This window comes from Triplophysa dalaica, chromosome 19 (assembly GCF_015846415.1).
Source record: "Triplophysa dalaica isolate WHDGS20190420 chromosome 19, ASM1584641v1, whole genome shotgun sequence".
NCBI classification, from domain to species: domain Eukaryota; kingdom Metazoa; phylum Chordata; class Actinopteri; order Cypriniformes; family Nemacheilidae; genus Triplophysa; species Triplophysa dalaica.
Genome location: NC_079560.1, coordinates 18177270 through 18299165, shown reverse-complemented (window position 1 = coordinate 18299165; position 121896 = coordinate 18177270). Strand labels below are relative to the sequence as shown.

The 121896-nt window shown below is 41.2% G+C and overlaps 1 protein-coding gene across 3 annotated transcripts; it reads right to left on the bottom strand.

Annotated features, from left to right (window-relative positions):
* Window positions 1-1086: 1086 nt before the first annotated feature.
* Window positions 1087-101308, bottom strand: LOC130407891 (gamma-aminobutyric acid receptor subunit beta-2). 3 transcript variants are annotated; one of them, XM_056731209.1, is made up of 10 exons: window positions 101162-101308; window positions 100961-101052; window positions 100310-100377; window positions 52028-52248; window positions 45338-45420; window positions 26529-26666; window positions 8620-8772; window positions 6707-6951; window positions 5547-5687; window positions 1088-3881 (listed from the first exon to the last, which is right to left on the bottom strand). In XM_056731209.1, the coding sequence occupies exons 1-10, from the start codon at window positions 101242-101244 to the stop codon at window positions 3537-3539; spliced, it is 1569 nt and encodes a 522-aa protein (XP_056587187.1). In that variant the 5' UTR covers window positions 101245-101308; the 3' UTR covers window positions 1088-3536. The 3 variants fall into 3 exon arrangements, with proteins under 3 accessions (XP_056587188.1, XP_056587187.1, XP_056587190.1); XM_056731210.1 differs by lacking the exon at window positions 8620-8772 and having other exon boundaries at window positions 1087-3881; XM_056731212.1 differs by lacking the exons at window positions 100310-100377; window positions 100961-101052; window positions 101162-101308 and adding an exon at window positions 87049-87075.
* Between the last annotated feature and the right edge of the window lie 20588 nt (window positions 101309-121896).

Sequence of the window (121896 nt, the reverse complement as noted above, 5' to 3'; positions counted from 1 at the left end):
TAGCAACAGTGCTGAACTTTCTCCATTTGTAGACAATCTGTTTTACCGTGGACACATGGACATCAAGTCTTTTTAGATATACTTTTGTAGCCCTTCCAGCTTTATGTAAGTCAACAATTCTTGATCGTAGGTCTTCTGAGAGCTCTTTTGTGCAAGGCATGGTTCACATCAGACAACGCTTCTTCAGAACAGCAAACTCAAAACTGGTGTGTGTTTTTTATTGGACAGGCCAGCTTTAATCAACACATCCAATCTCATCACATTGATTGGACCCCAGGTTGGCTGACTCCTGGCTCCAATTAGCTCTTGGAGAAGTCATTAGCCTAGGGTTTCACATACTTTTTCCACCCTGCACTATGAATGTTTACATGTTGTGTTCAATAAAAACATGAAAACGTATAATGTTTGTGCGGTATTTGTTTAAGCAGACTGTGTTTCTCTATTGTTGTGACTGAAGAGCAGAAACACATTTTATGACCAATTTTTGAAGAAATCCAAGTAAGGCCAAACGGTTCACATACTTTTTCTTTCAACTGTATACACAATGTGCCTAAAAAGACAATTGAGGGAACTCAATGGGCCGGAGTTTAACATAAACATGAAAATTGGAAAGTGTTGTAAGGGTGAGTCAATTATATTATTAACTTAATGTTGCAGTAAACTATGATTTTAATTCAGATTTTTTAGTACGTAAGATACTGATTTACAAAGGTGTCAAATGTTTGCTGCCAAACTAGAATGTAGTTTTCGGCTGATAAAACTGGAATTGGAAACCATATTGAAACCATTTTATATGCAGGCCCATCATGGTTGCACATATTTATAAATCAACTGAAAATTAATAAACTGAAAAAAAAACCTGATGTATTGTATATGAATGTCTTTTCTACATTACAGTACATCTGGTTAACATTGTGCTTTTATATTATGTGTTTCTTTAGGAAGGAAATCAATATTTCATCGTTTGTCATGATGAAATAAAAGTCTTATTTCTACATCACAAGCTCCATCCCAATATTAAACCATACGAGTATGCAGAAACCATACCTTACGGAATCTCATTTCATCTGAATACATACATGTATAGTATTTTATGCAATCCTTTAAAAGTTTTTTTACAATACATGGATATAAATACAATACACAAACTATTTAATTTTAATTCCCTTTATTACTAAATAAGACCTTCCATAACTGCTGGCTTTTAAAACCAAAACCTAAATGAAAATTAATAATACCTTCTGATTTTCAAAACATACATGTTAACAGGTGTAAAATCTTTAGACAACTGAATTTTTTTTTTTTTTTCAGATTTGGATACAAATTGTTCAAAAACTGTCACTCCCAACCTTTGCAGTAATTATACACAAAATGACAAAAGTTAAAAAAAGAAAATTCTTAAGTCTGGCGCACAAGATCCATTTTCCTGCCAAGCTTGGCCCCAAACACAAATGAATAAGAAAATCAAAGTCTTCAGAAATAGACACGTTCAACTTAAAGATCGGTTAACACACTCAGTTTCTGCCAATCTCATATCAATCTTGAGTAACTACACAGTAGTATTGCATACGTCGTATCTTCGAAGAATATTTTGTTAGTAAAGGAGAGATACAGGAACTACAGCACGAGCACACAACACATCACCGATTAGTTACCTTTGTGTTTAATATAAAAAGCGTGAAGGGAATAATGCAATGATGTGTTTTATGCAAAACTACTGTATTGTTACTGTATAGGCAACAAATACACGCCTATTGCCATATTGCTATATGACTTGGTTTGACTTGCCCTGTGCAGTTCATGTGTGGCATCTTTTAGCACTGGGATCGCGCCATCTTTCTTAAACAATCTCCAAATCCAGCATTATATAACATCCATCACTGAAATGCTGTGAACAAACGAGTTTATAATAACGAGCTGCAGCTGCAGGCCCACAGCGCAGCCAATCTTGTCGCATCACAGACAGTCTTGATGACGGGTCTCGCTTGTCAGTTGGCACCTGTGTAGGCTCGTTCTTTCGCGTGGCTGTGCTTTTCAGGGAGAATTGCCCAATAAAAGGAATATGATTCTTATTACAAAACAGGGATTCAGTTGATTGCACATGGAACAGTCTGCACTTGAATCACTGTCGTGGTACTTTAATGTGATACGCCGATTTACACAGCGTCAAATTAAGTTGAACCCATATATTCCTGAAGACGTTGATTAGCTTGTTCAGGTGTGTTTTTCAGAGTTGGGCCTAAACTCAGCAGGAAAATGGATCTTGCATACTAGAGTTGAGAATCTCTGCTCTAAACTGAATCTGATTTACAGGATTCACTGTCATATCCGAAGATCGGGGTGCACACACACCCTGGAAAGAAAGTTGTGCAAACAAGATACCAGGTTCATAAAAGCTACTGAAGAAGCACTTTTTAGTGCTTAAGGTTATTTGCTTAACGTTTAGCGAAAGTTAATTTGTGTCATCAAAAAACATGTTAGCATTTTGAGGCAGTTAAGCAAATAAAGCTACATTTGAATTTTTAAGGCCAGAGTGTCTGATAACAAAGTGTCCACACATTTTTCATTAATGTCTTCTGTGTTGTCTGCAATTGCTTGTTGAGTCATTTGTGATCATCACACAACAGAAGAGTTAACACGTTGGTCAAATGGTCTCTTCATGTTTCATTGAGTGGTGCCTGGGCAGAGTAAGCTTCACTGTGGAACAGACTTTATGGCTATCAGTAGCAGTCCGGGGGCCAAGGTTTTGTTCATGGTCCAGTAAGCCCCTGCATGTAGATGTCACAAGTGGACATTTTTTTTTAACTTAGAATAGATGTTTTCAAAGCGATCTGTTTCTGCTGCCTTTGACATCATATCTCTGGACAGTCACTAGTAAAGTTCTTGGGACAATATGAATACTCGTATCTGCTAAATGCCAAAGTAAATGCTGTTCATTCCATCAGCTAATAAATTTTGCCTTTTGTTGGGGCTCCAAAGAGATTAGTCACAAGTCTGCTAATTGTCTCAAAAAAACATGGCTGCAAAACTCGGTGAAGAAATGGCAGTGTGCAGATTTTAACTTCCTAAAAAAAATTGATTAGCTAATTGGAGTTAATATGCAGACAACTTTCAAAGCATGCAGTTACTAAACATCAAACTTTTACCGAAAACATAGTGGTAATTTAACGATTGTGTGGTTGATCGTTTTATAATTGATCGAGAAATCATGGTAAAATGCCATAGAAGATCTATCCACCGTTACTAAAGACACTGATATTTCTCTTGGTATAAAGATCGTTTTACAATTGTTCTGAACAGTTGTCAACGAAATATATACATCCTAGTAAAAATCATCATAAAAAATGAAACCAAACATTTAACAAGATCACAAAAATGTGACTGTCGAAGCAGGCAGAATTTGTTTATAAACTCCTCAGAGTGTGTATTAGCCAGCATATAAGGTGAATACAAGAAAAAAAAGAAATAGTCTTGAAGTTCGCTTGTATTGCAACACCTACCAGGGGATGAATATAATGGCGTAAAAATCAGTGCAGTTAGTTAATGTAATACAGCCAATAGATGACATTGAAGAAAGAAAATACGGTAGGAAATATTATTCTTGACCACTTGTCAATTGAATTGACATCAGTTAGGTCAGGAATAGTTAATTGAAGCTGTGAAGCACGCCGTCGTAGTCGACTCTTCTTCTGTTCCACATGCCGTTCCAGTGCATTGCGTCCAAAACTGTGCCTGGCGAGGCCTGCTTTCCGATACTGTAGTGTGGTACTGTCGTAGGCCAGCATGGCTGCACGTGGGTCACCTAAACCCAAGGTCAACTCAGCACCCATTTCATTTTTGTTTTCAAGGGGACTGAGTAGAATGTTTTCATGAGGGTCCATCTAAGAGGTAAAGACAGATAAATATGTTAGAAATAGTACCTTGCATAACCATAGCCGCGGGAAGTATGAGTGCTGGGGGGCTGCAGCAACCCCTGGGTTCGAGCAAACTTAAACAGTTTTAAAAAGAAATAAATAAAAATGTTAGTAACTAGTTTTTTCACTAATATTCATTAAAAACATAAATGACTTCACTCTAAGGTAAGCCATATGAAGTCATGGCATTTTTCAGTGAAGGATATTATTTGATTACAGTTAATATTATGGAAGCAAACATCCACAAATTTACATGTGTTAAACATCTCTTTCATCAGGCTTCCTCAAAGTATAAGTGTTTTTATGAAATACTATTTCAAGCACTGAAAGAAAATTTAATTGAATGAAAGTCAAGAACCCAACTAAATCAAACACTCAAAATATTGGTGATTTGTTGAAATTTTTATATTGTTCAACATTTATTGTAGATGTAAAATGATTTTATTGATTCAATGTAATTACAATTGACCAATCAACTATCAATACCTCATCATTTCCTAAAAGGACTTTATATTCAACACACCTATGACAATAAAGAATTTCCAAGAGAATACGTTATAATATAGTCATTGGAAATTAAAGATTAACATGTTTCCAACATATCTTAGTTACCCATTTTAAACTGGAGCTGAAATTAGTTTTTATTTGCTTTAGTCAAGTAGTTTTGCTTATACGATGTTATTTTTGTTATAAATATTCCCTTGCGTGTGAAATCTCACATACCATTGGGAACAAAACAGTATAACGATGCAAATTATTGCAATAGAGCATAAAAAGTCACTACAGAATGACAAGAAGGCTCATCAGTCCTGATGATCCACAGAGCATAACTCGAATGCGCGCAGCATTAATGACATGTATGGATTGTGTGCCTTATCTTGCGCACAAAAAGTTTGTTAAATGTATAATTTCAATTATGAAAAATCGGTGTTACAAGAAACAGGTTTACAAAACACACGCGCTGCCATGAGCAGATCTGCTATGCTCTTTCACGTGGGGTCGTATGCATCTGTGTCTCAGAGCGGCTCACAGTAAATGCTGAAGCTCCAAGCAAGTTTACACCATTACACTTATATAGTGTAAAAAAATATAACCATTTCTGTGTGATTACAAAAGACCTTCTTCAAGTGGATACCAAAGGGAAATAGTACTATATGTGACGGTTTCCAAGGGAAGGATTAACTTAAGCCAGGAATAGGGCTTAGTTAAATAAGGATATTTAAATCAATTAAAAAATATACTTTACAAGAAACATTGCTGGTGTGCATCTTAAGACAGCTAATTCACACAGATATATTTTAAGATATGTCAGTGGTGTTGTTGCAGTGGAAGCCGCCCCTATATGTATTACTGTTATTATAAGTCAGTAATTGTTGCAACATATTCAGATATAGACATATATATCATTTAAAAAGGCAGGCAGACTTTATTTTTCACCTCTGAAACCATACTTTCTGTTATGTTTAGGTCATTAAATCCCAAAACAAATTACAAAAAAGAAAGAAAGTCAAGCTGTAGATACGGAATTCTCGAGCAAATGAGGAAAACAAGGAATTGAAAAAATAGATGGGTCTCAAATTATTTGCCCTATTGTATTCCATAACTTTCTTAATGAACCTTTTTATTTAGTACCTTAGTTTTCGAATCGCCTAGTCCTAATGCTGCATCGTCCAGGAAGATCGGTTCCCACATGGAGTCATGAGCGTCAATATCCCTCTGTTTCATTCTGGCATACAGAGCATCCTCTCTCTGAACTACATTTCCCACCAACCACTGAAAGTATAAAAATCGGCACTGTCAAAGCAGTCATTTTTTAAAAAAGTTGTGACATTTCCAGCCTTATTTCAAGACAAATTTTATAAATTGGATTTGAATGCTGGCAATGTGTGGATTATGCCTTAAATATCTAAAGGACATGCCGCTTTAACAGTCTTCAACCACAACACTGGTAAAAATAAAACAAAAAATTCTTCCACCCCCCAACCTAAATTCGTATCTAAATCCGCAAACAACCTCCAAACTCATAAATACGCCAACCCACACAAAGAGTACATGCTGAATAACCATCAACACTTTTGTTTCTAAAACAAACATCCTTTAATGGGGTTCGTAGAAATTGTCATTTTTGATTCAGACATTGAAATTAAGGTGGACATATAAAACACACTGGACAACAATATATATATATTTTTGAATAAACATAAGTAAAGAGTTTGTCTCACTTACAAAATTTTGAATTCTAAAATTCTGGAAGCAGTTTAGAATGAGTTAGCAGTTTCTGGTTTCTTTAGTAAGAATAAGTGTAAGAGGTGATTTTTATAAAATCAAGTCCATTTTAAGCAAAAAATATGTGGCAACTATCAATGCTAGTGCAACTGATCCACTGGCTAAACGAATTGGATAGTGCAGTCAAGATATGAATAATTAATAGCGACTAGCAACAGAGATACGTTGATCTCAAGCAATTATTATGGTTTATTTTGATGGCTAATTTGTATGAATGTGCACAAAATACAAAAAGATTTATCCCAATCCCTATACTTAACCGTCATTAGTGTGAAAGTAGATCACACTAAATGGTAAAAATTTGAAATAAAATTATCCACCTGGTAGAACAGTTTCAAATTACCATGAGATTTCTAGTGTAGATTTGGTTAACTCATCTGGTACGTGATTAAAATACTATACTTATTTTTGAATTACAGCAAGGTACTATAAATCAGTTCCTTAAGGTGACAGAGAAGTATAAAACTGTCAGTTATTATAAAGCCTCTTGCGAATTTTAAACATACTTTGTTTGAATCCATTCTCATTTTTTCATTGTTGGCTGTGGTGGCTTTCTCTGCAGCTTTCTTCTGCCGCTGAGGTCCCCTGCCAAAGAAGATGTAGTTGACCAGGGCATACTCCAACAGAGCCAGGAAGACAAAGACGAAACAGCCCATAAGATACACGTCAATGGCTTTGACATATGGAATCTTTGGAAGAGTCTCACGCAAATGTGTGTTTATGGTGGTCATGGTGAGCACAGTGGTGATTCCTAGATTCAAGAGAAATTTATTGTTAAGGACATGTGGCATGTAAAAACTTTAAAACTTTTTTCTTTAAATAATATAGTAACACCTGTCAACACAAGATGGAACAAGCATAATTAAAAATGTTCTAATATATAAGCATTGTCACTTGTCGTGGATCACTGTCATGGCTGGTGTAGACAAAAACTCAAAATAACAATGGGATAACAATAGCTTTTCTACTGTGTTCTCTGGTGTATACACAGTGTAAGGGTTATCGTACAGTTATTTAAAAATATATATATATTATTAATTATTTCAAAATTGTCTCATTTATATGTAATCATTTTCATTATTGATACCATCAGTTATGCTAAAGTACTTAAATATTTTATACTGATAAGCATGCATTTAAATGACATATGAACCACATTTCTCCTTTACGTCTTGAAGAATATTAAATTATGCAATCAAATATCTGAAAATATATTTGTCCCATTGGATTTCAATTAAAAATACATTTGGAGTTACAATGGTTTTGGAAAAAGTTTCATCATGTCCTTTTTCCCTTCAAGCACCATTTACTGATAAATCAGAAAATGTAAAATTTCTGTAAATCCTGTCCTAAACATATTTTCCCTCTTTGATTCATAATCATAATCCTATGTTATTGTCCTCCTCTAAGCTGAAACGCCATAACCAGATAAAAACAAAGCTTCACTTCAGCAAAATGGTGAAACTGTAATGGGTATTTTTAATTATTACTGTATTGCAATGCCTTGGACAACAATTAGCTGTAAGGTACAAAGCTTATATATATTTTTTTTTAATATTTTGGCATTTTCACTATAACGGAAGCCAACGTCACATTATTTAATCCTCTTTATTTACGATTACGCCACCCTATTTTGTTCACTATCACCTTTCTTAGCTGGTAAGTGTAATCTTCATATCTGAACAATATACTGTAGCGTGTTTACACTTGATCAATATCAATACATATTCTTTCCTCGTACTCCTGGCTCATGATCTTAAATCACAGCGATACACTGACATCCCAGTGTGGTACTACAGAAAGAAAAACCAATCAATGCCGACACATGTATATTGGCATATACAACCAAACGCTTTATATTTCTAAACAAAATGGGCTAAATGGAACATCCCCTTATACTATATCTACTTTACGTTCTCACTCTATTTTTTGTTAAATGCTACATTGATTTGCTCTTCTGTGGATGAATGATTAATGCAAGTCAGCAATCATAAGTGCTCTTTCACGCTGAGAAGCCTGCACACTACTGCTTACCATTAGCCGTAAGTAACCAGTGATGACAGGGAAAAAGTGGACGCTTGGAAAATTAGAGGGGGAGAATCTGCAGTGTAAAAAAGGCATCAAATTGGGTGGGGCATTATCTAATGTCACCATGCTTGACAAGATACTTTCAAATAGGATGAGGATGAGGTTATATATATATACGAACACATATATATATATATATATATATATATACACATCAAGCACAGTGACATTAGATTATGTTTTTTATATATATATATATATATATGAGGTTGATCTGTAAGAACCTGTGAACAAAAGACCAAACTCATGTTTTACCCCAAAACCAGGGAAACAAATACCCCCATCTCATTACAATAATGCAAAAGATAGTGTTTATCGGGTGAGTGCCTACCTAAAGCAACCCTGGCAGCCGAGGCATCATAGTTGATCCAGAAGGATACCCAGGACAGAATGGTGATCAGGGTGGACGGCATATAGGTCTGCAGAATGAAGTACCCAATGTTTCTCTTAAGCTTGAAGCTCAGGGAGAGGCGAGGATAGGACCCTAGGTGAAAATATGCCCAGAATAACATTACTCTCTCTGAACTAAATTTATACAATTTATATTAAATTATAGTATATTTTTATGTTTAAGAATTTAGTTGTAGTAATCAGAACAAGCACATTTTCACAAAGTCTGTGGGATTAAAGTGTTGCTTCAAAATAAGCAGGCAAATGGGGGTTCAATTTATAGACCCATTGAAATTAAAATGAAGCCATCTATTTTTAATGTTCTCCCTACATGTCCCCCACCTTTGTGTTTTAAGTAAAATGTCTGTCACCATTTTTGAACACACAACAGAGGTTACATTTTATTATATCAGTGCACTGACCTTAAAAGTCCTAAAAATATATATTTTTTCGTTATCACATTATCACTTTTTATCAATGCCATGAAAGACATTGTGGTGCCTTTAAAAGGGTTTACATGACATAGCTAAAACGAACAATATTCTGTTTATTTGACGTAAACAGTGTGTTAATGTGTTTTACATCTACTTTTACAAGGCTCATCTTTCTGAAAAGCACGATTTGCTCTGACTGGCCAGCTACCCAGTTTTTGTTTTTCTACTATGGTAGTAAATGATGACCCGTTTGCTAACATTCTTCAAAATAGCTTTCTCTGTGAAACTGAAAGTCGCTAGTTCTCCATTGAAATGATTGGGATGATGTTGCTTTGTTACTTAGTGAGAATGGGGCATAAAGGTATCATTTGAGATACACATGGAGGCCTTGAGGAATGCTAAAAATTGCCAACAGGTGTGGGTGATGGCAGAAAGGAGACAGGTGCGGGAGTGTGGAGGATGAAGAGCAATGCAGTCCGTAGGAAAAACACAGGGAAATGAACTGGGGAACAGGCAGGACTCCCCATTCTGAAGGGATGGTGGGCATCCTGGAGGCTGACAAAGAACATGGAGAGACAGGGCAGGACAGGGGACCATGGAGGTGCAACCCGCACTATGAGCCAGGAGAAACGGATGGTTGTGACGCAGGGAACGGTTGGCAGGAGACAGACGGATGCACCGTGCCGTGGCGTTAGAGACAGGTTCGCAGGAGACAAAGACGGCCACTGTGGCAGTGATGTCGGAGACATGAGCAGAAGACAGATGGCCATGTCTAGGAGACTCCAGAAAATGGGAGAGTATTGTCTTTCCTTGGAACCAGCGAGCTTAGCTCAAGGAAATCCTACAAGTCCTTGATCGAATGGCTGTTCTGGGAAATGTCACGTGAGATATATACAACCTGGTCCCATAGGAAATACGTACCTCTGTAAACTTTTTGCAGCCCCACAAAATTTACTCATTTTCTCATTAAGCCTACCACAGTATACAAAGATAAGTTTTTTTTTTTAAGGATAGAAAGATTAGTAAAGAGATAGAAGTCAGAACTAGTTAGTCAGGTGCTGAAGGAAGATTTGTATTTTTCAAAAGTCAATAGCATTAGTCAAGTTAAGAAGTCCAGAGGCTGTTTGCAGCTCATCAAAAGCGGTGGGAGTATGTGTGGGGCTTCCTCAAAGCCTTCGAAGTCCACCAGAACTCCCACGACGGCACACAGTGTAGCCGGCTCACGCACCTGGTCAGACGCGACTTGGGGCTCAGGCTCCAGGGCGAACACAGGCTTAGTCGACGGGTCACCTGCTGTCGCTGTGGACTCAGGCTCTCAGTCAGCGTGACATCTGGTGAGGTGGTGGCCGGCTGGTCTCTAGTTCAGGGTGGGATCCGCAGGGTTCGAAGAGCTGGACTACGGAGGATTGAATAGTACAAAATAGTAAGAATATATATATTATATAGATTCAATGCCATATATGTAGGGTTGTTTATTGCGAACAGGTTCCATTTTAGAACTGGTTCCAAATTTCAAAGAACAGGGAATTCGATAGGACGCGCACATTTCAGTTCTGTTTATCGATTCCTGACTTCTTCCAATCACTTGCCAACGGCAGTGAGCATTTTACCGTTGTGTCTGTCTGCCAGGACCTGACAAGGACGCACATGCGCAGTTAATTACCATTGGCACTATAAACGGAGCAAACGTTAAATAGTTTGGTAAAACTTTGTTACAAGGATAATAGCATTGCCGCATGCAATACGTGTGGTAAAGGTATTTCCTTAAAAGGTGGAAGTACCTCTTATATGATGAAACGCATCATTAATCTGAAAAAATGCCCCGTGTTTAAGTCTCTCAGCCTCGCGTCCAACTGCTACAACGCACGGTATAACATATAGCTATTAGCACCAATTGCAGCGTCTCACACTCAGGTAAAAAATACAAATAGAGATGAAAAGACAAATCAGTTTTGTTTAAAATAGTGATCACAATTAAATACATCCTGGAAGCAACAGGACAACATGTTCTAGTTTATTTTAAATTATATTAATTTTAATTATTCGTTCAATCAATCACTTTTGAAAAATGAATTAGAATTTTATTCACAAATTATTGTTTAGATAATGGACGATCTAGCACTTGCAAGTTATATATTTTATGTTGTATTTTTGTATTGTACTTAAGTTGTTTGGGTTTGTAATTGCTTCTGATTATTCCTTAATGGTATTGTTGTTTATTTAATTATTTGACGAATTGTCACAGTTAACAGTTAAAGCCTAAATGTGACAAGAATAAAAGCTAAAAACTGTTTTCATTAAGTAGGCTATTTGCAATTTTTTTCGCTCCCCAAAAAATATTGGAATCGGAACAGAGAATCGTTAACAGCCGGATTCGATAAGCAGAATCGGAACTGGAATCGCTAAAATTAAAATGATACCCAACCCTACATACAGTATATGTTAGAGAGTTGAAGTAGACGTTTAATTTCAAATGGATGCATTTACATTTATATGTATATGCATTTGGCAGACCCTTTTACCCAAAGGGACTTACTAAAGCAATTAGCCCAAAGAAGCCGTGGGTTACAGTGCGTTTTAAAACAGATAAGGGGTGTTGTTAGGGGACGCGAAGCTGGTAACCGTTTAATTGTTGAGTAGTTTAATTTAATATAACAAAATCAATATATAACATATTAAATGAATGATTCAAACATTTTATATCTTCTTTATAAATTCAATTTGTGTAGTAAACAAAGTAATATTTAGTTAAGGACAGAAGTCACATTTTGATGTTGTTTCACCCTAACATTAAGTTGGCGTCCACGTAATGTTAACTGCACATGGCGATCATCATACGAGTCATGCCCACTGAGTGGCAGCAAGACGGAATGCAGCAGTGCTTGCCACTATCTGTACTCTATTAAAACATGCAAAAGTTATGTAATTGATTGAACACAATGATAAGGCAAGAATCTGAGATTTCTTTTTACAGGCTGCCGAAAGATAAAAATGAGCAAACTGATCACTGCAAGATTTATTATAAATCAAGCATGCTGAATAAGCATTGTTCTTTGTTCTACAAACACACAAGGGCTGGTTAGATAAAAGTAGTAAAAACTAATCCAGTTTTACTTCTAAGTCAGACACTCTGCAAAATCTTTGAAACCATGTTAATATTACATTATTTGTTGCATTTTAAGAAAGCTATTGATTAAATTAACTGTTACTTACCAAATTTTTTAAATGCTACAACATACTAATTAGTTAACACATATTCCTTAGTAGTTAATAGAGCAGATGTCAGTATTAATGAGGAATTACCTTATTAGATCTGCAGTAATTCCTTCTTAATTACACATTATGTAAGAAACAGTTTTTTAAAGTGTCACCCATTTATAATGTTATAACATAATAAATATAAATTACCAGATTCATTAATAAAATGACCAGTGTCCAGGTTATCTGAAGACCAGTATATCATGTCGCTGCAACCTTCTCCATGGGAATAATTCACATGGCTACTACATTGCCGTTAGCAAAATTGGAAGAATTGGAAGTTTGCCAAGCGGTCGTCAGGACTTGGCTGCGTCATCAGAAAGTACTGTGTTTGCTGGGTTGTAAAGCATGGCAACGTGCTTAAGCAGGTACATCACAGGAAAATAAGTTACAGTCCAAATGCGTAGTAATCAAGGGAGCTTACCACACCCCACTTCGTTTACACAATATACTGATTCCTAACCTCGGTAGTAACTGCTCTTTTTATCGCACCCCAATACATGTCTTCATTGTAAAATTAGACCCCAATTTATGATTTTATGATGACGGTAGGTGAAATTTTTGCCTACTGTCAATAGAGGCACTAATTAAGTTAACCCTCATTGGAAGATAAATACCATGCACTGTGCTGTGTTTTAACTTTTCTGTTTTTCCTGTTTGCCCCTGTAAAGCTGCTTTGAAACAATACACACTGTGAAAAGCGCTATATAAATAAACTCGAATTGAATTGAAAGATAGGTTGGAAGGCAAGGTGGATAATGCATTTGTTAAAAGCTATTAATCTTGGTAGAGCTTGTCATGATTCCGCTATCATGTCATGTCTATTCTTGGTCTTGGGGCGGAGTCATGGCATAGACTTAGGTTATGCGTGGAGGGAGCGGTGGTGATTGCTATACTCTCTCTCTGGTCTGCGTCTGGTCTATCGCCATCTCGTTTCCTCATTAGCTTTCCTTAAGTGTTTGATTTCCCACACCTGTCCCTATTAATTATCCTTTGTCTGTCTTCCCTATAAAACATTCTCGTGTCTATTGTCCTGTGCTCGTGTGTTGTATGTACTAGTATGTACCTGTGCCTTGTGAGCATCGTTGTGTTACCGTGTTGTGCGCTGTAGTTATAGTTATAGTTATAGTTATAGTTATAGTTATAGTTATAGTTATAGTTAAAGTTAAAGTTAAAGTTAAAGTTAAAGTTAAAGTTAAAGTTAAAGTTAAAGTTAAAGTTAAAGTTAAAGTTAAAGTTAAAGTTAAAGTTATAGTTATAGTAATTGTTAATACATTGTGGGTTTTGTTTTGTGTAATAATACAAAGGTAAGCTCTTTTATGTGTTCTCTTTTATGATTATGTGAATACATGTGCTAATATTACTGAACAGGAAGTAGTTTGATGACATTTGCGAGTTTGGTTGATTTAAACTTCATTTAACCAATCCAGAGGCAAGTGCATACTTTGAAGAAATATTTTTTGTCATCATGGTAATGATAAAGCTTAAATTGTCAATAGTCTTACTTGATTACTTTATCTGTTGCCTTAGCTTGCTGTGTGCTGTGTATTAGTTTTAAATCTTTTAAGTACCTAACGTCAAATAACGTGCCTATTGGAAGGTCGAAATGGCTATGTTTTGGATCTTGCTGTGGCTATTGTCTCTTTCATTTAAGTTTACTTAAACATGAATACTAAAAAGATGTAACGTTAGTTTGCTTAATGATGTTTTGTTGAATTTCAATATATTTTATGACGTTTGATACAGAAAAGAATATGGATATAATAAATGTTGTAATTTTATATAAACAGTAACTATATCTTTTTAATGTCGCCAAAAATTGTTAGACATCATATTTGTCGTTATATTGAAGTAGCATAGATGACGCTATGAGATTTGTGTTAACTCCGTTCAATGGCGCAAAACTGTACCTACCACCATTAAAACAGAAGAAAGTGCTGTGTGGGTAAGGCGGTAACGCTAGTTTTAAATGCGTTTTCATAATAATTTCGCAATCACGAATGACAATTTTATGTTAATGCTGTTAGACATAAACAATTAGGTTACATGAACTGATCGGAACATGTTTGTTCTAGCGTAAGTAACGTAGTTTGAAAGTCAGTGTTTTTGATAAGGACCTCAGTCTAAAACATGAAACCGATTGCAGCAATATATTTGTCCTTCCATAGCCCATATTATTGATTATAGATTATATGTTTGTAAGATTATTATATGTTGGGCACTAAACCTTTTTTCCTGTCATCCAAGGCCTACCCAAAGATTTGTTAAAATAACTGAGCTGAGCCTGGATGCATTTTTGTCTGCTGGTAAGTAATGTTGCATGTGCCTTGATGTTCAAAGTTATCAGTAAGTTACTGAACATTACCTTTCTCAATAATTAGCATTTCTTTTTCAGCCTTTGGTGGATGATGTTTTTGAGGATGTAGTCGAAGATCCCTTAGTTGGAATTCTCACAACAACACATGGTGAAGGTATCTATTTATTACCTTTCTTAATAGAACATTTCTCAATGCTTCTTTATTAGCATCATTACGATTCCTCCCCCCATATCGAACCAAATTTGGAATCTGCCTCTCGAGTCTCTCCTGTTCAGTCAGAAAAGTCTGTGGCTTCATCCTCTAACTCTACTCACAGGACACACTCATTTTTGAAGAACGCTCTACCAGTAAACGAAAGAGGCTGGATGAAGAAGCTAAAAAGGTGGGCAAGAGACTGTGGAGACTGATCAATCTATATGAAAAAAAATAAAATCAATTTAAAATTTCTATCATTAAAGTTTAAAAGAATGTGTGAAATTATCTTGAAAAAATAGTTTGAAGTAAAATTTTTGTTTTCGTAACAGTTGGTGGAATCCATTCTTGTCCAGAAACCTGGTGGTGACCGAATAATAAATGAATACAACCGAACCAAGTCTTTGGTGGATGACACAAGGAGGAAAATGGTCAACTACTTAAATTATATGCTAATTATTGAGAAAGGTAATGTTCAGTAACTTACTGATAACTTTGAACATCAAGGCACATGCAACATTACTTACCAGCAGACAAAAATGCATCCAGGCTCAGCTCAGTTATTTTAACAAATCCTTGGGTAGGCCTTGGATGACAGGAAAAAAGGTTTAGTGGCCAACATATAATAATCTTACAAATCCTAGCATCTGATATGACAGAAAAGAACTGTGGTCATATAATTTAAGTAGTAAATGTAACCGGAGTAAATGTGATCTCTTTATAGTTCTATTTATTTGTTTCGTAAACTTAGAATAAAGACCAAGGTAGGTGAAAAAAAATGTGGCAGAGGAATTGTGGGTTTGTTCCCTTACCTCTGCGAGCCTTCCACCAAAAATGGTTGTGTAAGTATCATAGTTTAAAAATCTCTCTCTCATTCAATTCAAGTTTATTTATATAGCGCTTTTCACAATGTGCATTGTTCCAATGCAGCTTTACAGGGGAAAACAGGAAAAACAGAAAGGTGAAACACAGCACAGAGCATGGTGTTTATAGAACGGGCAAGATCATTCTAATAAATATCTAATGAATAAATAAATGAATTATTACACTGTATATGTAAATGTGTTTTGATTTAACACAGCCATAGTAAAGGCAGGTGGGGTAATTTTCCTCTTGAGTTGTTATTTGCTTATAAATTTTAGATGTTTTTGTATTTTATCTTAAGGAGCATTACTACGACGGTGAGAGCAGCACTGGGTATTCTGCATGGAGGATAAAAACAATACAGAGAGGCTTGGCAAAGGAAGATGAGCATCATTTGGAGGTTCGGAATGAAATTGAGAAATCTCCTGACGTCTTTTTACATATCTCCTAACTGTTACCTCTTTATTTGTTCTTAGAGGAAACGGTTTAAATAATTATGGATGTATATTCTTTTATGTTCTTTTAACCTTAAATGCTTTATTGCCCATCAGAACAAGGATCGTCTGCTGAGGGCATGTCTGGTGGTGGACCAACTGTAAGGAGGAGTCAGATTATGCAGATTCTGCAAAGTGCCATATTGCCATTTTGTATCTAGACACTTACAACACAAAATGAGTGGTCAAATTTTACTCTGGTTAAGATAATTTCACACTATGAAAAATCTAAATAAACTCTGCATTTCTGAAGTGTTAACACTAATGAGAGTTAGTGTTAGTCTTAACACTATTTAGTGTTAAGAATCTTCAAGCAAATTGCTGGATATATAACGTAGAGCAGCGGATCTTCCCTATCCTGCAGCAACCTTCCCCTGGGCGTCTCTGCAGTTCCAGAGGTGTTCCGTGAAATTTCATAAAAGTCATTTTAAGGACCGCGCATTCTCCAGCTTGGCATGTCCTGCTGTTCTCTTGGGTGCGACACTGTCATTGAGGAGGGGGACGGACATGATAGCTGCATCAGGTGTATGGGCATCCAGCACGCTGAGGCAGCCTTCGTAGACGCATCTTGCCCACACTGTATGGTCATACAGAAGTTGCGATCACGGGTGGCTTCTCCCGGAAGCCAGCCACCACTTCGTTTGCTACACGGGATGTGATGTCGGTGGCTAAGGCCCCGATGTCCACTATTGCTAGTAGCGTTAGTGATATGGGGACCTCTGCAAGCGTAAACCCGCCAGCTAAGTGCTCACAGGCCGCTCGCCCCCGCCTTGGTCTTCTGACCGTTCCCCAACCGACGGTGGCAAACCGTCCGGATCCTCAGTTACGTATTCGGAAACGATGCATGACGATGATGAGATGTCGCTCGCAGCATCGAGGAAGACATGTTGGCATCCGATGCTGAAGACTCCGAGCTCCCATTCAAGGGGGGTTGAGCTCAGGAGGAAGCAGACGTTGAGATGTCAGCCATGCTTACCCGGGCAGCCGTGAGCTGCAGGGCCCTTCTCAGGGCCTGTCACCCACTTACTCACAAAGAGAGTTTCCATTCTCCCTGTGTGTCCCTTGCAGCCGCTCTCACACTCCACTGGACTGTGTTTGGCAACCCTGCCTCACGTATTGGCGAGACGTAAGGTCGAACACATATTACACCCACCACCACTCTCAAACCGACAGTGCGTGCAGCTGTTCCGCCAGGCAGGTAAGTCGGCGGAGCCAACCTTCCCTCCGGGGTTCCCCTCGACACCATATCATTTACGTTTACATTGTGGAATATCATCTCCCCCTATTTGTCTTGTGCGCTAACTGTTTCTCTTTTTAAGTGTATATACTAAGACTCATCAAGCAACCTTGGTAAGTTAGGATTGCACTTCATACCCGGTGAGTTATGGCTTCTATTCCTATTGTTGTTAGTTGCACCTCATGTCATATGTTTAGCTTAGCAATGTTAGCGCACACAGCTCTGTTCCGGTTGAAAATCCCCTGCAGCAGGGAAACTTTGTGACTGAGAACAAACTCAACTCATCACTCAACCGTTCCGATTAAAGTCTCGAACAGGTTTGCCCCGCTCAGTGACGCACCGACTGAGAAACCTGCTGAAAGTGCCCTAGTGATCGGTGATTCTATTGTCCGGAACGTTAACATAGAGACACCAGCCACCATAGTCAAATGTTTCCCGGGAGCCAGAGCGCCTGACATCAAGTCAAATTTAAATGTTCTGGCTAAGACTAATCGTAAATTCAGTAAGATTGTTATTCACATCGGCACAAATGATGTTAGACTCCGTCAATCGGAGATCACTAAAGATAATATTAAAGAGGTGTGTGAGCTCGCAAAAACGATGTCAGACACTGTAATATTCTATGGCCCCCTTACTGCTTACCGTGGTGATGAGATTTATAGCAGATTATCATCACTAAATGGCTGGTTGTCTGAGTGGTGCCTGCAGAATGATATAGATTTTATAAATAACTGGAAGAGTTTTGAGGGCAGACCTGACCTGTTGAAACGAGATGGTCTCCATCCCTCCTGGGATGGGGTTTCCCTCCTCTCTAGAAATTTGGCAAACAGTCTTAATAATGCTAAAGTCTGACTACCTAGGGCCCAGGTCAGGAAGGAGACAGAATGGCTTAACCAACTGTCTGCTTGCCGTCTCGCGTTACAGAATACACAAAATATACAACATGTAATAATCCCTTTTTACAAACAACATAAAATAGAGACTGTGTCTGTCCCCCGGATTAGCAAACATAAGATATTGCGTAAACCTCTTGAAAGTAATTTAATAAACGTTTAAACAAATCAAACATGAACAAAATACAGATAATCAACTGTTACGACTCGGATTGCTTAATATTAGATCTCTCTCAAATAAAGCACTTTTTGTTTACGATTTGATAACCGATCATAAAATAGACATGCTTACTTTGACAGAAACATGGCTAAAGCCAGATGATTATATTACTCTAAATGAATCCGTTCCCCAAGATTATTACTATAAACACGAGCCTCGTCTAAAAGGTAGAGGGGGAGGTGTCGCTGCACTTTACAATAATTCTTTTATCACCTCTCAGAAGTCTAATTTTAAATACAATTCTTTTGAAGTCATGGTACTTCACGTATCGACACCTAATACTAAGGACAAAACATTTTTAAAATTGATTCTAGCTATTGGATATAGGCCTCCAGGGCACCACACAGATTTTATTAAAGATTTTGGTGGGTTCTTATCAGAACTAGTACTGGCCGCAGATAGAGTCCTTGTCGTCGGTGACTTTAATATCCATGTAGACAATGATGCAGATGCTTTGGGACTGGCTTTCAAAGACACTCTTAACTCCATGGGCGTTAGTCAACATGTGTCAGGACCCACTCACCTTCGTAATCATACTTTAGATTTAATACTTTCTTATGGTATAAATGTGGACGATGTTAAAATCGTTCAGCAGAGTGAAGATATTTCGGATCATTATCTGATATTATGTTTGCTTCAATGGCCTACGGCTGCAAATCAAACTCCTTGTTACAAATATGGTAGAACGATTACTTCAACTACCAAAGATGCGTTTCTCGATAATCTGCCTGAATTGTCTAAAATATCTAGCATAAGTAAAAGCGTTGACAATTTTGACACTACTATTGAAAATTTTAACTCTACTTTCTCGGAAATATTAGACACAGTTGCTCCTCTGCGTTTAAAGAAAATTAAAAATAGCAGCCCAACACCATGGTATAATGAACACACTCCGACTAAAAAAAAAGCGTCCCGGAAAATGGAGCGCAACTTTAAGAAAACTAATTTAGAGGTATTTCGTATAGCATGAAGGATAGTACTCAAAATTACAGGAATGCCATAAAAACGTCTAGATCCGCCTACTTTTCAACACTAATAGAGGAAAACCATCACAACCCTAGGTTTTTATTTAACACCGTGGCTAAATTAATAAAAAATAAGTCGTCATCGACGTCAGATTCTGATTATCAGCATAACAGTGATGAATTTATGAACTACTTCACGAGAAAAATCCAAGATATAAGAGAAAAAATTATAACAATGCAACCTGTAGTGAAATCTGCTGAACAAACTAACTACAGCACCCCTAAGGAGAAATTGCAATTATTTTCTACAGTAGATCACGATGAACTGTCTAAAATCATAAGATCATCTAAATCAACAACATGCATGCTAGACCCTATACCTACAAAACTACTGAAAGAAATGCTCCCAGAAATTATAGATCCTCTTTTCAGTATTATTAACTCATCTCTGACATTAGGACATGTGCCTAAAGCATTTAAGGTGGCTGTTTCAACTCAATTATGCTCCTTCCTCCAAAGGAATGACATTAATGATGAATTCCAGTCTGGATTTCGAGCATGTCACAGTACTGCTTTGATCAGAGTTACAAATGATCTGCTTTTAGCATCTGACCGTGGCTGTATTTCATTATTGTTGCTGCTAGACCTCAGTGCTGCATTTGACACCATTGACAACAGCATACTTCTACATAGACTCGAAAATTACGTCGGCATTAACGGAATAGCATTGAAATGGTTTAAGTCTTATTTATCCGACCGTTTTCAATTTGTAGCAATAAACAATGAGGTGTCCCGCAAATCACAAGTCCAGTACGGTGTACCACAGGGCTCAGTCTTGGGGCCTCTGCTCTTCGCATTATACATGCTAACTCTAGGAGATATAATAAAGCGACATGGAATTAGCTTTCACTGTTATGCTGATGATACTCAACTTTATATTTCCTCGAAGCCTCATGAAACCCAGCAGTTCCATCGAATAAAGGATTGCATAGTTGACTTAAAAATGTGGATGAGTAACAATTTTTTACTACTGAACTCGGACAACACAGAAGTGTTACTTACTGGACCGAAAACTGCTATACGTAACAACCAAGAATACTGCTTAACGATTGACGAATGCCCATAAAATCCTCATCATCAGCTAAGAATCTTGGCCTTGTATTCGACAGTACTCTGTCATTTGAAAGCCATGTCGCCAACACCTGTAAAATTGCATTTTTCCATTTTAAGAATATATCTAAACTACGTCATATGCTGTCACTGTCAGATGCAGAGAAATTAATTCATGCATTCATGACATCAAGACTAGATTACTGTAATGCACTTCTAGGTGGTTGCCCTGCGGGCCTATTACAAAAACTGCAGCTGGTTCAAAACGCGGCAGCTCGAGTTCTTACACGTACAAAAAAGTATGAGCATATAACCCCGGTTCTGTCAACCTTGCACTGGTTACCTATAAAGCATTGCATTAACTTTAAGATCTTGCTTATTACCTATAAAGCCCTACATGGTCTAGCGCCGCAGTATTTGAATGAACTTCTATTGTATTACAGACCTCCACGTACATTACGCTCTCAGGCATCCTGTCAGTTGGTAATACCTAGAATTTCAAAATCAAGTGCAGGTGGTAGATCCTTTTCTTATATAGCGCCTAAACTTTGGAATATTCTTCCCTGCACGGTCCGGGAGGCAGACACACTCTGTCAGTTTAAATCTAGACTAAAGACTCATCTCTTTAATCTTGCATACACTACACCTCCATAATATTAATCCTCAGAGGATTTAGGCTGCATTATTTAGATCAACCGGAACCAGGAACACATCCAACAACAAATGATGTACTTGTTGCATCAAAGAGTGCAGAACAGTACTCTACTCTCAGCCAGTCTTGTCTCTTTGTTCCAAGGTTACCGCAGAATGCAGTTCATGCCCAGACCTGATGGAGGAGCTGAGAATGGGAAGCGGTGAACTGAAAAGAGCTAAGAGGATAGAGCTGGATAAAGGACGCGACAACTTTGTTTTTCCTACATTTCAAACGCTATTAGATTGTTAATGATAATCTTAAAGCCTTAATTTTTATGTTTTTATTAAGCCTTGTTGTGCAAGCACTGTTGAGCTTGTGCAGAGGCAGCAGCTTTTGCCAGAGGGGAACTGGAATCCCCTGGTTGGGCCTGGGTTCCCCTGAGGTTTTTTTTTCCTCGATGGGAGTTTTGGGTTCCTCACCACCGTTTGCATATTGTTTTGCACTATCTGCCTGGCCGGGGGGGCTGGTTTAGAATTCATACTTGTATTCAATGTGTCTCATGTACAGCTGCTTTGTAACAATAAAAATTGTAAAAAGTGCTATATAAATAAATTGAGTTGAGTTGAGTGGTCGAGACCTTCACCCAGGTTAGGGCCCCATCTAGTAGACGGTTATACTAATGAGAAAACCAATGGAGGTGCTTGATCGGGATCGTGTTGTCCTTCTTACAAGAGAGACTGGAGACTAACATCAGCGCACTGCGCCTCTACTTGGACCGCACACAGAGCTTCAAGGGCTCTGACCAGCTCTTTGTCTGTTTCGGAGAACAGTAGAAGGGGAGGGCTGTCTCCAAACAGAGACTGGCACACTGGATCGTGGATGCCGTCACGGTGGCATACCGGTCACAAGATCTCCCATTGGCAGTGTGGGCACTGTCCTTTCTGGCAGACATTTGCAGAGCTGCGGGTTGAGCTACGCCCAACACCTTCGCAAGGATTTACAAACTTCGTGTAGACCCGGTCTCAGCCCACGTCCTGCGTGGCAACGTGTAGGACTAGCATCCGGCGGTGCGTTTGCCTGCAAAAGCACCTCCCCACCCTCCAGCAGGTTGGGTCAGTGTGCTATCTGCCCTTCTTCCCACCACATTGTTAAGAACAGGCATCCCATCCATCACTTAGCAAGCACCCTCTGGGGGTCAACTGAGCAAATTAGCCTTCCCCCTTAGGCCGGGAGAACATATGAACTATCAAAGATACCCTCTCCGTGGGCTGTTCCATCTGATGTATCCTTATGAGATGGTTCCCACTCCTGGTAACCCATGACCTCCCCCAGGTGGACCTCCACCTCGCAGTTAACTACACAGTCCGCATGTTCCATGCAATCTCCCCTAAGGGCCAGACCACATCTATATCCACTGTATGTGGATCCTACGTGTCCTCTGCAGCGCATCCCTAATGAAGTCGAGCTCACCTGGTGTAAACCCGATCCAGACGGGCTCTCGTTAATAATGAGCTAAGGCCTCCATCCGTGAAAGGTTACCGGTCAGGGGTACCCATCTTTCTCCAAGAAAGCGCTGGGACCCCCGACCATCACACTGGAAGGTTACAGTTTCGCGAAAGCCTCGTGCTAACACGCCCAGGCCAGCTACCATTGCTTCGCTAGAGATTGTGACACGATACAACGTTGTGGCGTTTTCCATAGGAACCCCATGTGTCGACTCGACACAAACTCGAGAGACCGATAGAAAGGGAACGCCCTTTATGCCACAACACGTATATTCCTCTGCTGTAGTCGTGAGAGGCTCTTCAGAACAAAAGGTAAATGAATGCTGCACGCCGTCTTCCTTTGATACCGGATATCCAGGGGCGGAGAGCGACATGCAAATTTCATTAGCCAAATTTCATTGGCCTCTTTTATAGTCAGAGTTGATAAGATCTCAAGGGCGAACCCCATCTGTTGGCTCGACACAACGTCTTACTCTGGCTGAGACTGTGTGTAATGTTAGGGTTAGGGCGGAAGGATATGCAGATATTGAGGCGTCCAAACGCTCTGTCATAATCAATTTTTTGAGTTGTAACGTTAAACATCGCCAAAATCAGTGCCTAGTCGCTGCCGTCAGTTTAAGTACAAGTTGTTTCTGTTAATGTAGTTAACATAGTTTTAATGGGTCACTTTCGGTGGTTGTTTTATACTCGTCAGGTTTACTGAACAATAATGACGAGTATTAAAACAAGGGCAGGCGCACTGAACATTTGGCTGTATTAAGATGCTGTGTGTATGGGTTAGCCCATAAAGGCAAACAAGGGCGCCGATTTGGGACACCAAACAATTAAAAAAATATATACATATATATAACCTCTGATGTCAGTCCGTGTCTTGTGGTTTTTCCTTATTACTTATTTGACATATATTTATTCAGGATTCATTTAATTGAACTTTAACATCTTTCATAGCCGATTTCATTGAAAATAGAAATGCAAGGCCTTGGCATTTTGCTGTAAATCCTGTTTAGTTTGTGTTATAGAGAGATTATGTCTTAATTGCTAGTAAAGTGTGTAAATTAAGCAATTTTCAAACTCCTATGTATTGGTGTTTTGCACTCTCCAGACGTATTGGAAGACACCGAAACACCTGACACATCGCTTTCTTCTAATGCATCAGCAATGGTTATTAATGATCCACCTACAAAGCAAGACCGACAGCGGTACTGATAAACAAGCAGCAAAAAATGTAAGTTTTCCTAAAATAAACTCTTCATTGTTCGACTGTTATTATTTTAGTGTTTTGTTAATAGTAATACTAATGCAATATTGGCCGCAAGCAGAGTGCTGGAGGGAATCACAGCCATGCTCATATAGAGTCATATCACATGACTATGAGAGTGATATTGCATTTTTAAACATTTGCTTGTTTACAGTAGCAAGTTGACCTTGCAATTTCTGTTATGTAATGCACATCTCCAGACCCACGCGATAACATGCAGTAATTTTTTTAACCATTTCTTGCTGTGAATTTATCTGAGAGAAAGTTCCAAATGTTTTTTTCATTGTTTCATAAGTCCAACTTGGCTTAGTTGCGGAGTGATACAAATGCTGATACTGCCTGGCCTTTAGATTCAAGACCCAGAAAGAAACTCTTGTATAAAAGTGTTTGTTCGTCTGTGATTTAAGTTTTTCTGTTTCATGTTACAGATGGCGACACTGTACTCAACTCAAAACCTGGTGGAGACAAAATTATGTACGAGTATGATAAAGCCAAAACCTTGTCAGACAGCACCCGCAGAGAGTTAATTAACATGCTTGTCGCCAACATGATTGAAGTACATGGGTAAGAACTAAAATAAGTGATTGAATAGAATAGTGTCAATTATAGTGGCGTGTTCGAAGAAAAGATAATATTTTTATAACTAATTAATCTAGTAAATGTATTGTTTTTGACTGCATTTTCTTTTTCTCAACCCAATGTCTCTGCTCCATAACGTAAAACAGAAGGACACCTCCACAAAATGTGAGAACAAAGTATGCACTTGGAATCGTTGCTTTATTTCATTACTTGGAGGACCCATAGTCCAAGAATGGATAAGTGAGTTGTTTCTGGATATGTTAAATATTTCAACAGGTTTAACTTAACTTTAGACATCCAGTATTGATTTTGACAATTATATTGTTTTTATTAAGGAGCATTTCTATGATGCTTCACATTGTACTGGTTACCTAGCCTGGCGTTTAAAGACGGGGCAGAGAAATACTTTTGTTGCTGAAAAAGGCAGACCTGTATCGTCTGAAACCACCAGTGGCCCATTGTCAGAGAGGGAACCATTTTCAACCAGAACAGCTGACTGGTGATGAGTGCAGAGAGGCAATATCGGAAATGAAACACTCTTCAGATGAGAACGTAGTCAAAATAAAAATTATGGCAACTTTCCAATTATCAATGGTTCGTAATCCTGATAAGTCCCAAGATGTCACGACACACAACCACCTGGGTAAAAAGTTATGACACAGAGTATTATACTGGTATGTTTATTTGCAGTGGTGTTGAATCTAAAATTCCAGTTTTAAAAAATTGTTCACTTGATTAACAAAGATGAGGAGGTTTTTCTTTTAACAAGCCATGTCCATACTGTGTGATTGGACGATCATTTGCATTCATTTGTGATAGAAGCAATGGTCCTTATTCAGTGTTTTTCCTCAATGAATTGCCTTTCCACAGTCCATCTGACAAATGGTGTTCATACAATACTGATGACAGAAATGCCTATATTTTGCCAACATGTCACTTATTTTAAAAAGTTTACTGGCTTTATATTGTCTCATGTGTTAATTGTGAGATATTGAATAAAACCACTTGTTTGCCAAATCAACTGTGTTATTTACATTTTAGTACACTTATACTCTTAAAGCATGGCGTCAGATGTCTTTTTATATACACTAGCGAATACTATACTGATTTTTTAGGGTGTATATTTTTAAACTTGTGGGTTATTTTGATACAATATTTATTGTGGTGTTGTAGTTACTCTGCAAAAGGTACAGATTTTCTGCTAAGAGTGGCAGTCAACAGTTTTTAGAGTTTTTAATTTAAACTCTGTACACTAGTGTTAAAAATATCTAGAGTCAAAATAGATCTAATTGGTGTTGATTTGTAACTCTTTACTCTAGTGTTGAAGAAAAGTAACACTTTGTGTTGTTGACCAGTGCTTTTTTTTTTCAATTCCACATTATTAGAACTCTACTATAGTGTTGAGCAAGCAACACTTTCAAGAGTGTTGTTTAAACTCTGCAAATATTGGGACAAAATGTACACTCGTTCGGAGTTGATTCTAACTCTATTAGAGTTGAATTAAGACTGTTCATTTAGCTGTGTAGGGATTATGTAAATCAGGATGAGTGCAAATAAGATTACAAATTAGTGTTTAACATAATATTTCCTGAATCTACGAGACAGGTAACGAGGACATAGTATACTTTACTGGCTCTATAGCTCTGTTGTGACTCCGATATGATCCTGGTACCTGAACTTTCTTTTTTAAATCATTTGACTGTAATTTGATCAATACAATATTTAAACAATTCAGTCATACCTATTTTTGGTTTTTATATATAAGAATAACATCCTATCACCAAAAGCACAGAAGAAGTGTAAGTGTATGTAGTTTTAGAGAGTTGCTATGGAGAATAAACTGTTAAAAATCTTGTATCATGTTTTAAGAGTATCTTAGTTTTGATTACCTGTAGAGAAAACCACATTCTTAGAGATCAGATTGTAGTCCACAATGGAGAACTGAGGAAGCTCTATCCCTTCAACCCCTGTAACTGCATGATTTCCACCGCGCCAATAAAACTCAATATCATCTGTTGTGTAACCATCTGAAAGAGAGACAGAAAGATACATATCGATTTATCTGTAAATTATAAAGAGCGAAGAAATTAAGGTGAACAAATAATGTACCCTGCATCACCACAATGTACTGGTGATACTTCTCATTGCATGGTGCTTTAAAAAGTAACTATTGTAGTACACAATAAAAAAATACTTATTTAGTTATGTCTTATACTAGTTAAATTATAATATTTTACATATTATTGTTTTAATGGACTATTTCAGCATAGAAATTAAATTGGCCTGTATTTCACTCACCCTCAAGCCATCCCATGTGTAGGGGCCTATGAAAGCCATTTTATTTTATTTTCTAAATTCTGTTTAAATCTTTCCCAAATTCCGTTTTTATTTTTCTGGATACCGTGTTTTCTATCTTTTACTGTACAATAGTAATTAATATATTTCCCATATAAAATAATACTTCAGTTAATTATAATATTTACTTATAAACTATTTTTAAAAATCTACAGTGGATTTTTTGAACTTTATAGGTGTCACGGTTTCGTCTGTATCCATGTCTGTTTTCTCCTGTATTTCCCATGGGCTCCCTTTCCCATAATGGCCCACGGTCCCGCAACTGTGTTGTCTTTGTTAGTATTTCCGCAAGTATAATTATTTTATTTACTTTTGAAATTTGACCGTTGCTCAGCTCCCATGGCATCATGGGATAGAAAAGTGTCATTCCAATCCACACTCACAAATGTCTCCGGAAGTTGTAGACCATCTGGGTATTTCTCGCCTACTCTTTTTTTGCATCCTGAGGTTTCGGACATACAAAAGACTCTGCCATGGCCTTGGTATGGACGGAACCTAACGTCACCACAACCATTGCACTAGAAGCAGGGTTGCGCTTCCCCGGTTTGGTGGCCAAGAGCTTAAGTACCGGGATGGCCACTCCAGACCGGTACGGCCACTCCAGACCGATACTGCACCCCCCCAAAAAATTCCAGTGTGGGCCCGCCGGTCGTCCTTCCCACCCAGACGCATGCCACCACCACTGTCAAGGTGTCCACAATGGTGACCTCAGGCAAAACAGCTGGGACTGAGCTGGAGGGTCCTGAGGAGGGGTCAGGGGATGCCACTAGCGAGGGCTCCGAGAAGCACATAGGCGTGGGTTCTGGGAGCTCTGGAAGGCCGGACATGACCGGCTCGAGTACCTCTGGAAGGCCGGACAGGACCGGCTGGGAGGACACTGAAGGGCGGATGGGACCGGCTTGGAAACCTCTGGAAGGCCGGACAGGACCGGCTGAAAGTTCTATAGAGCGTACTGTTTTAACACATGAGGTTTAAAGTTTAGAAACAATTATGCATTACATAAAAGACAACCATTCTACTTCCAGTTTAGATAACATTCATAAAATGTATGGGTTTTATGCTGGTTTAGCTTTATGCTTAGTTTTTGCATTTTACCTGAAACTTTCTCTGTATCAGTTATTATATACAAGCTTACATTAATAGATCACATTTTGATAATAGAATATCTTTATTGTCATGCCACAGCTGCATAAAAAGACATTTTACTGAACTACACATAAAAAAGTACACACTTAGAACAAAGATATGGATGACTGCACAAGTATTACAAAGAGAAATTGTACACAGAAATGTCTGAGTATAAACTTATATAATCATGATATCTTTATTTACATTACAATTTGTACAAATAAAACCAAATTAATGTATCCACAGCGTTAAATTTTTTCTTTAGCAGCAATTAGCTAATGCTAGCGCTTTCACCAATAGACCATTTGATCTTCAGTAGCTGACTTGTTGTGGCTCAATCTCTCTAAAGTGATGACAAACTACAAGTTAATGTTTAAATCCTTACGTTAAAGTAAATCCAAGCTCAGAACATGATTAAATCTCTGAAGCTCCGTAAAACGGGACACAGCCATGCCTGAAGCAACCACAGTCATGTTTGTATTTAAACGCTGCAGGTCATGACTAAACTAAAGTTTTGTATTATAGCACCTGCTACTTGTTTAATATATATTATTTTGACAATACAATGTATTTCACTAATCTATGTTACACGTTAATTCCCCCCAAAATGAGCGCTGGTAAAGCAAATTTGCTATGGGTGAATACCACCCGGAAGATTTCCCGCCCCCTGAGATTTTACCGCAAATACGTTGGCAGCACTCGAGTCTATTGATCCGTTAGCTGTGCTTAGGACATTTACGAGAGGGGTCATCCTTTATCTAAGATGAAGTCAAGCAATGCCTATTTATCTATCGCTGACATTGCTTCCTTGTGTCTACCTAGTAGACTATTTACGCTTAATAATTGGTTAATGTCATGGTGTATTGAACAGAAGCTGCTCTTTGTAAATAATTTTGATCTGTTTTGGGAGCAACCAAGGCTTTTCCACCCCGACGGGCTGCACCCCAGCAGCATTGGAGTGGAAATTCTGTCTGACAACATCTCAAAAACGCTACGCACCATATGACTAGTAAGTACAAACTTTAACCATAGTCTGTGTTCCTCTCACCCAACTGTTAAGAATGTTACTGTTAAGAATGTTACTGCTTCCAAATGCATAGAGACTGTGTCTGTCCCCCGAATAATACAACCAAATAATAATTTATGTAAAAGTCAGATAAAAAACCTTATCGTGATTAAACCAAAAGACAATATATTTAATGAGCAAAACCAATGCCTAAAGTTTGGGCTACTTAATATTACATCACTAAATCCAAAGGCAGTTATTGTAAATGAAAAGATCACAGACAAAAGTTTTGATATACTATGGCTGACTTTCTCACCGTAACTGAGAGAACAAAGCGTTCATTTAAATCATTTGAAGTGCTTGCGTTGAACATAAATTGTTCCAAACAAAAGTAAAAAAACATTGCTTTCTCTTACATTGGCTACTGTGTATAGACCCCCTGGGCCTTACACTAATTTTCTGATAGAGTTCGCAGACTTCATATCGGACCTATTGGTTAACGCGATAAAGTACTGATTGTCTGAGATTTTAATATCCACTTAGATAGTGCTAACGATCCATTAGCAGTGGCCTTTAAAGAGCTACTACACTCTTTTGGTATAACACAATACATCAATAGACCTACTCATCGACTTAGTCATACACTAGATTTGATTATATCTCACAAAGCCGATCAAACCAATATCGATATTATACCTCAACGCGAAAATGTTTCCGATCACCATCTTATAACATGTATACTGCGCACTGCAGAAATCAGTTGTATATCTCGTTATCGACAGGGTAGAACAATCACCTCAACTACTAAAGATAGTTTCATAAGGAACCTGCCAGATCTGACTCCTTTAATAACCTTGCCAACAAATATAGAATCGCTCAACGACATGACCAGCAACATGCGCACTATTTTCCCTAATACATTAGAAGCAGTCGCACCTATGAAGTCAAAAAAGATTAATGAAAAGATCATAGCACCATGGTACAATAGCACCACTCGCGCCCTAAAAAGAGAAACCCGTAAACTGGAGCGCAAATGGAAACAAACCCAATTAGAGGTCTTCAATTTTGCATGTAAAGAGAGTGCAAACTCCTACAAAAAGGCACTAAAAGCAGCAAAAGCTTTGCACCTCCGTTACCTCATAGAAAATAACAAAAACGATCCAAGGTTTTTATTTAGTACAATTGCTAAATTAACAAACAAACAGACTTCACCTGGCCTGGCTATTCCGCCGCACCTTGGTAGCAATGAATTTATGATTTTTTTTTGCGGAGAAAATTGATCAAATACAAGACAACATAGCTTAAACCAAACCTCCAACTGTGTCTGAAGAATAAGTATCGACCATCACCCAAAAAGAAAAGCTACAGTATTTTTCTCTTACAAGTCAGGAAGATTTAATTAAACTTATTGCAACATCCAAACCGACAACATGCTTATTAGACCCCATTGCGACTACCCTATTAAAAGAGCTACTACCTGTTGCAATTGAGCCCATTTATAACAGTATTAACTCATCAATCAATCTAGGACATGTCCCAGGACCCTTTAAGCTGGCTGTAATTAAGCCTCTTATCAAAAACCAAATTAGACCCCAACGAACTTGGAAGCCGATTTCAAACCGATTTCAAATCTCCCGTACTTGTCTAAAATACTAGAAAAAGTAGTGTCCACTTAGTTGTGTACTTTCCTACAAAATAATGACAAACAAAAAGTTTCAGTCTGGCTTAGTTTCAGTCTGGCTTTAGACCGCATCATAGCACTGAAACTGCGCTCGTTAGAATTACAAATTACCTTCTTATCACATCAGATAAAGCAAACATCTCACTCTTAGTCCTCCTTGACCTTAGTGCCGCTTTCGATACTGTAGACCATAATACTACTAGATCGTTTACAACAGGGGTTCTCAACCTTATGCAAGCTGGGCCCCCCAAAAGCTGGTTCATTGCCACACCACACAACCTTGGATGGATGGAAGGATGGATGGCCGGCCGGCTGGCTATTATCTTTAGGCCCACATTATTATTATTATTATCATCATCAGTAGCGGTAGGTAGGCCTATTATCATTACTAGGCTATTGTTATAATTGGCAGTAGAACCAAACTCCTAATGCGAGCTTGCAGACATTATTATTATTATTATGAGTAGTAGTATGCCTATCATCATTACTAGGCTATTGCAATATAATTATATGAGGTTACATGCTTTATTGTTGTTGTTGTTGTTATTATTATTATTATCATCAGTATAGGCCTATTATCATTACTAGGCTATTGCTATAACTGGGAATTGGCACCAGACCTCTGATATTAATGTATGCTTTATTATTGTTATTATTACTAGGCCTAATAGTAGGTATCATCTGCATTTTGTAACAGAAGCTTGCAGGTACGTGATGTTAATGTGAGACCTGAGCCTGCTTTGCCTTGCAAAGATCCCCAATTCTTGGCTCAATGTTTGATAAACATGGTCTCAAATCATCCTCGATTTGTGCACGATTGCGGTATTTCGTTTTGAGTGCAGTCATTTTTGAGAATCCTGCCTCACACAGATATGTCGACGCGAAAGGAAGGAGAATCTTCAAGGCGACGTCAAAGAGTTCAGGATATTCCTTCATCAATGCTGCCCAGAATGACGAAGGAGGGCTGGAGTTAAAGAGTTCCTTCTGTCTACTGTCACTCTTCAGCTCAATAAGCTGTTCCTGCATATCATTGATAGCTCGTCTGCTGTGCACACAAACGGATCTCGAACCCACGCAAAAGAGCGATAATCCTCTTTAAAGTACGTCGCAAATTGGTTTCTCATTTCTCATGTGCTCAGACGCTGTTTGAAATAGGGAGGAGAAATCGTGTGACGTGCCTGCATCAGTGACAAAGTCTGCAAGGAGCAAAATATGAGTTCTGCGGCCTTGCAAAGACAGGTTGAGGCCATTCAAGCGGTCAAATATATCGACCAAATAGGACAGAGACGCAAGCCACATACTGTCATCCAGATGCTTCGCCAGATCTGATTTGATTTCTGTCAAAAACCACTTCACCTCCTCTCGCAGCTCATACAACCGCTGTAACACCCGCCCCCTGGAGAGCCAGCTAACTTCAGTGTGCAGAAGCAGCTGTTCGTGCCCTGACCCCATCTCCTGGCAGAGGACCCCAAACAAGCGAGAGTTTAACGGCCGGGATTTGATAAGATTTATCATTTTCACGGATTGGTTCAGCACGGAGTCAAAAAGTACCGGTATTTTTTTAGCAGCTAGTGCTTCGCGATGGACCATGCAATGTGTCCATTTCACAAGTGGAGCTACTAGCTAAACGCGAGCAGCTAGGCCACGCTCACGCCCCGTCATTGCCTGCGTACCATCCGTGCATAGGCCAACGCATCGGTCCCAAGCCAAACCATTTTCAAGGATAAAAATATTAAGGACATTGAAAATGGCTTCTCTTGTAGTGTGCAACTGAAGAGGCCGGCAAAACAGGACATCCTCCTCAATCGCCTTGTCCCGCAGATACCTGACATACAGTTGTGTTCAAAATTATTCAACCCCCACTGAAATTGATTGTTTTGGTCGGTTTGAAATTGATTATGATCATTCAGTCATCCTGCTTACAATTAAATCAAAGAGGCACGTGTAGGTCAGACAAATATAACATAACATTTATAATGAAATAACCACAAATGTCTTTTCTGAGCTCACATCATTATCAGTTTTATTCAACCCCCAAGTGACATTCAATCTTAGTACTTAGTACAACATCCTTTTACAGTTATAACAGCTTTTAAACGTGAAGCATAGCTTGACACAAGTGTCTTCAGCGATCTACGGGTATCTTCGCCCATTCATCATGGGCAAAAGCCTCCAGTTCTGTCACATTCTTAGGCTTGCGCACTGCAACTGCTTTCTTTAAGTCCCACCAGAGGTTCTCAATCGGTTTTAAGTCTGGTGACTGCGATGGCCACTTCAAAATGTTCCAGCCTTTAATCTGCAACCATGCTCTAGTGGATTTGGAGGTATGCTTGGGATCATTGTCCTGTTGAAAGGTCCAACGTCTTCCAAGCCTCAGGTTTGTGACGGACTGCATCACATTGTCATCCAATATCTCCTGGTACCGAAGAGAATTCATGGTACCTTGCACACGCTGAAGCCTCCCAGTACCTGCAGAAGCAAAACAGCCCCAAAGCATGATTGACCCCCCGCCATGCTTCACAGTCGGCAAGGTGTTCTTTTCTTCATAGGCCTTGTTCTTCCTCCTCCAAACATAGCGTTGATCCATGGGCCCAAACAGTTCTAATTTTGTTTCATCAGTCCACAGAACACTATCCCAAAACTTCTGTGGTTTGTCCACATGACTTTTGGCATACTGCAGTCGACTCTTCTTATTCTTTGGGGACAGCAAGGGGGTGCGGTGCGCCTGGGAGTTCTGGCATGGAGGCCGTCATTACGCAGGGTGCTCCGTATGGTCTGAGCAGAAACTTCAGTACCCACATCTGACAAATCTTTTCTCAGTTCCTCAGCAGTCACACGGGGACTTTTCCCACTCTACGCTTCAGGTAGCGCACAGCAGTCGAAGTCATCATCTTCTTTCTGTCACGACCAGGTAGCGTTTCAACAGTGCCCTTTGCCTTGAATTTGCGAATGATGCTTCCTATGGTGTCTCTTGGTATGTTTAACATCTTTGCAATCTTCTTATAGCCATTGCCCTTCCTGTGAAGAGTAATCACCTGTTCTCTTGTCTTCCTGGACCATTCTCTTGACCTCACCATGTTTGTAACCACACCAGTAAATGTCTAGAAGGAGCTGAGTATCACAGTTATTTTAAAGCTGCCTAATTGGGGCTTATTAGGCTTTATTGCTGCTCCCTGATATCCACAGGTATTTTCAATACCTGATTGAAAACACTTCATTGAACCTCTGTTCTTCAGAGTGGTAGTCTTTAAGGGGTTGAATAATTATGTCAATGAAGAATTCACAAAAGAAACATTTACTACTGTATTACAAAACTAATTGATGTCATTTTAGTTGCATATGGTTCTTTAAGAAGTCCTTGTAGGATTTCATTCTGAATACAATTACAAATGTACACTAAATTCCCTAAAACCATTTACAGCATTGGGGGTTGAATAATTTTGAACACAACTGTATCTAAAGAACTGAATGGCTGTCAGGATCGGGAAACGAACTCGGGTCTCTGGCGTGACGAGTCCCCGACTCCACCACTGAGCCACAGGAGGGGCACGAAAGACAATGTGGGAGAACACAATTTCAGGCAGAGACAAAGGCGATGGTACGGGGTAAACAGTTATTTATTAAACAAAGACTGTGAAAAGATAAAACAAAACCCACGATGGGGAAAACAAGACTGAAATAAACTAGAAACAAAAACAAGAACAAGGACAAGGACTAACTTAACTAAGAAACAAACACTTGAACAACAATAGACTACACTTACTAAGACACAGGGGTAACTGGAGAAAGGCAAGGCAAGGCAAGGCAAGTACATTCAAGAACAGGAACGAGGGACACCAAACAGGCAAGGTAAGACGTACAACGAACAGCATATAATGAACCAGCACAGGACAATGAACATGATGATGTTTTAAAGGGAACAAACACAGGATCATTAATAAGGGACAGGTGCTAGGGATTAACACTCAAGGAAAGGAAATTAACACAAACTAGGAAACAGGAGGGTAGGAACGATGACGCAGACCAGAGAGAGATGAAATCGTCTCTCTCCCACATAAAACAGAGGATCCTGTATGACAATGGCGGTCTGAAGGAATGCATTTCTCAGCCTTGAGTTAGAGATGATGCTTGCAGAGCCGTTGGACAACCTTAGAAACGTGTTGGGGATTGTTCGGCCTTGGTTGAGGTACTCCCGGAAAAATATGTAAAAATATTTGGAATATGGAGGGGGCATTGACGAGACCATAGGGCATATGTAGATATTCGTAATGTCCAGTGGATGTGATAAAGGTGGTCTTCCGCTAGTCGCCATGACGTATTCAAAGGAGGTTACTGTATACCCACCTCCGGGCTCTATATAGCTCTTCCAGAACGGATGGGATGAGATGAAGGGGGTGTCTTAACTTGACAGTGATGCGTTTGAGAGCTCTGTAATCCATAACGGGCCACATGTCTCCATCCTGGAGAAAAAGCTGGATGCAGCTGGGGAAGTGGATGGCTGGATATACCATTGGCAAAGCGCCTCTTCTATGTACTCCTCTATGGCATTCTGTTCGGGTATGGAAAGGGAGTAGATATAAACTCTGGGCACTGGTTCATCTGGAATCCAGGTCAATGGTGGTGAGGTGGCAGTTTGGAGGCTCGTTGGGGGCAAAAGACGTCAATTGAGGGGGTATAAATCTATGTTTTCAAAGGGGCTCTCGGTGGACGTAGAATTTACAGAGATTACTGGACTGGAAGGAACAGGTCAAGGCATGTGTGGAAAACATCTCAGGAAACACTTCTTACCCCACTTCAGGACTTCCCCTTTGGACCATGAGAGAACTGAGTTATGGGTGATGAGCCAGGGATGCCCCAAAACTCAGGTGGGTCTTAGGCAGCTAGTTTCGACCATGTCCAATGTTACACCGTCACGAAAAATATGGGAATCACAAAATTATGTTTCTGGAATGTTATATGGTACATTTTTGGAACTGAGGCTATACACACTCATGTGGTTTTATTTGAAAACGCATCATTTTCTATCTTTGGCCTTTCGTCCACACTGATTTTTTTTTGTAGACGAAAACTGAGCTTTTCGAAAACGCACTCGAATGCGGATAGTGTGGATGAGGAAAATGTAGGGGTTTAAAAACGATAATGTGTTTAAAGTCATGTGAGGCAGTTGTGTTGGCTGCTCTCCTGTTTGATAACATTAATGTAAGTCCGTTGCAGCGAGCACCCCTATGTCTGTGTTGTCAGGCCCTCCGACCCGCATCCAGCCCTGTCCAGCCAGCCCTCCGACCGGCGTCCAGCCGTGTGTTAGCCGCCAATCCAGTCCGTGTGTCAGCCGCCAATCCAGTCCGCGTGTCAGCTGCCAATCCAGTCCGTGTGTCAGCCGGCAATCCAGTCCGTGTATCAGCTGGAAATTTAGTTTTTCCCCTTGGACTCTTGTTACCCCCCTAATGTTTTATGGGTATTGTTTTATCTTCTTCCTCTGTTTTTTTTGCCTGGTAATAGTTTCTCTTGTCTTATTTGTGCCTTGAGGAGCATCAGGTTGCTGCTCCTTAAGGCGGGGTTCTGTCATGATTCAGCCTCACCATGTCAGGTATTTCTTGGTTTTGAGGCGGAATCAGACATGATCCCTTGTTTTAGGTTGGAGAGTGATTATTTTGGCACCTATTGGTTGCCATACTCTCTCTCCGGTCTTGTAATTGTTCCTGCCCTCCTGCTTCCTAGTTAGTGTTTATTAGTTTATCCCCTGCACCTGTCCAGTCTTGATTTGGTTCCTTTTGTATTGACCTCGTGTCTCGTGTCTCTTGTCTTGTGCTGGTTCATTGTTTGTCTCTTGTGTGTCCCATCTGGGTGAGTTCTTGTTCCCTGGTGTTACGTTAGTCTAGTTTATTGTAGTTTAATGTCAAGTGTCATGTGTGCCACACTGTGTTCTGAGAAGCCTCTGTGGAATTCACTTAAAGAAACTGCAAAATTTGAGAAACTTGAAAGAGAGGAGCTTTAAAAAAGGCAAAAGCAATAAAACAAAAGTTCAAAGAATTATCAGAGGATAATTTCAATTGAATATCCCAGGGAGAACCTTTATCAATTTGACTTCAAATGGTTGTCAAGACTTGATCAAGGTGCTGTAAATCATAATATTAGGGTCCATTTGTACAACAATTTCTTACAATGTTAAATGGGTGAAAATATGAAGTTCCTACCCACACTAAAATTGGTTTAATGTATATGCACGCCAATATGTTTAAGATTAATTTTACATTAAATCAGTGTTATGGTTTAAATGTCAAAACGATATGGGATGTATATCACATTGAAATTTGTGATTTGCGTGTTTGATATATAAGGTAAAATATTTATTCTTTGTCAGCCCGATTAAGTTTAAGTAGCATTTATTTTCATAAATGGGTCCTGATTTGCCAAATCTCCTTTTAAAAAGTGTTCCAGTGGGCAATTGATGTTGAAAAACTTGATCAAATATTGATTTAAAAAAAATCATTGACACAATGTTTGAGGAAGAAATGCAGTCACTTAGATAATTTAGAAATTATCAGGTTTTATATTTTGCATTACAAACCGATCTAATGCCCATTTGATGAGAGCGTTCTCTGCTGTGTAGCACCACACCTGCAGATGACGCTTTGCTAGTAGTGACGGGTGCTTCTGCTTCGGACAGAAGTCTTCCAGAGAATCCTTAAACTAACTGTGAACTTATGTCAAGCTCTTATTCTGTTACTTTTTTCAGGTGGGTTAATGTGTTAACATGTGTTTCAATGAATTGTGACTTTGTGCAATGACTTTTTTTGGTACACGTGCTAAAAACAGGTCAATAAATATATTTATAGCACATGTGCGATACAATTTTGCATGAGCGTGAGACAGGACTGCTTGTTTGTGTGATTATGGTTATATTTGTTTGTGTCATGAATGAAGGATCTGGTCGGACCAAAGGTGTTCATTTGGGCATCGTAAAACACCATGGGCTCTCAGCAGGAATCTAACCGACGCCAGCAAGTCTGATCTAACTGCCCTCTATTACAGCATCCCTCATTTGACCAGGATAGATTCCAATACACTCCCCTGGACTTCATAGGAGTCCCAACGGGGAGGACCGAGTGCTCCCCCAAGCGAGAAGACCATATGGGCCAAAAGGGATGCAGCAACTAGTTTCATTCCTCTTGAATTTGTCTTTCTTTCTCCTTAACCATAAAAGAATGGTCTAAATGGGTATACACCAACATTGTATGCTTGTCCCCATGTTATTCATGGGAGTTTCAACTCAGTTATGCTCCTTCCTCCAAAGGAATGACATTAATGAAGAATTCCAGTCTTGATTTCGAGCATATCACAGTATAGAGACTGCTTTGATCAGAGAATCTTGCCGCTGTACTCGATAGTTATCTGTCATTTGAGAGCCATGTCGCCAACACCTGTAAAATTGCATTTTTCCATTTTAAGAATATATCTAAACTACGTCATATGCTGTCACTGTCAGATGCAGAGAAATTAATTCATGCATTCATGACATCAAGAATAGAGGACTGTAATGCACTTTTAGGTGGTTGCCCTGCAGGCCTATTAAAATAACTGCAACTGGTTCAAAACGCCGCAGCTCGAATTCTTACGCGTACAAAAAAGTATGAGCATATAACCCCGGTTCTGTCAACCTTGCACTGGTTACCTATAAAGCATCGCATTAACTTTAAGATCTTGCTTATTACCTATAAAGCCCTACATGGTCTAGCGCCGCAGTATTTGAATGAGCTTCTATTGTATTACTATCCTACACGTGCATTACGCTCTCAGGCGTCCTGTCAGTTGGTAATACCTAGAATTCCAAAATCAAGTGCAGGTGGTAGATCCTTTTCTTATCTAGCGCTTAAACTTTGGAATATTCTTCCCTGCACTGTCCGGGAGGCAAACACACTCTGTCAGTTTAAATCTAGACTAAAGACGCATCTTTTCAATCTTGCATACACTACACTTCCATAATATTAATCCTCAGAGGATCTAGGCTGCATTATTTAGATCAACCGGAACCAGGAACTTATCCAACAACAGATGATGTACTTGTTGCATCAAAGAGTGCAGAACAGTACTCTACTCTCAGCCAGTCTTGCCTCTTTGTTCCAAGGTTACCGCAGGATGCAGTTCATGCCCAGACCTGATGGCAGAGCTGAGAATGGGAAGCGGTGACCTGACAAGAGCTGAGATGATGGAGCTGGATAAAGGACGCGGCAACTTGACACAATATTTCTACAACACTTCACATGCTATTAGATTGTTAATGATAATCTTAAATCTATAATTTACCTTATTAGTAAGTTTATTTATTTTTATTTAGCCTTGTTGTGCAAGCACTGTTGAGCTTGTGCAGAGGCAGCAGCTTTTGCCAGAGGGGAACTGGAATCCCCTGGTTGGGCCTGGGTTCTCCTGTGGCTTTTTTTCTCGATTGGAGTTTTGGGTTCCTCGCCACCGTTTGCATATTGTTTTGCAATATTTTGCACTAATAGCACTTCCCCAGTGGCCCTTACAGTACCGGGCAGCTTCTGGCTGTTAGAGAAACAAGGCTCCCCCTGTGAAGGCTGGTGGCTTTCCACCTTTTCAATGCTCTGGGACCCCACTTGAGGAAGTATGCTTTGGTTCCTTAATACTGCCTTCATTTTGAAGTAGAAATCAGACACTTATTCTGCTAGAAAATGGTATGGGTCAGGATCCTATGTGCACCTTGTGCTTGCGAGGAGACGGTTTTGCAGCTATAAAGTTTAGCAGATCTGAGCGATGATTTCAGCATTTTTCAGTCTACATTGGAATAAGTTATCGTACTAAAGCAGCTATTTTATAAGTCATGATGAAAGAACACAGCACAGCTGACATATATGACAATATTTTGCTAGTTGACACAATTCTATTTTTAAGACGCTGTAACTGGATATATTTACTTTGTTCTGTAAATGCAGCTTTGTTTGCCTGGTTGTAACATTTATCACAAAATATTCAGTTGATATTTACCAAGATCAACGTTACATGATCACTGAATGAAACAAGTGACCAGGAGTATTTAACTTCATTTGACACTATCTCTTTATATGCAATATTAAATAAGCTATTTCATGCACTTGTGCTTGATCATAAGAAAATGCTCAAATGCATCAGAGAATTCGATTGAAATATACCACATTAGTAGAACTATCTTGGTGCTGTTAAACAGCCCCCTTTCTGTTGGTCGGTGAACTGCCCGCACTGCGCACTGTGAAAGCAGTTTCTACGGCCCTGTAGTCCGGTACGGCAAGCAGCGAGGGTGATGTGAGGATTAGTGTGAATGTAATCCTTCAGCCACTGCCTCGCGGACCGTTCGCACCTCGTCTCGTCTGACTGTTCCCCAAGAGACTGTGCCACCATCTCGTTCCTCAACCACATATCGGAAACAGTGCGTGATGATGAGATGTCCCTTGCAGCATCGGGGGGTGACTTACGGCACAATCTAGATTCCTGTCCAAAGCGTATAGGTTTCGGCATCTCTGGTGTCGAGCTTACACTGCTGAGGGCCAAGCTGCCCCCTCTCTCCACGCTATGGCCATCCTACAGGTCCAGGCCAAGGTATTAAGAGAGCTCCACGAGTGTAAGACTGTCCCAGCTCTTATGCAGGAACTCCGCACTGCCACAGACCTCGCTCAAGGGCACCCAAGGTGACCGTGTGGGCCCTGGGTCGGACGATGTCCACACTTATGGTCCAAGAGAGACACCTCTGGCCGAACCTTACACAGATGAGTGACGCCGAGATGGTCTGCCTCCTCGACGTACCCATCTTGCGAGAGGGGACTGTTTGGTGATACTGTCTAGCAGCAGTTCTCGACAGTAAAGAAGCAGACCGAGGCTATCTCTCTCGTCAGTCCACGCCTAAATGGAAGATGGCGTGCAGCATTCGTTTACCTTTTGTTCTTAAGATCCTGAGAGACTCTCACGACTACAGCAGAGGATGATACAGGTTGTGGCATAAGGGACACAATGTCGAGAGACCGACAGAAAGGGAACGTCTTGGTTACGTCTGTAACCTCAGTTGCCTGATGGAGGAAACAAGATGATATGTCCCTTATGCCACAACCTGTATCGTCGAGCCGACAGATGGGGTTCCTATGGAAAACGCCACAACGTTGTATCGTGACACAATCTCTAGGGAAGCGACGGTAGCAGGCCTGGGCGTGTCAGCACGAGGCTTTCGCAAAACTGTAACCTTCTAGTGTGATGGTCAGGGGGTTCCAGTCCTTTCTTGGAGAAAGATGGGTACACCCTGACCGGTATCTTTTCACGGATGGAGGCCTTACCTCTCTACTGGTGAGAGGCCATCTGGATTGGGTTAACACCAGGTGAGCACGACTTCTACTATCTGAACCAGACGCTCGCTGACTACACTCTGGCAATTTCTCGTCAGGTAACACTTTTTTGTCAACCAAACATGCACAAATGAAGTCAAGCAGCTCAAGCTTTTTAAGACCCTTCCGCAATGTTACATCAACGTTATAGTGCTTGGCCACACTATGCAACTGTTTAATATTCAACGCCGCAAGCAAAACCACTGAAGGTGCATCAAAAAACACCTCAAGTTTACTCATTATTACACTTAAATTACAATTCACCAATTAACAATCAAATTCGCCTATAGTCAACAAACACCCAATAGCAATACATCTAACCAAATCAACATAACGAAGCCTATATCTCAACGTCTTTCGGGTTACTAAACAATTCCAACCACACAAATTAAATCGGGAGAAGCGGAATGCAGTTTACGTTGCAGGACACAAACGGATTTCCCCCTTAAACATTTACCCCCCTACTATTCTGACCTATATTCACCCTAAGTCCAAGAACAAGGCTCATTTACTCACCAATACCGATGGAATCGTACTGTCCCGACAAAAGTCAATTCAGCCGGTGCTCCACGGCGGTGCCCTCGTTCAGACTTCAGTGACCAGCAACCTAAACCCACAACGCCGAAGCGCACTAATTGGGGATGAAACAGGCTCCGTAAAATGTCATCCTGCAACATAAATCAACCTACAAACACACTTCGCCACTCAAACTAAACAAACAAAATATGGTTGGTTAAATTTCTCTAATCTGCGGAAATACTCCCAATTTTTTCCAAACCCAAAACTAACATTCAGTTCATTAACTGAACACTCGATGCGGAACTCCCCAGCAAACAAAGACAGCGCGTGCCAGCTGATCTGAATACTACCATCAGCTGATCACCGTTACGCTTGATTCACAAAAATGTGAACCAATGACGTAGCACTACACACGCAACTAGGCTTACTCAGTATTGCGAATTATAGTAGTCTACTTACAATTCGGGATCCAAATGGCCAGACGAGCCCCCATATGTCACGACTACCTGGCTCACAGTAGCAATGACATAAGGGAGACCACACCGTTTATACAGTTAAACCAAAAGTAATTTTTTAAACATTAAATTATACGATGTAATTATAATTTAAATCATTACATGTATAAAAATCAGTAAATGAGAAGCACAAGAAAACAAATCAAAAGTGAAGTGCAGATCAGTACAATGTATAGACTATATGTTATGCACAAACGACAAAAAGAGTAGGATGGTGCTACCGTCAGCCTGACGGCCAGAGCAAAGCAAAAGAAGCGCAGCCAGAGCAACCGGAGCCCAGAGCAACTGGCAGTAGAGGTTTTTAAACCGTTCCGCCAATCAGCTGCCACCAGATGGACCGGAAACAGACAGCTCCCCCTTCAGCCTGGGAGGAGAGAGTCGGCCCAATCACTTTCTCTTCAATGGTGGAGTGAGCACACCCAGCACGGCAAAGCCGGGCGTGACATTGGGCATAGCCCAACCTGCAGCTCTGCAAATGGCTACCAGTGAAGGCGCCTCTGGCCAGTGCCCAGGAGGTGGCTATACCCCGTGTGGAGTGAGCCCGAACTGCCAAAGGACACGGGAGCTGTCACTGCATCCACGATCCAGTGCGCCAGTCTCTGTTTGAAGACAGCCCTCCACTTCTGCTGTTCCCCGAAACAAACAAAGAGTGGTCAGAGCTCCTGAAGCTCTGCGTGCGGTTCAAGTAGAGGCGCAGTGCGCGTACTGGACCCAACACGGATGCCCCGAAACTTGGGAGGGTATCTGGCAAACTGGATCGAGTAGCCAAGACGGACTGTCCTCAGTAGCCACCGAGACAGTGTGTGCAGCTCTTGCCAAGCTCCCAGGGACTGAGACAGGGGGACCAAGGGGACGGTCTGCTTCACCATTCCCACAAGGGGTGGTTCGTCGGCTGGCGGAGCTAACCACATCTCGCCGGGTGGACCCCGGAGAGAAGATTGTAAGATTGGGAAAACACACTGTAGGTTTGAGAGTACTGGCAGCTGTAATATGTGTTCGACCTTACGTCTCGCCAGTGATGCCGAAGTCTTACACGCTTCTTACACGGTAGGCGTGGCCGATTCCTCCAGGTGGCAGCCGTCTGTTGCCAAAGGTGCACCGCAACCGCATGTTCCACCTGGGGGATATCGACGTAACCTTTGGCTGCCCCACCATCGAGGGAAGTAAGGGAGCTAGAACTGGTTAGAAGTGGAGCGCTCCAAGTCTTGTACAGCTCTTCATGCACCTCCGGAAAGAATAGCACTGGGGGTGGGCGCGGTTTAGGATCGCATTCTGTCCCCAGGAACCACGTATCCAGCGGGCTGCCCGGGTAAGATGGTTGACATCTCCACGTCTGCTTCCTCCTGAGCTTTGTTTCCGAATACGTGACTGAGGATCTGGATGGTTTGCCACCGTCGGCTGGGAAACGGTCAGAAGAGGGAGGCGGGGTGCGAGCGGCCCGTGATCGCTTGGCTGGCGGGTTTACGCTCACAGAGGTCCCCATATCACTAACGCTGCTAGCACTAGCGGACATCGGAGCCTTATCGACCGACATCACAGCCCGGGAAGAAAACGAAGAGGTGGCTGGTTCCAGTGCGGGCAATATGTGTCTACGAAGGCTGCCTCAGCGTGCTGGACGCCCAGACACCTGATGCAGCTATCGTGTCTGTCCCCCTCCTCGATGAGGGTTCCGCACCCAAGAGAACAGTGTAGATGCGGCAATTTTCTCAAAGATTCTTAAATCTAAATGTAATCATGAGCGATAGCTCTGAAGAAAAAAAGGTAAATGAATGCTGCACACGATCTTCCTTTTATACCGGATATCTGGGGGCGGAGACCGGCATGCAAATTTCATTAGCTGAATTTCATTAGCCTCTTCTATAGTAGTCAGAGTTGATAGGTTCTCAAGGGCGAACCCCATCTGTCGGCTCGACACAACGGCAATGAGGTTAAATCTGTAACCAAGACTTTTTTAAGCCTCATAAATCTGCATTAACAACAGAATGTGTTAATGATACAAGTGTTACTAGACTATTCTAAAGGACATATTTGTTTATTGTTACTGTTTATTGCTAAAAGCAAAGGCTTATGAATTCCCGTGCACTGAGAGTGGCACAGACAAATCACAACAGTCTGAGAAGCGGAAGCCAGTCACGAAAGAACTACTCAGCTTTTCTAATCAGAGCGTTTCAGAAGGAGGGACTTTATATAGACCGAAAGAAATCCAGTCGTATTGGTAGAATGGGGACAGCAATAGAACAATAGACTTAAATATGTGGAATATAAAGTGTTTGTTTTATTAGAAACATGAAAATCCATTGTTAAATACCCAAAAAACATAATCAAAGCCTCTAAAACAGCCAAAGACTGTGTCCATTAATGTCACATTGCCTTTCTGTCTTTGTGCTGGAAAACAAGACTAGGAAGACCTGTTTTAAGCAAAGGGCGTTAGCTATGCACAACTGCACAGCCGATGCATTTAAGTTCAGGAGGGCATTATTAGCAAGTGTATGCATATGCCTTCCTGCTCTGATCGAGCTGCCACCGCTTTAATGACAGCAGTCAATGGGCCATGGGTAACACCAGACACTGAAGGATTCCTGCAGGATCTCCACAGCTTTCCCAGCGTACAGCATACATACAGTACAGATTTGCAATTTAGACCTGATTAAGCCTTTTTTACACATGGCCTTTGAGGCGTGTAGGCTGCCATATTCTCTTCATCACTTGGCTTTATAGAGATGAAGGTCATCCCAATTAAAGTGACCAAGCTCTCAACAAACGTTGTGCTCAGTAATGTCATTAAACCTCTTCCTGGTTCCTGCTTGAAACAAATATCTTAGAATTCAATTTAAGATGGTTATAATTGAAAATGAAAGTAATCAAGGTTCAACTGATATGAGATTGCTTATTTACAGTATAAGCGATGCTAGATGAAAGTATATATACAGTGTATCTTTGTGTGTATATATATATAAATATACTGGCTATATTATATATACACATATTTCTTTCTGTTTTTTCATGTCTGTGTGAAATGAACCACATATTCTTTGTGAATAGGTTGCTTTGTAGACTGAATGTATCTTCATACAAAGAAGTTATTTCAGTACAATCATTTGAGAAAAAAAGAGTCTCCTTTGAAACTCACAGCTTTCAATTTCCAGCGTGCAGTTTTGCTCATCTAGTGGGTATCTGCGGAGGTCCATCATGCAGGCTGCTGTGGTGGTAATCCTGTGTACAAAGAAAGCAGAACTATCGGACACTGTTCTTTTTCGTTCAGATGTACATCTTTGAAATAACAACCTTTTAAACCATTTTGTTACTTGCTTATAGGCTATGACTACAATGTACATCTTAAAAGGTTTTGTGCTCAGTATATTACATAACATTTTTATTGTTTTCCCCTTGAAAACAGACAGAAAGCATGAAAAAATGGACAGTAAGGAAGCGTGAATGTAGCGCTGCAAAATATGTAAAAGGAGTCTCCTGGATTGATGAGTGAAAATCTGTGTCCTACTTTCTAGCTGTGCTTGAATCACCTTGCATCCATGTCTTACAGGGACTATAGTTGCCATAGCCACGGGGACTAGCATAAAAAAGAGGGAAAGCAGTAGGGGTATAAATATCTGTATATTTGATATTAATAGTAGTTCTGGTACATCTACAGCAATAAGGACTTTAGCTTCAGCTTCTTCCTTTTAACTCTTTAAAGCTTCATTATGAACTCCTGATAAATCTCAGTGGATGTCTCAAAAGTCAAAAGCAGTGAGTGTAACGCATACTTAAACTTATAATTATCCTCTGTAGAACATTCTATAGAATTTACCATATTTTGCCTGCAAAATGTTTCGCTCTGTGCTACTTGTAAAGGAGAGGTGTCCATTTACTTTTTAAAAGCAACTAGATTCATGATTTTCATCCATATTGTCACGTTTCTTACTATGAGTAATTAACATATTTGCTATTTATAAAATACTGTATAATATGAAATATGCATTAAAAAATGTATTCATTTTTTACTGATTGTTATTGAAACTAAACCCCTATTACCACATGCTGTATTTTGCCTTTTTGCTAAACATTTATTAGTGTTCTGTTCATTTTATGCAATATATCTCAAATTTTGATCTAACCAGAGGAGAAATTTAAAGGATATTTTTATCAAAGCTTGCAGCTTGTCAGGTATTAACAGGGCGTTGGCCACTTGTCATTTTGTCTAACTATTCAGTTTGAGATGCTGTAATTGTTTAGGCCTTTGGTTTTTTATAGAAAACATGCTTGTTATTGTTGATTGGATATTAATATTACATTTATTTTGAAATAGAACAGCAATGAGAAGTAACTGGGTGTGAATCTAGGGTTTTGCTCTTTTCCCCTTTCAAAGTTATTACCTGCCAGGGAGGAACACATTTTAAATATTGAGTACATATCACTACAGACAATAAAATATAAAATAAGATCAAATAAGTATATAAAGAAAAAAATAAACAAACAAAGATAATCATAAAGTTACAATAAAATAATACACATAAAAGGCTCTTTCTCCCATTGATTTTAATCTACAGGGAGGCTGCTGAAGAGTTAAGTAGTAAGCAGACCAAATGTAACGAGAAGGCATATGTATAGAAACTAGGTCATTATCTTAGAAGGGGCAGTTCCATGCAAAGCTTTATATGTTAATGTGAGTGTATTATAAACAATACGCGACTGAACAGGGAGCCAGTGCAAACGTTGAAGCTGGTGATGTGGTGGCGAGGTGCAGTGTATATACTGTAAGTACACATGCTGCAGAATTCTGAACATAGCCTACTGCAACCGTTTGAGCGATATAGCTGGTAGACCAACAAACAGTGCATTACAGTAGTCAATCTTGGAGGTAACAAATGCATAAATGAGCCTTACGGCATCAGGTAGAGTAAGATAGGTCCTAATTTTTAGAACATTTCTTAGGTGATGAAATGCAGATTTTGTAAAAGCCATAATATGAGAGTCAATATTTAGATGAGTGTCAAAAATCCCACCAAGGTTGCGTGCTTGAACAGATGGTACTACAACACTATCATCCATAGTCAGTTTGAAATTGTGACTTTTGAAATAGCTGGTGTGCCGATAAGAATAAACTCTGTCTTAGAGCAATTTAATTAACAAAAATTTTGCTGCATCCACGTTTGTATTTCCTGCACACACTCCTAAATAATTGAGAAGGTTGCAGCAAAGTCAGATGTAAAGCTGATGTAGATTTGGGTATCATCAGCATAAAAGTTATACCCCGATCCATCCATCCATCCATTTTCTACCGCTTATCCGAACTACCTCGGGTCACGGGGAGCCTGCGCCTATCTCAGGAGTCATTGGGCATCAAGGCAGGATACACCCTGGATGGAGTGCCAACCCATCGCAGGGCACACACACTCACTCATTCACTCACGCATTCACACCCTACGGACAATTTTTCCAGAGATGCCAATCAACCTACCATGCATGTCTTTGGACCAGGGGAGGAAACTGGAGTACCCGGAGGAAACCCCCGAGGCACGGGGAGAACATGCAAACTCCACACACACAAGTCGGAAGCGGGAATCGAACACCCAACCCTGGAGGTGTGAGGCGAACGTGCTAACCACTAAGCCACCGTGCCCCTATACCCCGATCCATTATTCCTAATAATATGCCCTAAAGGAAGCATATAGACACTAAACAAAATGGGACCCAAAACCGATCCCTGAGGAACAACATGGGACACCTGTCCAATTGCAGATTTGCTGTTTCCCCGGGCAACAAATTGAGAGCGATCGGTGAGGTAGGATTTAAACCAATTTAGCACCATACCAGCGATGCAAACCCATCCTTCCAGCCTATCTAGCAAATTAGAGTGGCAGACTGTGTCAAATGCTGCTCTAACATCTAGATCTAACAAGACCAAGATGCTAGAGGCCCCAGTGTCACCGGACACAAGCAAATCATTCATGACTGAAACTAATGCTTTCTCTGTGCTGTGTCCTTTTCCAAACCCTGATAGAAAAGGTTCAAAAACTTGTTTGATGACAAGTGCGAGTGGAGTTGTGCCACATCAACACGCTCCAGAACCTTAGCAAGAAAGGGTAGAGTTGAAATAGGCCTGTAGTTTGATAGGTCTGACTTATCACAATCATGCTTTTTGAGGACTGGTACAATAACAGCGACCTTTAGGACCTTTGGAACAATACCCGTAGAAAGGGAGGTATTCACAATGTTTAAAATGAGGGGACTAATTGAAGGGAGACAGCCCTTAAGAACAGTTGTTGGTGTTGGGTCAAGAATACATGTAGTGGTGATCATTGTTGCCATAATTAATTTTGAAGTGCAGTCAATAGTAATGATATTGCAATTGGAAAATGCAGCATCGGGATAGCTAAGTGGGTAGATCTCAGAAAATTGCAGAGTAGGGGACTAAATGGGTAGACTTATAAATCTTTCAATTTTTCCATAAAGAAACTAAAAAACTTGTTACACTCCTGCTCAGAGGAACAGATTGGGTGCTTGGTTGGTACAAGGATCTTGTTTATAGTCTTACAAATCCTATTGGGGTTTGGAGCACGATCACTAATAATTGACGGGTGGTACCTTGTTCTAGCTGCTTAAAGTGCTTGAATTAATTGAATCAAATGTTCATCATACGTAAGCTTATATACTGCTTAACAAAGTTGTTGCAACAGTGACAGGCAATGGGTCTAATTTCATCAAGACGTTTAAAACATACCAAGCTGTCATTTCTGAATCGGATGATGAGGAGGAGGATCAAGAAGATATCACTTTTACAGATATCATAGAAACCCCCACTCTGCTGAAAATGATGATGGTCAGCTGACTCTTCCTCCACACTACAGATGTTTGTCACATACAATCAACCAAATTTCCACAGGTGATATTGAGAAATACTTAACTTTTAGTACAAACACCAAAGCTCTGTATAGGACTACTTTGGACAAAGGCAAGCCGTTCAACGGTTGCTTCATAACAAGAGCAGGAAGTTAGACAGAGAAAGCTGCTGGTACCGTCATCCACAAGGTGGAATTCCTTTCGTGAGGCTGTTTCCAGATTCACAGAAATTTCCATAAATGAGTTTAATAGCTTGTGGACCAAGCTGTGATTGAAGTGCTTCAATGACAATGAGTTCCTGTTCTTGCATGAGTACTGCATTGCAACGAAGCCCCTTACAAATGCACTAGACAATTTACAAGTAGAAAACTGTTCTTATGGTGCTTTATTACCCACTCTCGAAGTTATTCTCGAAGTAATCTTAAGGCAAAGACCCTTTCCTTGAAAGACACCCTCTCCAAGATGACAGCTGATCTTCCAGATGTCATTGTACAGGTATGTTTATATACATCCGATCTTTTTGCTAGTTTATTTTGGCAGTTTGTTGCATTGCACCATTAAGAACTGGTTACAGAGCATGGTGCAGTATGTTTTAAGATAATCAGTACTATTTAGCAAAATAAATTATCATTAAAAATAATCATTAAAGATCATTAACATCCTCTCTCATGGAAGGCAAAATGATTTGGCAAACATAACCCGAGCTGTGCACTCTGCACCTTTGGCCTCTAGATGGGAGCCTGCGGACCTCCCAGAGAGTGTCATAAAACACTACAAGGCTCTATAGTTCATGTGGTTTGTCTTTTCCTCCTGGAATGCAGCCCGCGGCAGAGACCCAGAATCCTACGACATATCATTGATACTGTCCTTCCTTCAAGGTCTATGTAGCAGGCATTTCGGCTTTCCATGCCACCAACGCAGGCAAAAGGTGGGTAAGAACAACTTGGTTATTTGTGCTTTAAGGGATCCAGGCAGCTCTGCCCTCCTCGCCCCCTCACTGTTCCCACATGGGATCTGCCCACATTGTTGAGAGTTCTGAAGAGCTCTCCCTTTGAAACTCTGCAGTCTGTAGACGGTAGTCCCTTAATGCTTAAAACCACTCTGCTTCTAGGTCGGCATCGGTTAACGTATGTGCGATTTACAGGCCCTCTCTGTGAGCCCCTCCTGTCTTGAACGAAGCCTGATGACTCAAGGGTGGTCCTCAAACCTAGGCATGGCTACATACCTAAGGTGCTCTCTTCCCTGTTTACAGCACATGTAGCAATGCTTTCTGTGCTCCCCTCCTCCAAGCAGGACCCGGAGCTGAACCTGTTCTGCCCCATCAGACCACTGAAGGTTTACGTCGAGAATTCTGCCCCTTGAGGGGGTTGGAACAGCTCTTTGTTTGCTTCGGTGACCCCACCAAAGGTTACCCGGTTATGAAACACAAACATTCTAAATGAATAATTGAGGCTATTACACTAGCATATACTTACTTGGGCCTTCAATGCCCCACAGGAATTAGAGCCCACTCTACAAGAGGTGTCACCTCTTCCTGGGTGTGGTCTAGCGGTGTGGGCTTCGTCTTCCACATTTACCAGATGCCATAGTCTTGATGTCCTTTCTGCTTAATGGGTTCACAGTAGGTCGCCGGACTGACAGTTGCTTTCCAACCACACTGGCACCAAGCACACTGTCATTTGGTACGATTAACCGGATTAGGACACCTTTTAGCTTGCCCTGTCCTCTCCTGTAGGGCTCCCCTGCTCCATACTTGGCCCCCGAGCCCCGGCTCTGGGGTAAACTGGTGATATCATTCCTCTTGTAGCACGGTGGGATTATACTGGTTCCCCATAGCGTCCTGCTAAACAGTACGAGTGCAGTATCAATAGGGAACGTACACGATTACTAACGTACCCTCTGCTCCCTGAGATACGGGAATGAGTACTGCGTAGCTGTTCATCGCTTGAGTCGAAGTATCCTGAGGACCCTATGGCGATGGGCCTGCTCATATAGCCATAAGCCCCGCCCAGTTTGGCAGGCTCCTTCATCATAGGGGTCCTTCGTCAAAGGTCCGTGCAGCTTCGCTGCCATTGATTAAAAGTTTTTCTTTGCTTGAACCAATGGCCGTGCAGTATTCACTGCGTAAAAAAAAATTGAAGAACTTTCTTAAAATAAATAACAGAAAGATCTTAAGAATATTCAACTCTCAAAAAAATGTGTATACTCGCCTGCTAAAAGTAGCTGTACATTATTCTTTTTTTTTTTTATTTACTTGTGTAACAACAAGCATCTAGCGACTCATGTTCTTTCGTATGTAAGCGTGTTATGTGTAAAAGGTAATTTATGAATATTATTAGTATAATACTTTTTTAATTTTACAACATCATAATATTTGTGGGGCTCTCCAATGTATGTAAAAGCAATGTGGATTTTCTAAAAATGAAGGCTAAATATTGGTAAAGTAAGATAGTTTGACCTGATCATTATTATATCAAAATAAAATTCAGCAGTGGCAAATAAAAATTATGATTTCAGGCTTGATACATGTTCTGCGTCACATTTGAAACCAGCAAATAAATGCAAAAAACTCTCTTACCTTTTGATATTTAAGACAAAAAATATATACAATGCATAGATCATATTTAAAACAATAAAGCAGTTCTCATTGACATATTTTCAGTTCTGTTGTCAGTTCTGACTAATAACGCTACATAATGTTTCGAATCACCATACATTTTAAGGTGCCTTGACTTTGGCTATATACTTTTACGAAGCATTTGGGTAACAATATGCATATATACAGATACATTTTTTCAGGTTTATATATCCAAACAGTATTTAACAGTGACACGCTGTTTTGTAGGCATTCATTCACAAATCGCATTATAGTCCTACTGAATTAAAACAGAATTACTGCTATAAGTGCATACAACTGCTGGATTAAGCACTTTTGAATTTAAATTTAAGAATTTCTTTAAGAAAAGATCTTCTGAAGTACCTGAGCCCATAAAGCACAGTGCCATCTGGATGGAGACGAATCATTCTGTTCTTCACAGTTACACCATGAACAAAAGATTTCTTGTCATTCAGGAAGTATGTGTCTGGCACCCACAGCTGATCGGCTACTCTGTTATCCAATGTCAGGTTGAGGGGAATCTCGGAGTAGGACAGACGTTTATCTCTCCAAGCTTGCTGAAAATACATAGTCAGTGTGTAGTCCTGAAAAGGAAAACAGAAAATACTTGATCTGAGGACAAGAATATACAGTCATAGAAAAAGAGAAAGAAGAGGGTTAATATTTCAAGGTAGATTCTTCAAAAAACAGAGGAAAATCTTTTAGGACTTAACAATACATGACTGACTTTAATATTATACGGTGTTGCGCTAAAAGCACAACAGTTCATGTCAGGTCAGAGGCCGAGTCAGTTAAAGAATAATTATTTATAAGACCTGAATATGTTTTAGTTGGCAGACAAACATCTTTATTACAACTTGAACCTCTGTTCCCTGATGGTGGGAACGAGACGTCATGTCGAGACAACAATATAAGGTTGGAATTTGAGAACCTATCATTTCTGATCGTAATCCGCATGCTAGTCTCGGCCTTGTACATAGGCTACAGGTAAAAAAGGAAGATACATCGTTATACCCTTTGTATATATTACTTTTTCTAATTCTCACTATTGAACTATATAGCCTAAGTAATTTGTATCAACCTGTGCCAATTATTATTTAATTATGTACAGTTGTGCTCAAAAGTTAACATAACTCTTGCAGAATCTAGAAAAACCTGAAACATTTGGAAGAATAATAGGTTTTTTGAAAAATTAAGGTTTATTTGTTGTTTAGTCATGCCCTAAGCAAGTTATTTCACTAAGGAAATGTTAACATAAAGTTCAAACTAAAGAATAATAACAGAATTTCTCAAAATAGCCCAGGGCAAAAGTTTACATACCCCTGGTTCTTAATACTATGATGTTACCTAAACAATCAATGACAGTTTTTATGTTTAGTCATAGTTGTTTAAGGGTTTCTTGTTTGTCATGAGTCATTAGACTGTCCGCCACAATTTTCAAACATTTAGTGCTGCCCTTAAAAGTCAACAGGATTAATTTAAAGTCAGGTGGGTGTAAACCTCTGAAAATTCTTTTGGTGTACACCAAAACCATTTCAGAGGTTTTACACCCACCTGACTTTAAATGAAACGTATCGACTTTGTGGGCAGCACTGAATGTTTCTATCTATTGTAATAGTTGTGTATGAGTCTCTTGATTGTCCTCAATGTAAAAAGAGGAATCCAGAATAAAATATCCAGAAATGGGGAAAAGCAAAAATTCTGGAGGACTTGGGTGATTGTTTTGAAGATCGTTGGACAGTCTAATGACTCATGACAAACAAGTAACCCTTAAACAATTATTTTCATTGATTGTTTAGGTAACATCATACAGTATTAAGAATTACGGGTATGTAAACTTTTGCCCTGGGCTATTTTTAGAAATGATGTTATTATTCTTTAGTGTTAATTATATGTTAACATTTCTTTAGTGAAAAAACTTGCTCAGGGCAGGAATAAATAAAAAATAAACCTTAATTTTCAAATATCCTCTTATTTTTCCAAATGCTTCACCATTTTCCAGATTCTACAAGGGGTATGTAAACTTTTGAGCACAACTGTAACTACTTACATTTATTTTTCTGCATGTGTATACGATTAGATGTCCTCCTGGACATTTTCGTCTTACATGTAAGATGGTTATCGGTTCTTGTTGTGTTCTTATGTGCATGTTGACCTGTAGGTGGCAGTAGAGGTTGCTTCTATGAGTATGTAGGATAGGAGACGGGAAGTGAGAAGTGTTACATCTGCGACTACATGCGCTATATTGTTCTGCTACTTTCTTTGTTTTAAATAAAGTATTCTTTATGTCCATATGCCTCCTCATTGTTACTTTCTAAGGACATAACAGTTCTCCAACTCCTTTCTAATGTAATTTTTATGTTTTTATTGCATTGTTTTTCTTTTTTCCTTTTCTAATTATTATCATAAAAATGTAAAAGAATAAGAATATTTTCAATTTGTAATATGTTTTTTATTTTGTTATCATAATTCATCTCAATAAAATAAAGCTTTTGTGCCGAAGAACCTGGGAAGTGTCTCCCAGTCACTGCAACGGACTTAGCAGTGTTGGTGGCCCAAGGGACATGAGGGACTCTTATCATCGGCTGCCACTTCTCTAAGTGGTGAGATAACCACCCGGCACCGTAAAGGACACTGGGAAGCATGCTACGAAGACCACATCCAATTGCAGGGAGGTATCCATGTGTAAATACCTGCATGGTCTCACCATTGGGCAGAACTCATAGGAACAAAGCTGTGCGGGGACCCATCCGAGGAGTGCACAGACGAGAGGTGGGGCATTCCAACAAGGGGAGAACACAGGTTCACCAACAGGGGAATCATAAAATGGAAAGTGCAATCCAACCCTTAAGGGAAGTGTAGATAAATGTAGATGATCTAGATGAAGAGTAGATGATCTCCTCTGCCATGAACTTGCAGAGAAAAAAGCGTATCACAACTTTGTAAACTCCTTATGCACTTGCGAAAAAATGCTGGCAAGCATGGCTGTCATCTTCGCATGAGCCTCATCCTGCGCTCGACCGTCCAAGCTCAGGGGAGTCTTCTGCGTCCAATGCAACATCATAAAATTTACGTTACTTTACGTGATCCCACTGTATGACGGTCCTGTGCCACCCATCGGGGACAGGTTAGGGGAGCATAAAAGGGGCATAGAGTTCCATCTATGGGTGTCCCCATATCACCCCTTCTGCTTGCTGAACCAGACAATCGCATTGAGGGTTGGATCCGTTGCTTGCACTGTTACAATATAGTTTTGACAGAGAAGAAACACTCAGCAAAAGCCTAACAAGTTTCCGAAGAACAAAAGCTGAATGAATGAGCACACCACCTTCTTCTGTTGTCTCTGTGACTAAGTTTCAATTTTATGGGTGCTACCAGTCTGTAAAATGATAAAAATTGCTAGTTGGACATCACCTAGCAGACCTCGTTGTGTCGACAGAATGGGGTTTGAACTTGCTCTGATTGTTCTTTTAAAAGGCCAATGAAATGGCATGCCAGTCTCTGCCCAGTGCATACAGGTATAAAAGGGACATGACATGCCCTTTCATTCTCATTCGGCTTGGCGGCCACGGCTGAACAGGAAGTAGACAATGTTATGGCTGCGTCCAGAAAGAACACAGCCAACTGTGACCGCAACACCTTGATAGATACAGTTGAAAGAAAAAGTATGTGAACCCTTTGGGCTTACTTGGATTCCTTCATAAATTGGTCATAAAATGTGTTCTGATCTTCATCTTAGTCACAACAATAGAGAAACACAGTCTGCTTAAATTGATACCACACAAACATTATATGTTTTCATGTTTTTATTGAACACAACATGTAAACATTCATAGTGCAGGGTGGAAAAAGTATGTGAAACCCTAGGCTAATGACTTCTCCAAGAGCTAATTGGAGCCAGGAGTCAGCCAACCTGGGGTCCAATCAATGTGATGAGATTGGATGTGTTGATTAAAGCTGGTCTGTCCAATAAAAAACAAACACCAGTTTTGAGTTTGCTGTTCTGAAGAAGCGTTGTCTGATGTGAACCATGCCTCGCACAAAAGAGCTCTCAGAAGACCTACGATCAAGAATTGTTGATTTACATAAAGCTGGAAAGGGCTACAAAAGTATATCTAAAAGCCTTGATGTCCATGTGTCCACGGTAAGACAGATTGTCTACAAATGGAGAAAGTTCAGCACTGTTGCTACACTCCCTAGGCGTGGTCGTCCTGTAAAGATGACTGCAAGAGCACAGCGCAGAATGCTCAATGAGGTGAAGAAGAATTCTAGAGTGTCAGCTAAACACTTACAGAAATCTCTGGCACATGCTAACATTTTTGTTGACAAATCTACAATAAGGAAAACATTAAACAAGAATGGAATTCATGGGAGGACACCACGGAGGAAGCCACTGCTGTCCAAAAAAAACATTGCAGCACGTTTGAAGTTTGCAAAAGAGCACCTGGATGTTCCACAGCACTACTGGCAAAACATTCTGTGGACAGATGAAACCAAAATTGAGTTGTTTGGAAAGAACACACAACGCTATGTGTGGAGAACAAAAGGCACAGCACACCAACATCAAAATCTCATCCCAACTGTGAAATATGGTGGAGGGGGCATCATGGTTTGGGGCTGCTTTGCTGCCTCAGGCCCTGGACGGATTACTGTCATCGATGGAAAAATGAATTCCAAAGTTTATCAAGACATTTTGCAGGAAAACTTAAGACCATCTGTCCGCCAACTGAAGCTTAATAGAGGATGGACGATGCAACAGGACAAGGACCCAAAGCATAGAAGTAAATCAACAACAGAATGGCTTTAACAGAAGAAAATACGCCTTCTGGAGTGGCCCAGTCAGAGTCCTGACCTCAACCCGATTGAGATGCTGTGGCATGACCTCAAGAGAGCGATTCACACCAGACATCCCAAGAATATTGCTGAACTGAAACACTTTTGTAAAGAGGAATGCTCCAAAATTTCTCCTGACCGTTGTGCAGGTCTGATCTGCAACTATAGCAAACGTTTGGTTGAGGTTATTGCTGCCAAAGGAGGGTCTACCAGTTATTAAACCCAAAGATTCACATACTTTTTCCACCCTGCACTATGAATGTTTATATGTTGCGTTCAATAAAAACATGAAAACGTATAATGTTTGTGCGGTATTAGTTTAAGCAGACTGTGTTTCTCCATTGTTGTGACTTAGATGAAGATCAGAACACATTTTATGACCAATTTATGAAGAAATCCAAGTAAGCCCAAAGGGTTCACATACTTTTTCTTTCAACTGTATATGCCCGCAGTGCGGCATATCAGCATGATATATAACGCTTCTTCAGCATGCTGGCGGCCCAAGCATGTAATGCAGGTATCGTGCCTGTCAGGTTCGAGGACGATACAGTCATATCCACGATTACAGTGGCGAGACTAACCCGTATGCATGGGGCAGAGACTGGCATGCCATGGCATTCGCCAATTTCATTGGCCTTTTAAAAGAACAATCAGAGATGAAAGTTTCTCAAATTCAAGCCCCATTCTGCTGACAAAACGTCAAGAGGCCGACTGAAAGTGAACTATTACACCTTAAAATCTGGATGGGGAGTTTTGCAATTACATTTTATTTTGATAGCATATGAAGGCATTCACAGAGAACAATGTGTTTGGTTTTAGAGATGCAACATAGTGGTTTTCTTCTGACCCCCTTTACAGCGTGCCTACACCGGACACAAGTGATGCAGCATGACACAAGATAATAGAAGCCATTAAGAATGAGACTTGCTGGTCAAATTATTTTAAAAGTATAATGCAGAAACCTGTACCCTGGAAATAAGCACTAAAACATAAAATACAGTATGCTAGTGACAAGGTCACATACTGGTATGCAATTTCAAACAAATTAATGAAAATTCAGACACAGATGTTAAGCTAATGTAGTGGAGCAGCATCGTGTGATCCGAATAGCAAGATAATACAATTACTGAATATGCTTGTCACAGATGAAAAAAATTATAGAATAATTGAGTACAGGGTGAAGCAGAACAGAACAGTTGTGTGCTCGTGTGTATGGGCAGATGGAGCAGTGCCCCTCGGAAGTATTCATCTAGACTGTATATAAACTGATTCAAACGGTTGTACATGTGTCCAAAGCATATAAGGTGGCTGTTATAAGGCCTGTGTCAAAAAACAACAACTTGACCCTAGAGAACTAGGGAATTACAGGCCTATTTCGAATCTACCTTTCAAATCTAAAATTCTGGAAAAAGTAGTTTCAATTCATTTATTCTCCTTCCTCCAAAGAATGACATCAATGAAGAATTCAGGTCTGTATTTAGAGCATGTCACAGTACAGAGACTGCTTTGATCAGAGTTACAAATTATCTGCTTTTTGCGTCTGACCGAGGTTGTATCTCTCTATTGGGGCTGCTAGACCTTAGTGGTGCTTTCGACACCATTGACCACAGCACACTTTTATATAGACTCAAAAATTATGTCGGCATTAAGGGAGTAGCGTTAAAATGGTTTACGTCTTATTTATCCAACCGTTTTCAATCTGTAGCAATATACAATGAGGACAAATCGCCAGTCCAGTATGGTGTACCACAGTGCTCAGTCTTAGGGCCTATGCGTTTCGCATTATACATGCTCCCTGTAGGAGATATAATAAAACCACACGGAAATAGCTTTAACTGTTATGCTGATGATACTCAACTTTATATTTCCTCAAAGCCTCATGAAACACAGCAGCTCCATCAAAAAAATGGAATGTATAGTCGATATAAAAAACTGGATGAGTAACAACTTTTTATTACTGAACTCGGACAAAACAGAAGTGTTACTTATTGGACTCAAAAACCCACACGTAACAACAAAGAAAACTATTAAAACCCTCCTCCTCAGCTAAGAATCTTGCCGTTCTATTCAATAGTAATCTGTCATTTGAGAGCCATGTCGACAACACCTGTAAAATTACCCAGAAACAATGTGCTGTTGTCAAGTATAATGCTGACGAACAGCCGCCAGCTGGCTTTATTGCATGCCTGTATATTAAAGTGATGATGTCCAAATTTAGCTCATCAAGAATGTATTTTTACACTGCAAATGAAAGCATCACGTTCGCGTTGCTCTCAGCACTCGTAGCAAGAGCGTCTCTTCTAGCACCAAGCCGAAGTTCGTTTAACAAAAGTCATGCCATTCAGCGGCCTCCAAGCAGCTATTTAGCATTGCATTTCTTGATGACATCAGAATGTGGCAGTCGGAGATCCTGAAGAGGGACTTGTGCTTCCTGAAGTTCCTGGTCTGATGGGGCCAGCATGACGACATCGTCCGCAAAGAGCAGAGATGAAATCGTGTGGTCCCCAAACCCGACAACCTCCAGCCCCTGGCTGCGCCTAGAAATTCTGTCCATAAAAATTATGAACAGAACCGGTGACAAAGGGCAGCCCTGCCGGAGTCCAACATGCACTGGGAACAAGTCTGACTTACTGCCGGCAATGCGAACCAAGCTCCTGCTCCGGTCGTACACGGACCGGATAGCCCTTAGCAAAGGGTCCCGAATCCCATACTCCCAGAGCTCCTTCCACAAGATGCCGCGAGGGACACAGTTGAATGCCTTTTCGAAATCCACAAAACACATGTGGATTGGTTGGGCAAACTCCCGTGAACCCTCCAGCACCCTGGAGAGGGTATAGAGCTGGTTCAGTGTTCCACGACCAGACGAAAAACACACTGTTCCTCCTGAATCCGAGGTTCTACCATCGGCCGGATTCTCCTCTCCAGTACCCTGGCATAGACTTTCTCGGGGAGGCTAAGAGTGTGAACCGCCGATAGTTGGATCACACCCTCCGGGAACCCTTCTTAAAAAGAGGGACGACCACCCCGGTCTGCCAGTCCAAAGGCACTGTCCCCGACCCCCACGCGGTGCTGCAGAGGCGTGTCAGCCAAGATAGCCCCACAACATCCAGAGACTTGAGGTACTCGGAGAGGATCTCATCCACCCCCGGATCCCTGCCACAACCCAATAATAATTTATGCAAAAGTCAGATAAAAAACAAAAGACAATATATTTAATGAGCAAAACCAATGCCTAAAGTTTGGGCTACTTAATATTAGTTTACTAAATCCAACGGCAGTTATTGTAAATGAAATGATCACAGACAACAGTTTTGATAGACTATGCCTTACTGAAACCTGGCTTAATCCAAATGATTATTGCGGTCTAAATGAATCTACTCCACCAAGCTACAGTTATATGCATGAACTTCGTCCGGTTTGTCGAGGAGGCGTCGCAACAATCTTTAGAGACTTTCTTACCATAACTCTGAGAACAGTGCATAAATTTAAATCATTTGAAGTGCTTGCGTTGAACACAATGGTTCCTAATAAAAGGAAAAAACATTGCTTTCTCTTACATTGGCAACTGTGTGTAGACCCCCTAGGCCCTACACTTATTATCTTATAGAGTTTGCAGACTTCTTATCGGACCTATTGGTTAACGTTAATAAAGTATTGATTGACGGAGATTTTAAAATCCATGTAGATAGTGCTAACGATACATTAGCAGTGGCATGTGAAGAGCTACTACACTCATTTGGTGTAACGCAAAACATCAATAGACCCACTCATCGACTTAATCATACACTAGACTTCTAACCAATATCGATATTATACCTCAAAGCGACAATGTCACCGATCACCATCTTTAACATGTACACTGTGCAATGCAGAAATCAGCCGTATAACCCGTTACCGACAGGGTAATTCAATAACCTCAACTACTAAAGATTGTAAAGAACTCGATGACATGACCAGCAACATGGCCACTATTTTCTCTAATACATTAGAAACGGTCGCACACAATAAGTGAAAAAGATTAGTGAGAAAATCATAGCACCTTGGTACAATAGCACCACTGGTGCCCTAAAAAGAGAAATTCGTAAACTGGAGCGCAAATGGAAACAAACCCAAATAGAGGTCTTTAAAATTGGCTGAAAAAGGGGCAAACTGATATAAAAAGGCAAAAGCCGAGCACCTCCGTAACCTCATAGAAACTAACAAAAACAATCCAAGGTTTTTTTCCAAGGCATTTATTTATTTATTTATGTATTAGATATTAATCATTAGAATAACCTTGCTTGCTCTATAAACACCATGCACTGTGACAGGACTGTGTTTTACCTTCTGTGACTTTCTTATTTGCTCCTGCAAAGCTGCTTTGGAACAATGCACAGTGTGAAAAGCGCTATATAAGTAAACTTGAATTTAATTGAATTTAGTAATATTTCGGATGATTAATAGTATATTAAGCAAAAAGGTGTTGAATCAATAAGTAAAATGAGGCTGACTAATGACGGTGTGTGACATAATGTGCACCTACAGTATCATCAGCACTTTTTACCTACAATACGAGAAGTAAGACCAGTAAACATTTTTAGAACTATGATGGAGCACTTACTCTGAAGTTCCCTTTTAAGCAACTCTATCCCCAGTTTTAGTTTGGTCTTTATGTTTTCAATGTTCAAGGTCTTGAAGATTTTTCTCTTTCATTTGCAGATATATATTCAACCTTTAAAGACTTAAAAAAGGTTATACATGGGTTTTCCTTGCGGGGAGAGAAATTAATAATTCACAATCAGAAATTAATAATTAGAAATAGCACAATAAATTTACTTCATCTCAGTAACACTTTTCTGTGCAGATATAAGACTTTCAGATGATGTGGACTCACCTGCAACTGAGTTAATGAAATTTAAGAAATGTTATTTAAATAATTAACGTATTTAATGGACAGTAATTTGATACACTCTCTTCAGTGTCTATATGCAATGAACACAGGGTATTAAAACACTTAATTTATATAACAAATTTATATAGTAACTGCTTTAAAATGTAACAAATATACAGACATCTTACATTAAACCTTTTTGTTAATTGGGATTTTTTTGTTTTTAACAGTTTCCTTTTAATATTTTTTATGTGTGTGCTCTTACTTGTATAGCTGCTTTGAAATTGTTAAAAGCGCTATAAAATGACATGTCACAGACCCAAATAATCACATAAATACATACACAAGTTTTTGCCACTAATGGGAAATACAGATTAATAGCTGACACTGTTCCCTCATATCTGGGTTGGCTACAGAGGTGACAGTGCCTTGTTTCTTTTGAATGGTTATTGATGTCTTTTGATCTGTTACTTTTGAACTCACAGGTGAATAAATTGAAAAGATACAGCATCTGATATATAAACCAATACAGAAACTGAAATAAAATTAAGATTATTCAAAACCTACTACATCCGCCTTACTGTTTGTATTGTGTTTCATTATTGGTAAACAACAGCCAAACAGAATGCATTTCAATGTGCAAGACAGAGATAGCTGAACAAAGCTTGTTTGGCTTCACATTATAGTGCAACCTTACCTATTACTTTTTTGTAAAATAGTCTGTGGGATTCAACATTGCTTCTTTGCACATGTTACCCACATCTAAGATCATAAATAGCTCAAGGTTTGTAGTCATTGATGGTTACCTTTACTTCCATGCTTTTTACAATCGTAGCTTCGCTTTCTATTTCAACATGGTGGCTGTGTGAAATCAGTCCATTGCCATTGCCACAAAGTTAGTATTACAGTAAATCAACACACTGTCAGGTATAAAAATTAAATTTTTATCAGTTGTTCTACAATATACTCTTTTGTTGAAATTCATCTCTGAATATATGCAAAACCAAGCTGAATGTTTTCCGGACTTTTAAGATAAAACAAACAAGACTGTTTCTTCAAGATACAAATTAGATTTTTAGACAGAAATGGAGTGCACAGGTAGCCTCACTTGTTGTCAGATTTTTCTCCTGTCTCTCTTCGGGGCTCTCTTTCTTACTCGGATGTGTTTTCTATAGTATAGATACAACTATTGCGGCGTATTTTACACAAAACTAAACCAAACGCCGCAGCAGGCTGAAACATGAGGATTTACGATTGAAGACGCGTCACGCTGAACCATTGCACATGATGGAATGATGTCTTTATTTCTCTCCTTCACAAGCTTTAGAAAACATAGGTACTTACGGTCATTGATGTACTCATAAAAACCGTGCAAAGATACTTCATATAATGCATGTGATGGTGATGATGGTGACGATGGTGACGGTCAATAAAAAGTTTCTTCCCATGCTCACCCTGCAGCCATGATCCATAACCTCCCAGGTGAACGCACTAATGTAGACACCACACCCCCGGTGCCACCCACAGTAATGACGTCACGATGCGTGTGCACATACACAACAGTACAAGAAGAAATTAAGTCAAACCCAATATGTGGCTCCTACAACGACCTAACAACTGTCTTTGGACCATGTCTCGGGGTTAGCCGTGACTATGTAAACAACAGCCGCTACATGCTAAACACATTATTTAAGAAAGGCGATTTAAAAACGATGTGTAAAACTTACGCGAACAGCTTGTACTGATCAACTCTTGAGAATATTTTTTTGGGCGAAAACCTATGCTTTACAGATGGGCCATCGGGTCTCGCAGCTTAGATTTTTCAGCTTTCCGGCTACCGGGAGCTCTAGCTTCGACTCGTGATCAGTGTCGTTCGAATGCACCGGTGGAGACCTTTCCAACGAGCCTATCTCGTTTCTCTAAGTCTTTTTGGACCGCAGATACGGACCGGTAAATGTTGGTTTGCTGATCCGAAAAAAGTTAATTTGTCCCGAACTCGAAGTCAGTAACGTTTGATCCCTCGCTTGGCAGAAAGGTTTCCTCGCGGCCTACTTTTAAGTTCCCTTTTACATCCAACAACAGCATATATTTGTTGTTTATTAGACATTTTTGTTGCTGGCTAGTGACTATCTGCTCTTGCCTGAAAATGGCTTACAGCGTGTCTCTGGCGGAAGACGGAGTCTGTGAGCGATCATGGGCAAGCATAAGTCAATGTGACATAAGATTGTTAGGGAATTGCCAACAGCCTTTTTAAACTTAAAAGTTTAAAAAGATATTAAGTCAGTGAGATTTAGAGAGAATACCTTCTTAGCGAGACCTCTTAAGGTTCTAGGCTTCTCCTCATAATTATTTTATCAGGGCTGATATTGGGCCGGAAGCTGTTTTCTATCATGAGACCTGTAATCCATTTACTCTGGCAAGATATTCGACCATGGTTCAAGTTATACATCCCTTATAAGAAACACTACAATAAGGCAGCAAACAGCATGAAAATAGACATCGATATTGCTGTCCTGCATATCAGTGAAGGTGGTTGTCAAATGTTTGGAGCTAATGAGCATTATGGTACAGTTAGTGTGCATCGATAGCATTAACAGCAAACTGTCATAGGACACGTCTTCGTTTCTATTAAATACATTTTCACACACACACAAAAAGAAATGTGATTTTTTACCTGAATCATAAAAAAATGATGAAAAAAATCAAAAACATTTAAGCATTCCTACGCATTCTGACGTACACTCAGATTGTAATGGAACATTGGCACATTTTTTTTAATTGGTGAGTTTCAGAGGATAAATATTTCAAACATCTGCAATTAAAAGTTTGTGATTTCAATATAATCTAGAAAAATTAAGAACATTTTAATAATGAGCAAGTGCTGTACATCATAATTCCATATTCCACACCATGAGTTTACTTTACTGTGAACATTAAGAAAACCTATAATAATTACTTATATTTGCAGGGTTGTCAATAACAAAGCTCATGGTTCTTTGCTGGTGTTGAAACTGAACATGTCATGCCACATTAAATATGAAGAATGGAGAATAGTCTTTAAAACCGCAGCAGAAGGCAATATAACAGAGATGGTGGTCTAGTGGGTTAAACCACTGAACTAATAAATCAAAAGGTTGCTGGTTCGATCCCAGCAGCCACCACCTGTGTGTCCTTGAGCAAGACACTTTACTCCATGTTGCTCCAGGAGGATTGTCCCTGTAATAAGTGCACTGTAAGTCGCTTTGGATAAAAGCGTCTGCCAAATGACTAAATGTAAATGTAAATAACAAGTTAACATGTACAACTTTCAATTGAAATTTCACAAAACACTATAATTTGGCTATACATTTGAAAAAAAATGCAATACATTTTTTAATAATTAAATATATTGAACTGTTGTGGCTTAAACTACAGTGAGATTGAAAGTTCTGCTTCTATATATACTGGAAACATAACATAAGAGTTTAACACTTTTATTGTATGTTTTATTTTATTCCCTTGTTGCCAAAACAGTTGGCTGTTCTGGATAGTACACAGATGTTAAGCAGTTTCTTTAATAATCTGTTCTAAGCTTCAATGGAATGGCAACTGTATTTCAACCTCTTCAAACAGTTGTCATTCTCTTCAGAGTTCGCCTTTATAATAAATGATCACTGCTTGAAATAATAACAAGGAGAATTTGAGATGGCTGCTATAGACTTGAGTGCAAAAATTACCTGTCATGGTTCCACTACCATGTCATGTTTTATTCCTGTCTCAAGTGGAGCCATGGCATTGCCTGATGGTTTTGTGTGGGAAAGAATGATTCTTTCTCGTGTCTCGTCATTGTTCCCTACATGTCGTTCCTCGTCAGCCTCTCCTTATTTCTAATCCCCAGCACCTGTTGCTCGTTATGATCCTGTGTTTGTTCCCTATAAAGAGTCCTCATGTTTCATTGTCCTGTGCTCGTGCATTGTTCTTGTAGTTGTATGCTGTACATGTTCTTGTAGTTGTATGCTGTACATGTTCTTGTAGTTGTATGCTGTACATGTTCTTGTAGTTGTATGCTGTACATGTTCTTGTAGTTGTATGCTGTACATGTTCTTGTAGTTGTATGCTGTACATGTTCTTGTAGTTGTATGCTGTACATGTTCTTGTAGTTGTATGCTGTACATGTTCTTGTAGTTGTAGTTGTATGCTGTACATGTTCTTGTAGTTGTATGCTGTACATGTTCTTGTAGTTGTATGCTGTACATGTTCTTGTAGTTGTATGCTGTACATGTTCTTGTAGTTGTATGCTGTACATGTTCTTGTAGTTGTATGCTGTACATGTTCTTGTAGTTGTATGCTGTACATGTTCTTGTTCATGTTCTTGTACCTGTTGATACCCCGTTCCTTTATGAAGTTGTTTGCTGTTGTAGCTGGTGTGCTTCGTCCTTGCTGTTGTTTCAAAGTAAGTCTAGTTTAGTCAGTGTTAGTGTGTTGTTAGTCAAGTGTTTGTTTTTGTAGTTTAATCAATCAGTGTTCTTTGTTGTTAAAGTTTTTATATATATATATATATTTTATATATATATATATATATCCATCCCTGTCCTATTTTCCCCCTCGTGGGTTTTGCTTTCCCTGTTTTTTTAGTCTTGTTTATTGTTAAATAAATCCTTGTTACCACCTCTACCGTCTGTGTCTGCCTGCAATTGGGTTCCCACGCTATGTCTCCACCTGAGATTCATGACATTACCAGTCATATTTTAAGCTTTTTGAGTTCATATGAGGTTAATCAATAACCTTAACAATGTTTAAATGTGCCATGATGTATGACAAAAATATCACCAAGTTCCTGAAACTAGGGTTCTTTAAAATTGTTAGTCATGCATTTTGCATTATTTTGTGGCATTCACATTTTGCTCAGGGGTTTCATGATCGGATTATTAATTAAAATGAACCACAGTGACCGCTCCTTGTCCAATACCTTTTCCTGTTCAATTCCAAATGTTTATTCAAATTATTTGAAAGAGTCTAATTCTACATACTGAAATATTAACCAGCTGTTGACCACATGTAATGTACGTTATTTCCTACAGTTTACATTGAAATATTTCTGTAAACATTTATATAAGACTATGTAATGTACTAAATTACTGGCTATGCTCTATCCATTCTCAAGGACAACTTTTTTAGTAGCACGTGGTGGCTGGCATGTGGGTGGAAGATAATGCTGTTTAAAGGGGTCAAATGGCGCGAATACATGTTTTTCTTTGTCTTTGGTGTGTTATATGTTGCCCATGTATGTATTAGACATGTCAAATTCCAAAAATGAAGGTGTGGGAACAAAAGATGTATTCTATCTAAAAGCCAGACCTGCCTGAAACGTCTCGTGTAACCACACTCCGGCGAATGTACGTCACTTTGTAACATGATTTGACAAATACCGCCCAAACCTAAACATGAGGTTGTGCGTACTTGTAAATCTCATTGTATCGTCACCGCCGTAGCCATGTCGCGGAGACGCTGTGTGTTTCGTTTAGAAAAGAAAGACTCTTTGTTTGCTCTGCCAAAAGATGAGACGACTAAAAACGAATGGTTACATTTTATTTAAAACACTGTTCCAGAAAAGTACAATCCAAATTTTCAAATTTGTGCAGCGCATTTCACCCCAACTTGAAAAAAGACAACATAAGTCCTAATAATCAGTAATAATGTTCTAACTAGAGGAAACAAATGTTGTTTATAATGTCTTTTTATTTAGTATTTATTTTGGGTTTATCCTTTACATTTACATAGTCATTTAGCAGACGCTTTTATCCAAAGCGACTTACAGGTGGGGTAGGCAATGGAAGCATTTGGGACAGCATAAGTACAACAAAAGCATAAGTGCAATCAAAAAAGAAGACTGATCTCATATAACCTAACACAGAATACAGAACCATTTTTTTTTTTTTTTTAAAGAGTAGAGAAGAAAATCGAGTCAGAACAGATCAGTCAGATGTTGACGGAAGAGATGTGTTTCTTAAAGATGGCTACAGAATCTGCAGATCTTGTAGCAGCGGGCAGATCATTCCACATAGGTGAAACCAGGGGCGATTCTAGCTTTTCAATATTTATTCAATATTGATCTACAGTAACTCTGCCCGTCCTCTTTCCGGAGCTGTCAAAACTACCGTTGACTCTCTATAACTATTGCACATCATAATTAATGACACTTTCTGTGCGATACAATATGATCTTGATCGTCGAGGTATGCCGTCATTGGTGTTTAGTGCTTTCATTTGGCTTGAGGTAAAGTTAACAAATAGTTAACAAGGGGTGAACGCACATAAAACTTTTAAACAGTGGATGGGAAAGGGTCTTGTATCGCTTCCACATCATATTAAGATGCATTTATAACAAAGAATGGCAAAAATGCAGACGTCATGTTAATGAACACACCTTATAACGTTACTGCTAATGAGGTTTAACTCCAATGTGCTACTGTGTGAACTGAAGAATGCGCTAAATAACGCAGCCTAACGCCGTTTTCATAATAAGAGTTTTAAAGGGGGCTATAAAGCGATCTCGAATTCTTGTACAGATTACATTACACACAATATTTTAGGGGGCTGAGCTAGAACTTTAGGGGGGCTTTAGCCCCCCTAAAAAGGGCCTAGCAACGGCACTGGGTGGAACAGATCCGGAGAAGGTTCGCGAGAGAGATTTTTTACCTTTTTGGGATGGCACCAGAAGACGCCGTTCGTTTGCAGAGCGTTAGACATTCAATGATTTTTTGTTTTTATAAATCCCATCTTTTGTGGGGGAATTGGCATTCGCCTCTTTCAGGGCATGCATTGTGCATACGCAAAGGTTATACAGTTGAAAGAAAAAGTATGTGAACCCTTTGGGCTTACTTGGATTTCTCCATAAATTGGTCATAAAATGTGTTCTGATCTTCATCTAAGTCACAACAATAGAGAAACACAGTCTGCTTAAACTAATACCGCACAAACATTATACGTTTTCATGTTTTTATTGAACACAACATGTAAACATTCATAGTGCAGGGTGGAAAAAGTATGTGAAACCCTAGGCTAATAACTTCTCCAAGAGCTAATTGGAGCCAGGAGTCAGCCAACCTGGGGTCCAATCAATGTGATGAGATTGGATGTGTTGATTAAAGCTGGCCTGTCGAATAAAAAACACATACCAGTTTTGAGTTTGCTGTTCTGAAGAAGCGTTGTCTGATGTGAACCATGCCTCGCACAAAAGAGCTCTCAGAAGACCTACGATCAAGAATTGTTGACTTACATAAAGCTGGAAAGGGCAACAAAAGTATATCTCAAAGCCTTGATGTCCATGTGTCCACGGTAAGACAGATTGTCTACAAATGGAGAAAGTTCAGCACTGTTGCTACACTCCCTAGACGTGGTCGTCCTGTAAAGATGACTGCAAGAGCACAGCGCAGAATGCTCAATGAGGTGAAAAAGAATCCTAGAGTGTCAGCTAAACACTTAAAGAAATCTCTGGCACATGCTAACATTTTTGTTGACAAATCTACAATAAGGAAAACATTAAACAAGAATGGACTTCATGGGAGGACACCACGGAGGAAGCCACTGCTGTCCAAAAAAACATTGCAGCACGTATGAATTTTGCAAAAGAGCACCTGGATGATCCACAGCACTACTGAAAAAACATTCTGTGGACAGATGAAACCAAAATTGAGTTGTTTGGAAAGAACACACAACGCTATGTGTGGAGAACAAAAGGCACAGCACACCAACATCAAAACCTCATCCCAACTGTGAAATATGGTGTAGGGGGCATCATGGTTTGGGGCTGCTTTGCTTCCTCAGGCCCTGGACGGATTACTGTCATCGATGGAAAAATGAATTCCAAAGTTTATCAAGACATTTTGCAGGAAAACTTAAGACCATCTGTCCGCCAACTGAAGCTTAATAGAGGATGGACGATGCAACAGGACAATGACCCAAAGCATAGAAGTAAATCAACAACAGAATGGCTTCAACAGAAGAAAATATGCATTCTGGAGTGGCCCAGTCAGAGTCCTGACCTCAACCCGATTGAGATGCTGTGGCATGACCTCAGGAGAGCCATTCACACCAGACATCCCAAGAATATTGCTGAACTGAAACACTTTTGTAAAGAGGAATGGTCCAAAATTTCTCCGGACCGTTGTGCAGGTCTGATCTGCAACTATAGAAAACGTTTGGTTGAGGTTATTGCTGCCAAAGGAGGGTCAACCAGTTATTAAACCCAAAGGTTCACATACTTTTTCCACCCTGCACTATGAATGTTTACATGTTGTGTAAACGTATAAGGTTTGTGCGGAATTAGTTCAAGCAGACTGTGTTTCTCTATTGTTGTGACTTAGATGGAGATCAGAACACATCTTATGACCAATTTATGAAGAAATCCAAGTAAGCCCAAAGGGTTCACATACTTTTTCTTTCAACTTTACATGAGGCCCCAGGTTCATGGAGTAAGTTACTATGGTTACTGAGTATAAGCATGTTATCAATTTGTTTATTTTTAAGTAGAAGCTACTTAACACAATACAATATGGTTGTTGAGACAACAAATCACTTTTTACAGTGAACTCAGCATTTTAACTAAACTTTCTTTCTGAAACGTGGCCCAGGTTGTTTTACTCAGCAGCAAAATCATAACAAATCACAACCAAAATGTATGAAATCAGAGCAGCTTTGGCACACATAATATCAAAAGGAAAGGGTATACGGTAAGCTAGGTCACTATGCAGCTCTGCAAAGTGTATCCCTGGATCCTCAGAGATAAAGATATAGCAGTGGGATTTAGACAGCCTTTGAGCAGACTGTGCACACTGTACTTTGGCTCAATAATGAAATGCCATATGTTTCCCCCATGCATCTTACAACTGCCATGTCTCAGAAGTGAGAAAAACACACATGACGTATAAAGCTGCTCAGCTGTCTATATTAGGCATGTCATGCAGATGTTGGCTTATGCAACTGATAATTAAATTGTTCTGAATTTGTTACATTTGGAGTACATAACATTTATGTACTTTGTAGATACTTTGGAACAACTTACAAGTACATTCATTGTATTCTAACAAGGTTTATATTTATACTGATAATTTACTGTTTCTCTTTTACAGTAGAGGTATTACATGAATTGTAAATAGCAACGTTTTTGGGGGGCAGTGAGTTATAGAAAAGAAACCCAAACAAATGTATCACATTCTTGCAGAGACCAACTACTTTGAGTTGGTTTATTCATGTAAACTTAACTGATCTTAACATGCTGGGTCTTGCATCGATGCAAATTGCATCGGGAAAAAGATCATACAATCTTAACAATCCAAGATGTTAATTTATCACAACATAGCATGGTGAAATAAAGCAACTCACTGCTGTGTGGTTGCTCCTGCGTGTCCCTTTTTTTTACAAATATTTACCGTGATCCTTTGATCTGAATCTTGATCTGAAGTCTAACGTTAAATTGTGGTAAACGTTGATCTCAACTATTTGTCCCACATTTTTCGCTTGTGTGAAGCATCCACTAATGTCTTTCTGCATGCACACTCTGTGCAGTCTATTAATATGTCTAGTGGGTGTCAGGTAGTAGGCGATATGTGTGGTGATATATTCATAACCATGCATTCAGAGCAGCAGGCATTCTGCATGTCACTGTGAGCAATTTCTAGGCCCTGCTGCTGCCTGAGACGTTAGGAGGAGAGATGTCCTCCTCCAGAACGTTTCTCTAGAGCCATCACTATGCTACTAACCCTCCCCTAGCCCTTATTAGTGATGAAGTTGAGATATAGGATTTCAGACGTACATAGATTGATATTAATCCATTTTGATGTAAGTATTAGATCAGGAGTGGGGAATCTCCAGGCCGTATGCAGCCCGCGAGACAGTTTGATACGGCCTGCGAAACAGTTTTATCCGGATCGTGAGTCAATTCAGAAAATACTAAATCTTTTTTTAAGACAGCAATTAACATTCATGTGATAGAAAATAACATAAATATTTCAATAATAAGTAATTTATAATAATATAAAATAACATAGTAGGGGCAGGTTTGCATGTCCGGGTCACAGTCAGTGAGAACGCAACAGGTACGTTGCGGCTATCATGAGTGATATGCGTTTTGGCGTCTGTCAAGAAAATGACGGTAGATTCAGAATGTCGTGTTTTTCAAGAGAAATGGACAAACTATAATTTTTTTGTTGAAGTGAAAGGGAAGCAAGTCCGTCTACTTTGTGGTGATGCGTTTGCAGTGATGAAAAAGGCCAATCTCATGCGTCATTACAGCTCAAAACATGCTAAACTGGATGCATTGCAAAGACATATGTGCTTGGATGAAGGTCATACTCCTGGGCGGACTTTGGGTGCTAAACAAGTCATTTTCACAAGGCCACATTCTGAAAGAGAGAATGTTATTCATCCATGTTTTGCAGCTCAATAGCTAAAAAGCTGAAACCTCATTCAGAAGGAGAGTTCACATATGCTTTAATGTGTTGTTGTTCGCCGGCGGTCGTCCCTGAGGGGCTGCCGGCTGTCTTTTATACTTTGTTACTATTTGATTAAATGTTTTAATGTTTGCCGGTTCCCGCCTCCTTCCTTCCATGTCTGAATCGTGTTACAATGGACTTAACCAAGTACCTGTCAGAGCTGAACGTTAAGCTCCAAGGTCCAAATCAGCTTCTGAGCTCTTTGCATTCAAACGTGAAATAATTTGAAGCGAAATTAAAGCAGTGACAATTGCAACTGGAAAAGGGTAAGACTTTGCATTGACCTACTCTATAAGAACAAATGTCTGCTGTCACAGATGAATATCCTGGTGAGTGTGCAAATCTTCATCAGGCATTTGGAGAGAGGTTTCAGGACATTAAAAGTGAACAAAAGGAACTGAAGTTTTTGCTACGCCGTTTAATGTGGAACCATCTGATGTGCCGCAACATGAAATTATTGAGCTGCAGAGCAATGACGAGCTCAAAGCTAAGTACATTATCCTCCCTCTGCTCGAGTTCTATAATCTGTATGCACGTTCTGAGGATTTTTCCATTCTGAGAAGACATGAACTGAAGTTTGCATCTCTATTTGGGACAACCTACTTTTGTTAGCAGTTCTTCTCAAAACTGACTCTTGCAAAGAATCGATTCCGCTCAAGATTGACTGACACAAACTTGGAAACCTGCTGCAAGTAGTATCATCACTGCCATCTGACATCATATGCCTCACTAAAGAGAAGCAGTTACAACTGTCACATTATAAAGGTTAGTGATATATGTGTTCAGTATTTTAGTATGTAGAAATTGAATATGGCCCTTAAGGGATGTTATAAAAATCTAAATGGCCCTTGATAGGATAAAGGTTCCCCATCCCTGAATTAGACGCAGTATTGGACATAATTTATGTATGTGTGCATTTTTGATAAAAATAAATGTATCCTGTCTCCTGGAAACAATGGCATGTTTGAGGTTAATGTATGTGCATGGTATGCATACAAAAAAACACTACACCCTTGGACAAGGACACCCCCTGAAGAGGCAATATCCTATCCCTGCAGGCATGACCTGATGCTACAGGGTAAACACGAGGAGATGATGATGATACAGGGATAAACTGTGATGGCTGAAAACTGTATTAATGAGAATACACAACACATATCAGTTTTCACGTCAATTATGCCAAATTATATTAACATATCTTGTAACTGTATAACATTTAAGAGAAAGATTGCATTGAGAAACACTGTCAGTTTCATTCTATTTATAATATATGTTTACATGATTTATATAGAAAAATTGAGCATATTTTGTTTTGTGTTCCAAGCAAATAACAGTGAGTAAATTACTTTCGATTTTAGAATTAACATAATTATATACAGATTCATATAAATGCATATAATGTGAATTACATAACAATGTGCGATTTTAAGGAAATAGAAAGTCCCACACCAATCTAGTGTTAAAGCATAGCACACTAAAATGCACAAATGAGATCACACTAATTACATTATTATAAATTAGTCACCTCGTGAAAACAGTTACTCATTGCCATGAGATCGTTTAGTGTAATTACAAGCGGTCTCACATGATGAAATGAAATGACCCCATCCTGTTTTTTTACACAAAAAGTAAAATCTCATTTTATTTATTTGTGATTTTACTTCATTTTTGTGCAACTTCCAAAATACTGTGTATTTTATAATACTATATACAGTATTCCTTCTAATGTGAGAGAAACAAAGGACAAATAGTATACTGACTATAAATTCCTGTATGTAATAATAAATAAATTAAAAAGAATGTTAATGTAACAACTACCACTGGCGGAATGACGATGTCACACGAAGAGCTGATGTTGACTGGGGTCGAGGAGAAGCTGCATTGTTCCTTCCTTAGCTCTGTTTTAAGTTAGAATAATTAAAAGCCCTGAGGTGTTTTATTTTGCTCAAACATAACGTCTTGGTTACGTATGTAACCTCAGTTCCCTGATGGAGGGAACGAGACGTTGTGTCGAGAACGACAGATGGGGTTCGCTCCTGAGAACCTATCAACTCTGACTACTATAGAAAAGGCCAATGAAATTTGGCGAATGAAATTTGCATGCCGGGCTCCGCCCCCGGATATCCGGTATAAAAGGAAGCCGGCGTGCAGCATTCATTTACCTCTTGTTCTGAAGAGCCTGAGAGCCTCTCACAACTACAACAGAAACGATACAAGTTTGTGGCATAAGGGACACAACGTCTCGTTCCCTCCATCAGGGAACTGAGGTTACATACGTAACCAAGACGTTCCCTTTCTGTCGGTCTCTCGACGTTGTGTCGAGAACGACAGATGGGGTTATCAATGGAAAACGCCACAAACGTGTATCGCGTCACAACCTCAGCGAAGCGACGGTAACAAGCCGGGGCGTGTCAGCTCGAAGCTTTCGTGAAGCTTGTAACCTTCCAGTGTGGTGGTCGGGGGGTTCCAGAGCTTTCAGGAGAAAGATGGGAACAGCCCTGACCGGTAACCAAACACGGACGGGGCCTTAGCTCTCTATAGGCGAGAGGCCGTCCGGTTCGGTTTACACTGGGAAAGCGCAACTCTTAATAGAGAAGCGCTGCAGAGGCCACCTCCTACCCGTGGGGAGGAAAATGGTGGGGAAAAGTATGGTCTCGTCCGGGGAGGAGAACGCATGGAACGTGCGGACTGGAGTTAACCGCGAGGTGGAGGTCCACCTGGGGAAGCTCATGGGTTACCAAGCTTGGGAACCATCGTCATGAGGGTATGGCAGACGGAACAGCCCTCGGAGGGGGTGTTACTGCGTCTGATAGCACAGGTCCGGTTAGAACTATGTGAGATAGGTCATAAGGTTTCCCGGCCTAAGGGGGAAGGCTGCTCTGCCCAGCCAACCCCCAGGAGTGCTTGCTTAGTGATGGAAGGAATGCCTGTTCTTAACCAGGGTGTGGGTAAGAAAGAAGGCTGGTGAGGTCCCAATTTTCTTAGCCAGAATGGGTAAGAAGAAAAGGGGATAGATAGCACACTGACCCAACCTCGGGGAGGGTGGGAAGGTGCTTTCGCAGGCATACGCCCTCCCGGATGTCACTCCTACATGTCGCCACGTAGGACGTGAGCTGATACCGGGTTTACGCGAAGATTGTAAAACCTTGCGAAGGTGGTGGGCGTAGCCCAACCCGCAGCTCTACAAATGTCTGCCAGAGACGCGCCTCTGGCCAGTGCCCATGAAGTGGCTATACCCCGAGTGGAGTGAGCCGTAACCGCCAATGGGCATGGCAAATTCTGTGATCGGTATGCGGTAGTAATGGCATCTACGATCCAGTGCGCTAGTCTCTGTTTGGAGACAGCCTTCCCCTTCTGCTGTCCTCCGAAACAGACAAAGAGCTGATCAGAACTGCGGAAGCTCTGAGTGCGGTCCAAGTAGAGGCGCAGTGCGCGTACTGGACACAACACGGACCGGGTTGGGTCTTGCTCCCCGGTGGGGAGCGCCTGCAAGTTCACCACTTGGTCCCGAAAGGGAGTAGTGGGAACTTTGGGCACGTATCCGGGCCTGGGTCTCAGGCGAACGTGAGAGTAGCCAGGGCCGAAATCAAGGCAGTCCGGGGACACAGAGAATGCATGGAGATCCCCTATCCTCTTAAAGGATGCGAGCGCCACCAGAAGAACCGTCTTAGTCGTTAGGTGAGTAAGAAAGGAAGCTTCAAGGGGCTCAAAGGGGGGCTCGGCTAAGCCCCTCAAGACCACGTTAAGGTCCCATGAGGGTATGGAGCGGAGACGAGGCGGGTTGCGTCGTCTTGCGCCCCTTAGGAACCTAGTGACCAGGTCGTGTTGCCCTAGAGACCTTCCGAGCACTGAATCGTGATGAGAGGCGATAGCGGCTACATACACTTTCAGTGTGGAAGGGGAGATGTTAGTCTCCAGTCTCTGTTGTAGAAAGGACAACACGATCCCGACCGAGCATCTCTGTGGGTCTTCTCCTTGGGAGAGACACCAGGATGAGAAGAGGCGCCATTTGTAGGCGTATAACCGCCTAGTGGATGGCGCCCGTGCCTGTAAGATGGTTTCAGCCACAGCGGGGTGTAACCTACTCAGGGTCTCCTCGTCCCGTCCAGGGACCAGACATGGAGGTTCCAGAGGTCTGGCCTGGGATGCCAGAACGTGCCCATCCCCTGAGAGAGCAGGTCCTCTGTCAGGGGAATGGGCCAGGGGGGAGTTGTTGTCAAGAGCATCAGCTCCGAGAACCAAGTGCGGTTGGGCCAGTAGGGCGCAACCAGTAACACCTGTGGGGGGAAGGCGGAAGGCGTACTGGGGGGAAGGCGTACTTCCGCTTGTCTCGTGGCCAGCTGTGCGCCAGGGCATCCATGCCGAGGGGGGCCTCGGTCAGGGCGTACCAAAGCGGACAATGGGTGGTGTCGCGGGAGGCAAAGAGGTCTATCTGTGCCTGTCCGTACCGCACCCAAATAAGCTGGACTGCACGAGGGTGGAGTCGCCACTCTCCGCAGGGAGTGTACTGTCGAGAGAGCGCGTCGGCTGTCTCGTTCAGTACGCCTGGGATGTAGGTGGCACGCAGGGAGCGGGTCACCTGCTGACTCCACAGGAGGAGGCGTCGGGCAAGTTGTGATAGTTGCCGTGAGCGCACGCCACCCTGGCGATTGATGTACGCTACGGCTGTGGTACTGTCCAGGCGAACCAGTACGTGCTGACCTTGCACTAGAGGCCGGAGCCTTCTCAGTGCAAGCAGTACAGTCCACAACTCTAGGCAATTGATGTGCCAGCGCAGTTGGGGGCCCGTCCACGCCCCGCTACCGCGTGCCCGTTGCACACTGCACCCCAACCCTGCAGCGAGGCGTCCGTCGTCACCACCCAGCTCGGAGAAAGGTCATGGAAGACCAAGGGGTTAGGGTGCTTCGACATACAGGCGTTACCACCATACGCCTGCTGCCGGTGTGCCACGCCGTCCTCGGAACTCGACTCTGTAGCCAGTGTTGGAGCGGTCTCATGTGCATCAATCCGAGGGGTGTTATAGCCCCGGAAGATGCCATGTGTCCCAGGAGCCTCTGAAATAGTTTCAGGGGGACCGCCGATTGCTTGAACTGGTCCAAGCAATCCAAGACTGACTGGGCGCGTGCTGCGGACAGCTGCGCCGACATGGTGACAGAGTTGAGTTCCATACCGAGAAAGAGGATCGTCTGCACTGGGGAGAGTTTGCTCTTTTCTCGGTTGACCTGAAGGCCCAATCGGTCTAGGTGCCGGAGCACCATGTCCCTCTGTGTACACAACAGATCTCGCGAGTGCGCCAAGATAAGCCAGTCGTCGAGATAGTTGAGTATTCGCACACCTCTCTCCCGGAGAGGAGCGAGGGCGGCCTCCACGATCTTCGTGAAGACTCGTGGAGACAGGGACAGACCGAAGGGGAGGACTTTGTACTGATATGCTCGACCCTCGAAAGCGAACCGTAGGAACGGTCAGTGTCGAGGAAGAATCGAGACATGAAAGTAAGCGTCCTTCAGGTCGATTGCCACGAACCAATCCTGACACCTGATAGATGTCAGGATACGCTTCTGGGTTAGCATCTTGAAGGGCAGCTTGTGAAGGTGCCTGTTCAGGATACGTAGGTCCAGAATAGGGCGCAACCCTCCGTCTTTCTTGGGAACGATGAAAACCGGGCTGTAAAACCCGCTAAACATCTCGGCTAGTGGGACGGACTCGATCGCCTGTTTCGCCAGGAGGGTGGATACCTCTGCCCGAAGCACGGAGGCGTCTCTGCCTCTGAGAGAGGGGGAGATGATGCCCCGGAACTTGGGAGGGGCCCTGGCGAACTGGATCGAGTAGCCGAGACGGACCGTCCGCATTAGCCACCGAGACAGTGTGGGCAACCTTAGCCAAGCTCCCAGGGACTGTGACAGGGGGACCAAGGGGACGGCCTGTTTCACCATTCCCACGGAGGGTGGTTCGTTGGCGGGTGGAGTCAACCGTGTGTCGCCGGGGCTTCCCCGGAGGGATGGTTGGCTCCACCTGTTTTCCTGCCTGGCGGGACAACGGCACGCACTGTCGGGTCGAGAGTGGTGGCAGCTGTCGGATGTGTGCGGCCTCACACCTCGCCAGGGTGTGAGGTCGGATCGCCGAGCACAGTCCGGGGGAGTGTGCGAACGGCTGGGGTGAACGCGCGGGGGAAACAACTCTCTTTGTGAGCAAGTGGGCGCCAGGCCCTGATAAGGGCCCGGCTTTGGAAACGAGGCAGGATTCGTCCCATACCGACCTGTCAGAGGTGGAACTGTGACGGTCGGGCCAGATGTTGCTTTCCCCGGCGTCTTCTCGTCAGGGGCGCTTCCTGGAAGGCTGCTGGCGAGGAGGGGGCCTAGCCTTCGGAGTCCTCTTCCGGGGTGCAGCCTGGGGGTGCGCCTTAACCGGTGTCGGGTTCGAAGAGGCCCTGGGCTGTCGGGGAGCAGGAGGTGCGCGGGAAGTCGAAGGCCGGGGGGCCGTCGATTCACGGCGCGGTAGAATGTGGCTTATCGCCTCAGTCTGCTCCTTGACCGCCGAGAACTGCTGTGCGAAGCTCTCGACGGTGTCCCCGAACAGCCCACCCTGCGAGATGGGTGCGTCGAGAAAGCGTACTTTGTCGGCGTCACTCATACTCGCAAGGTTAAGCCAGAGGTGTCTCTCCTGGACCACCAGAGTGGACATCGTCCGACCCAGGGCCCGCGCCGTCACCTTAGTCGCCCTTAGAGCGAGGTCAGTGGCGGCGCGGAGTTCCTGCATGACCTCCGGGTCGGCCCTACCCTCGTGGAGTTCTCTCAACGCCTTGGCCTGATGGACCTGCAGGATGGCCATGGCGTGGAGAGAGGAGGCAGCCTGGCCCGCAGCACTGTAAGCCTTCGCCACCAGAGAAGCAGAAGTCTTACAGGCTTTGGACGGGAGACGAGGTCGGGTCCTCCAGGTGGCAGCCGTTTGCGGGCATAGGTGCACAGCAATGGCACGCTCCACCTGGGGGACTTCGACGTAGCCCCTGGCTGCCCCACCATCGAGGGAGGTGAGGGAGGCGGAGCTGGTCTGCGAGGAACGAGCCGTGAGAGGGGCGCTCCAGGTCTGACACAGCTCCTCATGCACCTCCGGGAAAAATGGAACCGGGGGTGGGCGTGGCTTGACACCACGTTCCGACCCCAGGAACCAAGTATCCAACCGCGAGCGTTGGGGTAGAGGCAATGGCGTACATTGCAGCCCAATGCTGGCGGCAGCCCGGGTTAGCATGACCGACATCTCGACTTCTGCTTCCTCCTGAGCTCTACCCCCCGGGGGGGGGAGTTCGGAATCTTCATTGTCGGATGTCGGCATCTCTCCCTCCGATGCTGCGATCGACATCTCATCCGCTCTGCGATCCGTTGCCGAATGCGCAGAGGAGGATCCAGACAGTGTGCCACCGCTGGGTGGGGAATGGCCAAAAGAGCGTGCTGGGGTGCGAACGGCCCGTGAGCGCTTGGCTGGCGGGTTTGCGTCCGCAGAAGTCCCCAAATCACTAATGCCGCTAACCGGTCCGGAGATCTGGGTTTTAGCCACAGATGTCACGGCCCGGGTAGCAGACGAAATGTTGGCTGGTTCCTGTAGGAAGACAGCCAACCGTGACCGCAACTTTTGCATGACGATCTGCCCGCAGTGCGGGCAAGATGCGTCACTGAACGCTGCCTCGGCGTGCTGGACGCCCAGACACCTAATACAGCGCTCGTGTCCATCCCCCTCCTCGATGAGGGTACCGCACCCAAGAGAACAGCGGGACATGCCACGCTGTAGAGTTGTTAGTCCTGAAAAGGACTTTTGTAGAAATTAGCTCTGACACCACTGGAGCCGCCGAGACACCCAGGGGAAGATCGCTGCAGGAGGGACGATCCGCTGGGACAGGTCTTAGATCCGGCAGTGTAGTTGTAGAAGAAAGAACTTCAGTTTTTGTACTCATGAGTCGATGGCTCTGAAGAACAAAAGGTGTGAATGCTGCACGCCGGCTTCCTTTTATACCGGATATCCGGGGGCGGAGCCCGGCATGCAAATTTCATTCGCCAAATTTCATTGGCCTTTTCTATAGTAGTCAAAGTTGATAGGTTCTCAGGAGCGAACCCCATCTGTCGTTCTCGACACAACGTCGAGAGACCGACAGAAAGGGAACTGCTGATTTGCACTTGCCTACTCTTACAGTATGCTTCATTGCGTTTCTTAATGTATGTTTCATTACTTTTTATCATTATATGTTGCTTGTATCTTTCCTGTAGCTCAGTTGTAAGAGCATGGCACTAACAATGCCAAGGTCATGGGTTCGATCCAAGAGGATTGCACATAATTAGAAACAAATAATAGGATAATGCAATGTAAGTTGCTTTGGATAAAAGTGTCTGACAAATGCATAAAATGCATGTAAATTTATCTTGTTAATCAGCTTTGTTAATGTTAAACTGTTTATTGTTTATTCATGTTTGTTTATTGTACATGATCAGGAATCACTTCAGATTTGTTTACCTGAATTCATTAGAATCACCTTTATGATGAAAGGAAGTGCCTTTTGCAGATTCAACAAGTTGAGACCTACATACGTGTACATAATCAAACAGACATTTTCATTAAAAAAAATGTTCAGTGGAAAAATGTCATATAAATCTGGGATGGTACAATAAATGTACTTACAATAGGTGCGTGATTAATGTATTCTTAATATTTCGTAAAATGGAAACTCATAACATCACTAGATTTAAATATGACAACAGCAAAGTAGTTGGGTTTTAGTCTGGGCCAAACGCAGGTTTTCGTATAACTACTTCTAAAGATCTGTATTTCCGCACATACTCACTTGTTGCAGTTCACATGTCGCATGTAAAAACATGTGCCAAGCTCTCTTCTCTTCTTTTTCTATTTTTTACAAAACATATGCCTTGCTTTTCTGCATTAATGAAAATAATGAATCAATGATAAACATTGTGCAATAAATAAACATTGTGCAATTATGCATTAAATCAAGAAGACACTATGAGTTACACTACAGTTTTTTAACTGCTGATATTTTTGCCAATAACGCACACAATACTATAGATTTTCAAAAATGCATTGTGTATTGTAACGTTTCTTTCAGAATGCCTCAAGAGGAATTCAAGACTTTTAAAGTTTTAAAATGTATGAAAATACAGACAAAATAAAAGCCATCTCATTTTAAAATGCATGATAACATTTATGCTCCAGCACTGACTCTTCAAACCTACAGGGTCTTGAAACTTGACCTATGCACATTAAAAAGAAAATGCACTTTCTTGTTGAGAAAGACCAAAACATTTATCATCTCAGTATGTTTAGCTGATAAACTGGTTGTCATGGTTTCACCTCTCCTGGTCAGGTCTTTCTTGGTTTAGAGGTGAAATCATACAGAATCCTTTGTTTCATGTGGGGAGAGATGTTTTTTGACCTTGTGGTCTTCCATACTCTCCCCGAGTTGCGTCATCGTTCCTACCCTCCCGTTTCCAAGTTTGTGTTAATTAGCTTACCTTGATTGTTTATCCCTTGCACCTGTTCCCTCTTGGTTTCTCTCCCTATAAGAGTCCTCATGTTTCATTGTCCTGTGCGTGTTCATTGTAAGTCTTACCTTGCCCGTGTCTTACCTTGCCCGTGTCTTACCTTGCCCGTGTCTTACCTTGCCCGTGTCTTACCTTGCCCGTGTCTTACCTTGCCCGTGTCTTACCTTGCCCGTGTCTTACCTTGCCCGTGTCTTACCTTGCCCGTGTCTTACCTTGCCCGTGTCTTACCTTGCCCGTGTCTTACCTTGCCCGTGTCTTACCTTGCCCGTGTCTTACCTTGCCTGGTTGAAGTCACCAGTTTTCCTTGTACCCATGTTCCTGTTTCCGGTTACCCTGAGTTCTAGTAAGTGTTAGTTTAGTTTTGTATCAAGTGTTTGTGTTCTTAGTTTAGTAAGTCAGTGTCCTTGTCTTTATTTATATATATATTACCCTGAATTGTTTTCCCCCTCGTGGGTTTTGTTTTGCCTCTTTGTGTTTTGTAAAATAAATTATCTGTTAACCCCGTCATTCCTGAGTCCTGCCTGCAATTGGGTTCTCCCTGCATTGTCTTCCTTGCGGTTCATGACAGAATGAACGCGCCAAAGTCGAACCCAGCAGGCATAGAAGCGAGACGAGCAAGTCAGGCCCGTCGCCTATGTCTTGTTCGTCAGGGACCACCGGACTCGGGACCACCGGACTCGGGACCACCGGACTAGGGACCACCGGACTCGGGACCACCGGACTCGGGACCACCGGACCTGTCTGGTGGTCGGCAGAAGGAAGGAGGTGAAGGGCTCTGCTTGATCCGGGTTGGATCCGAGTCCGGTGGTCCCGAGTCCGGTGGTCCCAATTCCGGTGGTCCCGAGTCCGGTGGTCCCGAGTCCGGTGGTCCCGAGTCCGGTGGTCCCGAGTCCCAAATATTTTTTGGGGGGGCGCCGTGGGGATGTGACGGTCCGAGCGGCCAGCCCGGCCGCGGATTCTCCCCAGCAACCGGCACCAAGCCCGGCCCAGCAGCCGGGGTCAAGCCCTGTCCAGCCGGCCCAGCAGCCGGCGTCAAGCCCTGTCCTGCCGGCCCAGCAGCCGGCGTCAAGCCCTGTCCTGCCGGCCCGGCCCAGCAGCCGGCGTCAAGCCCTGTCCTGCCGGCCTTCCGACTGGCGCCAAGCCCTGTCAAGCCCCCTGGGGCTCCGCGCTCTGGCGCGACCCCCAGGGCTAGGACTTCCCCTCCAAGCCCTGCCCCATCTGGACTTCCCCCTGTTTTTTCTTGTTTGCCTCCACCCCCCCTCCCTTGTTTGTTATTTTTATTGAGTCACCCCAATCCCCTGTTTATTCTTGCCTGTCTGCCCTTGATCTTGTTTTCCATGTTTTGATTGGTCTTGTCTATGTCCCAGTCTGCCTTGTTTTGTTCGTGCCTTTGAGGAGCATCAGGTTGCTGCTCCTTAAGGCGGGGGTTCTGTCATGGTTTCACCTCTCCTGGTCAGGTATTTCTTGGTTTAGAGGTGGAATCAAACAGAATCCTTTGTTTCATGTGGGGAGAGATGTTTTTTGATCTTGTGGTCTTCCATACTCTCCCCGAGTCGCGTCATCGTTCCTATCCTCCTGTTTCCTAGTTTGTGTTAATTAGCTTACCTTGATTGTTTATCCCTTGCACCTGCTCCCTCTTGGTTTCTCTCCCTATAAGAGTCCTCATGTTTCATTGTCCTGTGCGCGTTCATTGTAAGTGTTACCTTGCCCGTGTCTTACCTTGCCTGGTTGAAGTCACCAGTTTCCTTGTACCCTTGTTCCTGTTTCCGGTTACCCTGAGTTCTAGTAAGTGTTAGTTTAGTTTTGTATCAAGTGTTTGTGTTCTTAGTTTAGTAAGTCAGTGTCCTTGTCTTTATTTATATATATATTACCCTGTATTGTTTTCCCCCTCGTGGGTTTTGTTTTGCCTCTTTGTGTTTTGTAAAATAAATTATCTGTTAACCCCGTCATTCCTGAGTCCTGCCTGCAATTGGGTTCTCCCTGCATTGTCTTCCTTGCAGTTCATGACACTGGTATTTCTATTCCCCTTTAAAACCCACCAAAAACAAATCTAAGGCTGATGACTGCTTTCGTGAGAATTAAATGTGTTAAGACTACCAGAATGATGAAAATATCATCATAAGGATTAGGAAAACAACCTTTTTTAAGTAAATGTGTGCCGACAGGCGTGTGTGAAAAGATCAATGGAGTACTGTGTTTCACACTTTACTATGTGTAATCTGCTAAAAATAATCTTGGACAGAGGCAAAAAATAAAGTTTAGAATATTTTTTTGTCATTCAATATCTTTACTGTCCATCTCCTATAAAGTGTGGGACAAATAGCACATTTACATTTTTATATTTTGGGTCAATGGTTTGCTCAGACCGTTTGATGCTTATCTGGGCAGTTCTGGACAGCACTGCGCATTGCTGTCAATGGAATTTAATGTGATAATTGTTCATGCAAGTGGGACAGGGAGCTTTGGTGGGGTATAGGGGGAGGTGTTAAAACTGACTGATTTAGGAAAAAATATTTAATGGTGATAACGTCTCGGTTGTGTCGAGCCGACCGATGGGTTTCGCCCTTGAGAACCTATCAACTCTGACTACTATAGAAGAGGTCAATGAAATTTGGCTAATGACATTTGCATGCCGGTCTCCGCCCCCGGATATCCGGTATAAAAGGAAGACGGCATGCAGCATTTACCTTTTGTTCTGAAGAGCCTGAGAGCCTCTCACGACTACATAACAGGACGATACGTGTTGTGGCATAAGGGACACAATGTCTTGTCCCCTCCATCAGGGAACTGAGGTTACAGACGTTACCGAGACGTTCCCTTTCTGTCGGTCTCTCGACATTGTGTCGAGCCGACAGATGGGGTTCCTATGGAAAACGGCACAACGTTGTATTGTGTCACAATCTCTAGGGAAGCGACGGTAGCAGGCCTGGGAATGTCAGCACGAGGCTTTAGCAAAACTGTAACCTTCCAGTGTGATGGTCAGGGGGTCCCAGTGCTTTCTTGGAGAAAGATGGGTACACCCTGACCGGTGACCTTTCACGGACTATTGCCTTAGCTCTCTACTGACGAGAGGCCGCCTGGATCGGGTTTACACCAGGTGAGCGCAACTTCCTTAATTAGGGATGCGCTGCAGAGGCCATTTCCTATCCGGGGGGAGGAATACAGTGGATATACTGTAGATATGGTCTCGCCCTCAGGGGAGATCGCATGGAACATGCAGACTGAGTAGTTAACCGCCAGGTGGAGGTCCACCTGGGGGAGGTCATGGGTTACAAGGAGTGGGAACCATCTCATGAGGATACATCAGAAGGAACAGCCCACGGAGGGGGTGTTACAGACGTCCTGTAGCACGAGGTCCAGTTAGAGCTTTCTGTGATAGTTCATATGTTCTCCCGGCCTTAGGGGGAAGGCTGCTCTGCCCAGCCGACCCCCAGTGGGTGCTTGCTTTGTGATGGATGGAATTCCTGTTCTTAACCATGTGGTTGGGTAAGAAGGGAGGTGGATGGGATGCCTGTTCTTGACCATGTGGTTGGGTATTTTGTCACATCAATTACTAGAAAAATCAGCGATGAAATGAGCCTATTATGCTAAAAGCTAGCCAAGCATCATTCTCCACACAAATCCCCCTGGTGCATTAGATCATTAAAAAGCTTACAGAAAATCTAAGTCATACAAAAATACTGTATGCGCTGGCTCATTAGTAAAGACTCCAAGACCTGTGAAGTGTATGGTGCAGGTGCACGTAGGCCAGGTCCATTTTTGCTAGTTTAACAATGGTCCAAAAGGGTTGTACCTATTCTCTTAATGAGTCTTGCGTGTGTTTTCAGCATAACATGCCATATTCCAATCATACTCTCATCTCCAATTAAGAGCCGGTTGCTCTTGCACCATGGCAGATTCGCTATTAACATAGTTGAATTTGGAAGAGCAAAGACTAAACACTTCTTCGGAGAGAAAACGCATCTGCTTGTACGCAAGGATAAAAGGGCGGCAGCAGACCATCTACAGGACAGGCCATATTTTTAATCTTCATGTACACAATAATAATCTGTTACATTGTAATCCTTTCATTTTTAATATTGAGCATGTTTGTGTGCTGCTGCACATCCCATTGTGTGTGTAATAAGAAGAGTGTACATGTATTATGCACCCGCCTATAGGCTCATATGCCTAATGCGTCCCTTAATTAAATTAAAATATACTGTGCTATTTAATTTAAACCAGATTTTGGTCGGTCAATAGCGAAAACGAATTTGCTAAAAAAAACAACGTGGCATTGGACATGAAAATGATAACTGCGTCGGGTGTATGACAGGGCCCATTGTCTCCTTAATCCATAAGAGGCTGCAGCAAAATGGCCAAATTCAAACCAAATCAAGCACCGCATTTTTGAAATTTCAATTAAAATAATAGAGATAAAATGAAAACAATGTTTGTTTAACGTATGCTTTTATCCAAAACGACTTTGGATATTTTTGTGTTTAATGTTTAATGGACTAGTGCTTTTTTGAGCATACATTCAGTACGAGTAAAATACTCAAGAACTGTTAAAATCAGATACTTTAAACTTTTTCTCACTTGTAATTGAGTAATTTTTGCTGCAAGTTATATACAGACATGCACTGTAGTTTAAAGCATTGTGTATCAGATCGCAGTGGTCCGTTGCATCTTCTGCCAGAGGAAAACTAAGCCATGAAAATTAAGTTCAGCAATACATTTTAGGTAATGTGCACCATCACCTCATTTGCATAATATCTCTCAGGGAGTTGGCTGCTGAAACAATGCAGACAGTGCATGCAAGTGAACAATGCTATCAGCAGTGAAAATTCATGTATTCCCCTCTGGGGCTTCAAGCTGCCATGTCTAAGAAATCATGCAAACAAGCCTCCCCAATAGAAATCCGTCCAGAATCATAATCAATTTCCCTCAAGTGACCGTGTGATCTGAGTAAGGCAATGATGTTTAATAATCCACATCTGTCTATCATTCTGGGTTTAATCCACCGGGCTGCGACGGATTGTACAATTAACGAATGGAATCTGTAAAACAGGTGGAAGATTAGCATAGCATAACAAGCAGCACGCCACAATATGCTATCAATCCCACAGTAGACCTCATTTTAAAAAAAAGCCAGAGTCTATGAGCTGCTGATGGTTGCACAGCAAACTCATCTTTCACTGTCAGCAAAACACAGGCATGCGCTGCCAAACGATACACCATTTCCGGAGCTTATTTCTGCAACCCTTGGCCTGAATTGTGGAAACGCTGAGAGCTTATTGACTGACAAGCGGTGGCTGCATCATTTGGTAATAAGGTCTCATAAAGTCTTGTAAGTCCATTTGTGATTGTCATTACGTTACTGAGGCATCTGTCACTAGTTTGTACGACAAGGAACAAACAGCAAAGAAGAGCTATGATTCAGCATTTACTTAACATGTCCCAATGGGTTAAAACTTTTCCAGCAAGACCAAAACTGGTAAAGTACTTCCCCAGGTTCTTGAATACAAATTAGGTCTTTAATACAACCATTTTACATGTCCTGAATAAGTCATTTACGATGGTATACTGTGCAAAGGTAAATATTTGTCACCCAGTAAAGATATTTTTTCCGAAGCATATTATGAAAACAATTCAACATAAAATTTAAAAGTAGAGTAGTTTTGCTTACCGTGTCACAGAAGTGAAGCTGTTTTTTGGAAGATGGAGGCCACCCAACTATCTAGAAATCAGCTAACATTTTCCAGAACACCCTCTTAAGCATGAAAAGACAATCATGTCAAGATGATACAAATTTTCAACCCGAGCAAAATGAATGGCAGTTATCCATTTGGCAACCTGTGTTGTGCTAGTCTAGTCTAGTCTCCTGTAGTTATGTCAAGTGTTTTGATTAGTTTAGTTAGTATTTGTTCTCGCGACTGTTCTGGTCCACTTTATGTCATGTTATTTTACCCCCTCGTGGGTTTTGTTTTCACTGTTATTAAAAGTTTTGTTAACCCCCTGTCTGCACTTGGGTCCTCTGTCTCCTCACCTCACCCATGATTCATGACAATCATTAAACTAATCAAGGTTGATATGGAATATAGAATGTAATAAGTAACTAAATACTTTTTCTGTTTTCTTTGTGGAGACAGGCAGTCAGACCTGTACTAAAAATCAGTTGTTTTTAAAGTCCCTGTGAACTGGATGTTGCGATCATTTTTAATTCTGTATTCTGAAGCGAATTTAAAAAAAAAATAGTGGCTTTCGTTTTTCACTGGAAATTGATTGAATTTATAAATACAGCTGTTTTTTTTTAAATGGAACTAGGAGCAGACTGACAGTTGAAGGGGAGGAGTTAACGGATGCTCCCCCCATGCCAAGTCTGTCTTGCGTCATTTGAGATGAATAGTCAGTAGAAGGCGGAAGTGCATTTTCAGATTTTAACTGAAGATTATGTGGGCACATCAATATAAAAGAGAAGGTGGTTGTTGGGTCGCAAGAACCAGGATTAATCATAGCTGTTTTAAACAATCTTGATATCCTTTTCATAGCTTGTTAAAGTCCTCGTGAACTGGAAGTTACGATCGATTTTACTTCCGTATTTTGAAGCATTTCCAAGTGGAAAGGAATGAGTTGAATGATGAAAATAGTGGCCGTTCGTCTTTCTCTGCAAGTTGATTGAATGTATAAAAAAAGCAGGAAAAAAGTGCATTTTCAGATTTTAACTAAAAGATTTTGAGGGTACACATTTTTTATGTTAAACTATTTAAAATAATATATTTCATATATTTCATGAAAAAAGGACTCTGGGGCTCCACTGGGACTTTAGTAATGAATTAGAATAATTCTGTCACTATTTGTAACTGTACCATGCATAAGAAGCCACAGTCTTTATAAATCGGACAGGCTTTTCAACATTTCCTGCAAATTGCGTAGAGTAAAAAGTCAACCATTTTAAATCTTTAATTAAAAATCACGGACATGGTTTGGAAGGCGTCCTAATTTCACAGCTGAAAATCCATGAGTGCTTTCAGATGCTGATGATCAAAGAGCTCTCGAGACGGGGGAGTAGAGAGAGGAAGAGGAAGTGATAGAAATTTAAAACATAATGGTAAGAGAGAAATATGTTTCTCAAATGACAATTGAGAGTGGTGACGAAGATTTACATTGAATAATTACATTTCTCACGTTTTTACTTTGATTTTAATATTTAACTATTATAGCATATGATACTTTTTGGTTAACACTTTAGTTTACAGGGTCAGAATTAAATATAGAACATGTTACATGTACATATAACAAAAAATTATGCAGTAAAATTACAATCATCCAATCCTTAAACTAACCTTATATCAAGTACGTCAATTAAAATTAGTTATTAATTTAGTTGCAAAAAGGACACATTAAAATAAATGTAATTGAATTCATCTGAAATCCCGTATGTATATATATGTTTTTTCAAACACTGCATACAAATTGCCTCTAACAATTGCTGGTCAATTTGGTCATTCTACAGTTGTGTTCAAAATTATTCAACCCCCAATGCTGTAAATGGTTTTAGGGAATTTAGTGTGCATTTGTAATTGTATTCAGAATGAAATCCTACAAGGACTTCTTAAAGAACCATATGCAACTAAAATGACATCAATTTGTTTTTGTAATACAGTAGTAAATGTTTCTTTTGTGAATTCTTCATTGACATAATTATTCAACCCCTTAAAGACTACCACTCTGAAGAACAGAGGTTCAATGAAGTGTTTTCAATCAGGTATTGAAAACACCTGTGGATATCAGGGAGCAGCAATAAAGCCTAATAAGCACCAATTAGGCAGCTTTAAAATGACCACAGAAGTTTTGGGATAGTGTTCTGTGGACTGATGAAACAAAATTAGAACTGTTTGGGCCCATGGATCAACGTTATGTTTGGAGGAGGAAGAACAAGGCCTATGAAGAAAAGAACACCTTGCCTACTGTGAAGCATGGCGGGGGTCAATCATGCTTTGGGGCTGTTTTGCTTCTGCAGGTACTGGGAAGCTTCAGCGTGTGCAAGGTACCATGAATTCTCTTCAGTACCAGGAGATATTGGATGACAATGTGATGCAGTCCGTCACAAACCTGAGGCTTGGAAGACGTTGGACCTTTCAACAGGACAATGATCCCAAGCATACCTTCAAGTCCACTAGAGCATGGTTGCAGATTAAAGGCTGGAACATTTTGAAGTGGCCATCGCAGTCACCAGACTTAAATCCGATTGAGAACCTCAGGTGGGACTTAAAGAAAGCAGTTGCAGTGCGCAAGCCTAAGAATGTGACCGAACTGGAGGCTTTTGCCCATGATGAATGGGCGAAGATACCCGTAGATCGCTGCAAGACACTTGTGTCAAGCTATGCTTCACGTTTAAAAGCTGTTATAACTGTAAAAGGATGTTGTACTTGGTACTAAGATTGAATGTCACTTGGGGGTTGAATAAAACTGATAATGATGTGAGCTCAGAAAAGACATTTGTGGTTATTTCATTATAAATGTTATGTTATATTTGTCTGACCTACACGTGTCTCTTTGATTTAATTGTAAGCAGGATGACTGAATGCTCATAATCAATGTCAAACCGACCAAAACAATCAATTTCAGTGGGGGTTGAATAATTTTGAACACAACTGTAGTTTTTGGAAAAACGCCTTTGTGAATTTTAGCCATTAAGTGTTTATATTGTTTCCTAATGAGTGGATGTTTTTGTTAGCTTTCTCTAATCTATCAAACAATGTCAATTTTAAATTGTGTGAGCACAATAAGGTTTATGAAACAGAGGCATGTAATCAATGCTCATATCTAGTCTTGTATACAATGACAAAAGTATTGATCAAATTCTGAGAGAAAGTTATATTCTGCTATTGCATTGATGTACTGACCAAATAGAATTAACCACAAGACAATATTCTGCTCTGTCCATCTCTAAACGAATAGCATCTCATCTTAATACTATAAAACGTTGCACAAGCACTTCTGATAAGTTTCTTTCATGGATGTAAATGTGAAAGAACTCTCTTACATAATATGGATCACAACTTAACTTACAAAAATCAATATTATGTTAACACATAACAGCTCTCCAAGGCAAAGATTGTTTGCGTGCTGAACATAAAAGATGTTGCAGGGTTGACTGTTGAGATCTAAATCAGCAGGTAAAACTTCAATATGAAAATGGCCACTAGGTGGCGACTTATGAAAGTGAAACGGGGTAGTCAAGTTGTCAGTGTTGTCAGATTAAGCGCTTTTCCACCATCGCGCTGAATCGTTCTAAACACATTCTGAAACGGTTACAGTTATGTTTCCACGTGAGCCTGGTTCGACACGACAAGATTACAAACTGCTCTCGGCTCGAAATTCTCAGCACGGTTATAGCGAAGAGCCGTTGTAGCTCAGTCTCCTGTGTTTTACCGAGGCAGCGCGTGACGCGTTTGTGTTTACATTCTAAAAAAATCCATTATCAGCCCTGCGATGGAAAATGAAACCATTTACGTACCGGCTGGCATGGATCGGCACGGAGTGGAACGAATAAGCAAGGACAACGATTCGGCGCAATGGTGGAAAAGTGCTCAGTGTCTTTTATTTAGTCTTTTAAATGTATTCACAGTGCTCATGGTTTAAAAATTACAGCATAGGACTTGAGGGTCTTGATCATGGGCTTAAAATAACAGAATTTGCTGTGTCAATTTGCTACAGTAAACAAGCACATGTTTACATAAAAAACTATATAAAATACCGCAGTGCATTCTCGGTGAGTTGCTTTATAAAAGTCTCTCTGTTTCATTCTCACGGACGCCCTGCTTCGTTATTTCTCACAAATAACTTCACTGAAGAAGCACAGGGCAATTTTAAAAGAAGTGATGGTTTGGAAGTAGTAACGGTGGTTTTCTTAACTGTATGCTGGGCTGGAATTGGTGGCGGAAGAAAGTAGTCCCCAGTTCCTTTAAAACATGGCGGGTTTTAAAGACACTCCGATGTTGTTTCTGATTTATCTACACACTTGTTGTATAAATGCTATATCGCTGTCGCAGTCATGTGATAGGGACTATATCATCTGCTGTGATTGCCTCTGGCACTCACCCTGTACCCTCGGGCCTAATCACAGCTATGCTGATATAGCCCTACTCAAGTGATATTGCATTTAAAGAACAGCCTTTCGTAATTATTACTTTTTATTGCTTAATTGTGTCAACTTGTGGTATAAATAATGGTAACAGAGATTAATAAAATTCAAAATTATATTATAACCATGAGCATACTTTTATAATTTTTTTGTACATTTTCATGTGTTTGTGCTGCAAAAAAACGAACATTTGGCATTCAAAATATAACACTTTTTTTCACACACACACCTCCTCATATCGATGTCTGTGATTGCATGTGAGGAAACGAAACCAGATCTATTTTCAATACAATAATGAATAATTACCATACGGTAATACAGTGCTATTGTGTACTGTATGTGTGATGGCAGGGGCAGACTGGGACTTAAAAGTGATCCATTTAGAATTGAAATGCTTTTTTATTTTAACGTGACTAACCTTGGACCTCGATAATAGAAGCAAAAAATTCCAAAAAAGAAATTAAAGCTGCACGCAGCGATGTGCGAGCCCTCGCGCAAGTGGCAACGCAACCCTGTGCTACCACCACTCGTTGGCCTCAGGAACAACGAAGGGTAGGCAATATGCATATAGAGAGTTAACAATAGAAACACTGTCCATTATTTTTACATACCAGATTTCCTGCTACCAGTTCGTGGCGCAATACAGCAGGTTAATACTGACTTATTTAACACCTCTTTCGGGGCATGACTCTTACCCAACATGTTACGTTTGGAGCAGACTGGGCAATGGTCTCATTCACCAAGCATGCGTACGCACAGATGTGTGCGTGAAACCGGCAAATAAACGTTAAAGATCAAGGTCTAAACCATTAAGCATCACAAAAAAATAAACGTGAGACTAGCCAAATATGATGTTAACCTTAATAAAGCTCTGGGAGTAGTTTGTTAAAGTATGACACCTGGAATTGGCAAAAGCTACACAGAACATGCAAATTACTTCCCAGTGGGTTTAGAGCATGGGTCAAAGAGATTTCTTTCTTGGTATTGAGACCATTGACAATTAAGTGCCACCGCAACCCGATTGCGTAAGGAAAAAAGTAAATGGTAGGTGATAAAATGAATGCAGGAGAATTATAGTAGGAATCATTATTTATTCCCTTCCCTTTTACCAGGTGTTGGCGCTATTACTATTAGTCCAACTGACATGGATATGTACACTGGCCAAATATGATGCTGACCTGTTTGAGTCTCTATGAGCAGTTAAAACAGTTTAAAACATGGCATTTCCTGTGTCCTGCAGGTGGCGCTATATATGTATCTGAATATTACCATGTAAAGAAAAAAGTAAATAATAGGTGTTAAAATAAATGCAGGCGAATAATAGTATGATTTGTTATTTATTTATACGTGCCCTATTTCCTGTTGGCAGCTGGTGGCGCTATGACTATAAGTGAACACTGACATGGATATGTGTTCATTCCAGGACTAAGAAAACATAAGAATGAGGCTGGTCGGATATTGTGTGCCTGAGTTACTATAGCTTCTTGTTTCATGGCTTAACATAAAACTTTGTCAGCCAGCTAGGACACGCCTCTCAACAAAATGTGAGGATCTTTCATTGTATCATCACAAAGGTCTTAAAATCACACTGGCTATACTGGCCAAATATGATGCTGACGTGTTTGAATCTCTGTTTGGCCACCAGGGTCACGTGTTTGGCCACCAGGGTCACGTTTTCCCATGAAGAGTCAGGATTTTCTCAATTTAGCTCAATTTTAAATCTTTAGGAGGAGTTTGTTAAAGTACGATGCCTGGAAATCGAGACAAATTTTCAAATTGCACAGGAAATAAAAAATAACTGACTTCCTGTTGGGTTAAGAGATATGCTCCAGAGACTTTTCTTAATGATTTGGGGTGTTCCTTGAGCTTACCAATTTTGGTGCATGCAAATTTTGCATAGATGTCTGGGCAGTTCTTGGTGGCGCTAGCGAGCCATTTTGCCACGCCTAATTTTAAAATCCCTTTTTTAATTTGGCAATTTAAAGAGTGTTAAAAATATATATTTAAATAAAATATTAAAACTAGTGAAGGAACTGACACATTTAATTGATATAATTTAATTTCCATTTTGCACTTAATGTTGCACATATGTTTTTCAAAATGTATATTTAACTACACAATTGCATTGCCATTTTGCATATTGCATTTCAAATTGAATATAGCAACCAATATGCTTCCATACTGTACTGCAATGCTAAATATGTCAAGTTTAGGGGATGCTTTGTGTTGCTTTGCGAATAGCTCTTTGTCCAATGCTAACTGTTGCTGCTACCACAGATTACAGTTTTCCAACATCAAAGCTCAGAGTGTCAAACCGCTCTCTGACTAGCAGTGGATTATTACAAACAAGCATAAAGGTGTCTTTTTTAATAATCCAAAACAAGCAGGTAATTATCCTTTGTAATAATCCAGACAAGCATGTAAATGTCCTTTGTAATAATCTAAACAAGCAGGTTAGCGTTCTTTGTAATAATCCAAAGGACACTTGCCTGTTTGCTTGGAACTATTATTTGTGGAACATTTGTATGCCTTGCCAAGAACGGAGTAAAGACCCTTTTATTTACTTCTACATTCTGAGAGGGTCAAGGTTGTTCATATCATCTCCCTTTTGAGAAGTTGTACACTGAACTGGGCCTCGACCAAGTGGAGACAGAAGTCCTGCTCTACCCTCAATGAGTTCACAGACGCCCTCTAACAGGTCTTTGATCACCCAATCAGTGGTCGTGAGGCAACAAGGAGGCTCTGAGATCTGTCAAGGATCCCAAACCATGGCCGACTATGTTATTGAGTTTCGTATGCTTTCCTCCGAGAGCAAGTGGGATTCAGAGGCACTTCTCTCAACCTTCTATCATGGTCTATCCGAAGAGGTCTAGGATGAACTGGCCAGTAGAGACTGGGGATCTGACCAAAACCAGCTCATCAGCTTGGCTATTCACATCGTTTCCAGAATTCGGGAGAGGAGAAGAGAACGCGGCATCCCTCAAGTCACACCAGTAATCTTACTCCCGGATGTCTCCCAAAATGTTTTTCCCCCAAATTTACAGATGAAGGAGGAACTGATGCAGTTGGCTAGGACCTCCGTATCACTAAAAGAGAGAGACGACTGAAAGGGGTCAGTGCTTCTGTTGTGGAGAATCTGATCATGTACGCTCTTCCTTCCTAGACTATTGTGGACTCAATAAGATGACAATTAAGAATTGTAACCCCCTTCCACTTATGTCATCAGCATTTAAACTGCTTCAAAAGGCCATTTTGTTCCAAAACCTACGCAGTGCATAAAATCTGGTTCGAGTAAAGTAGGGAGACGAATGGGGGACGGCCATCAGTACCTCAAATGGATACTGGGAAAACCAGGTGATGCCTTTCGGGTTGACGAATGCACAGATAGCGTTTCAGGGCTTCATTAACAATGTGTTGAGAGAGATGTTGAACCATTTTGTATTCGTCTATCTAGATGACATACTATTCTTCTCCAACTCATTAAAGGAACACATTCTGCATGTTCGACAGGTTTTGCAGGGACTACTGAAGAATCAACTCTTTGTGAAACTTGAGAAATGTGAGTTCCATGAGCCCCACGTCTCCTTTCTAGGTATTGTTATTTCCCAAGATGGCATCCAGATGGAGACAAAAATAGTATAAGCTATCATCGATTGGCCTCTACCAAAGACCTAGAAACGGGTACAGAGATTTCGTGCATTTACCAATTTTTATAGGAAGTTCATTCGCAGCTTCAGCACGATTTCTTCACCCATTTGTCCCCTCACATAGGGACCCTTCACTAAGATCCACTGGACAGAAGAGGCACTCAAAACTTTTGACAGGTTGAAGAGACCTTTCAGACCCTGAAGAACCGTTCATCATAGAAGTGGACGCATCCGAAGGAGGAGTCTGAGCAGTACTCTCTCAGAGGTTGGTAACAGATAACAGAGTTCAGCCATGTTCATTCTATTCCAGAAGCCTGTCCCTGGAACAAAGGAACTGTGATGGAGGCAATCACAACTCCTGGCGGTAAAACCTGCTCTTGAAGAGTGGCGTCACTGGCTCGAGGGAGCCAATCACCCTTTGATTGTCTGAATGGACCACAAAAATGTATTATATTTACAGCAAGCTAAGAGCCTCAATCCCCAGGAAAGTTAGGTGGTCCCGTTATTTTACTCAATTAAATTTTTTAATAATTTTAAAGCAGTATCAAATGAACACAGAGGGTGGCGCACTGTCACAACAGTTTGATTGCTCTCAGAAGGACCCTTCTCCAGAATTGAAAATTCCCAGAGAACACATCTTGGAACCGGTCCGCCATTCCATTGAGGAATCTGTACAAGAGGCTTTACGGGAACAAACACCTCCGATGGGGTCCCACCTGAACGCCTGTCTGTTCCCAAGGACACAAGAGCCGAGGTCTTTCAATGGGGACATGCCTCTCCCCTGGCAGCCATTCAGGAGCAGAAAGAACTTTTGAATTCATTCAGGGACTGTTTTGATGGCCAGAGATGTAAAGAGAAGTCCTGAGGAGAGATCCTGGGTACCAGCCCGACACATCCTGGACCCAGACGCTAGGCCATCAGGAGTCAGCCGTAAAAGAGGATCTCCTTTCACACTGCGCTCTGGCCAGCAGAGGGAGCCATAGAGAGCAGGAGGCTCCACAGCGCTCCACTGAAAAGCTGCTGATTAGCGGACATTTAGATCACCTGTGTGACATTTCGTGTGTTTGTATTTAAAGCCAGTTTTCAGTAAACTCTTTCCTCAGTCTTGATATTCTTTATGTATAGCAGGCTACAGGCTACAGGCTACAGGCTACAGGCTACAGGCTACAGGCTACAGGCTACAGGCTACAGGCTACAGGCTACAGGCTACAGGCTACAGGCTACAGGCTACAGGCTACAGGCTACAGGCTACAGGCTACAGGCTACAGGCTACGTTCTTGTTCTTGTTCTTTTTGTGGAATAACTGCATGAATTATTACAAAGGACACTTACCTGCTTGTTTGGATTATTACAAAGGATACTTACTGCTTGTTTGGATTATTACAAAGGATATTTACCTGCTTGTTTGGATTATTACAAAGGATATTTACCTGCTTGTTTGTAATAATCCAAACAAGCAGGTATTCGTCTTCTGCAATAATCCAAAGGACACTTCCCTATTTACTTGAAACTGTTATTTATGGAACATTTGTATGCCTTGCGAAGAACTGAGTAAAGACCCCTGTTATCTTTCCTGTAGCTCAGTGGTAAGAGCACGCAAGGTTGTGGGTTCGATCCCAGGGGATTGCAAATACCTATGTAAAATGTATAGGATAAAGCAATGTAAGTCACTTTGGATAAAAGCGTCTGCCAAATGAATAAATGTAAATGTATTTACATCTACCTTGTCTCATGTGCTTATCTGCACCTTGAGTCCACAACACTTCTTCTATTTAGTACTGTATGTCTTAACTTTTCCACATTACGTACTGGGTTTAGGACCCGGTTGTGACACAGAGTTTACCATAAAAAAATCCATTTGAAATAAATCAAATTTAATGAGTCTGTAGAGTCAGGAGAGTTGAGAGCAATGTTGCATTACATACCAAACTGTAAAGCTAGCATAAAGTGCTCAAGTTTCCCAGCTTTCTCTTGTCTGAGAATGTAATTCCCCCAAAAGAAAATGTTCTCAACATTCTGTTCTACGGCAGTCCGCCACACACAGATCATATCTCTCTAACACCTTCTTTGCAAACACACAAAGGAATGGCCACGCCAGGCAAGCTTTCTTCAGATATTAAACATACATTAGGATACTGATGGGATACGTTATATGACCATATCCAGTTATTGTTCAGTGCAGAGAGGCAAATAACCAAACACATCTAGTTCAACAATGTCTATAAGCACAAACTCAGCTGTTTTTCTACAAGTTAAAAGCTAAAGTCAGGAAATTGTTTCAGCAAATGGAAACTTTAGGTTCAAACCATAATGAATGTATTTCCTAATCCTTTTAAACTATGCTGAATTTATTGCAAACAGAGTGTACTGAGTACTCATCAATGAATGTCAAGAGGTAATACAATTTTGAGATAAGCCTGGGAGATCAAGACTGGCAGCTGAAAGTTGCACGCTTTGCTTTTACATCTCAGGTTATTCAATTTTTTTTCACTCAAATAATATAGCACACAATTTTATCTGGTGTTAGGTTTCTAAGTAGATAGACCTACTAGATGACACCTGTTATGGATAGTACATTTTCTCGTGTTTTACCATCAGCAATATAAAAAGGTTTAAGTGCAACCATAATGTGTTCACTCTGGCCTCAGTGGGGTTCATAACTTTGTTTGCATGGTTCTTGCTCTGTTTTATTATTTTCATATGTGTTTTATATTATCTTGTGTGCCTTTTAGTCTTCAGCAGTAGCAACTACTTAGGGACTGAACAGAAATATTTAGTATATTTTTGTAAACTTGAACCCATAAAATAAAGCATTTACTTTAGGTATATTAGGTTATCCCTAAAATAGTAGAATATTTACATTTCTGCTTATATCTCTCCTTATTCACATCTCAACATGCATTAATGCTGACATGCCTATTAAATAAACTCATTAACTTTAGGTATATTTGATTTAAAAAAACATATAACAATATCAAATAGAAGAATAACTTTGGAAATGTTACACCTTTGTCTTTGTGATTTGTGATGTTACGATGAGTTAGCTGAGTAGGGCAATACAAACCAGTAAACAATACAATGATTTGCATTTTCAGAAGGAAATCCTAGTGCTTTCTTGGAACCTCAGGGTTTAGTTCTGTGTAAATTAAATTCAGCATCAGAGTGGTTTGCCTTGATCCTTACCACGTCATGAGTTGTATTGGCTGTAATGTCATTGAAGTTGGTTTAATTTTGAATGCTACAGATTCAGTTGGTGCATGTCATCTACAGAAAGTTATCTACAAAATAATGTTTGGCCAATTTATGGTTTATTTTACATTTTTTACTTACTTAAAACTCAAATGATAAGAAAATATCTTTAGAAGAAAGAATCTTCTATAGCGGAAAATCAAGAAAAACATTTCTGAATTTAAAGGCACTTAAAACATCAAGATCTATAAGGGTTACTGTAAGCCTTAAAACTGTGACACCATTCATTTACACACTGTTTGTATTCTTTTGTGTTTTGGTAATTCATGCTCACCCAAGGCACTCTTACTAGTGTGACCTTTCCCCAACCACACCCCTGCTGGCCTCCAAGAAAATGGCATGTTGGTAGTGTCATGAAGCCTTTACAAGTCAATGTCAGACAGTCATATTGCTTGCAGCCATGCCTGACCTATAGAACCTAACACCTCCTGCGGGCTGATGTAGAGATCTTTGATGATGGAAACATGTGACCATGTACCTGAAAAGAATAGAATGACCAGTAGGTCTTTAATGTGAAGCAGAAAACCTATTGCGTGCAGCGCTGCTCCAGTTAAGAGCCAGTCTCATATAATGTAACTTCATATATAATTTAATGCAGCGGAAGCCAGTCCTGAGAGCTCTATGGAAAAATAGGTAACTGTATTGTAAGGAAATGTTTGCTGTGCTAACAAGATCTACAAGACTTAGAGGCTACATTTCAAAATTCTAGTTCGAACTTTGATTTAAACTATTTACACATGGTTCATGGGAAAATCATGCAGGCGAAATATTTTTTAACATATCCTTTTACATACTTTAATATTGGTTGGTATATGTCCGAATAGCATAGTTTTGGAAACAAAACTCAAGACACACCCATGTTTAAAATAAGGGCCGAAGTGTATACAAAATCCATTCATTATTATGAATTAAACATAAAAATAGTTATAAATAAATTTTCCCATTTTGACCTGGGTTTACGCAAGTGGCAAAACGTGTTGGTGTTGGGCAGATATCTGTGTGTTCGTGCCTTCTTGGCCTAGTAATCAAATCATGTGGACACACACAGTGCTGTTACTTAGAAATACACATGCATAAGCAGACACTATGCATATAGTAGATGCACTTGCAATTACACACATGTGCTTAGAACATTAATGACCATTATTTGATTCCAGAGAGTATAATGACATGCAGGAGTCATACATTCTTATCTGAAACATGTTTTTCTGTTTGCAAAAAATCTACATAATTGAGTTAATATCTCTGTGCTATTTTGGGAATATTAGAAAGGCTGCTCAGAGTACACATAACATAAAATACAACACAACTAGGTCCTGCTGTTCAAAAAATACCATGCCAGATCATGTTTGTTGTTAATATCACCTAATTCGTTCTGACGTCAAACCCAATGCGACATGTTGTACTTCCTACCCATCACTAGGGGATGCTCTTGTATCTAAAGAAAACAAAAGAATACCTAACCCAAAGGGTGCCAATAATATAAAAATCCAAGACGAGTGGATTCTGCTTGATATCCTCAACAATACTTAAAACTTTCAGTCGATATGCATTATCAAAATTGCTGCCATGGAAACCAAATGAACCTTCTCCTGACAATTAAACCTTTTTATATGCGAAATGTAAAATAATTAAAAGCAATATAGCTTTAATTGACAATTGCAATATATAAGGCATTACTGATATAGTCAGAAACTGACTTGAAAGATGCCACTAAGGATATTTGAGTAGACATACTGCTTATAAATATAAAGGTAGGCTGTACAGCATGAACTCTCCTTACCATTAATGTAATCTCTCTCTCTCTCTCTCTCTCTCTCTCTCTCTCTCTATCTCTCTCTATCTCTCTCTCTTACACACACACACACACACACAATTTTATCAGGACAGCGTGCTACACTTACCATATTAACTTCTGAGACCATGTCTATGCTGGCTATGTCTATATTCATCCCCACTCCAACTGGGGGACCTAAAACAAAACCAAATTAACATTAAAGTTGTCATATATGTAGTTTATGTGGCAAATATAGATGAACACAGTTGCACCATTATTAACCCAACGTCAGCCTGATAACATCCAAGGTAAGGTGAAAAGTAATAATACCACATACAGCTCTACCATGGTAAACTAAGGCCTATGTACAAGACACAATGTTTCATAATGATCATTCGTAGTGAAAATTAAAATTACATTAAAATTGGTCGACATAGTTTTGCTATGGACGGATATTACAATTGATTAGTCGGAATAAACCTGACGGAATTAGGCATTATTACACATGCATAACACACGCAAATAAGATGGTGTTTTTTTATTCAGCCGTCAACTTTGCGAAGCCGTTCTTTACAATCACGTTGTGCCGTTTCATCGATTCTGTCAAAGCAAGTGAAACAAAGTAAATAATCTCTAAATACAATGCGAAACGGTGCATATTTTAGCGTAGCTCTGCATGTGCTAGCTGAGGATCGTACTGTATGAAAGTAAAAAGATTTTGTTAAAAGGCTGACATGATACACCTTATTCAAACTCGGAATATTTGTCCTGCTTTTACCTCCAAAATCTGGCCTCAGGCGAATGTCATATCCTTTTAATAGTCTATCGACAGTTTCTTTCACAAGTGACATATTGCTTGGATCATTAACTCTGCAAAAGGGGAGATATAAAGCGTTAGATTTAGATGTACCCATAAAGATCAGTTTGTATGTAGTACAGACAGCCGTATGAAGTGAGGAGAGATGTGGGTTAGACTTACCTCTGCGCACACACCACGGCCACTAACACGGGAAACGTCCAGACACGAAAAAAGCTCATTTTTCTTATTCTATAGATCGTCATACTTTTATATGTTTTCTGGTTTCCGTCAATACGGGGAAGATCCAACTTAGAGTGCGCTGTGCAGTAATTCCAGAGTGGTGCGCATGCGCACATATTCCAGCGCAGCATCCAGGAGCGGTGTGGTGCTGATGCTGCTGGAAGAGCACTTCCCTAGGCAGAGACCGGGAGATAATAAACGGAAATCTAAGAAACACCAGGAAGCGAACAGGAAAACTTGGACTTTTACACTAGAATTCAGGTGGATCATACAAAAAGGAATACATTTTCTTGTTAAGGGGTCTTTATAAAGCTAATTCATTGTATTATTACTTAAAACTGTGCGATTCACAAAGTAAAAACAAGATTTTTTCCTTATACAAAGTAGATGAGGAGACTTGTAATGATATGATTTACCAATACTGTAAATGATGCATTACAGAGTATGAATGAATTGATTGAAGGCAGGGTGACCGATTTCCGAATAACGCTTATTTAGACAGAGTCGAGCGGAGTACCAAAACAACCTTTTAGCCAATCAGCAGTAAGGTGCACAGTGCACAGCATGGACATTAGTCGAGCCGAGCGCTGACTAACGTGAAAGATGGGGGTAGGGGTGTGTCTGTTTTGGTGATTTGAACATAAACAACGACTATTTTTTTTACAGTACACAATCTATAATATTATTATCTGGTACAGATATATAGTCATCACTATGTTAAATATAATATTGATTTAACCTTATCAAAGTCATGATTTAATCAGTGATGAGCAGTGAGTGCGTTTTGTCTTCTTTCTTGATTGTTTGATGAACATAACTGAGATGTTTATTATGCTGCTGCTCCTCTAAGAGAACCACGGCTCTAATATATTATTTACGTATACTTGGTAATATTGGCATTTTGGAATACTTTTGTGTCGATATGTCAGAATAAGAGTAAGAAATGAAAAATAACTAAATTCAGTATTTTGCTCGTTGTCTGATGCAGCATTCCTGCTGCGCGTGTATCTCAAACAGCACGTGAGAACCGAATCCAGTCCTAAAATTTCCATGACGATACAGCACTGGCCCGATCAGGCAAGTGACAGTTATCTCAACTGGATCGAGAATCGCCCATGCTGGCCCGAGCCATCGGTCAGTGCTTAATGGCGAGCCCAGGTCAATCAAGATGGTAATTTTATTGAGGACCATGTCGAGGACTTTCTTGGATTATGTTTTTCATGTGCCATGTTTTTAAAATGTGCTTGATGAACACCTAGCTGAACTTTTACCATCCGCGGCATCTCCCTACTCAATCGCCCAATACAAAGATCAAATACTGTTTCTGTTTGGATCACCGTTTACTGTGTGTGAGGCAGAGAAGTATAATGCAGAGCCTGTTCCTAGGCCTATGTTTGCCCCTATTGACATGTTCTCTCCCTTGAATAGTTTTTGGAGAGCAATAAGGGAGGAGGGTGCAACAGTAAGCAAGGCCGAGAGCAACGACTCCACAACCAGCAATGCTGAGGGCAACAGTATTGTAACCTCCAACGGCAGTCCAAAGCCTGCTCGCAAGATGGCCCCCAGTCCAGAGGCCGCTCACAAGATGGCCACCAGTATAGAGCACACTCGCAAAATGTCCGCCAGTCCAGAGCACGCTTAGAAGATGGCCGCCAGCCAAGAGCTTCCAGCCATAATGGCCGCCTCACCTATGTTTCAACGTCTGTTGTTAAATAATTTTGTAATGAGCCAACAGGGCAACCACTAATACTGCATTGCAATAATCTAGTTTTAGCATCATGAATGAATTAAGTACCTTTTCCGCATTTGATAGTGACTGCATTATTTAAATTGTAACGGTGGTCCCCCCAAAATAACAAACATTAATGGCTGGAATTGAACCCGGGTCTCACAAGTTTTACCATCTGGCTCTAACAACTTGGCCATAATTCGTCACCTTTAACCTTAAAACCTTGAGACAAAATGACTGAGGAACAAATAAAAATCACATCAAATAATATTGTCAATTATAATTTTTACTTATAAAAATTGCTGTCTGGGCCCCAGACAGCAAAAAAAATAACTCACACAAACTGTGACGCCTTCCTGCACATAGGCCATTTCCTTTTTATCTGTTCTGCCCGTTAATTCACACACATCTCCTGTTACATCATCGAATGAGGAAGAGGAATGAAAACTTCAGTCGATGGCATAAGGATTTTCTGTTCTATCACAAAATATGTTCTTGAGATGGAACTTTGTATCATAGCTCCTAGAGGTGGCATTACTGGTCCTTGGTCCTGTAATGAGCACTGATCATCAGAGACAAACCACAACAATAGCATCAATACTGCAGTAATGTTTGCTTACCACTATGAACACCTTTGAGAACATCCTTACTTAATTACTTTGTTAAGTACCGTGTTTATGTATCCATAAGTTAAGGTATAAAATTGAAGTAATACAATACAGTGCTTTAATATTGCATTTAAAACGATTTAACAGGAAGCAACACTTCTTAATATATTTGTTAGACAGCAGGTCATTTGAAAAGGAACTAAATGTTCTTAGTAAAAAATACTGGTTTTGAAGCTTTTCAAGATAAAATAGTTTGTGCGTTTTAGGCACAAATTATTTTATCTTGAAAAGCTTCAAAACCACTGTTTTTACAAAATCCTGTGGTTTTGAAGCTTTTCAAGATAAAATAATTTGAGCCTAAAACACACACCTTTGTGGATTTGGAGAAGGCATTCGACTGTGTCCCTCGCAGCATTTTGTGGAGGGTGCTCAGGGAGTATGGGATTCGGGACCCTTTGCTAAGGGCTATCCGGTCCCTGTACGACCAGAGCAGGAGCTTGGTTCGCCTTGCCGGCAGTAAGTCAGACTTGCTCCCGGTGCATGTTGGACTCTGGCAGGGCTGCCCTTTGTCGTCGGTTCTGTTCATAATTTTTATGGACAGAATTTCTAGGCGCAGCCAGGGGCCGGGGGTTGTCGGGTTTGGGGACCACACGATTTCATCTCTGCTCTTTGCGATTGATGTTGTTGTGCTGGCCCCATCAGACCATGATCTTCAGCAGGAACTGGGACGGTTTGCAGCCGAGTGTGAAGCGGCTGGGATGAGAATCAGCACCTCCAAATCCGAGGCCATGGTTCTCAGTCGGAAAAGGGTGGCTTGCTCACTTCAGGTTGGTGGAGAGTTCCTGCATCAAGTGGAGGAGTTCAAGTACCTTGGGGTCTTGTTCACGAGTGAGGGAAGGATGGAATGGGAGATTGACAGACGGATCGGTGCAGCCTCTGCAGTAATGCTTTCGCTGTACTGGTCCGTCGTGGTGAAGAAGGAGCTGAGCCGCAAGGCGAAGCTCTCGATTTACCGGTCAATCCACGTTCCTACTCTCACCTATGGTCCTGAGCTGTGGGTCATGACCAAAAGGACAAGATCCCGGATACAGGCGGCCGAAATGAGCTTTCTCTGCAGGGTGGCTGGACAATCCCTTAGAGATAGGGTGAGAAGCTCGGTCACTCAGGAGGAGCTCAGAGTAGATCCGCTACTCCTCCACATCAAGAGGGGCCAGCTGAGGTGGCTCGGGCATCTTTTCCAGATGACCCCTGGACGCCTTCCCGGGAAGGTGTTCCGGGCATGTCCCACCGGTAGGAGACCCCGGGGAAGACCTAGGACACGCTGGAGGGACTATGTCTCCCGGCTGGCCTGGGAACACCTCGGTGTCCCCCCGGAAGAGCTGGAGGAAGTGTCTAGGGAGAGGGAAGTCTGGGCATCCCTGCTTAGACTGCTGCCCCGCGACCCGGCCCAGGATAAGCTCAGAAGCTCAGAATGTCTCTTCTTTTGTTTGATTTTATGATTTAATTATTCTGCTATTTTACCATTAACTGTATTTGAGAATATTTATTATTTATTATTATGTACAAACTATAATGATAATTAATATTATTCCGTTATTGTTTTGATGACTTGATTTTTCTATATTTGAATCAGGGTTTCTTACATTGTCTCCCTTGCAGTTAGAATTGTATTTGATAATACTTAAATTTTAATTAAACCACCTTAATTGAATTAAAACTTTGATCAGAACAATCAGATTGCGCTCTTTAAGTTGTTTGGGATTGTCTCCCAATTGCCTTATTGTTTTTATTTCAGTTATTCATTTAATGATTATACTGACTTTACTATGACTCCATAGCGCCCCCTACATCCTGGCCCTCTAATAGACCTCAGTGTGGAGCCAGTTCACCCCAGCACCAGAAAGAAGAAACTCTCCTTCTCTATCATAACCTCTCTTTCTCTTAATTTATGTGATTTTGTTTTTCTTCTTATCAGAGACTGAACCTGTCTGAAAATCAGTATAATTGTTGGGAAATATGTTGATGAATCGAATAGCCTAAGTCACAGAATGACCTCATAGGTAACACTCTTCAGCAACATTATTCATAGTTTTTCTATGTTCACCCACACAATTATCCTTCACTGCTAGGATAATAGGCATTTAGTTTGCGTCACTAACTGACAAACTCAGTTAAACATTCAACACATAGCCCACATATTTAGCTCAGTAGATCTGAATGGACTTGCATCTTGCTCTTTGTGCCTTTCTCTCTCCCCTGTGTCTCAATATGTCCAGACCATCCAATCCTGTCACCTGCCAGTCCAGCTAGAGACCAGGCTGAGTGCTGCAATGGACTCCTTCCTGGGACCAACATGGGCACACGGCAACTGCGCTAAGAGTAGTTGGTCGGACGACCTAATCCTGCGAAGGGACCACGATCTGAACCAGATCTACAACTACAGAGAGGCAAAAACTCATCTGAAGTGCACAGCTAGGATCATCAGTGATCACGCCCATGACCAGATTGTCCTACTAGAGCCAGAACGAAGGAAGCAGGGAGGAGCCAGGAGCACGTGCCAAAACCCCTAGACCAGCTGGACCTGCAGATGAAGATGATCAGGAGCTACAGGAGGAGAACAAAGCTACAAGAGTCCTTTGCAACACAGACTGAGTGAAGAGAGCAATTGGAGCAGAATCTCTCCTGTCAAGTCCCCCAGCTAAAAGCCCAAAACTGCGAAAAGGGGGGCGAAAGCCCAATGTTCACACCTTACTAGCCAGCAAACACAGCGGGGTGGGGCAGAAACCATCCAGAAGAACCTGCAGACACACACCCTGCATGGCCCAAAGACCCCTGCAAGCTTGCCAGAAACATGACAGCTGTCACGTGTCAGCATTTAATTAATAACGATCAATTATAATTATCAGGATCATTCATGATTTGGGAAAACCACTTAGCATTACGAGCAGGTAGCAAGAATTGGCATGTTTAGGGACTCCGGATTATGAGCATGAACTACAAACAACATCACGTGTGAAATAAAACAGGAGTTTATTACCTAGACTAGACACATACTAATCTAACATACACACACATACAGTTAAGCATTGGAAGAAGATTGAAGTTGAGGCAGAGAGAAGAACAGAGCATGGATTTATGGCAGTATATGATATTCAGAAGATCAATAGCCTGAACTAAACATCAGTTTCTTCTTGTAAAGCACCTTTGTTGAAAGGATTAATGATGCTTTATGCATCCATTAAAAAGACTAAGTTTGATACTTGCACGTCTTGCCCATCAAAAGAAAGAAAGTGTCCTGATGCAGTTCGTTAAGGCTCCAGGTGATCTTGGCTGACAGTGATCAGAGAGAACCAGTTTTATGCAGTGGATCTGTATCTGGAAAGACGAGGGCGCAGCCTGGCACAGACTTATGGGTTAAAGGTGAAGTCTTCTTCTAGTCCATCCTTTGGAGATGCAGAACGCAAAGAGATGCAGAACCAACCCCCACAAACTGCAAACCTCAAGAACAACCTGACACAAGAGAGAAAGAGACTCTTCTCGTGGTCTCTTTTAAACTGTCATGTCACATCCTACAGACGTGACTAGTCCAATCAGGAGATGGCAACTTTGGAGGGAAAGTTAACTGTCTTTGTCTTTCAGATGGTGTTTTGCATGTGAAAGCTGATTGGATGTTCACTAAGAAAACTTTTAAGAGTTTGATAAAACTAATATGAAAAGAGTTACCAAAACACAACAAACATCAACATTAAGGACATAACAAATGTTGCTCATAGACACCAAACATGATCTGTATCATCTTGGTTAAATGAGTTACAACAAATCTAATCTAATTCCAGTAGTTAAACACACATTCATGGATACTTTGGATAAATGTTTAAAACAGACATAACAACAAGAACATTAATACATGGAAATGTTATAAATGAATATATGTACATTTCCATATGAATGCATTTCCATATAATGCATTTCACTGAAGGGGTGAGGGGTGTTGCTGCAATATTTAAGAAATTTAATTAGTTATTGCGTGTCTGATCGGTCTCAGGTACTACATATCCCCATTTCGCACGTTTTTGTCTGACCTAATAGACAACAACGAGCGACAAATAAAGATGTACATAATGATCAGACGTGTCCAGCACGCACTGCAGGTAGCTCGGGTGGACTCCTCGGCCATCGGTGCTTCCTGGAGAGGTGGGACAGCAGGTGTCAAGACATCATCAGATGTTGGGTGAGAGCTGTGTGAAGAGCTCTCTTACTAGTTTCAGCAGCTCCTGTGACTCAGGCGTAGGTAAGTCCGGCTCTCTTTGTGAGGACTCAGATCGGCACCTGTGTGTTTCATCGGATGATGCTGACAGTGGCTGTTGGACAGCCAGTGGTGTTTCCCAAGAAGAATTTTGTCGTCTCCATGGTTTCTTCCAGTGGATGGTCTTGTATCTGGGCCTATTACGATGGTGACGATTTTGTCTTTTGGCTGGAAGCTTTCCTGGCATACCGTTGAAGGACATTGTGTTGCAGTGACAATGTCAGCCTTCTGGTGCAAACTTTTGAATATTACAATTCAGACTAAATGGTGCCGTAGAGACCTTTCTTTCAGATGTTCTTTCATGCGTTTATTAAAGGCCTTCTGTGTCAGGTCACGCAGCTGATGAATGGTCATCGTATGAGGACAGGCCATGATGCCTAAATGTTGGCTAACAATTGGATGTAGATTTCTGAGGAACAGGCTATTGAAGCTGATATCCTCCTCCATCTCGGGTTCATTGCGAGCTCCAAAATAAGCTTGTCTGAGTCTGTTAATGAGTTTCCTGTCTTCCCTGTTGAGGTCCAAGGCAGCGACCAGTCCATATTCTGTTTCTGGGTCTGAGAATTCTTGTATTAGAGCTTGTTTCAGCCGTTGGTAGTCGGATTTCACAGCATCTGGCTGACGTTCTAGAAAGCTCTTTACCTCTGTAACAGAAGCTATCCAAAGCAGGCGGAGACTCTCTCGTGTGGTCAAATTGGGCATAATTTTCAGGTGAAAATCTACATCCCGCAGGTAGGCATGGACATCTAGGTCTCCTGCAGAATTTGGAATGAAGCACTTGATGACCCTAGCCAGTGTGTTGAGGTCTTTGAGGGTCGCTCCATGTACCTTTCCAGGGATTATCTGGAGAAGTCCCTTCCCTTCTTTGGCTTCAGATGTTTTTAGGATGCTGGCTGGTGAGGTGTTAAACAGCGAGGTTTACTTTGTAAATATACTTTGTATATTTGTACTGGGCTGAGGGAGTTTGCTCTGCTCACCTGCTGTGACAGTGGGGGATGTGTCTTCCCCATTGCAGCTTGTATGAGTATTTGAGTTCTCAATGTCAAGCTCGTTTCTTGTGATGTCCAGCTGCTGTGTCAGAGATTCAATTTTGGCATCTCTATCTGACAGTTCAAAGTGGGCTTTAACTAATAATGACTTTGCATCAAACAGTTCTTTTTCCAGCTCTTCTTTGGCTGCTTTTTCCTGCAGTTTTCTTTGCTCAGCAGCTGACAGAGCTATCTGAAGTATGTTTACCTTCTCCTGTCGTTCCATCTTACCAGACTTATTTTTTGTGGTCTTGGTCTCACCTTCCAGTTGGGCTATGCGACTTTGAGCATGTTTAAGTTCCTCTTGGGACTCTATTGCGTGCAGCTTTAGGTCATTCACCTCCTGTCTCAGGTCTGTGAGGTTGAGGGCTAAGGAGAGGATGATGCTGGTCAGCTCCTTGTGGTCATAACTCTGGCTTGGGCCATGTGTCATTTGTCTTCTTTCCTCTTTGTCCAGTTGCACTTGTCTTTGGTGTGGGAGGTCATCAGCAGTTCTAGGTGGTATGGCGTCCATCATCATGCCTTGCCAGGCCGTTAGATCTTCCATCTGAGACATTGGAGCACACTTATTCTGAGAGTTATGGCTAGAGACTAATGGAAGACCATACAAAAGATTTAAAAATAAAGCTAGGTGTATATTGTGCAGCTAGGTTTTACCATGTGTGGTTAACTGCTTTAGGTAGCCAGTGAAATGTACACTATTATTATCTTAACTGGCTATTGCAGGAAGCCAAGATTTGTATGCAACCAGAGATTTGACAATGATGTAAGACTGGTTTAAATCATTTAATCAAAACTCAAAACATACTGATGGTTCTTAACAAGCTTGATCTCTGAATAGTGAAGAACAGGAGGTAAACAAAGAGAGAAGAGTGCTTTCCCAATTCTGATTATGTTAATTAGTGGTGCTCAGAATTATACTTATGCTCTATTAATCATCTAGATTGTTTAGCAGAGTCATATTTCTGGAGCACATATTTAAAATAAGCAAAATCGAGAAAAAGAGATTGGACATAGATAAATAAAATAAAAAAATAGATGACTGCTATTAATAAAATTAAGAAGAAAGTAAACAAAATCCACCCACCGGATGATGTGTCTCCTTGCAGTTCCTAAAGGAGAAAGTAAGAGTCGGTTAGCCATGGTTGAAACATGAAGTAACATTATACCTGCCTTCTATTGATGATTGCGTGAACAACATATCTTGAGGGTAAGTAGTTGCAAATCACTGTTTTATCAGAACCTCCGAAAGTGATTATAGGCTTGACGAAGCTGAGTGAACAAGCCAGACACTGCACCGGCTAACAGGGCTTCGAAAAGCCTTCAAATTCTCCAGAAGCCTGCACAGGCTGAATGGGTTTGCATGAGCGAACAGAATTTCCCCCAACAGAATTTTCCGGAGGCCTGCACAGACTGAATGGGCTTGCTCAAGCCAACAAAAATCCCCAACGTATTTCCAGAAGCCTGCTCAGGCTGAATGGGCTTGCACAAGCCAACGAAAATCCCAAACTTATTTCCAGAAGCCTGCTCAGGCTGAATGGGCTTGCACAGCCAATAAAATAACCCCAACGTATTTCCAGAAGCCTGCACAGGCTGGATGGGCTTGCAAAAGCACAAAAAGAAATCATAAAATAAACAACAAACATAAAAACGACAGAGCCTGCTCAGGCAGAATGGGCTTGCACAAGCCAACAAAAATTCCCAACGTATTTCCAGAAGCCTGCACAGGCTGGATGGGCTTTCAAAAGCACAAAAAGAAATCATAAAATAAACAACAAACATAAAAACGACAGAGCCTGCATGGGCTGAATGGGCTTACACGAGCCACTGATTTCCGGGAGCCTGCACAGGCTGATTGGCTTGCATGATGAGCCGCAGAATTAACTCAAATCTTACAGAGGCTGATATGAGGCTTGCCCCAAGCCGTGCAATAAGTAACTTATACTTATACCACCACCACCAGTAATTGCAAAGTAGTACCTTAAGCTTGTGGAGAACGCCTGCTGAGCATCCAGGATGGTTTTAGAATCTAGTCGTATATCGGATTCAAATGCCATAGATGACCATCTGCCCAGGACCTTGATAGAAGAAGTCGGAATCCCACAGGCGGCTGCTGAAGTAGCTGCGCCGATCCGAAATGATTGCCCGGTGTAGAGTTGAGAAGACTTGCCACAATTCTCCAGAGCTGCTGCAAGATGAGTCCTGAACCACTCTTTTGTTATGGGGAAGCCATTTGATAACATGAATAGGGGGGATAATTTGTGATGACCGGGGCGGGATTGGAGGTATTTTACCATGAAAGTGAAGGGGCAAATGTCTCCGTTAGAACGTGAAATAGTAATGTTAATGCCTGCCCGTAGAGTGTCGGTCTTTGAATGTTTAAGAAAGATAGTGAAGTGATTCGGTGAGAAAGTAATGTCTGAAAAGGTTAAGTCTCTAGATGGGTCGAAGCTTCGGGAGTCATTAGTAAATTCCCCTGGCCGCATGAAGCCATGGAAGGCAGTTAAAAACACGGTTTCTAAAAGAATGTTAGTATAAACGGAAAATTACCCTTTACGCAGTGAGTAAACCAATTCCTTCAGAATGGGAATGGTAATGGGAAGGCGTTTATCTGTAATTTTCTGCATATCTTTAGAAATACCTTTCAGTAACAACCGTATGGAGGGCGTGGAAAATAGACTGGGATAACCGGGATCGTGTAATCTGGCATGAAATTGGATACCTGCGAGTAATCTGCATATGGTGGATATTTTAAGATTGCGAAATTGGTATTGATGAACCAAAAAGGCGCAGACAGTCGAGACTAAGATTGGAAACCGGATGACGTGAAAAGGCTAAACAGAACGTTGAGAACAAGGACCAAGCAGAATTGTAGGCTTTAAAGGTGGAAGATGTGACGCGAATTTAGCAGTTTGCGATACGAATCTAGTGTAGGAGGATTCTGGAAGGTTTTGGGCAAGGTGTTGGTTCCGGGTTGGCCGTTGGGCAGAGGCGTCTGAAAGTCTGAAAGCGAAAGCGAGAGAGGGCATCAGCGATTTCGTTAGAGTGCCCCGGAATATGTTCAGCTTTAATAGTAAAACTGTGCATTATTGATTGCCAGATAATTCTTCTTATGATTGGCATGATGGCTAAACAAGACGATCTACCTTTATTGATAATTGCGACTGCTGCTTCGTTATCGCAAAACATGATAATATGTTTGCGAGACCAAGCTGAACCCCAAAGGACGCACGCCACCGCTATGGGATAAAGCTCATAGAGAGAAGACGAAGCAGAATTTTGTGCGAGACTAATTTGATCCGGCCACCTCTCAGCAAACCACTGACCTTGGAAAAAAGCTCCGAAGCCTATAGAAGGGGCTGCGTCTGTGAACAGTTTAAGAGCGACGGAAGACTTCGGAGTGTCGTTATGAAAAAGGAGATACCATTCCAGCTGTTCAGCAGATGAGACCAGAATGTCAGATCTGAGAGGCATCCTTCGTCGAGATGCACAATGTCATTTAAATTGGCTACTGAGTGGGCGAGATCGAGCAAACGAGATGTGAAAGCCCTGCCTTGCGGATTAATGCTCATTGCGAAATTGAGGTGGCCTAGCAATGAGAGCACTTCCCGTTTAGTTACTGATCGCGAACCAATAAACGAACCCATATAGGAACGAATTCTCGATAGTTTGTCTATAGGAAGAGAAGCTTGCATCTTAACGGTATCCAGCTGTATACCGAGAAACTCAAGAGCTGTTGTCGGGCCAAGTGTCTTCTCTTCCGACAGAGGAACTCCCACGTTGCTGAAGAGGTGTTTAAGTGTATCTAGGATAGGGGTTTTGCGCGATGGAAAATCGACCAATAGGAAATCATCAAGTAGATGCAAAACGAATGGAATCTTGCAGACGTTAAGCAGGATCCAACACAGTGCCTCTGATAGATTGTTGAATATGTGCGGACTACTCCTGCAACCGAAAGTGAGTCTGACTGCGAAGTAAAATTTTGACTGCCATTTAACGCCAAAGAGAGCCCACTCGGCGGGGTGAATAGGAATAATCTTAAACGCGTCTGTGATGTCAGCCTTAGCTAACCAAGCGCCCTGCCCAGCTGTTTTAATTAGCTGAATGGCGTTGTCCACTGAAGCATAATACAGGGAAAAAGGCTCTAGGGGAATGCATTCATTAACACTCGCTGTAATATTAGAATGTGGCGAAGACATGTCAAAAATCAACCGTTTTTTTTCCCGCAAATTTCCTGGTCGCCACGCCGAGAGAATTAACTCGAAAAGGAGAAAAAGGAGGAGATTTGAAAGGCCCAATAACATAACCTTTATTGACTTCCTTTCCCAAGAGGGCAGAAACCACTTCTGGTTCAGCTAAAGCTGACTGTAGGTTTTTTGCAACATAAGAGAAGGACAAGGGGGATAAAACGCCTACCCTAAACCCTTGGGCCAGTCTGGTAATTAGATAATCTACAAATGATGGATCAGGATGGGATGACAAGTAACTATGTAGCATGTGAATGTTAACTGGAGTGGAAGGGTGGCTTAGAATTTTTTCCTGAACTGGGGCTTTCCTGGTAGGTCTGAATCTCCGTGGGCAGACGTATTTCGGGTGGGGCTCTTTGCAGAAACTACAAACATGCGGAAATACACATTTAGAATACGTGCATACAGACTCATTGAAATTGAAACAAATCCGAGAATTTCCAAGTTTAAGATTTGAACGCCCTATACTGTCGTAGGCTGGGCTTACAGGATCAGCACCATGGACAGCAACTTGACTCGCGAGAGTTTTCGGGCAGAGCGAAGCATAGTGTCCGTGAGAGCTGCATACGACACAGGTCAAAGTTTTCTGACCACCAAAGTGACGAACCAGTAACTCTGTGTCGACAATGGACCAGTCCAGCCGCGAGTTGAACAATGAGACAAATGAAGCAGATTTAGCGGAAAATGATCTATGGTATTCATAGAAAGGGGTGCCTCCATATCTCTGGTAAAAGTCCGCCATCATAGCAAGATAAGTGTCCAATTCTTCACGCCGCTCGGGGAAGTTTTGGCAGAGGATGTCTCTGTAAACTCCGAAAGCGTTTACAAACTCAGAAAAAGATAAGTTGCGTTGTAGCCTCGAATCTGACGTTCTGAGGAAAACCGCCACGTCACCACAGTCCACCATTTGTCGTTCGGACGCAGGTAAAGGCGTCAGGAGGGAAGCTAAATTAACATCCTTACCTTCAATGATGTTTGAACATATTTGGTGCGAAACTGAAGCCGCAGCTGGTGGGACGAATCGTCTGCCGAAGTTTTGGGCAGCCGTTGCCGTAGACAAATTAAACTGAGTTGCGCTCAGAGCTAGCTCGATAAAAGTTGAAGTCTGCACCGTCGCTTGGACGTTTGGCGATGTAGACGCGGATGTCGAGGGATTTATCAACCCGAGTAGGTTGGGAAAATCCGGGAATAAGGCACATGTTGTACTTGTGGCAGAACTGGAAGCGGGTTTCCCGATGGCTCTCTCAAATACCCCCAGCCTATTCCCTAGGCTTTTGACGTTCTCGGACAGTCCTTGTACTATTTGCTGGAGCTGGTTATGTACTTCAGCTTGATTGTGGGTTGGCGATGAAGTCGACGTGGAAGGCTTGGGCCGTTTAGCTGACTTCGGAGATGAAGATTTGGCTGCGCGTTTCCTGCCGCCTTGTTTCGTTAGAGGTATAGTCGTGGAGATTACCGGACCGTCCATGGCTAGGACAGCAGTATTACCCAGGGCGTTAGAAGCCAGCAGCATGAGATCCTCTCTATCCAATTCTTTATCAACTGGAATGCCTTGCAGCTCTAAAGTGGTCATAATTTTTTCCGCGGGAACTACGCCGCACAATTGCGGGGGAAGTAGGAGGTTTATCGTCGTCCGATTCTGTGAAGTCGCAATCGACTAAAGGTTTTTCCGACATGATCAGTCTGCTTTCACTTACACGGGACAGCTTTGTCACTCATGCGTTAGTTTCTGCGAACAAAAGAAAGGGTGAGTACCATCCTTTTATACTACGTGCTGAGGGATGATAGGCTAACCGGTAATTGATTATGATGTAAGGAGTCTTCCTGATAGAACTTGCGCGGAAGCTTACATTTCCTCCATAGGAGAGAGCGAGCTCAGCCGCTAGGGCCAAGTAATCACTTAGCTTGCGTCTCCTATCGGTGAACACCGTGCATATTACTTCCGTGTAGCGTGAGAAAGCTACCGTGAATTCAGGAAATGATAACGTGCGGAAGTGTTGGGGTGAAGCATTTTTTAAAGTGAAAGATAAATCACCGTATGTGATCTGACGCTCAACTGATGGAGGTGACAGGGGTGAAAGAAGAGAATATAGATTGGTATCCGCACCTGCCAAAATCTGCGATCTGACTCCGCTGGAGACTTGTGGAGGTTCCAGCGTGGGCGCATTTGGAGGAGCGGGCATCGTGATCGCCGTAGCCAGTGAGAATGCTGGGCGTGCCTGTTAAAGAGAGAGAGAGGAGGGAATGGCGGCCGCTTCGTGCGAAGATATGCTAACGCTTATGTTGGTCATGTTAGAAATGAGGTCCAGAGACCGGAACTCTTGATTCTAGCGGGGGCATCCTCATGCTAGATACTGATTCCGGCGCTGCGGGCCAGGAGCCTGGGGCGGGAAAGGCGGATCTTACGGCGGCCGCTTGTGTGTCTATCAGAGACGGGGTTCGCCGAAGAATTGTGTCCCTAGCGAAGGCAACCTTGCACCAGAGACTTGATGTTGAGCCGGTGATCCTGAAGGTTTCCGCCCGGCTTTGCCTGGGAGACCCACTGCGTACGATGTGATGTCATGCGCGTCGAGCTAAGATGCCTCGGCCTGCTTGAGGTGCTTAGTCGGGATTTCCGCGGCTTCCAACGAAACTGGTGCGCTACCTGGATTAGCTGAATGTCTGCTGCGGCGTCTCGAGTGAGAGAGGCCATGCCGAGCCGCGGAGGTAGATTTCTCGTGCCTTGAATGGACGGGACCTCGAGCCGAGCCAGACTCGTCGTTGGCAGCCATTCGGGCCGACCTGACCGGCGGGGCGTCAGTCTGGGACGACACAAATTCAATTCAAGTTTATTTATATAGCACTTTTCACAATGTGTATTGTTTCAAAGCAGCTTTACAGGGGCAAACAGGAAAAACAGAAAAGTTAAAACACAGCACAGTGCATGATATTTATACAACGAGTAAGATCATTCTAATAAATAATACATAATATCTAATATCTATTTTCTAATTAAATAAATAAATAAATAAATGAATGAATGCAGTCTCCCGGTGAGCAGGCCAACACTGCCCTGCTGTGGCGAGGAACCCAAACTCCAATGATTGATTAATGGAGAAAAAACCTCGGTAGAAACTAGGCTCAACCGGGAGGGCCAGATCCCCTCTGACGTGTCATAGCTGCACTCAAACTGGTGACATGTGATTTTAGTTTAGCATTTAATACCATATATTGTAACTTCAGCATTAATAAGACAAATAGTCCGTCTTTGCTCTTGGTTGGGGATGTAGTGGTCCCCAGGATTTCTCTTGGCTGGTGGTGGAATTGCCTTAGATGGAGCTGGGATGGTCAGTCAGTCTGCAGCTGTAGCTGCCGTAATCTCAAATTGGGGATGGGCATCTGTCGGTCGTCTGGACATGGTGGAACTTCTTCCTACCTCAGCGGAAAGAGAATAAAGAGAATAATTAGCGTAGCTGCTGTTCATTAACTATGCATTAAGTGAAAGCTTGGCTAAAAAGATGTGTCTTTAATCTAGATTTAAATTGGGAGAGTGTGTCTGACCCTCGAATAGTATCAGGAAGGCTATTCCAGAGTTTAGGTGCTATGTATGAGAAAGCTCGTCCCCCTTTGGTGGATTTTGTTATTCTAGGTGTTGTCAAAAGTCCTAAGTTTTGAGATCTTAGAGAGCGTGATGGGTTGTAACGTGATAAAAGCTCGGTCAAGTAAGTAGGTGCTAAACCGTTCAGGGCTTTGTAAGTAATTAAAAGAATTTTAAAATCAATACTCAACTCAACTCAACTCAACTTTATTTATATAGCGCTTTTTACAATTTTCATTGTTACAAAGCAGCTGTACATGAGACACATTTAATACAAGTATGAATTCTAAAGCAGCCCCCCCGGCCAGGCAGATAGTGCAAAACAATATGCAAACGGTGGTGAGGAACCCAAAACTCCCATCGAGAAAAAAAACCTCAGGGGAACCCAGGCCCAACCAGGGGATTCCAGTTCCCCTCTGGCAAAAGCTGCTGCCTCTGCACAAGCTCATCAGTGCTTGCACAACAAGGCTTAATAAAAATATAAAAATTAAAGATTATCATTAACAATCTAATAGCATTTGAAATGTTGTAGAAAAAAACAAAGTTGTCGCGTCCTTTATCCAGCTCTATCCTCTTAGCACTTGTCAGGTCACCGCTTCCCATTCTCAGCTCTGCCATCAGGTCTGGGCATGAACTGCATCCTGCGGTAACCTTGGAACAAAGAGACAAGACTGGCTGAGAGTAGAGTAGTGTTCTGCACTCTTTGATGCAACAAGTACATCATTTGTTGTTGGATGTGTTCCTGGTTCCGGTTGATCTAAATAATGCAGCCTAAATCCTCTGAGGATTAATATTATGGAGGTGTAGTGTATGCAAGATTAAAAAGATGAGTCTTTAGTCTAGATTTAAACTGACAGAGTGTGTCTGCCTCCCGGACCGTGCAGGGAAGAATATTCCAAAGTTTAGGCGCTAGATAAGAAAAGGATCTACCACCTGCACTTGATTTTGAAATTCTAGGTATTACCAACTGACAGGACCCCTTAGAACGTAATGTACGTGGTGGTCTGTAATACAATAGAAGTTCATTCAAATACTGCGGCGCTAGACCATGTAGGGCTTTATAGGTAATAAGCAAGATCTTAAAGTTAATGCGATGCTTTATAGGTAACCAGTGCAAGGTTGACAGAACCGGGGTTATATGCTCATACTTTTTTGTACGTGTAAGAACTCGAGCTGCCGCGTTTTGAACCAGTTGCAGTTTTTGTAATAGGCCCGCAGGGCAACCACCTAGAAGTGCATTACAGTAATCTAGTCTTGATGTCATGAATGCATGAATTAATTTCTCTGCATCTGACAGTGACAGCATATGACGTAATTTAGATATATTCTTAAGATGGAAAAATGCAATTTTACAGGTGTTTGCGACATGGCTTTCAAATGAGAGAGTACTGTCAAATACAACGCCAAGATTCTTAGCTGATGACGAGGATTTTATGGAGCATCCGTCAATCGTTAAGCAGTATTCTTGGTTGTTACGCATAGCAGTTTTCGGTCCAGTAAGTAACACTTCTGTTTTGTCCGAGTTTAGTAGTAAAAAATTGTTACTCATCCACATTTTTAAGTCAACTATGCAATCCTTTATTCGATGAAACTGCTGGGTTTCATGAGGCATCGAGGAAATATAAAGTTGAGTATCATCAGCATAACAGTGAAAGCTAATTCCGTGTCGCTTTATTATATCTCCTAGTAATACGATACTTAATGGGTAGCCAGTGAAGCGATGATAAAACTGGGGTTATGTGATCGTTTTTTCTTGACCTAGTAAGAACTCTGGCAGCTGCATCCTGAACTAACTGTAGTTTTTTTATCGATGATACAGGACAACCACTAAGTAGAGCATTGCAATAGTCAAGCCGTGAGGTCACAAATGCATGAATAAGCTTTTCTGCGTCTGCAACACACAAACTATTTCGTAATTTGGCAACATTTCTAAGGTGGAAGAAGGCTGTTTTTGTGATCTTTGAGATGTGATTTTTAAATGACAGGTTGCCGTCTAATACAACGCCTAGGTCTTTAACTGTATTTGTTGGAGTAATAGTGCAGCTTTCAATTTGCAGGCTGTAATCGGAGATATTCTGTTTACTTGATTTTGGTGCTATAAGTAATATTTCTGTTTTGCTAGAGTTTAAAAGGAGGAAATTACTAGTTATCCAATGTTTTATGTCCTCGATGCACTCTGCCAGTTTGGATAGCTTAAAGGAATCATCTGGTCTTGATGAGATATATAGCTGAGTATCATCTGCATAACAGTGGAAGCTAATTCCATGTTTTCTAATAATGTTGCCAAGGGGCAGCATGTATATGGAGAAAAGCAAGGGTCCCAAAACCGATCCCTGAGGTAATCCATAATTTACTTGCGTAAGATTTGACGCTTTCCCATTTAAATGGACGTATTGATATCTGTCTGTTAAGTAAGATCTGAACCATTGCAGTGCCTGTCCCTGAATTCAGATATAATTGTGTAAACGACCTAGTAGTATTTTATGGTCTACAGTATCGAAAGCAGCACTATGGTCAAGCAGGACCAAGAGTGAGATGTTACCTTTATCTGATGCAATAAGGAGGTCATTTGTAATTCTAACGAGCGCAGTTTCAGTGCTGTGATGCGGTCTAAAGCCAGACTGAAACTTTTCGTTCATGTCATTATTTTGTAGGAAGGTACACAGTTGAGTTGAACCTACTTTTTCTAGTATTTTAGACAAGTACGGGAGATTTGAAATCAGTCTATAGCTTCCAAGTTCATTGGGGTCTAAGTTTGGTTTTTTGATAAGAGGCTTAATTACAGCCATTTTAAAAGGCCCTGGGACGTGTCCTAGATTAATTGATGAGTTGATTATGTTACAAATGGGCTCAATTACAGCAGGTAGTAACTCTTTTAATAAAGTAGTCGGAATGGGGTCTAATAAGCATGTCGTCGGTTTGGATGTCGCAATAATTTTAATTAAATCTTCCTGATTTATAGGAGAAAAACACTCTCACTCACACTTTTCTTTTCGGGTGACGGTTGAAACTAATTCTTCCGACACACTTAGAGGCAGTGTTGTGCTAGTTACTAAGAAATAGTAACTAGTTACAGTTACTTCATTCAAAAAGTAACTCAATTACTTTGTTGATTACTTATACCAAAAAGTAATGCATTACTGGTAAAAGTATTTTTTTAGTTATTTTTTTAAAGATTATTCCCGTTAATGCTCTTTTATGCGTTATGGTCTATACAAACACAAAACTGACTTGAACACAGTAATTGTTGAACACTTTTTTATTTCCGACCATTTTAAGTCAGACCAGCACAAACTGAAAATATCACAAGGATTTCTGTGATAAATAACACAAAACAGGCTGAATAATATATTCAAAATAAAAAATAAAGTGGCTTCTGCATCATAAAAGCTGTTGTGTTCAGCCCTTTAAATGTTCCTTTCACAGCTTAAGTATGAAAACTATCAACAATGTACAACATAACAAAACATAACAAAACATTTTGAAATAATTAAATGAAAGCAATCTGAATTATGATTCAGAATAAATTTGGAGAAACTCAGCACCAAAAAATGCTATTATGCAATTATGCAATTTTCAACCTAACCACAAATAAAGAGTTGCATGTCACCAACTTATGTAAAGTAAGCTGTGTGTATTCAAAGTGCAAAATCTGCAGTTGTATAAAAACAAACAAAAAAACTGCATTTTTCCTAGCAATACAACATAATGCATTTAAAATAAAATTAGTGTTCTAAAATATAACAGAAATGTCACTGTGGCTACTAAACAAAGCAATATTTTTAACAACAAATGTGTGCTTATTTATTTGAAACAACAAAAAGTGTTTACTAGCAATGAATGTTTGAGTTGAGTTTTACCCTTCAAACCAGTGGTTGTACCGCATGAGAAGAAGTCTCTCAAACCTTTGGTCAGACAGCTTGTTCCTCTTTGGAGACAGTACCAGACTTCCCAGGCTGAAAAGTCTCTCAACAGGTGCACTGGATGGTGTAGCTGCATTTTTCTTCAAAGAAATTTCCTTTATTGTGGGAAATTGTTTGAGAATCTCCATCCCTGTTTCAGCTGTTTTCAAGTAGGTTATTACTTCAGTTTCCACGGTGCTGAAGATATCATCAGCCTCCTCAAAACAGAAAAAGTCCTGCAAATTGAAGGAGCTTGAGTGTGGTGTTGTCGGAGACACAGGCATCTTGGCTACTTGCTGAACAGGGCCAGGGCGAGGGATGAGCTTGTGACACTCTGCTGCCAGCATTCCTTTGACCATCTCTTTCTTCCTCTGGTCTCTGAACCATCACAATTTGAACATAGGAAGTGTGACAGCTGCCAGTATTGCATCGTTGCTTTCCAAGACAGATGCAAATCGTGTTTTGATTGCCTGCAAAAAAAACCATAGTGACACAGATATTAGAGTGAAAGATTCCCTCTATGTACATTCTATGAAAGCTGTACACCACTACGTGATTTTTGACCAATAGATATGAGTTGTAAAATCATTTAAACATCACAAAAACACACACATTAAAAAACTGAAAATATATGAGCAACTGATTGGACACAACTAAAACATTATTTTGCAAAAAGGAATTAAGGTATTATTACTTTTTATTTTTCATCCAGTGGGTCGGTGCAGTACAGTGTGTGTGCGTGTGTGAGTAGAATCAAAAATGACTTTTTGCAATTTAAATTCTTTCCATTTCTTAGGCTATATTAGTGCTTGCTCAGCTAAAAATATTAATGTTTACAACTATAAACTTTTTTTGAATATTGACAAATGTTTCTTACCTGAACTATGGCATCATGTAGGCCAGTTGCAATAATCAGGCCTTTTATCTCTAGCAGCTTCGACATCAAAACCTCTATTGTAGGCAGGAGGGTGCCATAGAAACAGTTTTCTCCTCCTTGCTGGATATCTAGAGCAACTGTGAGAGGCTTCATGATGGCACAGTATTCCCTCAGAAACTGAATCTCCCTCTCACTAATACATTTTAGCTCTAAACGATTAGAGATCGTACTTAAGTCAGTCATGGGTGTATTTCAACTATTCTTGCCACAGCATCATAAAATGAATTCCACCTTGTGGAGCATGGCACAAGCAGTTTTTTGCCAACCAAATCGCCCACTAACTCTGAAGCCAAAGTCGACCGGCTAGCCTTACTCCATAGTGCTGTGCAATTGGCGGTAGC

What these genes read in the sequence shown, in the direction of transcription:
- LOC130407891 (XM_056731209.1), bottom strand. Translation starts at nt 101,244, where the DNA reads ATGACGATCTATAGAATAAGAAAAATGAGCTTTTTTCGTGTCTGGACG. An exon ending in CCTGAGGCCAGATTTTGGAG is followed by an intron (nt 100,378 to 100,960) that starts GTAAAAGCAGGA and finishes GTTTTGTTTTAG; the next exon opens with GTCCCCCAGTTGGAGTGGGG. An exon ending in TAGGCGATTCGAAAACTAAG is followed by an intron (nt 3,882 to 5,546) that starts GTACTAAATAAA and finishes TTTACCTCTTAG; the next exon opens with ATGGACCCTCATGAAAACAT.